Genomic DNA, 144179 nt, shown 5'->3' with positions numbered 1-144179 from the left:
GTTAATGAAATTAGGCAATATCATGATTCAACGGAATACCATTGAGTCGTATTGCCCAATTTTTAGAAACATACTCTGCCAGAAGTTGGCATTGCCGACCTGCTAAGAGAAAGAATTGGAAAGCCCCAAAACATCCGCATACATTGTTATAAAATATTTGTATCTAGAATGTGTATTGATGTTAAAGTGATCCGTCATATTTTGTCAGCGGTTTAAAACTGCAATCGTTACTTATTAGTACAATATACGAATTGATCTTACAAGAAACTATCATGCCAAAGAAGAAGAAAAAAGGTAATTCCAATCATGCCCATTACTTCAAAGAGCTTGTCGGAACCCAAGAAACTGGTGTGGTGAAGAAATACTGTGGAGGAGACTCGACTCATGGATTCATAACCATGATAACGGAACATCATTCTTCAAGAAATGTGTTTTTCCACATCTCCGCTATTTCTAAGGATGGTCGTCGACCAGTTAGGATTGGAGATGAGGTCATGTTTGACTTATATCTGGTTCCGAATGGATATATAGCAGAATCTGTCCGTGTTTTGACTTTAGATCATGAGGAGTCTTACGATAATGAATTTCATCGAAAGAAAGACTCAGGGAAGAGGTCCGCCAGGCATAGAGAAGGAAACGATGTAGAAGCGGGTAATCGAAGGCGACGATGCAGACGTGAAAGACGAGGTGAAACTCACCGAGATGTGGGTGAACATCGATGGGATGAAGACAGAGATGTTGATGACGGCTGGAGATATATTTGAGCATGTTGCTGACATGGCCTGATGGCTTTTCAAAGCACCAAACACAACTAGGTCCAGTCCTTGGACGTCAAATGCCATTCTTAAACTTCTTAATTCTTTGATGGGGCACGATGTTATATTATATTACACAGTGTTACATGTGATTATTTTGACCATAGCGTATCTTATCATTTTTTAAAGAATAGCTCTACATTAATCTTGACATTTTTATGGGCTTTGATTCTTGCCGTCTATTAGGCCTACAATTCGCCATGCATGTTGCTGCAGAAGCACCCAAAGAAAGTTTATGGATCTCGATGAAGAAGACCCCGACCAAATGATTTGAAATCATCATCATTTTAAATGGGTTGTCCTCCTCAGCAGTACTTTGGATGAAATAAGAACAAAATCAAACAGATTAAACGCTGAAAATCTAATCAATAGGCCCTATCGGGATGTAAAAGAAAGGCGTTGAAAATTGTGATTGATTTCACAAAACAGTTATAGGCCTCTGCATATCCCGGTCGGTATGCAAAATGAGGGGATCATTGATGTCACCAATTATTTCCTTTGTAATCTATTATACGAAATACAATATCATTACCCATCATTATAAATTCAAACAAATTTTGATTCCTCTCTGAACATGTGGAATTGACAAATTGTTATTTGAAGGAGAGTCTTCTTATTATCAAATCTGCAAAATATGAAATATTGCATAATTCATAGAATAAAATACAAATGAAATAGTGATTATTATACCCTTCTCCGAGTGGTTAGCTAAAGAAGGCAAAGGGCCAGTCTTCGGTATGACTGGACGCGGTCGGGGATTGAACATCGTCTGACCTCATGTTCATGAGGCGGTCGATTTTTCCAACTGAGCCAGCTTGCCCAATTCACAGAGTACAGAACATTTAAAGTATGGTGTAAAAAACAACAACAAAGCTTGAAATATATGAATTTGCATAAAATAAGAAGGAAAACGATGATCATGAGGATAAGAGTAATAATGAGTTTCAATGGTTTTGGTGTAAATAAGTTTTGTGATAACATTGAACGAGGAAGAAGAAAAATCTTAATATGCTATATTGGATCTTATTGTATAACAGTTCTGAACTATATACTGAAAGTATCATCCGCTCATTTATAAGAAAAGGGAAAATAAATGAATATTATTGTTCAATCTATTATACATGTATATCGTTCATATATTTTGTCTTGCGATTGTAAATACAAATGAATTATGGGAGGGTAACGATTGCAGTTATGCTTATCACTTTGTTTCTGAAAACAATGATTGATTGTATGTGCCTATATCATGTGCTATAAATTTATTTATCTTTATCTGAAAGTTGGGGATCTCCAATCAATAAACTTCGTGATTATGGGAATATAATGAACAAGAGAAACAATAACTCTTATCAGATATGAAAGAAAACATATAATATTGAGACTATATAGTATTAAATATACACAATTAGTCTAATATCATGTTGTATATTATCATGCTTATCAAAATGTTAGAAAATTAATGTAGGGCTTATTAGGTATCGAGTAAATTTTGTCGATTCGTCTTACATGTTATTGTACATATATTATTAAATATCAGAAATTAATTAATTTGAGTGGTAGACATTATTTTTCCACTGTGCGTTTCCCCTTTCAGATTAATCACTGATTTTTTTTAATCAGGGGAGAATGATGCGTAACTGATTATATTGGTTAATATTATGCAGAGACAACACAAACAAACAATACACACAAAAAACCAGAAAAGCATTACACAGAAAATTCACTCGAAATTGGATGTAAGATAAGAAATTTGTGGATTTTACTCACCAAATGCGCAACAAGATATGACAGCGGCGGGTCCAGGTAGGGGCACATTCGGCCTATGCCCCCCCTTAGAGCAATAACAAATTTGTTAGGGGAATATGTCGTGCATACGCATCCGACCTCTTTTGCTTGTCAAATATTTTCGGACATATATCACCATTGATTGGGAGTGAAGACCTTTTTTTTTGGGGGGGGGAGCTTGTTATTTTTTTTGTACGAAAATGCCCACCCTTTTGGGGGAAAGTCCTGGATCCGTCCCTTATTAAATATGCTGTATAAAAAAATTTAGGGGCCAATGCGATGTTTCACAGTCTCTTTTCCCTTATTTCAAATCCTTTTCATCATCTTAGTAATAAATAGTTCAATTCCTCATGGTAGAGGGGAAAAATTATTATTCAAAACGTATTTATTTTATCCAATGAGAACTTTTTTACTTTCAAGTCTAAATTAAAACAAAATACAACAGGAATAGGACATGTTTAACAACATCGGCAACCTCATTTTATGCACGCACCTATCCTTGTTTTGAAGGACTTGGTAAAAATTCAATGTGCCACTTTTTGCCTGACTTTCTTAATAATAATAATAATAATAATAATAATTGGATTTATATAGCGCTTTTTCCAGAGGATACAAAGCGCTGTTAATTGCATAATACAAGTTAAGGTTTACGGTTATATAAGTGTGTTTTGAGAAGTTTTTTGAAGAGGTTAAGAGAAGAGAGGTTTCGAAGAGATGGAGGGAGTTTGTTCCAAAGACGGGGGGCAAGAGATTGAAAGGAGTTGAAACCGGCCTGTTTTCTGGACTTTGGAATTACATAGGAAGGAGCAGCAGTAGAACGAAGTGAGTAAGTAGATCTTTGTTGATGAAATAATGAAGAAATGTAGGAAGGTAGTTTGGTTGACAGAGACTTATAGGTTTGAACAAGTATTCGATAATGTATTCTATCAGAAACAGGTAGCCAATGAAGTTCATTTAGAAGAGGGGTAGCATGACACCATTTTGGTTTTTGACAGATTAATCGTGCACATTTGTTCTGAAGGCGTTGAAGTCTTCCAAGATCCTGTTTACTAATACCCCCCAGCAAGCAACCACCATAGTCCAGCCTGGAGAGCACAAGAGCCCTAACAACATTATGACACGTATCTTTATCAAGGAAACTTCTAATGCGATTGAGATTATATATTTGCCAGTTGAGAGTGCGACACAAGTATGTTACATGTTCGGTCATTTTCATTTCACTATCAAAAACACAGATCCAATTAAGGCGTACGCAGGGGGGGGGGTGGGTAGTCGGGTTACAGGTGTTTAAACCCGCTTATATTTTCAATACTCAACCCCCTAAGAAATTAACCCCCTAAAAAATGTTGAAAAACTTTGTGTTTTGGGGAAATGACTTTTTTGAGGTTTGCAACATTTCTTTCAGCTTGACACCCCCTTTAAAAAATCCTGCGTATACGCCACAGAGATGCAATATCGGTGTTGTTATGGTTTACTTATCTCTGTAGACCGATTGTTAACGGTAATTTCTAACTTACAGGATGGGGGCGGGTTGAGTTAGAATGTGGTTAATAATACAACAAAACCATTGTAACTGTTTTTATTGGAATCATACAATGGGCCTATATGCCGCTTACGGGATGGATGTAGCATGATCATTCATATTTTCCATTTCCCTGCCGTATATTTCACCTCGACTAAAAGACCTGTTCGGAGTTAGCCCATGCATTATGCATCAGGATCAGACACTCACAAAGTGACATCATGAATCGCTTTTAATTCCCCTTTAAAAGGTGAATATCTCGAATGAACCTCATGGAATGGGGTCATAGCACCCGGCCCTCCCCCACACAAATATATATTTGGCTCATTACGCCACTGCAATTCGGAATCAAACAAACAACCTACGAAAATTGTCAGATGTGATTATTGTCAGACGAAAAATGTTGAAAAAACGTCCCAAAATATAATGTCCAGAATATGACTTGGAGTAAACTTCATACCAAGATACATTTTCACGTACATGTATAACAAGAGCATTGATACTAATACTTGAAGACTATAATGTCCTTTACCAGTTATATTCCTACCAGTAAGTTTACAGAATGTTAATTTGAAGGCTACACTAGCTGTATTTCAAATTTAAAAAGCTGTACCTGAGGTTTCTGCATGCATAATGCTTCATTGGGGGAAAAACCACTTGGAGGGAACCCATTATCTGAACATCTCGGTGTAGCGGGGAAAACCCAACAGCCCTTATCACAGACACAATTATTCACAGAGCATTGTGGGTAACATTGTGCAATACAGGGCAGGAATGATGTTTGTTATCGGGATTTGTAATTGACTTTCTGAATGTATAGTGTGGTCTTATTCAGCTTCAGTAAATACTTAACGGTATCATAATCTTATAAAACCGAACATCGGTACAAACGTTGAGAAAAGCGTTCATCAATATTATAGATAGAGGCCTTATTATATAGCCATGCCGAGCAGAAAAGGAGGCGGTCGTGATGCTAAAAAGTTTGTTACTTCAGGTGTAACTGGAGTAGTAAAGCGGTATATTAGCACGGGTGGTTATGGGTTTATTACCGAGGATGGTACATATCGGGATGTATTTTTTCATATCTCAGCCGTTTCAAAAGAAAGTCGACGACGAGGAGATGAAATACGAATTGGAGATGAGGTGTTATATGATTTGTATTTAGGTCCGAAAGGATACAGAGCAGAGTCGGTTCGGATTCTTAACCAAGAAGGCTTTGAGTCGGACTCGGATGATACTTTCAACCTTGATGGAAGAGATTCTGAAAATGATTTTGGAGACAGTGAAGGATGGGCATGGAGACGACGGCGTGACACTAAAGAAGGAAGCAGCAGGCATGAGAGTTCGAGGCAACGAAAATGGGGAGACTTCGATTGTGAAAGTAGCGATGACGACTTCAGTGTACCGAACAGAGGTCGCCCTTCGGCATCACCTACTAGGTGGCCGAGAGATCCACCCCCTCCACCCAGAAGAAAGGCGGACAGCAGCCCAGGAATGAAACATCAGGAAAGGAAAACAAATGTCAAAGATAATACACACAAGTCTGGGTACTTTTGCGAGGACTGCAATGATCATCATCCCAATACCAATCATGCTAATAGTGATGGTTTCAAGCGGGAGGAGACCGGTAAGCCGTCAGTGTATACAAAAGCGAAAACCGACAGTAAACCTTTTAAAAATTCTGGAACCTTCAATGATGGGACTCAATTCGCCAGTCAGCATTTCTCCCAACCGAGCAAAAAGTCAGATCCACAACCAACAAAACCTACATACAAACCCTTTCAATTTGGATTTGGGATTGATCCTCTTAATACAGGAATTGGTGTCGGCAAGAATCCGTTTGGTACTGGAGTTCCTTTCCCGCGAAAAAGCGAGCCATCTGAGGGGGCAAACAGGACAACTCAAACTTCTACTAACACCAAAAAGTCGGATACTGAGAAAAAAGTTCCAAATCCACAACCATCTACATATCTTCCTAAGAAAGGTATTCTGAAGAATCCCTCAAACAGAGGCTCCTTCATTTACATGGGTATCCCGCCGCGATCCCCGCGATTGAGCAGCCAGAAGCCTCAGGAACAGAACGCCGACAGAAAATCTGACATCAATGCAAACAAATCAGATCTTGATAGACGATCAACCCTGTATAGTTTTTCGTACGTTGGCAAAACCAAAAGCTTCGATATTCCTATGAAACACGCAGATCCATTCAGCGCTGGGACCAGAGGGCCAAATCATCAGAAGCCTAACAGAAGTACTCCTGAGAATGCCAAACCTGCCAGGAATTCAGAACAAAATATGAAAGGAAGTGGAACCAATGCAGATGACGCAAAGACAACGGGTAGATCTGCAACAGAAGAGCAACCCACCCAGACCAAGCCCCAAATGAAAGGAACCACTGCGTCCAAGGAAAACCTAACAGGTATTTATGGCCATGAACAAAATATAGATTTTAGAAAATGGTTTCGAGAACTGAACTTTTGTTGAAAAAAACAACAACAAACGTATTGATATAATTCGTTCGATATCCAGTTTTGTGACTTGTCACAATTTTTTTTTGTTTTAGAGAAAAGAGCATTTTACTGCCATATCTCAGTTTAGTTTAAATACTGGTATGTCAGCTTGAATAATATGATTAACTGTGATTTGATTTGGATAACAACGTCAGATAATTATATTTTTTGCACTGGCGTAGATGGGGATAGGGGGCTTGCATGCATGGGGTCGTGGTTTCTGGGGCCTGTTTCTCAACACCTGGACAAGTTATATCTTTATCCACCAACCACGGAGTTAGTTCCAATCTTACTTAACCTGTTTCATGAAAGGCTTCCTTAACTAGAATACCTTGATATCGATACTATCGGTTAAAAGAGCAGATGAGATGTAGCCTTAGTTACAAAATAGCATAATTCTAAAAAAGAAAAATTACGACAAAATTGCAAATATTGTGATGAATTGAAAAATACATCTTTTCAAAATAATAGCACAGGTAAATTATGCATCATACATACTTGGATCATGAAGATTGGAGCATTCAATTGCTGAGAAAATAGAATTATGAATAATTTACTTCATGACTAAAAATCACATGTTGACGTTGAGATGGGTATATATCCCCGGGATATCCAATTTTAATAGTTTATGAAAGTAAACCATAATTTTCTTTGTAATGATGATAATTTTACGGTCTTTTACGATTCCAAACATCACCGAAGTATAGTTTAACAATTTTTTAAAAATCTTTGATACCGAAACTTACGATTTGACAAATTCTATGCATAAACTATATAGAGATAGAATAAATGTTAAAAAGGTGTCTGAAAACGACGAGTCATTATGGATGGCATGACGTGGTAGAATCTTTATCGATTATTTTACTATTTCAAAACAAATGGTTTTGTGGCGTTTTACCAACAGTTTTTATAGTTTATTTGTATTACAATGATAATTAAATGCATTATCCTACTTGTTTTGTGATGTAATTTCAACCTCTATGATTGATTACGTAAGATTATAATTTTCAAATTTCTAGGCACTTTTGCACGTTATATAGTATATGTCACTACGTCATTAAGAAAAAAGTTTTGACAGGTTCGGGTGTGTCATAAATATTTAGTGAGGTTATTGTACCCGATCTTGGTAAATTAGGGCTTCGTAAAACGGTTAGCGGACAAGAAGCTCATTGTCTCCGATTTAGTCAAGAGTTAGACTTACGACGGTGTTGAGAAACGGGCATTGGCGGCGGAAGCCAAAAATTTTAGGAGGGGACAACCCAAGAAAAAAAATATGACAAGCAAAAAAAAAAAAAAGGTTCTCAACCTAAAAATTTTAGGGGGATGCGTAGGAAAATAAATTGACAAGCAAAAAAAAAAAAGGTCATCAACTACAAATTTAGGGGGGGACCGTCCCCCCTCCTCAAATTTAGGGGGGGGGACACGTCCCCCCGTCCCCCCCCCCCGCTTCCACCGCCTATGGAAACGGGCCCTTATAGGATACTATATTAAGAATCTATCACAAAATAAGATTTTAGTATTAAAGAAGTCAAAGATTTTGCTCGCTTGCAGCTTTTGAAAATGTTTGCTCTTTACGCTATATGCCTTACCCTTAATTTTTTTTTCTTGCTCATAACGCCACTGCCTTCTTGTTCAAGTTCATTTTATTTCATTCACCATAAAAACATGAATACATACAAAGGAGAAATATTATAAACAATTAAAGGTAATAAGAACAAAAGAAAATACAATTACATAACAAAAGGTTTTATGGGAATTGAGGACGACAAAAAGAGCTAAAAGCCTTATAAACGCCGACCTCTTATACAAAGTTAAAGTAATGCGTTGTATATATACAGAGTATAGAACAGCAAGAAATAAACAAACAGATGGATAAGGGGGGGAACAAGAATTGTATCTATTAAAAAAAGGAATTACTCAATCAAAGTCATGCAAACTCAAAAGATGGGATTTGAAATGTTTTTTAAAACTCTTTGAAGAAGGGATATTTCTTATATGCATTGGGATATTATTCCAAACTATTGGACCTTTAAAATAAATTGAATTTTTTGCAACATTTGTTCTTATCTTGGGTAAATGAAAATTTGTGGCAATGCGAGTGTTATATTCATGAAAAGTATTATTGAGAGAAAATTTAGAAAGTATATATTGTGGTAATAATCCTTTGGAACACATAAACATAAATGAGGCAATATTGAAAACCTTTGTGTCATATACGTTCAACATGTTCAACTGAATAAAAAGAGGGATGAGTGGGCATTTTAAGGGGCATTACAAATTATACGAATGGCCTTTTTTTGAAGTATAAATAATCTAGAAATAAAATAATCATTCCCACTAGCCCATGCAATATTACAGTAATTCATATGTGATAGAATCAGTGAATAATACAACATAATTAAAATATATCGAGGAAAGTGTTTAAGTCTGTAGAGAACACCCACACATTTTGCAATGCGATTGCACACGACACCAATGTGCTCATGCCAAGTCAGTTTATCGTCAATATACACACCAAGAAATTTAACCACAGAAACACGGGATATGTTTTGACCATTGAATCGTAAAATTGGATTATTAAGGTTAATTTTTCTTTTTGTGAATATAATAAATTGTGTTTTTTTTTACATTAACGACTAGTTTATTGTACCCGATCTTGGTAAATCAGGGCTTCTTGTAAAATGGCTAAAACGGTCATTGAGGGAAAATGGACTATGGATTGTTTTAGATTTATTTTTTATTTTTAGATTTTTAATAAGACAGTAAACATTGTAGTCGATGTTACTTTACTTCTTTGCTTTAAGTACACAAAATACAAATCAATATCAAATTATTTCTCTTTAGAGGCCCATCATTAATTTCGGTATTCCTCTATTTTTATCATTTTGTTAAAAGACTCTAATAAGACACCTGAAAAGGAAACCAAGAAGCAAGCATCAACCACCGTTTCAAGTTTAAGCAGAGAAGCAGGAAACTTTTTCTTCAGGTCAGCTCGAGATCAAAGGAGTGACTTGGTCAAATCTATAAGTTTAAAGGTCTTGGCATTTATTCATTTTCCGTATATACTATAATTCGATAAATGTCGTTATCCATTATGATAATCTATGATCATTCTGTGCACTTTGCTAGGATTTCATGAAAGACGTTGCTTTCACCTTTGTTGCATGTCGTCTTGATCTCGGCTAGGTGTATAAAAAGGAATTCCAACATCAATATCTCTATTCCTAAAAAAATATAAAATTAGTAAAAATTGATATCTCATTAATATACATCTAGCATCGGAATAATGCGTTGTTCAAGTTTCTAAGACCATTGTTTTGACAATGCTGTGCAAAAGTGTACTTTATGCAATGCACTTTTATGTCTCTTTGCTCAGCACAGGGAACACAGTGAAAAATTAAAGGTATAAGGCATTACAAATCTTAGCAGTAATTCGTGTTTCATAATCTGTTTTTGTTTTGGAGAACAATCTGCTTCAAACATATTGGGTAAATTCTGGAAGTGATATTTCATTTTATTTTATTTCAACACGGTAAACGAACTTCAGCCAATGGCTGTTCTTCTGAACGTCCGTGCATACATATTAAAATCACATTACATGTATATACAATTAAGATACATAATACGAAATAAATATACAATTAAATATCATCAATATTACAAAGAAAAACAAACAAACAGAACAAACATGTTTACATCACTCTGGCGTCCAATCTAAATATGTTGAAACTAGTTACTTTTAACTGTTTAAGTCATTAGGTAGTGCGTTCCAGCTTCTGGCCCCCCTGTACTGTAAACTTCTTTTTTTATAATTGTTTTTAACTAAGGGTAATTCTATTTTTAGAGACGATGATCTTAGCATGTAGTTACAATCACTTAAAGTAAATTGCTTACGAATACTGTCTGGCAGTAAAATAGGAAATTCATAATTCCCTTCTGGTCTATATGTGGAAGTGAGCCACCAGTTCATTATTTGCAATACTTCTTCCAGAACAATGGTGTTCACTGGAACTTGGTCATAGATCATATTTCGGAATTCAGCCTATAACCGAAGCTATTTTGACAGCATTAACTAATGAAAAAAACATGATATAAACTAATGTATTTGTAAGGCAGATAATGTATCGATTTTTCAATAAAAAAAATCTTTAATGATCTCTTCAGAGTGCGCTTGGTTGTTACAAGAAAGCCTGCAACTGGTCGTATCAAGACGAGGACTTTGTGTCAGCGGCGAAAAACGCGGCAACCACTTGTTGGAGGTTGGCTAAGCTCCACATGGCGTCAAAAAGTGCTTCTGATCAAAAGGTAGGCTATATGGTATAACGGTTGTCTGTTGCATGCAAAAACTTACATTGTGCCATCACACCAGAATGCATACACAATAGACTTCTGCATTGTTTTCATTAAAAAAAAAGTTGCAGTGACTTTCAATGAATTGTTGGAGAAATATTTATCACTTGGGGATATTGTAATTTAAACTTTCTTTTATTTCGTTTACTCTTCTTCTTGGTGTTTGTTTTTATTATCTTTAAGAGAGTTATATTGGCAGTTCATGCCAGTTAAACTAACTAATCGATAACTAGTTATAATCTTAATTTATTTGTTTTGTAGCGTATGCCTATTTCTTGTCATTTTTTGGGGTGAAATTTAAGCAATACATCCATTAACTCCCGAACATTATAAGCGGGTCCAAGGTTGTGTTTCATTATGTCACAGCAACGAAGTTGACTCCAGACTATACCCAAATGCTATTTATAATGGCATATCACCCGTTTATTGGAGTATTGTATTGATATGATTGTAAATCTTATGTTTTAAAGTTGATTATAGGTTTATAGCAAATGTACTCCCATTTTTGTTCAAGCTTGGAAAATCTGGGTAATCCAACTCAAGGGTACTACTTATTTGTGATTTATTTTATAGCCCATTAACAGGGTCAATGGGGATGGGACAGTAAGAAATTAATTCGAAATTTATCCCCGAAAAGCACTATTTCCACGCCAAGTTCTTTTAATCTTCTTTGAATGTTTGAAATAGGAAACTGGCAAATACTTCAAAGATGCTCTACAGTACTTCAGCAAAGCTTATCACAAAAGAATCTGCAGAGGACAGGATTGGGCCAAGCATTTGGAGAAGTCCATTCAGAGCTGTCTCGATGACATAAAAACTTGGATTGCACCTAAAGATGACGATGGTATTGAAAACATTTTTTAGTTTATTAAGGGCCATTTTGTTGTTATTCGGGCTTTTGATCGCAATTATAGGCTGTTGAAACACATCTCTGAACATTAGGTAAAAAAGTGTCACAAAATTTGATTTTTTTGTAATATGTTGAAAATTATTCCTCACTTGCTTCGCTAGTAACTATACAAATTCTGCCCGATACGCCATATAATATCCCCTCCAATATGGCTCATTACGCCACTGCAGATGGGAATTATACGCCGCTGAATACTTTGCGAGTGTCTGATCTAATGAAACGGAAAGGTATTCTGTTGATTGGTATATAACAATGAATATAACCATAGAGATATCTCTATGGAATATACGCACCATGTACGTAGTATATGTATTATCAACTCTTCTTAAAAATCCAAAGTAAAGTTGTGAATCCTGAATGTATATCTTGATAGTCCATGTACTGGAATAAAAAGATAATGGAAGTCGATTGAGCCAATCCATTTTTGCAAACGATAATTTACCAAATTTTCTGGTGTTTCCCCTTTATCAGTCTGACGATCTGGGAATCCAATACCCCCTCAAACAAAAAAAAATAACCCATGCACTTATCGACCACTTATATTCTCTGCGTGGTTTCTTTCTTTCTCAGATCAGATAGCAACTTTGAAGGAATATCTGGGATACCTACCTACATGTGGCGCCAAAATCAACGGGTATCTCCACATTGCATATATCCATATGAAAAGGGGCAAGGAAGCTTTGCAGTTCGACGAGTATGAAAACTGCCAAGGGTAAAATGAAATTCTGTTCAAGGCTTACAATTTCATAAAAATGTATATGTCTACTATGTTTATTCCAGGGATCGTATACATGTATACGAAAGCTACCTGTGCTATCCAGGACGTTTCCTTTCCATTAATATTCCGCTTTTCTTGCTTTCCTTTATTCAAAACTTATTGTAGAATAAAGATTATTAAAACCGTTAATTTATAGACCTATGTTCTGTGCCACTGCAAAAGACATGTAGACAAAAGCAAGCATTTTAGATATAAGTGTATACGATTATTGCAAGCACCGAGCATGCTGCTCCCAGGAAAACAATTTCAAATATTTATTGAAATAAAATTCCCCTAAAATCATTGTGCAAAGCAGATTGAAATTTGTAGATGTGACAAACGAATTCACTTTAATCTTCAATTGAATTGTAGATGTAGACAAAATTTGTTTACAAAGGCAGTAATCATGCATAATCGTAATATCATTTTAATCATGGTTAAAAAATATTAATAGAATAATTATTGAATATTAATCACCATTCATTTCTGTATCGATTCAATCAAGAATGCAGTGATTTCAATAAACAGTGAATTAGTTAAAGGGGAAGTTCACCCTGAAGAAAACTTTGTTGTAAAAATAGCAGAAAAAATAGTAAAAAATATTGGTGAAGGTTTGAGGAAAATCCGTTAAAGAGTAAGAAAGTTATTAGGGTTCAAAATTTTGGATTTGTGACGTCATAAACGAGCAGCTGCCCCATGTGTTATTTTATATAAAATGTATGAATTTCCAATTTTGTATGGTTCCTGATGACTTAATTTTGTTTTCTTGTCATGATCGGGTATGAAACGATTTGCCTATTGATATACAAAAGTTACAGTGAAGACCATTTTCAATTTTCTGAGAAAATGACATTTCATTGATTTTTTACCATTCGCTATGTAGGAATGCTGCTCGCATATGACGTCACAAATCAAATAATTGAAATTCTAATAACTTTTTAATTATTTGATGAATTTCTCTCAAACCTTCGGCAATATTTTTCATTATTTTTTCTGCTATTTTTACAATAAACTTTTTGTCAGGGTGAACTTCCCCTTTAATGAAAGTCAAAACGACAAAAAAAATAGATTGTCGCGTCACGCTCACATGTCTACAAAGAATCACATTTTATTTTGTCGACGATTATTTTGTTCAGTAAAATTCAGCAAGTTCAGTAATTCAATATGTGATATAACAACAAAGGCTCTGTATAATGTAACGGTGACTGTAAGCTATCTTTGACGGAGTTAAATGTCGCTATAGATGCAAAGTATTCTACTGTGATACATCTCCTGGTTGCTCTCCTCTGCATGAAGAGATTGTTCATGTAAGTATCGTGTGAGGGGAGTGGATTTCCATGGCCTCAACACCGTCTCCATACCGTTATGCTATAAAACGAGAATTGAGAAAAGGAAGAAAATAATTATCTTATTTGTATTCAATCCAGGTATCTGAAAGACTGTTGTGTTCCTCTTGGAGAAGCAGAGAATATGTTATATGATGATGTAGAACCAACCATTCGTCTGAGTGTCAATGCGTTGAAGAAGAACGTTGACTACCACGAGAGCCTTGTCAGAAAGGCTTTAGCAAGAGTAAAAGGTGACGATCATGATGATAATGATGAGAAAGCTAAAAATAGTAATAATAATTAAACCATGGAAGTGCTGTGGCCGAGTACATGGTCACTTACATGACAGTCAGGGGTTCAAAACTTGGCCAAGGCACATCATGCCCCGAGCAAGGCATTTTTGTTTTAATTTTTACCTTCCTTTGGTTGTAGTGTCAGAGGTTGGTCCTTGACGTTAAATATATCTTATTGATACGTCATTCTGAAAAAAAAACCGAAAAACACAAATGACGAGATGCAAAAGAATGATGATGCTATGATGACTGACAATATGAAGGCACACAATATACTGCTAAACACTACTGTGCAATTAGGATAATAATGGCCAAATTCATTACCTATTTGTTGAAAATTAGATAGCATGAATCTCTGTCAAAATTAAATTTTCTGAATGACAATGAGATAATAACAACGTTCCTTTTGAAAAGACAATACAAAAATGTAAAATAATTAGAAAATCGTCATAGATTAATTGATTTCAATAATGTGTTCCTCATGTATTTTGTTTGTGTTTAAAGAAGCACAAGTGCGTCAGCAACGGGAAAAGGCGGATGAAGAGGCGAAGAAGATGGCAATGGGCCAACTGAAGTCTGACATACGAATGCTGGATCTTTTCTCAAAGCTCTCCATTGAAGAATTTGTTAAGCAGGTTTATCGCATGTGGCCGCCAAAGGGTACCAAATCTCCTGACGTATCTTCGACATCGTCGTCGTCATCATCATCAAAGAAGAAGTTATTGATTCGAGCAATCAGTCAGTACCACCCAGACAAGGTGGATAAGGAGATACATGGTATCAAGTGGCAGTTACTATCGTGTGAAATCACTAAATGCCTCAGCATGAAACTAGCCATTATCAAATAATAGAACACTTTTTTCATGAAATCATTTAGGGAATTACCTCAGTATATATGCCTATATACTTGATTTCATTGTTCCCCCCCCCACAACTCACATTAATTTCTTATACCATTGTTCTTTTATATCTTTTAAATAATATTTCAACCGTTTTATGTTGATTAGTACACATTATGGAACAGAATTTGATATGATTTTGCATTTAAAAATTCAGTTCGAAAATGTCAAAAATTTGAATTGAAACTCAAAACGACTATCATTGAATTTTTCTGTATGGATTATATACAATGGATGTTGAATAATTCGTATGCAAAAAAATTCAAAACTGTAAAGCTTTATGATGTTAAGTTCCAATGTTGGGTCAATTTCATAAAATTTGTTAAAATTTACAAATTTGCAAAAACAGTTTAAAGCTACTGAAATCATTCAATTTGATTGGCAGATCTGGTAAACTTGCCTTATAGAAATGGTGCATTTTGAAATTATAAAAAAGTCTCTGTAAAACGGGACTTAGATGTTTCAGACATAAAATGTCATTAATGAGCAAGTATAATTAACCCCTTTTTAAAATCCAGGTGACGAGACAAACTCACTTTCTTGGCAAGCTGATCACGCGAAAGATGATACTGTCTAAAGAATCGTATATTTCAATTTCCACAGATAAACGATCGTAATTTACTCTAACATTTTGTTGTGTTTACTCATGGATAAAAGGATTATGTGCATATCTCGATCTATATATGATTATGATATGCGGTGTTATTGCAATATTTTTTTCTTGTTGGAATCGAAAGAAACACGAATTGAAATATGAATTTTGAAACGTGCAATATTATCGACAACGATTACAAAGCACGTTAAAATCATAAGCATTTTGCTTAGATAAGTTTTTTTTCTCCATTTATGCAAGCATTAAAGAATGTTAAAAATCATTCAGGAATATATTGACACTTAATTTTCCCTTTTAATGGAAATTACAAGCGTTGTGGGGATATTTCGCTCTTAGTTCTACAACATGTATTCATTGCTTATTTATGAGAATTTTCCAGATTTGTACAAAATGTAAACAAATTACCACGGTGCACTTACAGAGTTAATAATTTTGTTTAAAATGATACCTAGTTCGCGCCACGATTCGAACATCGTACTCAATCGTGAAGTGATCGTAGTGATCTTATCAGATTGTATCAGATCATATCAAATCAGTTGTGGCAATCGTATTGATCGTAGAAAATGTTTGAATGGTTCAAAATTTCGCGATCAGTTACGAAGGGCCAATCGTGGCTTTCGTAATAACGGGATTAAGATTTTTTCATAGGCGGATCCAGGGGGCCGAGGGGCCCGGGTCCCCTGTTGGCGAAGCAAAAAAAGGAAAGAAAAAAAAGGAAAAGAGAGGAGGAAGACGACTGAATAAATAGGATCAATGTGAGGGGAAGACTTAGAAAATAAAGAGACTCTTTCACTAGGCCTGTATAAAATTTTCGCTCGCGCTTCGCGCTCGCATTGCCTGTTAGGTAATTTACATAACTTGCTTAGTATAGAGCTTAAATATCAAGTTTGGAAGTCAATATACAAAACATATTTCACCTCGGAAATCGAACTTTCATTATTTTGTGTGATTTACAAATTGATTCTTATAAGTGCTCTGTAAAAAAATGTCAGTTCTGTGGTCAGAATCAAAGACCTTATAATATGGTCAGATATTAACATTTTTTGCTCGCTCGCAAATTTTGATTTATCAGGTACTTCTTATTTTCTTGTATTTCATACAGTTTCAAAATATCCCTTTTCATGCCTGATAGTCAAAACGTATCAGCTGACACTGCACGCTTGCATTTTGATTGGCGAGTTACTGTGTGTACGTATGTGTCAATATCGATTACACAACAAACTACTTAAAATCCCCTTTTCATGACAGTTCATCAAAAATTTCGATTTGCACTTGCATTCATTCGGTGCCTTCATTATGCACTGAGATATCAATTTGATAATTAAATTGTGCCTTTGTTTCATCTCGCGCTTAATTAGCAAGAGGAATAGAAAGATAGTCATCATTTTCATATGATGACATATGTCAAAGTAATAATAATGAAAAATATCAGCTCTCTATTAAGTTCGAAATATTATCCACTTTACAATTTTTCTACGAAGTGCTTGAAATATAGCGCTGAAATTGACCCTTTTAGATCGAAGTATCAAATATTTTATTAGCTCGTGCTTCGCGCTAGCTTTAATTTTCATGATAAAAGATGTGTTTAGAATGCCTAGATTCTAGGATTAAATCTGAAGCACGCGGGTGCATCTGCTCACGCTATGTGCTCGCATTATTAATGTAGGAAGATAGCTATTACTCTTCTTTTTCATGATTTACAAAACATGAATAGTGTCCCGTTTAAAGGTCTCGATCTCGATTTTTTCTGCTCGCGCTTCGCGGTCGCATCAATAAATTGTTTACTTATATAGCTATCCTGATCATGATTACAAATATTGATTAAAATTTTCAATTCTTTATGTAAAAATGTAAAAAAATCAAATATTGAAATATGTGACGTCCTCATGGCTAATTGCAAGCAGTAGGCAGGCCTATACCTTTTCGATCAGTTAAAAGCGTGTATAAACAATTTCTGCTCGCGTTTTGCGTTCGGAGTAATTATTTAGTTGCATAAACATTGCCTAGAATATCTAAATTGTAGGAAAAAATCCATAAAATTTCAAAAAAAAATTACTCGCGTTTCGCGCTCGCATTATATCATAATAAGGATTATGATATTATGTATCAAAGTTTATAGGAATTAAAGCTAAGAAGTAACTATTAGGACTACCCCTTAAAAGAAACAAGCAAAAATCACGTTCGAGCGGCCGATCGGGGAAAATATGGCTGAAAAATTCCGCCCCCACTATTGGCAAAGGCTGGATCCGCCCCTGCCTTTGAAGCCGGCATGTTCAAGCATCATCATCCATATCTTTGCTGTTATGATGTAGATGATCATGTGTTTGATCCGAACTACCCCGTTGGAGCATAATAAGTGAAACAAATTTTAAGGGGGCTTAAGTTTCAGATACTCTCTTTACTACGAACGATTCGCAAGCCATCATTTTTTCTTGATGTTCACTATACATTTGGCATGTAATAAGGTCAATCGATAAGATTTTCTAAGAAATTACATGCATGTTTTGTTAAAACTGGCATGCCAGTATTCGTCAAAACACACATTTTTTGGGCATGCCGGTGGGCGTCTTCACGCCATTCACCCCACACACATAATAAGCCAGAATCAATGTTTCTTAATTATTACTTGAAACACGTATTTACATGATTATCATTTGCAATCAAGACTATAGTGTAAAAGCTGAAACTTTTGTATAATATTGTGATGATATATCGTGTTTATTTACAATATATTTAAACGTATGACTTTAATGGGAGGTGATATTCAAACAAAGAAATTATAGTGTTTCAGAATAGAGACTTTACATCAGTTCCTGTGGTTTGGAGCAACGAAAGTCTTAAAGATCTTACTGAATAAAAATGATGGTAAAAATACTATTCTTAATTGCGTCGTATTCAGATTTCCCTTTCGTCAAAATCACAGACTCAAGAAGAGGGAGGGGGGCGTTTGGTTTGGTTTTATTTACCGTATAAAAATTACAAAAAAATACATTGCATGCAAAAGATATATGATTGAATATAAAGATAGGCGGATGGACCGCTCTATTCAGAGCCATTACAGGTGCGGATTGGCCAGGATTTTCGAAAGGGGGAGGGGGCACATTTTCCCGTGAAAAATTTGACAAGAAAAGAAAAAAGAAAGGTCTTCATTATTAAAGGGGGGCACACTACTGTTTTAACGGCATTTTATATTAAAAAAATCAATTGTGCCTCTTAAAGTGCATAATGGCTCTGTTCTTAGTCCTAGAGGTCCAGTGATGACGCCCGTGCAAGTGCTTGTATATTTTGTGTGCATTTAAATTCCATTTTCATAATATGAATTATTTATATCCACCAAGAAAGTTTTGTATTTTATCCTTATACAATAACAAATTAGGGATAAAACATTATAACAAAATTAGTATTAATAATGTTTTTTCGGGGAGGAGGCGAAATGGGGCGTAAAGTCCAGGAAAGAAAAAAAATAGAAAGAAACAATAATTTGTTTGGGCTTTTAATTAATAATAAAAGACACTTTTTATGTCTAAGCGAAATACATAGGCCTTTATTACACGGTACCTCGTTTGCGAAAACGTGCAGTGGTTTTGAAAGTGTGTGTGTGAGGGGGGGGGGGGCTGACCATGCAAATATCCATACACTTTCATTAAAAAAGAAGAGTCGGGGTGGGGTTGAAGCCTCGCTGCTACTCCCGGTTCCGCATTCCATGTTTAAATGCCTGGACCTCCTTTGTCAAAATGATATCCACTATTCACAATACAAAGTAAGAAAAAAAATATCCCGGTATATGGCCTAAGCAATATTGCAACACTAAGAGAATTTCGCAGTGAAAATCAGTTTCTCAAAAAGTTTTGTCGTTATGCCACTGGCGTACATTGAGAGCTTCATGCCCCCCCCCCCCAAAAAAAAAAATAAATAAATTACGACCCTTGAAGAAAGGAGGGAAAAGAAAATCAGTAAAATATTACACATTTTCTGAATCTAAACTTTTTTAGATTTAAGTAACCTGCAAGCTGGGACCGACAAATCCGAGGCTATTGCATTTCAATTTTATTAATTGTCAAGCTGCCTCAAGTTACTAACCGGGGGGGGGGGGGGCACTTCCATTGACAGGTGGATACCTTACGCGACCAATGATGGGGTCTCGAAAAGCACGTATTTTCCATATATTGAAAATGTACCCCTTACCAAGTATTGCCGTGTGAAAACCTACCCTTAACAAGTATTGGAAGCAAAACGATACTCTTGACAAGTATTCCCTGAAATGAACCCCTTAACAAGTACAGCGATATGTCACAGGTCCGTCGGTCGTCGTTTTTGTCTCACCTGCGAAGCAAAGTGAGACTATAGGCGCCGCTTTTCCGACGGCGGCGGCGGCGTCAACATCAAATCTTAACCTGAGGTTAAGTTTTTGAAATGACATCATAACTTAGAAAGTATATGGACCTAGTTAATAAAACTTGGCCATAAGGTTAATCAAGTATTACTGAACATCCTATTAGAGTTTCATGTCACATGACCAAGGTCAAAGGTCATTTAGGGTCAATGAACTTAGACCATGTTGGAGGAATCAACATCGAAATCTTAACCTGAGGTTAAGTTTTTGAAATGTCATCATAACTTAGAAAAGATATGGACCTAGTTCATGAAACTTGGACATTAGGTTAATCAAGTATCACTGAACATCCTACATGAGTTTCACGTCACATGACCAAGGTCAAAGGTCATTTAGGGTCAATGAACTTTGGCCGAATTGGGGATATCTGTTGAATTCCCATCATAACTTTGAAAGTTTATGGATCTGATTCATGAAACTTGGACACAATAGTAATCAAGCATCACTGAAAATTTTGTGCAAGTTTCAGGTCTCATGATTAAGGTCAAAGGTCATTTAGGGTCAATGAACTTTTGCCGAATCGGGGGTATCTGTTGAATTACCATCATAACTTTGAAAGTTTATTGGTCTAGTTCATTAAACTTGGACATTAGAGTAATCAAGTATCACTGAACATCCTGTGCGCGTTTCAGGTCACATGACCAAGGTCAAAGGTCAATGAACTTTGGCCGAATTGGGTGTATCTGTTGAATTACCATCATAACTTTGAAAGTTTATGGATCTGATTCATGAAACTTGTACATAAGAGTAATCAAGTATCACTGAACATCCTGTGCCAGTTTCAGGTCACATGATCAAGGTCAAAGGTCATGTAAGGTCAATGAACTTTGGCCATGTTGGGGTTTTTTGTTGAATAACCATCATATCTCTGTAAGTTTATTGGTCTAGTTCATAAAAAGTGGACATAAGAGTAACCATGTATCACTGAACATCTTGTGCGAGTTAGAGTAGTATTCAAAGTCAGCACTGCTGCTATATTGAAACGCGTGATGCAGGTGAGACGGCCAGAGGCATTCCACTTGTTACTTTTACACATCATTTGGTTAGTAAGGCCCCACTTCCACACGTCGCGCAAATCGGACTTTTAACACGTAGTGTTGTGGAAGAAAGGACATCCTTTAGAAAACATTTTAATTTTGTTTTATCATACCCGGTATTCCCACAAATTTGACCCTAAATACGTAGCTTTCCTAACAAAATAGATACTTTTTTTTCATTATTTTGTGTTTTTGACACCCTTATCACGTTACGTACGTAACGTGCCCTATCTTGAAAAAGACATTCTTTTTACTGTTTTTTGGTCGTGCATGGTATCCACTCAAAAGTTTTGATCTTTTATGATAATGTGGATAATTTAAGTCCCTTCCCTACGAATATTCATTTAATTCAATAATTTTATTCAAGTCCATAGAGGAATTTCGTTCTAAAAATGCATGAGTGAAAGACGTGCAAAAGTACAAAAGGCAATTATACAGAAATGGTGCATTACAAAAAAATACAACATGACAGGCACCATCTCCTTCCCGCGCTTACCTAACAAGAAGGTGAAACATTGTCAGTGAAAGAAAGAGAGGCAAGAAGAGCAAGGAGATAATAGAGAATAGAGAGGGGAAATTACCCCCGGCAGGGGCGGATCCAGCCTTCGCCAAAAGGGGGGGTGGCGCGGATTTTTTTTTTCAGCCATATTTTCACCGATCGGCCGCTCGAATATGATTTTTGCCGGGATTTTTGGTTTCTTTGAAGGGGTAGTCCTAATAGTCACTTCGTATAGCTTTGTTCTTATGAATAAACATCAATACATAATAACATAATCCTTATTATATAATACGAGCGCGATTTCGGAAATCTTATGTACTTTTTCCTAAAATTTTGAACATTCTGGGCAATGTTTGTTATCCTGAAAAAAGATAATAATAATAATAGGCATTTATATAGCGCCATCTATCTAGAAATATTCTATTCCGAGGCGCACAAGAAAAGAAAGATTGAGAAAGTTTGGATGAGTGTCAAAGTGCCAATAACTAATATTGTTAGAAAAGATAAGATTTCAGTTTGGATTTGAAGGTCTCCAGTGATTTTATAATTCTTAAATGTCAAGTCCACCCCAGTAAAATATTGATTTGAATAAATAGAAAATAAATAGAAAAAAATCAAACTAGCATAACATTGAAAATTTCATCAAAATCGGATGTAAAATAAGAAAGTTTAATTATGGCATTTTAGAATTTCGCTTATTTTTCACAAAACAGTGATATGCACAACTCTGTGACATGCAAATGAGTCAGTCGATGATGTCCATCACTCACTATTTCTTTTGTTTTTTATTGTTTGAATTATACAATATTTTATTTTTTAGAGATTTGACCATAGGGACCGACATGAATGAATCATATAGTATCAAAAAATGCTAATTCCATATGTTAAGGGAGGAATTGATTACCGTTTCACTTGACAATGAGGAGAAAATGAGAATATTTCATATTTTATATAATAAAATACAAAAGAATTAGTGAGTGGGTGACGTCATCAGTCTCCTCATACCAAACAGGATGTGCATAACTGTTTTGTGAAATTAAGCGAAACTTTAAAATGTCATAACTTTCTTATTTTATATCCGATTTTGATGAAATTTTCAGTGTTATGGTTGTTGGATTTTTCTTTTTTATTCAAATCATTTATTTTGTTGGGGTGGCCTTGTCCTTTATATTTGACGGCAAATTATTCCAGAGAGATGGTGCTGAGGCAGAGAAAGCTCGTGCAGCATATGTGTATGAAAGTGAATAATTACTACGAACGTGAAGCGTGAGCCAGAAATGAAGTGATGGAAAAGGTACTGTTAAAGACTTGCTTGCAGTTAGCCAGGAAGACGTTACATATTTTCTTTTTAATCAAATAATGCGAGCGCGAAGCGCGAGCTGAAATTTTTGGACATTTTTACCTAAGGAATGGAAATTCTAAGCACCTATTGTAATGTAACGGAATAGGTATATAACTAAACAATTGATGCGAGCGCAAAGCGTAAGCAAAAAATTTAGATATTTAGACCTACTGAACGTGACACTCTTTTCAAGTTCTGTAAATCATGAAAAGATTGAATAAGTGGGGATCTTCCTTACATTATTAATAATGCAAGCGTAGAGCGCGAGCAGAAAAATTTTATATACGTTTTGAATTGATCGAAAAGTACCTGTTATGGACATGAAGACGTTACATATTTCAACAATCAAATATTGCGAGCGCGAAGCGCGAGCTGAATATTTTTGACATTTCTACCGTCCTGAATAATGGAAATTTTAAGAACTTTTTGTAATCGTCGAAAGGATAAGTACATGAAGTAAACATTATTGATGCGAGCGCGAAGCGCGCGAGCAGAAATTCTGGACACTCTATTCATATTTTGTAAATCATGAAAAGGATAAGTTATTGGAAATTTTCATACATTAATAATGCGTGCGCAAAGCGCGAGTAGACATTTTTTTTGATATTGTGATCTGAAACTGGATAATGATTTGAATAGAGAACAAGCTGCGTATCTGACTAAACGTGTGTTTGAGATTTATACCTAGAATTGGGGTATTCTAAATACCTTTCTTATCATGAAAATCGAGTGCAAAGCGCGAGCTAAAAATATATAATATTCCGATCTGAAAAGGGGTCAATTTAAGCTTTGTATTGCAAGCACCTTGTGGGAAAATTGAGAGGTGGATATGGATCACAGTTACACAAAGAGCTGATATTTTTCATTATTATTACTTTGAGTTTTGACATAGGACCGGGACATGGGCATTCTATAAGGTCATTATGTCATCATATGAAAATGATGACTATCTGATAGTTCTCTTCCTAAGCATGAGAGCGCGAAATCTGTTAATATTATGGCCTGAAAACTGGACATTTAAAGCACTTTTGTAATTATGCATAAGATACATGAGTTAATATCTATCAAAGCGAGCGGAAATCGCGAGCAGAAATTTTTGATAAACTGTCATCAAATCGCGATTTTAAGTAGTTTGTTTTAGAATTGATATTGTGATATACATAAGTGACTATCGTAATCAAAATGCGAGCGTCAGCAGCGCTAGCTAATACGTTTTGACATTCTGACCTAAATGGGGATATTTTGAGAACTTTATGGAATACAGGAAAATAATGGGTACCTGACAAATCAAATTTTACGAGCGCGCAGCGCAAGCAGAAAATGTTAATATTCAGAACCTAAAACAGAAATTTTAATTTTGCACTTTTTAAAAATCCATTTGTAAACCAAACAAAATAATGAAAGTTTAAATTCCCAGCTGAACTAAGTTTTGTATATTGACTTCAAAAATTGATATTTTAAGCTCCATATGGAGCAAGATATGTAAATCACCTAAAATGCAATGCGAGCGCGAAGCGCGAGCGAAAATTTGATGTCCCGACATGAAAGATTAAAAAAAATTATTTTCCAAGTCTTCCCCTCACCTTATTTTATTCACTCATCTTCCTCCTCTTATGTTTGTCTTCTTCTTTTCTCCTCTCTTTTCCCTTCTTTTTCTCTTTTCCTTTCTTTTATGTAGAGGTGGATATATTTACTCCGCTGATCAATATGATGCGCTGCAGTGGTGCGGCTTGGCCCTGTTGCCTGGCTTGGGATGGGACGGACGCGGCCAACAGCAGGCCCGCTAGCGCTAGGCTGAGCGAGTTGCGGCAGAACCGAGTAGTACCGTATGGCAGTGTATCCTATTGCCGGACACTTTCATTTCAGTGCTTTAAAAAAGACAACTAGAGGAAATACAATCAAGAAAAATTATCACTTGCTATTCCAAATATTCTGAAAATCATGAATATGATGAAATTATTTTATATTTTCCAACCATTTTCTTTGCACCGCACTTGCCGCATACCCCTCCGCGAAAAACAATTATTTTCGTGCGTGACAAATTATATTGTAATTCCGGACGGGTAAAAATATTCTTGATTATAATGATGTAAGAAAGAATTGGTGTGATTTTTTTCGAGATTAATCATCTCATGAGTAAATTCTAAGTTTTTGTTTGCTTTCTTATAACGATTCTGATCAGATCTTTGTTATAAATTTGCGTTTGCTAACTAATTTCCTTTTTTTTAATTGCGCGTTCGATATTGCACTTCCAAGTGTTAATGATGCTCGTTCATATCGTAAGACTCAGTCATCAAGTTAAGTTCTATCGATGCGCTGTCGATCATTGATGGCCTGGCTCTCCAACACGGTAAACCTCGCGCACGACCGGGGTACCGGGAACATTGAGAACTAGCTAGCCGTCGACGATTTAATCGATGGAGCGTACGAGATTGAAATTCGGCAAATCAGGTCCGTATTTCAATCAGAAAATAGATCAATTGGGATCAATTGTTAATGCCAAAACTGTGTTATATGTTATTTCAAGCATTTTCTGTCATTTTTAGAGAAAAATAAGGTAAAAGTTATATTTTCGCCTTGTTTTTGCAATCTCGTTCTTTGAATTGATCTGTGATATTGAACTGCGGAAGTCTTACGGTACGAAATTGATTTCCTACGCAGTTATATGCGCGTCCGGAAATATGATAGTGTCCGGTAATACAATATATCGACCACGCGGGAAAGCCAAACCCACAAGCAGTCGAGCAAGTATTTAAGATTAATACTATTTTCTGTAATTTATTTAATAACTTTTATTGACCGGAGAAGGGAGAGAGAGATAGCGAGAGAGCTGTTTTTTTTAAATATTTATTTGTGGCATGCACGAATATTTTGCGCAGATTGCAATTCCTCCGGCAATTTGTGTACCGGACTTTTTGGGCTATCGGTTGCCCCGAGGTCCTCGACTCGTCTTTAGACAGTGCCAGTAAACTGTGTTCGGGCTGTCGCAGTAAGGCCACCGGTATTACCACATCCAGGGTGACCAGATTTCACAAAATGAAATACGGGACAATCGACAAAGATCAACGAAGAATCCCACGCACAGTGTTAGACTTGTGAAAAAATATAATGGAGGGTGAACCATTGAACGAAAGAATGAAGGAGAGAAAGAAAAGAGATGAAATGAGAAGGAAAGAAAATGAAGGAAAAAAGAAAAAACAGAAAGTTAGAATAAATGAAGGATGAAAGAAAAAATAAAAGAGATAAAAGAAGGTTTCCGCCATTCTTTGAAGTGATATAGAAAGAAAGAAAGAAGAGAGAAAGAAAGAAAAAAGAAGGGAAGATGAATAAATGTGTGAAAGACAAAATAAAGGAGAGAATTAAAGGGGAAAAGGTAAGAAAAAGGAGGAGGAATAAAAGAATGAAGTAAAGAAATATGTTTCCTTCATTCTTTGATAGAAGGAATGGAAGGAAGGGAGGGAAAGAAAGAATAAGGGAAAAGAATTAGAAGGAAAAAACTAGATTTTAATTCGTCATGAGGACGAATTAGGTGGTCTGTCATGATTTTTCATTCAGTGTCGGCTAATGTTTGAAATGAATCATTTAGATACGATTGATTATCTTGATCGTAGACATCATAAGAATAAATTTTGACCATTGCTAAATGTGATTATTAATGTGGTGATGACAATTGTCAGACATATTCAAACAGAGACATACATGATAGATGATTATATATATAGATGGATTAGATGGATTGAGAGATAAATGATAGGTGGTTTTATTAATAAAACATAGATAGACAGACATAGATAGATAGCCAGACAGACATACATATAGAAAGATAGATAGAGACAGGCAGATAGATAGATGGATGGATAGATAGAAAGATAGATGTACACAGATAGATATATTATATTAGACAAAGAGAGAGATAGACAGATACATATACAATGTAGGTAGATAGACAGATAGACATACATATGGATAGATAGAGAGAGAGACATATTCAAACAGATAGATGACAGAGAGATAGATATGTCATGTAGTTAGATAGACAGACAGAAAGATAGATAGAAAGAAATATAGATAGATTTATAACATAGATAGTGGATGGACGGATATGATTAGATAGATATAATATAAAAAAAACTAATTATAATCTTTTTTTTTTGCAATATTTTAGCTATTTATTAGAATTTTTATAATTGATCAGGCGCAAGATAGTAAAAAAAAAAAATCATGTTCACCCGCGGACTCGAACCCCTGCCCGCATGGTTGAATGAGATGCAAGTCTGACGCCTAACCGATTGAGCTAGAATATTTCCCATAGACTTTACACGTATGCAAAATACGAGAATCTCAAATCCAATTTTGCAAGTGAAAAACGGGCATGATCCCGGCATCTGATCAAAAAATGAAGGAGACATGTACGATAGTCCAGAATCTCAGCTACCTCATACTCAAAGCCCAGCGAAAACCGACAATAAATTGTGGAGATATTGCTTAGGAAATGGAGGAATGCAGAATTCAGTTTTGACAAAAAGTCATTTCCCATAGACATTACACACAAAATAAGGAAAAATGACATGCCTCTTTTCATCGCTGTTTTACGCAATGATGCGTTCTCAAAGCAAAAATTCATGTCAACTGAGGAGAAAGTACATTCTAAACTACAAGATATCAAAATCTGGGCGAAAAACAATCTATATTCGAGAAGTTACAACCAAATTTGCATAAATATGATGACGTCATTTTTGAAAAAATGAAATTTTTAGTTTAGGCGCCATTTTGATGACGTTATGATATATTTTAGGGACAATGGTGACATGAAATCATATCTACAACTCATATTCTATCGATACATGAAAAAAAAATTGGGGGTCAATGGACTATTTAAAGAGCTACAGTGAATTTTCAATAGGCATGTTTTTGCCGATATATGGCCTACAGCGTACGCGCACGTCATGACCTTTGATGACATCGACAGTTGACCCTTGACCTGAAGTTAATGTGATGTAAATATTGTTAATTTTTGATAATTGATAATGAAGATATGATCAAATTAAGAGTTTTACAAAATGGCGCGTAGATGACGTCATCATGACCATATGACCTTGAAAAGCTTAGTATGCCGTCTCTATGATAGTTTCTATATATGATGAAAAAATCAGCAAAATTGATTCAGCCAATTCCGAGAAAAGTTGGTGACAAACATAGGTTCGAAAAATAAATAATAAAGAAAATTCTGACGAAATTAAGAGGTGATCAGTCATAGACAGATCACCTAATAAAGAAAGGAAAAAAAGAGGGGGAGGGAAGAATGAAGGGAGGAGAGAACGAAAAAGAGAAAATAGTGGTAGGAGAGAAAGAACAAAAAGAAACAGAGGAAGAGAGGAGGAAGCCAAGGACATTTTAAGGAAAGAAAGAATGAAGGAAATAAAAAAGGAAATTTAATAAAGAAGGAAAGTCAGATAAAGAAGGAAGGAAAGAAAAATGAACAGAGAGAGAGAGAAAAAAAATGTTCAGGAAAGAAAGATAGGAAATAAAGATAGATGGAACAAAAAAGGGCAAGCAGGAAGGATAGGGTAGAAAAGAAACAAAGAGGAAAAAAGTTCAAACTTCAAGCAAACAAAAAAATCCAATCATTTAACAAAAATCATAATGTTATTTGGTGTTTTTGTAGATGTATTTAAAAAAAAATTAAAAGTAAGATGTTTTAGAAATGAATAAAATTTCAAAGTGAAACATATTGTCAAATAAAAAAAAAATAGATGAAACATTGCGGCATCGTACACACCAAAGCTCAAAAAGAAAGCTGAAACAATAACTTGTTCCTCCGATTACATCTCCAAATCATTAATTTGAGAATCCATAATATAATTATAAGAATTTCCCGCAAATTTTGTGATTATTTTGGTAGAAAAACTGTTTATCATGTGAGATTGTTTGCACCATTGAGAATATGCTCCGATCCTACATGCCTATAGCTAGTCTAGTAGCCTGCCACACACGGGCAGGAGGCCAGTTCGTTTGCAATGTACTGTATTGGGTTAGCAAGAAAATCACCGCAGAACTTGCAAAAGTTTACAGTTATCAATTTAATTGTTGTCTCTGCTTCGTCATCTGTTATTTCATGAAAATTCGTCACTTTTAAATGTATTCACTACATTTTGTTCAATATTCTGAAATACGGGACAAATAGGCATCCCGGGAAGGGTTTGTCGGGACGTCAGGACAAAGGAGCAAAATACGGGACAATCCCGGGAAATACAAGACGTCTGGTCACCCTGACCACATCTCATTTAAGGCCAGTTAGTGAGTTAACCAAGCCCAGTGAAATGGAAGCTTAAAAGTGCCACCCAGATGTTGAGATAAATATCTTGGGAAGTCAACATCTTGCATTGCAAGCGATAAGACCAGATGACGAAATCCGGCCAGATCGCATCATGTCCACATCTTTCACAAGAGATGATCAGATGACAAGATCCCAGATCTCATCATGTCAACATCTTTTAGAAGAGATGATCAGATGATAAGATCCCGGATCTCATCATGTCGACATCTTGTAGATTAGATGATCAGATGACAAGATCCTGGGGCGGTATTCTGAACATTGTCTTTTCTCCATATTTTATCTTATCTCAGAGATATGACAAAATCGGTATTCTGGTGGATGTCATAACTTTTGTCACAAAAATTGTCATAAATTTTGTCTCTTTTCTTTAGCGCGCAGCAAAAATAAATATGCGGCTATAAATGCGCGTAATCCTTTTATACAAGCAAAAGATATGACAAAAGTTATGACAGGGGGTAGCAGTCATAAATTTTGTCATATCTTTTAGTACCAAATATCCCGATACCCTGCTGACTGAATGTCAAGCAAATAATTATATTATTTAGATTAGATTTTGGTGTAAGTTTCACTCATCTTCCATGACAATTTTCAAAATTATTTTTTCATTCTACAATTAGTTAGGCCCTACATATTTATTCCTCCTTTTTTTCTCTGTTTTCCTTACTTTTCTGCTTCTCCTCTAAAATTCTTCACAGCTCCCTGTCTCTCTTTGTAATTGAGTGCATTAATATACGCGTAGTTGCGCGATGCCAGCAACTGTTTTGGGGATACGCCCTACATGCCACGGGGCTTTCCTATTTGCTAGAAGGGCTCCAACTGGGAACTAACAATGATTTTGATTGGTTTGCTTCCGAAAAGATGGGTGGGAACTTTGAGAGATATGACAGGGAAAAGACAATGTTCAGAATACCGATTTGTGACAATCATAGCGGTGTCACATCTCGGAGAGAAATGACAAAATTAATGACAAAAGTTATGACAGAGTTCCAGAATACCACCCCTGGATCTCATCATGTCGAAATATTTTAGAAGAGATGATCAGATGACATGATCATGGATCAAAGATCTTGTCATCTGATCATTTCTTCTAAAAGATGTTGACATGATGAGATCCAGGATCTTGTCGTCTGATCATCTCTTCAAAAGGATGTAGACATGATGAGATTCGGAATCTTGTCATCTGATCATCTCTTCTAAAAGATGTTGACATTATGAGATCCAAGATCTTGTCATCTGATCATCTCTTCTAAAAGATGTCGACATGAGATCTGGGATCTTGTCATCTGATCATCTATTCTACAAGATGTCGACATGATGAGATCCGGGATCTTGTCATCTGATCATCTCTTCTAAAAGATGTAGACATGACGAGATCCAGGATCTTGTCATGTGATCATCTCTTCTAAAAGATGTAGACATGACGAGATACAGGATCTTGTCATGTGATCATCTCTTCTAAAAGTTGTTGACATGATGAGATCTGGGATCTTGTCATCTGATCATTTCTTCTTAAAGATGTGGACATGATGAGATCCGGGACCTCGTCATCTGATCTTTTGCTATCAAGATGTCGACTTCCCAAGATAATTATCTCAACATCTCGGTGGCACTTTTAAGTTTCCATACAGTGAATACAGCTTGTACTTTTGTATATTTCGGAGATCGGCGGCAAGCCGCAGAAATCAGGTCCTTTCTTGATGGTGCTTGTCGACATGGATTTTTAAGATGTATCTTAGGCAGTGACATGTCAGAGAGGAAGCAGAGGTGGAGGGTAGGGAGTGAGAGGGAAAGAGGATGCAAGGATCAGGGGGTCATTGATCATTTCTAGTGAAGTCATTTAGGATGCATGTGTGCAGGCAAGTCCCAGGGGGGGGAGGGGCACTCTGTATATAATGCATAGTGGGTGTGTGCCGCGGAGGGGACCCCCATTTTTACACTCAAATTTCTGTTCCAACGCATAGCATTTTTGTCTTATTGAGAAAAAGAACAAAGAAAGCCACTCAAAAGCATAGCATTTTCTTTTTATCGAGGAAAAAGAAAAAGAAATCCGCTCCAAAGCTTCGCATATTTCCCGTTACGCCGTTCCGGCTGTATTGATCTGCTACTATGAGCCGCAATTTTGGTGAAAAGCGACCACAATGCGCTGTCCGACCATCGCCTCTGCGCTAGCGCACCTGGCGCCGCTGCCGCCGGGCTAGGCTGCATGCATGTATGCCCGTTCCATAGGGATGAATACGCTCTCACATACAGGCGACCCGTTCCAAGGACCCCCGTTTTCACAAACATTTCTAGTTTCGAAGCCCGTTCCAAGGACCCTCCTTTTTGTCTCACCTGTGAAGCAGAGTGAGACTATAGGCGCCGCTTTTCCGACGGCGGCGGCGTCAACATCAAATCTTAACCTGAGGTTAAGTTTTGAAATGACGTCATAACTTAGAAAGTATATGGACCTAGTTAATAAAACTTGGCCATAAGGTTAATCAAGTATTACTGAACATCCTATGAGAGTTTCATGTCACATGACCAAGGTCAAAGGTCATTTAGGGTCAATGAACTTAGACCATGTTGGAGGAATCAACATCGAAATCTTAACCTGAGGTTAAGTTTTTGAAATGTCATCATAACTTAGAAAATTCAATTTTCAATTTATTATTTTTCATTTTCAACAGAAGAACAAATTAATGTGATCAAAATAGTTACAATGAACTTATACAGATAAAATAAATTCAGGCATGTACAGTATTTGATATTTATCTATAAAACCAAGTAAAGCAAAACAGAATATATACATGTATAAGCAAATATCATAACCATTTTAACATAAAAATTCTGTGAAAATGGAGGGATCCACTAAATATATGGACCTAGTTCATGAAACTTTGACATAAGGTTAATCAAGTATCACTGAACATTCTGCATGAGTTTCAGGTCTCATGATTAAGGTCAAAGGTCATTTAGGGTCAATGAACTTTGGCCGAATCGGGGGTATCTGTTGAATTACCATCATAACTTTGAAAGTTTATTGGTCTAGTTCATTAAACTTGGACATTAGAGTAATCAAGTATCACTGAACATCCTGTGCGCGTTTCAGGTCACATGACCAAAGTCAAAGGTCAATGAACTATGGCCGAATTGGGTGTATCTGTTGAATTACCATCACAACTTTGAAAGTTTATGGATCTGATTCATGAAACTTGTACATAAGAGTAATCAAGTATCACTGAACATCCTGTGCCAGTTTCAGGTCACATGATCAAGGTCAAAGGTCATGTAAGGTCAATGAACTTTGGCCATGTTGGGGTTTTTTGTTGAATAACCATCATATCTCTGTAAGTTTATTGGTCTAGTTCATAAAAAGTGGACATAAGAGTAACCATGTATCACTGAACATCTTGTGCGAGTTAGAGTAGTATTCAAAGTCAGCAATGCTGCTATATTGAACTGCGTGATGCAGGTGAGATGGCTAGAGGCATTCCACTTGTTACCATAAACCTGCTCCAAGGCCCCCGTTTTTTGTCTCGCCTGTGGCACAGACCTACTTTTTTGGTCGTGTGCCCCCCTCCCCCGGGAGGCAAGTCAAGGTTCTCAACATGCTGTAGTAGGTGCAGACGCTGCATCAAGAGGACTAGACATGAGGCAAGAAAGTGGGTAGTGGTTTCTTCCTCTAGAAAGCAGAGCTTGCAGGTTGGGTCAGTGCTCTTCCTGATGGTGACTAGGCATCGTTGTGTGGGATAAGTGGACGTAAGCAGCTGGGCGCGTAAAATCACAGCTGATCGGAGATGGGTTGGTAGTGAAGAAGGGTAAAGTGACGATATCTTGGGAAGCATGAGCAGCAGAGCGGGGGGGGGGGGGTTCGTGGCAGAGCCCCCTGGCCTGGCAGCCTGGCCTTAGTTACGAAGACAGCACTAGCCTTCTGTTTGGAGGAGTTTTTATCTCACCTGCGTAGCAGAGTGAGACTATAGGCGCCGCTTTTCCGACGGCGGCATCAAAGTTAAATCTTAACCTGATGTTAAGTTTTTGAAATGACATCATAACTTAGAAAGTATATGGACCAAGTTGAAACTTGGCCATAAGGTTAATCAAGTATTACTGAACATCCTATTAGAGTTTCATGTCACATGACCAAGGTCAAAGGTCAATGAACTTTGGCGATAATGGGGGTATCTGTTGAATTACCATCATAACTTTGCAAGTTTATTGATCTGACTTTTGAAACTTGGACATAAGAGTAATCAAGTATAACTGAATATCCTGTGCAAGTTTCAGGTCACATGATCAAGGTCAAAGGTCATGTGAGGTCAATGAATTTTGGCCACATTGGGGGTATTTGTTGAATTACCAGCCTATCTCTGTAAGTGTATTGGTCTAGTTCATAAAAGGTGGAAATAAGAGTAACCAAGTATCACTGAACATCTTGTGCGAGTTATAGTAGTTTTCAAAGTCAGCACTGTTGCTATGTTGAATCGCGTTATGCAGGTAAGAGGGCCAGAGGCATTCCAATTGTTAAACATTTTAAAAACTTTTTTTCTTCCTTGTTCACAGACAACTTTCGGAGTAACTTTAGCTCGGAGTAACTTTAGCTCGGCTATCTTAAACATGCACGCACCATTTAGACTAGGGGGCCTAGCCTAGGGACCTTTTTTAGTTTAAAAAGCCTCGATCTAATTCAATAATTTGCAAAACCTCCTGCCCACTCTAGGCAACATGCCCATCCTTTTTAGTGTTGAAAAAGGCACACCGAATAAAAGTTGGACATAAATTTCTAGATCTAGATCTCACAATCAATGAAAATTCATGTCTACATTTATAGGCCCTAGATACTACTTTTGGAGTATATTAATGTATGACTAGTAATTACTTGTTCTTTTCTGGGGGTATTGAAGTCTTTTTGTCCAGAACTTGCTACACTTTTGCGACAAGCCTAGTCGCCATAGGGTTGTACACATCCTCGTTTAATACTGGTTGTCAAGACACACGGCAATGTTGTTATCTTGGGTTTTAAGGTGCGTACCATTCAGATATGAATATTTACATTTAATGGCAATGTCGTTAGGCTGGTTGGCCTGTAATCAAGGTGTTCTTTCCATTTTACTGGTTGGCAAGTGACACGGCAATGTTGTTGTTATCTTGGTTTTAAGGCGCGCGCCATTCAGATATGAATATTTACACCTAATGTAATGTCGTTAGGCTGGTTGGCCTGTATTGAAGGCCTTCTTTCCGTTATGATTTTACATTGAAGCTTACATCAGGAATAGGCCCCTATCAATTCAAAATCGATACAGGGGTCGGGTGGAACCAAAAATTTCGGTCACATGGTATGAAAATGCTATTTTTTATGATATCTACGATCATTAGGGTAAACCTCTGTGTGGCAGTAGCATGATGAGCAAAAAAATAAAAAATAAAAGAGGGGGCACAATGTACAGCATATTGCTTTATATGTTCCAAGCAAGTGAAGCAAGTGAGAAAAAACCTTTTTGTGCGAATCTTGCTTTGAGATAGATATCTTACCTTAAACTTTTCCTTTTCTTTTCTTTTCTTTAATTCTCTTTTCTTTTTAATCTTGGTTGTAGAGCATCCGGGGGCCACTGGGCCTAACCCTTCCATCCTGTACCCCAGTGCTATATCAGCAGGTGGGTCTTGATACCTCTGGATATTTAGCAATTTTAAACCTTATAGATGGCTGCTATTATTCATTAAATCACAAGTGTAGACCTAATTATAGAACGTTTCGTTAAGTGAAATTTGACAAGTAAAAAAAGATGGTCACTAAAAATGAAGCTCATTTTGTCCGTGTAATATTTGGCAAGTCCCCCCCAAACGGTTTTAACTAAAAATGATCGAAGGCCATTTTGTTTCTTGTAAAATTCGTCAAGTAAAAAAAACAATTTCACTAAAAAATGGAGGTCATTTTGTCCCTCGTAAATTTGGCAAGCCCCCCCCCCAAAAAAAAATAATACTGATCATAGGTCATTTTGTCTTACATAAAATTTGACAAATTAAAAAAAAGGTTGTCATTAAAAAAGTCCAGCGTTATATTTGGCAAGCCCCCAACCCCCCATAAAATGTTTGCCACTAAAAGTGATGTATAGAAAGTCATATTGTTCCCCGTAAAATTTGACAAGCAAAAAAAAGGCCTAAGGAAAGAAAGGAATATGAACAAAGTATCCCCACTACAAATATTGCTGTGATTCTCATAAGGGAGGGGGGGGGGCACATAACTTTGTATGAACAACATATTTACATCCAAAATATTGACTATGAATCTTGAAAGGGGGAACGGGCCAGAAATGCTCAATTCAGAAAAAACCACGGCATTGCAGGGTGGCCATTGGTCTCTGTAATTGGTGAGTGGAGCCAACAGAGTTTAACAGAACAACCAATCTAACAGAGGGACTGAAGCTATAAATGCTCTATACAGAAATGATAACATAAGAATTGCATGCGCCAATGATTAATGGAAATGACCTCTTGTGGTGACTTCATGACAGAACTTAGTAGAGGGTGTATTATGAGTAATAGTAAGCCTTTGTCATGGGCTGCATAACTAAGCCTTTTGTTCAAGGCCAGGAGGTTTAGGGTTGTCTTCATGAACAAAATAATAGGTCACAGATTTTGAAAAGGGAAGATATTTATCTGATGACTGATACTTCCCCTATACAGTGATGAAAATAAATAATCATTATGAAATACATTTGAATCTTCCTGGTGCAGGGTGACCATACACCCCGCGTATTTCAAGGGATAGTCCTGTACAAGCCTGGTCCTGTAATTCAGCAGTTTTTCCCTGCCGGGGTACTGTTTTGTCAGTTACCATTTTAAACACAATTATTTGAATTTTGATAATATTCAAAAATTGCATTTTTCCTCATACTAGTAGGGAAAAAGGATGAAATATATGGTATTCTAATATTCTATCACAAAGTTCGATTCAGAAAAAGGTCACAATTCTTGCTTCCTTGTAAGCTTTTTAGAATTTTTGCCTGTACACCATGTTTATCTAGATCTGGGAGCGTCGGGATGTAGCGGTTCTGGCTCTCGCCTTGTAATCAGAGGGTCGTGTGTTCGAATCCCACCATGGCCTAATGTCCTTTGGCAAGGCGTTTATCCACACTTTGCCACTCTCCACCCAGGTGTTAAATGGGTACCTGGTAGGATGTGAAAGCCTATATGTAGTATGCCTAGCAATCGAGTCTTGGAACTCTTGTTGGAATGCTCCCCAGGGAGTGGAGAAGGTGCATACATTGTATGCGAGCATGCAAGGATCCGATGACCGGGGTAATAATATGTCTGTAAAGCGCTTAGAGACGTTGTTCCGGTGTATTAAGTGCTATATAAATGCGTAATATTATTATTATTATTATAGATCTGAAAATATTAGGTTCATTACGCCTCTGATCTGACCTTGAAGTGCCATTCATTTTGACTGCCCAAATCTGGTCACCCTGACTGAAAGGGCCTATGAACAATAGGCCTACATTTTTAAGCCATGGGATACAGCCCATGAGATAGACACTCGCAGTCAAGTAGCCTATTAGCCATACAGCCCACAAGGAACCTTAGTGATGATTAGATTAAAGGACAAGTCCACCCCAACAAAAACTTGATTTGAATAAAAAGAGAAAAATTCAACGACATAACACTGAAAATTTCATCAAAATCGGATGTAAAATAAGAAAGTTATGGCATTTGAAAGTTTTGCTTATTTCCAACAAAATAGTTACATGAACAAGCCAGTTACATCCAAATGAGAGAGTTGATGACATCACTCACTCACTATTTCTTTTGTATTTTATTATATGAAATGTGAAATATTTTGATTTTCTCATCATTGTCAATGTGAAATGAAGTTTCATTCCTCCCTGAACATGTGGAATTCCATTATTTTAACATTTGTGCTTCAGGCAAAGAGGTCCTAATCATCAAATTCGTAAAAATTGAAATATTGTATAATTCAAACAATAAAAAACAAAAGAAATAGTGGGTGAGTGACATCATTGACTTTCTCATTTGGATGTAACTGGCTCGTTCATGTAACTATTTTGTTGAAAAATAAGCGAAGCTTTGAAATGTCATAACTTTCTTATTTTACATCCGATTTTGATGAAATTTTCAGCATTGTGCTTGTCTGATATTTCTCTATTGATTCAAATCAACATTTTTCTGAGGTGGACTTGACCTTTAACTATCATTTTTATTTTGACCACAAACAATAAAGCGCATGATGTTATAATTTTATTTAATGCTAGCTTGGTCCTTTACTGCATTATGGCTACCACTACTGTGAACAAGAGTTATTCAGAACAGCAGAGGGAGCGAGGGAATACCTTCTACAAGTCAGCTACCGATAACTATGGTCCCACAATCCGCCTGTTGAGGCTTGATAACGCCCTCATGTGTTACAGGAATGCTCTTGATTGGAAGACCAATGACGATGAGGAGGTTTCCGCGATGAAGAACATTGGTTTGGCATCCTGGAAGTTGGCTACCACTTACCTGGAGAGTTCTCCAATTAGAGAAGTAACGGTCAGTTCTGGAAGTGATATTTTACTAAAATTGATCTGATTACTCTAACTTGGAAGGGTTGATGTTTATTATCTGCAAACTCTTAAAGAGAATATAAGAGGAAGAAAACTGACCTAGCACAGGAAATGTTTCATGAATTAAGCCTATTTGTGAATTATATTGAAAAGTTTGCTTTCGATCAATTAGGAGTCCATTTCATAATAACTTTATGACTATGGTAGGCTAATGTTGCCATTATAGTAACTTTCTTGATGTCAGGGTTCAGTAGCCAGTCAAAGTAAATTTCATGATGTGAGTTGTAAATCTTGTAAAAAAGGTTTTTCATTGGGCCTTAAAAATCAAGATTGACATGGCTTTATTATTGGTAGTCATAATTGGAGGTATTCTAAGAATGACTCCATGATGAAGATATTTACAAAACATATGTTTATTTTTGTATATAGATGTATCTGATGTGCCTTCGGTCATTTCAAAATGAATGTGATGTTATGATTTATTCTCAAGAATATGTCAATAACATATTTATTTTGTTTTGTTTTGGGGGAAATACATATAGAATATTCGGAAGAATTACAAAGAAGCCTTGAAATATTTGGGCATGTCACATGTGAACAGGTTCTGCAAGAGCTTATCATGGGGCCTCAAATTGGAAGAATCTTGGGAGAACTGTCTGAAAGAAACCACTGACTGGTTAGCTACGTTGGAAACCAAGGGTATGTGTCAAAACCTCAATGCTCAATCTGTTTGTGGAAAATTTAGAGAAAGGACTGAGACCATCATTAGTTGGATCAGAAGGCAATCAATGAGAAAAAAGAAATAAACCAACCCATTGCATAAATTGGTCTTTGCATGTTAATTTTTGTAAACTTCTCACATGAAGGTTGTCTAGGGCCTAAATGTCAGTTTGGTACAGAATTCATAACACAACTGTAGATGGATTTTATGAAACTTGATAGCTACAGTGTAGATCCAATGAGGGTTATCTGTATGTTAATGAGATATAAGATCAAATGTAAAACAAAGTCGTATCAAAAGGTCTCATGTTTGCCCCTGGACTCTACGTTGTGACACTTTGCTTGCTTTGCTTGACACACAGGATATCCCCTGCTCTATAAATTACCTTTTTATGAGGCCCGATATATATCAAAGACTTGTCAGAGGTCCGATAGATACAATGGAAGTCCAAAAATACCCTCGACAATATTTGTATTATGTTATCATTCTCATAATATTTTCACTTTATAATTGTTTTTATTTTTCTTCATTGTAGATAAATATTTGAAATACTGGTCAATTGGAAATTGCTTTACGCACCATACCAATTATGTAAATAATATATTTCTGACTGGTTACTTTCAGACAGAATAGCTGGATTTAGTGAGCTTCTAAGCTTTGTTCCAGACTGTAGACTGAAGGCTAATGGATACGTTCAGTATGCAACTCTTCTCTTTCATGAAGGTGTTACTGCCTGGCAAGATGGAGAATACAAGGACTGTTACAGGTCAGTATCCCTTCTAAGATGAAATAATCAAATCTACAAACTCTGTTAGATCCCTCAAGACATCTGGGATTAAAATCTAATACGCACGATTTCAGAAAGTCTGTTAATATTGCATAGCCTTAATTGTATTGTAAAATGTAGCAAAACAGGACCCAATGTTACAATATACTTCAGTAAAATGAACAGAGTGTTTCTTTCTTGTTGTCTGAATGGTGTTGAACAAAAACAATCTGAAAAGCTTTTCTTAACATCCTAGTGGCGTTTTTCACTCATGCACTATTTTAAGCAATGGAATGCTCTTGCAATCATACATTATAATGTTTCATTCACACTTTCTTTAACCCCCAACCATAAAAGTAGAATAATATTCACACCATCTTCTTTCTCACTTTCCCAATCATACATTACAATGGTTCATTCACACCATTTTTTTCACACTTCCCAATCATGCATTATCATAATGATTCATTCACACAATGTTCTTTCTCACCTTTCCCTATCATACATTATAATGGTACTTCACACCATTCTTTTTCTCACCAAATTATACATTGCAACATTTGGTTCGTTCACACCATCATCTTTCTCCCTTTTCCAAATTATCTATTACAATGGTTTATTCACACTATCTTTGTCTTTTTTCCCAATCATGCATTCTAATTGTACATTCACACTATCTTCTTTTTTACTTTTTCCAATCATGCATTGTAATGGTTCATTCACACTATCTTCTTTCTCACCTTCCTGTTCTAGATACATGAAGGAATGCTATTTTCCTATCCAAGAAGCAGAGAGACTGAGCTGCCAGGACCTGTTCATCAAGACCGAAGTCGCTATCTTAAGAGAAGATGTTTACCTTCATACGTGTATTGCTGAATCTGTCATTGCTCGAGTCTCTGGTAAGATTCCTCCCTGATATAGTTTAATAATGTCATTTGCCCCTATGTGTTGAACATTGCTTGTTTCTGTCAATGCCTGAATAAAGAGATAGAGATTTACTTTGAAGCAGTAGCCAACTGCCAACCTGTAATTTATGTAATTATTTATTTAAACAATATTTCAATAGGGTGCCCTTTCAGCAAAAGCTGGTATGAAAATGGGCTCTTAAAGCATTAAAACAAAACAAGTTTATAAAAAATGATAAAACTACAAAATGAATACAATAGTAGTAGACATAAAATGGAGATATTGGTGCAAGATGTAGCTTTCAGATCAGATCTTATTCGGCAAGCTTTTGGCCGTTCTTTGGGCCTTCATCAGGCCTGTATTCTTAGAAACAAACAGAAAAAACACACATACGAATAAGGTCATGATAGTAAAAAGTTATAGAAAGGTAACAGAAAAGTACTGACGAGAATGGTAACAAAAAAGTAACAAAAGAAGGGGTAGTGAACAGAACGGAATCATTGTGTATGATGGGAAACATATATTTGGTAACTTACATTTGAAGAAACAGAGAAAGGGAGACTATATATTTACCAGTGAGGTGGTTAGATGGTGGTTCTGGTCATTCGGGTCGTCTTTGGGGTAGGCTCTGTAATTAAAATCAAAGATTATAATTCATTGTTAGTTACTCCTGATATTCTTCATATAAATTGAGCAGAGGTTGGAAAGATAGTATTCTCAGTTCTAGTATTTGACTTTTGATTAAATACATTTTGTCAATAAATTTGGCTATGGTTATATCAATGAATGGTTTAGCTCTTTTCAGTATGGCAAGAGCAGCTTATAATTACAAACATTCACCATGGTCTTGCCAAAGTAGTTGATTATCATCAATTATAACACCTTGGTATAGTTAACCTTGTTAATTTCTTTACCATCAAACTTAAAAGAAATATGTGAATCATATTTATCATATTTGTTCATTCTTTGTCTTATACCCAGTATCATAATATTTGTTTTTTCAACATAGAGTATTAATATATTAACTTTAACCACTGGTTTACAGCAATTACATCTTCTTGTTAAGTCCATTTCATATGATCTTTATCGGATCCTGTTTAAAATAATGTGTCGACGGCATACAAAACTTGACTGTTCTTTATTACATTAGGCAAGTTGCTAATTAGAACCAGAAAGAGTAGCATATACATAATATGGATCCTTGTGGTACTCCATTAGACACACTCTCTTTCCCAGAAATAGATTTATTGTATTGGGCACATTGTTACCTCATATTCAGATACAAATTAATTTGTGAAATTTAGGCTGAGAACTGTGACTCAACATGATATTGCCATGCTTTGTTTATAATGCACTTCAGGATAGGCCTTGATGTGAGCATTGGAAACAGATTTTAGGAACTAGTCTAATGCATTGATGACACTTGACATTATGTCTTTACTTCTTGCATTTTCTACTCTGCTACTTTGATTTACTAAGGTGATGAACTTTTACATGAGGACTTGAATGAGCAAGAAACAATCAATACAGATGCAATCTGGACAGTGATAGACTTCTACAAACAAGCTGCTATGTTGTGCAGGGACAAGGACCTTGAACAGGAGGCTATAGCTTACAGTCGACTTGGACGTGTATATGGGAAAGTAAGTCCTCTTTTACAAAACAATGCAAATAGGTCTTTGGGACCATCAAGGTAGCCAGTCTAGCATACCAGGAGAAATCCCATTGAAGTTTATATAAGAATTCTATCTAATTTAGAACTTAGATGGAAGAGGGAGGTGGTATCAAGCTTGGGACCAATACACATGTTTTCAGTAACTGCACAGAAGTGTGTATTTCATTGCTGTTTTATACTTTATCATTATATTCTCAAAATAAATGGCTAACATTATCTTTCAGGGTTGGCCATTCCATTTGGGCTTCATAATACATACATCAGAACATTAATGAGAAATCTTTATAAGATGGGGAGTTGGGAATAGAGGACTTCATGTTAAGTTTCTTCCGTAAATCACCCTGAAGATTAGACGGGCCAAACAGTATAACCTAGCCATAGGCATAGCCATCCCTTTAATCATTTATGTGTTTATTGCTTTGATTAAAGTATGTTTGATGATTTTTTTTTATTGTTATAAACTCATGTTCTATTTATTTCTAATAGATATTTCCAATCCTATATGTTTAGGCTGGTGGCAATTGTTTGTATTTCATAACAATTGGTCATGGGTTTCCATTGGATCGCAATTCCATATATTTCAGGATTATGGTTTAAAGGGAGAGTTTAGATCAGGTTTAGAGCTAGTAAGGATTTGAAGATTAACTAGAATTGTTATGGGTAAGTCCTCAAGATGGATAACCAAGAGGTGTCAAATCCCAGCATTTTGGGATAAGATGTGATGTTATTTTGGCAGAATATGATGACCAGCATACTTTGACTGACGACTTATATGACTGATCATCATGTTGATCTTTTGTTGCTAGGTCCTTAAAGCATCATCTCGAGGGAAGGATTACTACAAGAAAGCAATTCAGTTGGCTTTAAGCATGACTCCAAGGACATTTCATGATGTTGGTGAGTAATTTAATGAAAATAAAGAGAAGATTGTCTTTCATTAATCTTTTTTCTTCAAAGTTGATACAGTCTCTCTTTGAAAATCAGGTTGATCACAGAACAACAACTGTTTTACAAGAAGGTTAGGGATGTAGTGCATAATCTAATGACTTTGCTTTGGTGGGCCACAAAAATGCAATCCTATCTAACAGAGGTAATATTCTGTAATAATTCTAAAAAAATAGGCTTGCACTTTTCAAAGACCCCCCTCTTACAAATAGTTGCAATAGATTAAAGTGAGAGCGGAGTTGGCTCAGTCGGTAACGCGTCTGCCCATCGAACCAACGATCGTGGGTTTGAGTCCACCCCGGGCGGATGACTGAAGCCAGTGCGTTGTGTGTAAACGTCTCTCCCATGTTTAATAGATGCAGGCTATGTTACAATGGAAAACACTCAGTCCCTCGGATAGGACGATAAATGGAGGCCCCGTGTAGAGGAGAGTCACCACCTTTGCATGTTAAGAACCCACTGCACTATTCGTATAAGAGTAGGGGGAAACCCAGGTGTAGTGGTCCACCTGCATTCCCCCAATCAGTTATATTGGGAGGAGAGACCTGCGGGTCATAGTCATTCAGTTCGCTTTTTGCCTCCCGAGCACAGGTGACGCCAAACAAATAATAATAAGTCAACTGAACTTGACATTGATCTAAATTCATATTAATTACACAATTTAAGATTAATCTTAGTATGATTTGAGTCAATTGCACTCTTTGCAAATGGACCGCTGGTTGGTTAAACCATTCATCTCTGCTGGTGTTTTTTTAGATTGGTTCAAGGAATCTACAGAGTTTGTCAATGAGTTCCAGAGACGTCTAAACAAGGATGAAGAAGAAGACAAGGACAAGGAAGCCGCCCTGAAGGAGATGAAGGAAGACGTTGACAAACTCTCCAAGATGGCTTCTGAAATGTGTAATGTAGATTTCATCAAGGAAATCTACAAGACATGGCCACCCAGAGCTCCAGGGGCAAAGTTAGATGAGAATCTTGCTACCAAGAAGCTACTCTTGAAGGCCATCAGTCACTATCATCCAGACAAGGTGGACAAAGAGGTTCATGGCAATAAATGGTTCTATTTCAGTGAAGAGATCACCAAGCACCTTAATATCAAGTATGGTAATCATAAATTTACTCCTGCTGATGAGTTACCCAAATCCAAGCCTGAGTCTGAGACAGAGTCTGAGTCCGAAGCAGAATCTGAGTCAGAGTCCCTGGGTTCTGAGTCCGAGTGTGAGTCTTGGGAATTTGAGTCTGATTCTGAGTCTGAAATGTTCATGTGAATTAGGCCATACAGGGATAGAAGATAAACCTGTAGCATTTAAATAGGAGGACATTTAGGTGAAGTAAGTGTTTGTAATAAGTTGCAAACTAACTACATTTAGTCACTTGATGGTGATTACTAAACTTATCAAGGTCTTATGAATATGGACCTAGGTGGGTAAATTAATAGAGGTATTAAGACATTATTGACAACGTCTTAATTAAGAGAGAAAAATTCTTCATTAGTTCTCATTGTCATGGTAGTATTCATTTTAAGGAATTTTTATGGTTGTAAACATATTGTGTAATGCATATGTGTGTGACTTTCAATGCAAGCATTATAGCAAAATTTGGGAAAAGTAGGAAAAAATAATAGTAATCATCAGAATGATTGTCCAAGCAGTATTCTTCATTGCCAAATTGATATTCTCCTAAAATATGTATGTGCTATTCACTATATTTGTGACACTTTTATACTTTTCAGTTTATGCAAAGTAGAGTAAATGATTAAATTATTATTGTACTAGAAATTCTTGAAAAATGACAGAGTATTTTTGAAACAGATGATGTGTTTTTAACAGAAGTGCCATTTTCATGATTGAATCTGATTGAATCATGCAATGGTTAGGGTTAACTTTCTTGTAATAAGCCAAAATCCTTCGTTTTAATAGTAATAGGATCTCATTCAAGTACAACTCTTTTTAAATTCAGCTTCTTAAAAAATGTGTGTGAGACATGATTTTATAAAAATATTTTTCATAATGTCTAAAAGCTGAGGTACTGATACTATTTTTATTGTAAATTGATTATAGTTTGTAGGATGTACTATAAAATGATCTCAAGTTGCTTTTAACATTGCCACATTTAGACATTTATTCTTGTCATTTTCAAAAGCTTTAACCATGTAAATAAACTTCATAGTACTCTATCATTATACATGTAGTATATGTTTGAATATAGAATAATTGACTGATCTCATGCATTCTAGATCTCTGCAGTTTCTGTCTCGATTAATGGAAGTGAAGGTAAATTTCAATATTTTGCTATTACACAACAATGGGGAAATGTAGCTGAAATTGTGGGAATGGTCTTTGCATTTCATTTATGTATTGCAATTAAAATAAATTATTATTACATCAGAAGTCCAGTGGAAGGCATGTGACATAGTTTGTAAAGCTGAAATCTCCATACCCATTCTCTTCATTTTCTAAGGTTATTCTGGAAGAAACTGTACCCAGAGATTTTTATGCAAAAACTGAATATGTTATATATACATGCAATAATGCAGATTACCAAATATCATTTCCATCTCTTTCATTAATCCCACAAGCATCTTTTTGTCTCTAATGCTCTTATTCATCATAGCCAAAACAATAGGGAATGCAAGAAAGCCGTCATGAAATGTGCATAGTGCTCTTATAGCAAGATTCAAATACTTTTGATGTGTTTTTCAATGTTCCACATTGCTCTGTATACATGTATGATGATAGGATTAGAAAAGAAAAGACCTTTGCAGAGTTTGAAAGAGGTGTCTTTGAATTTTAAAATGAGGTGTCTTAATCAGTATTTTGCTTAATATCAAAAACTTTTTGTTACTGTATTAATGATCTTGTACATTCCATTCATAATAACTGTTTGTTCTCTTTCAGGACACGGTAAAAATACATGCACTTGTAATTTTATGTAAATAAATGTAGGAAAAATGAATATTTGAAATCATTGGTTCCCAAATTTTTTATATGTACTCTAAAGTAAATATATTGCAATATTTGTTTGTTAAAATGCTCTATAATAATAACTTCAATCAAATTGCCATAAAGATGAACCTGGTTACTCAAATGTTAAAGGAATTTCAATATACTACTGAGATTAGAATTTCAAGAACAGTAAGATTTAAGATTTGATGGGTTTTTTTTAATCAACTTAAGTTATTATTTTGCAAATTATTGGTGTATTTCACCTTCCAGTAAATTTTGCAGAAAGTTTCAGTTTTAAGTTGAGAAGCCTCAATACAGTCTCTATGATGATGTTGATTTGTTGATATTGTTTCAGAATGAAATAAATATATATATATATATATATTCTTGTATTGGCATCTGTAAGGTAACAAAATAATGCTGAAGATAATGCTTTGATAGTCAATAAAGTTTTAATTGTTCACTCGAATTTTTGAGTTTACAATAACTCCTGAAGAAGACGGAGGACCGTCGAAAATTCGAGTGAACAATAAAAACTTTATTTGCAATCAAAGCATTATCTTCAGCATTATTTTGTGTGTATATCAATATATATATATTTATGGCTGATTTTGTGGACAACTCTCCATTTGTTTTGTACACAAATTTTCAGATTTTCCCCTTTCTTTTACATATTTCACATTATCTCCTCCTGACCTTTTCATATGTGGTGTGAACTGTATTTTCCCATGATATATGTTGTGCTCAGAAGGAGGCAAGATGAAATTTGAAAGATCATGAGGAAAATCTGTCTACAAAACAAATGGAGAGTTGTTCACAAGATAAGCAATTTTTAAGCACGTTTGCCAAATTGTGCAAGTAAAACAAGTTTTCAAACTGCCATAACTTGTTTATTTTATAATCGTTTTGATGAAACCTTTTTTAGAATTGTTCCTCTCATTTTACTCTTTCCAGTAAGATTGCTTCTTTTCTTGGGTTTTGGTGTCCTTAAGTGATTTTTCTAAACTCACAAATATCAAAATCTAACAGATAATGATTTTAAGTTTAAGATGGTTTCCTTCTTGTCAAATGTATTTGCTACAAGTATTTTTGGTTTCTGTAATTGTACCCTTTTCTTTATGTTGTATGCATGAAATATTATTTTTCACCTCATTTTGTTTGTCATCTTCATCCTATTTTATTCTTAGTTTGTTCATAGTTTCCTGAGATACACATTTGTCAGGTAACACTTATTATATTGCATGTAACTAGCACATTTGTTAATGTAGTTTTAGGCATTTTAGCATTGTAGATTTTTTTAGTTTATCATTATCTTGCCTTTAGATACCATTGTAACATATGTGAATTGTTCTGCCATATTGCTGCAAAGTCTAGCAAGTCATTGTATCGGTATTAGTATATATAGTATCCATATATGTATCATATCTATTTTTTTGCAAATTGTTTTGAATAAATGTAATAATGATGGAGGATATGAAATTGTGGGCCTTGTAATTGTAGTCAACAACAATTCTCATTGCCAATACTTGAATGGTCGACAGTTGAAAATTTTTGATACTGCACTATGCCTTTCCGAGATGATTCTATATCTCACACATAGTGCAATTAGTAGCAAAAACCGAATGACGAGAGCTGTACAGAGGAGGGTGAAATCCCTCTCGCTTAGCCTGGCGTGAATTATCAGATATCAGGGGGATAGTGCCATGACCACTAAACCCAACCAACCATCAATGTGCATGCAACATGTGTCTTGATTGGCCATTCATATTCTGTAATGATTACAAATATTTATGTAAGAGGGCCTGGCAGTGTACTGTTACAAGTTGGTGCTATCTTTGAATGTGTATTCAGCACACTGTTACCCTTGGGCTGTTTTACAAAGAGTTAAATATTTGCCAATGCATGTATATTTCAAGGTGTAATCCTGTTGGTGATGACAAGCAAGTATGTTACTAGCTTATTTTAACAACTAGGAATATGAAGGTGAATCTAACTCACACTTCATTCTTTGCGGAATACCCTTACCAAGGTTGGGCAATTAAAGGACAAGTCCACCCCAAGAGAGAGTTGATTTGAAAAAAAAGAGAAAAATCTAACTAGCATAGCACTGAAAATTCCCTCAAAATCGGATGTAAAATAGGAAAGTTATGACATATTTAGTAAAGTTTTGCTTAATTTTTACATAACAATTATATGCACATCCTGGTTGGTATGCAAATGCTGGGATTGATGATGTCACTCACTCAGTATTTCTTAAATTGTATTTTATTATATGAAATATTGGAAGGTGAAACAAGATTTTTCCTCCTTGAACATGGGGAAATACAGTTATTTTGATATTTTATGGTTCAGTCAAGCTGGTCCCTATTGTCAAATCTGTAGAAATTGAAATATTGTTTAATTCAAACAAAAAACAAAAGAAATAGTGATTGGGGGACATCAACTCTCATTTGCATGTTACTGAGTTGTGCATAGAACTGTTTTTTTTTTGAAAAATAAGCGAAACTTAAAAATGTCATAACTTCTTATTTTACATCCGATTTTGATGAAATTTTCAGCGTTTTTCTTGTTTGATTTTTCTCTATTGATTCAAATCAACATTTTTCTGGGATGGACTTGACCTTTAAGTAAACTATAGCTTTGAAAATGTCAGTTTTCAATATAAATGCATGAGTGGACTATTACTGTGGTAATAATAAGCTGTATTGCTTTAAAAATGAGCATTCAGATTATAAGAGTCTACATAAGGGGCCTTTCTCTGTTAGTGGATTCATTACAAAGGGCCCCAGATATGCAAAGTACATACAGTGTACTGTAGTATTATTTGTAGGACCTTTGCATCTACAAAGTTGAATTTTGCCTGAATCAAAAGTTTTGATTTGGCAGATTCACCTGTATTTACAAGTTTATCTAATAATGTTTGAAGTAACAATGTTTACATGATTATTATGAAAATATAAATGTAAAGTAGAAAAAAATAAAAGAAACAAAATGTATTGTCTCTAAGTGATTTTGTTTTGCTGCTCTTATGATTAAACCATCATCCAGAATTAATAATTATATTTTAAGAATGGTTTCTTCAGTTTGTCTTTTGATTGGCTTTGATACTCTTGATCTTCCTCTCCCTTATCCCCTGTTGAAACCACACATATACACCCAAACACCCACACAACTCATGAAACCCCCTTAGTAAATCAATATTTATCATGTTTATACAAATGTGTATACTTTCAATCTTCTCCATAATGCACATTATGCAAATTCAAGTTAAATAGCAGTCACATACATATCAACCTTCATAATTTGTCCTTTCATGGTGTTAAGGTCTCTTAGAATATATTTTGTAAATTGCTTATCAGTAAAAAAAAAAAAAAAACAGGTGCCATCATGGATCTACCACTTAAAAAATGAGATTAAAGTGTGTCTTATCACTATGTATCTATACTAAAAATCTTTCTTCAGCAGACACCAAAATTGTTTCCTATTTTAAAGGACAAGTCCACCCCAAGAAAAAGTTGATTTGAATAAAAAGAGACAAATCCAACAAGCATAACACTGAAAATTTCATCAAAATCGAATGTAAAATAAGAAAGTTATGATATTGTAAAGTTTTGATATTGTAAAGTTTTGCTTAATTTCACAAAACAATTATATGCACATCCTGGTGGGTATGCAAATGAGGAGACTGATGACGTCGTCCACTCAGTAATTCTTTTGTATTTTATTATATGAAATATGGAATACCGGTATTCTTTTTTCTCATCATTGTCAAGTGAATCAACGATTAATTCCTCCCTGAACATATGGAATGGGCATTGTTTTATACTATATGATTCAGTCAAGTTGGTTTTTATTGTCAAATCTATAAAAATGAAATATTGTGTAATTCAAACAATAAAAAGCAAAAGAAAAAGTGAGTGAGGGACATCATCGACTTTCTCATTTGAGTTGTGCATATCACTGTTTTGTGAAAAATAAGCAAAACTTTTAAGTGTCATAACTTTCTTATTTTACATCCGATTTCGATGAAATTTTCAGCGTTTTGCTAATTTGATTATTCTCTTTTTATTCAAGATAGCATTTTTCTGGGGTGGACTTGACTGGAATACAGTATGTCTTATAGAACCTGTATTGAAAGGCCACCAATCTCCAGTGGTCACTTTTTCTGTTACCTTTGAGTGGTCTTCACTTGATTTTGTATATATTGGGGTGGGGATGAGTCTGCTATTCAAGCCCTGGGTGTTTAATGGTAATTTATGTGTTTCTTTGTGGGGGGGGGGGGCAATTGCATACAAAAATTTAGAATAGGGCCTATATTAGCAAGGGAGTGAAGTGTCAGTTACTTGTAGTGTCAGTAAATATAATTGGGTGTGTGCAGTAACATACTGAGCTAAATGTTTTGAGAGGTGCAGATTAAGGGGCAACACATTTTCTTTAAATTTGTGAGCGAAAATGTTGACTTTTCCAAATGAAAATCTCTGTCATGATTTATTTTGACATGATATTCAGAAAGAGATGTTGATAACTGATATAACATTTATCCATCTGATTCTGAATTCCTTTTCCAGGGATGCTGGGTATAACTTGTAATGGATAATTAGACCAAAAGCAGCCTGTATTTTGGAATGAAAACATTTTTTTTGCCCGACACTTTTTTCAATCCAAAATCTCCTTGATTTGGGGTTGAAAACTTTTCATTCTTAATTTTTTCCTTGTCAAATGTTTTTTTTCAAAGCCAGCACCCCTTCTTCCAAAATCGTGCAGGCCTCTGGTGTGTATTGGAGTAACGGTATTTTCGCACATTGATTTGCAATAAAAGAATATTGAGAGTGAATAAGAAAGAAAAATTCCTTTCTTTAAAGGGGAAGTTCACCCTGACAAAAAGTTTATTGTAAAAATAGCAGAAAAAATAATAAAAAATATTGCCGAAGGTTTGAGAAAAAATCATCAAATAATTAAAAAGTTATTAGAATTTCAATTATTTGATTTCATATGCGAGCAGCAATCCTACATAGCGAATGGTAAAAAATCAATGAAATTTCATTTTCTCAGAAAATTGAAAATGGTTTTCACTGTACCTTTTGTATATCAATAGACAAATCATTTCACACCCGATCATGAAAAGAAAACAAAATTAAGACATCAGGAACCATACAAAATTTGAAATTCATGCATTTTATATTACGTAACACATGGGGCAGCTGCTCGTTTATGACGTCACAAATCCAAAACTTTGAACTCTAATAACTTTCTTACTCTTTAACGGATTTTCCTCAAACCTTCACCGATATTTTTTACTATTTTTTCTGCTATTTTTACAACAAAGTTTTCTTCAGGGTGAACTTCCCCTTTAATTTATTCATTCCATATGACCGGCTGTAATGACAATAACTAAAATTTATAATATAAGAAATGTCATTATTTTTTCCACCTTGAAAACTGGGGGCGGGGGGTGAATATTATAATCATTTGCCAGCTGGAAAGCCGGGCTGGAAAGTTGAAGTTACCTTGATGGCCACATCTGACTCTTCACAAGGGTGAACAGATGAGTGTGGCATGGATCTTAGAGACCATTTAAAAACCCAATTTTGATAATTGTATCTTTGTCGGTGCCTCAACTGAGAGCTGGGGCTCTGCATCCCCTGACACCCCCCCCCCTTCAGCCAGGATCAGGATCGCGCGGCCGGCTCCGGCGGGCTGGCCGGCCGCGCCGGGTCTTGCCATGCTGTGTCACTCATTAATTCTCTCTACTGTTGCGGAAGGTCGACCGGTCGCGGCGCAGAATTGGAACTAACTTTCTACCGTATAACTTAGGCTCTTTTATTATCAATGATTTTAAACATCCGAAAATCATTATGCCACTCAGCAGGAGCCCCGAATCTATGCAACACATCTCTTCTGGAGTCGAAGGAGTGGTAAAAAATTTCCAACTTGAGTTGAAATTCGGATTCATCAGCGAGAAAGACGCGAATGGGAGGGATGCCCAGAGGGATGCTTTCTTCCACATCTCCGCCGTCCTCGATCAATACCGGACCCGCCGGATTAGGGTTGGGGATCGGGTGGTCTATGACTTGTATCTAGCACCGAAAGGCTACAGGGCAGAATCTGTTCATATCCTTGATCAGGAATCCGTAACAGAGCCTTTAGAAACTGAAGTTTATGACGATTTGTTGTGTGAAAATGACTGGTTTCGAGGAAGTGCACTGCCCATCAACCAACCTTCAGCAAGTGGAGATAACAAAGCGAAAGGTCACAAACAATATAATGAAGGTAAAAATAAGATTTGCCTTTTGCCAATCCCCACTTCCCAAATTATCCATGAAAAGGAATTAGGGCTTACCTTTTTTAGAATCCAGTGGCATGAACAGAGTGTGATGCCTCGTTCTAACAGTACACTACAGACAGTGTGTATCCAAGCTCTCACAAGCGATTATGAGTAATATGACATCATTGGATTGTAAAGTTACCCCGACTTCAGAATTAAATTGAGATATGCCTACATAAGTATAACCTAACCTTCTGCATGAAACTTTTTTTTGTTTTCATTCATTTTGTTCTCTCTTAGTCTAAATTGAACAATAAAAAGAATTTTCAGAAAACACTAGATCTAACATTACATTTAATAGACCATGGCATGGAGGTTGCTTGTCATTGCCTAAAATAAAATGCATTGACTCTACAATACTTGTGATTTATTTTCATTGTTGTAATTTGCTGTAGGATTACCAGATAGTCTACAGTGATAACTTACAGGGCAGTAAATCAGAATTTAGATTGTGTTGTAACTTGTAAACAGTTTTACAGATCACACTGTATACTAACCCAGGGAACTCCCGCCCGCTACGTGTAATTCCATACTCAACTGACTAGCATGAAGTACATGTATGGTCAAAATAATTCTCCGAATAAATAGTTAAAACAGAAATCAAGCACTTACCACGATTATATGGATGAAGGTCTAACGAGTGGCAGTTTCCTGACATCTGGGCACAAACTGGAACCTCAAAAAAACGAAAAGTTCTCTCCTACCCCAGTCTCGATCAGCCATTTTGTTACGATTCATAACAAAAATGGTCGATCGAGATGGGGGTAGAAGGAGAGAACTTTTCGTTTTTTTGAGGTTCCAGTGTGTGCCCAGATGTCAGGAAACTGCCACTTGTTAGACCTTCATCCATATAATCGTGGTAAGTGCTTGATTTCTGTTTTAACTATTTATTCGGAGAATTTTAATATTTTGACTGTACTTCACGCTAGTCAGGTGAGTATGGTCAATTACACGTAAGGTCCTGGGCTCCCGCCCGCATAGCGGTCGGGAGTTCCCTGGGTTAACTGTATACTTAAGATGTTTCGGACAACAATCTCTAAATATGCTGGTTCATTGTAGGTTCAACAGGAAAACAGAGGAAGAAAGGACGACGAGGAAGAGGAGGGCGTCGGGGACATGGACGAAACAATGAATCCATAGAACCTCAATTAAACCACTCTGCTTCATCTCCATGTAGTGGACGAAAAGAAAATGGTATGATTTTTAACTGTTTGTGATAAACAAGTAAATGAGAGTGTTCACTGTCAAGTATATTTAGCACAAACAAGTAAGCCTACAGTCAGTATTTATATACATGTCATTATATTTTGAATAGCTTATTTTTGAAATAATTCATGCAACTGGTAGAAAAAAAAGAAGAACTATAATGCATGATTTGTAAGTTATTTCTGAAAAGTTCCAAGTAAGAAGCTTCATCACTAATTACATACTTTCATCAGGAAAAAAACACATAACATCCAAGTATCTGAAATTTGGACGAGTACATGTATGCATGAGTATGACTTGGCAGCCAATTAGAATTGAGGTTTCCATATTAACTACCATGATTGTACCTCTGTGAAATGGCCCCCAGACTAACTCACTTGTAGTTGCATGTGGTAAGGTCCCTCAAGTCTGCGCAGTCCCTCTTGTCTGCGCACATGCTTATCTGTGTGATTCTAGTGAAAGAAGATACGCAATGACCACCACTTAACAGATGCAATACATAGAAAGGTATTCATTCAAAATCCAACTCAAAATGGTGGAAAAATATGAATTTAAGCATTTCATGTGTCCCGCTCAAAATGCAGTCTTTCTCATCAAAATCACTGAATCTTGTGTAAAGTGAATGGGTGCACAGATTCTCTAAATCTTAGATATTAATTTCAATTCAATTCAATTCAATTCAATGTTTTATTCAATTCCAATAAAAATCAATACAGAGTATAGAATACAGTAATAACAAATACAATGTGCAATTTGTGACAGATGCTAGGGTAGCTCTAGAAAGAATGGTTGCCCCAAAGCATGCATTTTAGTGGAATTTTAGGGGTACCGTTGTTTGAGCTGTAACGAGGGCAAAATTGCCTGTAGCCCTCATGTATTTCTACACTGGTCATACATAAATGATCAATTTTTTCTGAAAGGTGGCTTGCTTTTGGACATCTGTTGTTTGTTGCTTTGACCTTTGCTTACTGTCATGTTCTGTATAAAAGTAATTAATGTGTATTAGTTCTGAAAGCTCAATCATTGGGCAAAGAGTAAGTGACAAGAAACTTCATGAAATGAATTGCAAATTTGCCAATGATTTATAAATTTAACATACACATATTGATAAATGGCAATAAATCAATACTGAGCAAAAGGTACACCAGCTATTTATTACAAACTTGCATAACTATAAGGTATGACTAAAATGAATTTTAGGACCAAAATTTGACTTGCAAGGTTTTTGCAGTGCCTTGTACATGTATGCTATCTGTATGCACCTAATACTAGTATTGTTCCCTTCCCTCATGCTTAATCCCTTCAAACAAAAGCTTTGCTCTTCACAGGCCAAGGTGTTTGTCATAATCCTTGCTGTATGCACATTTTATTGTTCCTTCATCAAAGAATGGCCTTAATCCTTAATTAGCAAACAAAAGGCATTATAGTGTCAAGGTCTATAATACCCAACTTATTAGCCTTAATCAGTGGAGACTAGAGGGGGAAGTGTGTGGGATGGTGGTTGTAGTGAGGGGGGGGGGGGGGTCATGAATATTGAATGGTCAAGTTATAATGAATATGTAAAGCAAATAGCTGTGTCTTTTGTTGCTCTTGATCATTTATGAATTGATAATTATTCAATATTATGATTACCGGTATGTTGGTTGATAGCCTAAATTGTTTTTGGTGCAAGGGGGGGGGGGGGGTGGGTTATGGTTTAGAGATGATGATAATCATGATAACATGTATGTCACATGATGTTAAAATAAAATTTGTATTCAATAAGATTAACAAGGTTGAATTCTTATTTATGATCTTTTCATGGTGCTCGATTCTTTGTGATACTGTAATTCTGATAGTTTCATATCTACTGCAGATTGCTTTGCCTGTGTATTAAAATGCAATGATATTTTACTGAATTCAACTTTTAATTTAGAATTCAATGAAAAATATTGGATGTATTAAAAAGTATTTTTGTGTATCATTTGATTTTACTTTTTTTTAACAATTTTTGACAGAGGGTAAAGATTAATTAAGATTTAATACATGTACTGTAGCAAGATTGCAGGGTTGATAATTTTTTTTTTTTTAAAGGGAAAACGTGAGATAAGTTTCTTTTAAATCAGATTTTTAAACATTGTTTAAATCATTTTGTCACAAATTGTCAAACAATGGCATGAAAAATAACTGTCAATTAGTCTTACCCTGGGGGTTACCAGCTAAATTAAACATGAAATTTACTCGAAATATCATTCATTTGGGTATGTCAGTATTTAGTGAAAAAAACAATTTTTTTGTGAAAAACTAAAAAAATGTGAAGCAGGAACTTAAAACTAAAAGCAATGTTAAGTATTGATAACTGTATAGTATTGGAGTTTTATAAAATGATTTACATGTATGTGTGTATATGTAGGTATTGTTGAGGCTTTGTGGTTTTCTTCAAAAGTTTTGAACCTTAATTTGATTTGATGGAAAACAGCCTAAAACATATCAGGATTGACAAAGTACATAATGTATAGTTGGTTGTTATCATTGATTTCTTTTTGAGTTTAGAATACATTTTTGACAACACAGTTTTCAGGATCAATTTTTAAAAATATTACAACTCATCTGTTGCTTGGGGTACATTTTTTGGGGTTAAAGAACTGATTCTAAAATGAACTCGGTAATAGTAATGGAGAAGATGGAGAGGATTATAGTTTGTAACAGTCAAACTAAGGGCAGTTCCACGGTTACGGAGTGACATTCAGAAACAACTTTTTTGCATTCAAACAAAGATATCACCCATGTTTGAATAGTTATTTGCAAAGAAAAGGTACCCAACAGCAGTTGCTGAAACTCACTTTTCAAAATAATAAAATTCATTATTTTGATCCACTGAATTAATGAGATATGAATATTCATAATCATGGTTACGGAGTGATGCAAAATGGACATGCAAATTTGAGGAGAAAACATATTGCTCAAACTCTGTGAAGTTTTAATTGCTGTCATAATTTTGATTTATCGATTGGATTCTATGTTCTAGCTTAAATATGCTGCATTACATTAAAAAATTGGTGTATTATTACATTAACAATTACAACTTAAAACGTAAACCCATACCCGGTTACGGAGTGACATGAGAAATATTCACTCACCGGCAACATAAAATGAACTGGAATTTTAAAATTTTTGTTTGATATGATGTAAAATGTCCTTCAGATTATCCAAAAAAAAAATTCACAAAACAAGCAATAGTTTTCTGTTAAATTTAAATTAAGTAAATAACAATATATGTAGTCCCATGTATAGAATTTCTTGTATGGTCGTGTAAAGAGATGCGTAAGAAAAAAATTGTGGCTAATTATGCTCCCCTTTCGTATTTATGAAATTCCATGAATTTTGATAGAAAATTTTGAACCAGATTTGAAATAGAGCCCATATAAATTTTTGGAAAATGTCCACTTTTGCTTGGAATTGCCCCTAAGGCTTTGTTCATTGTGAGATTCTTTTTTTATCAATTTTTCTGTGAAGAAGTTTGATACATGTACATCATGTGATAAGTTAAAAAAAAGACAAAAACATTTCACCATTAAAATCTAACAAAGAAACTTCAAATATCAGGAAAAAAGCGATACTCAAATCTAAGTACAAAGCAGTTAATTTCATTGGCTTGATTAGAATCTTTTAATACTTTTTTTAAATGTATTTGAAGGATGAAAACTGGCTTGAAAATAAATACTTTATCCCCCCTAAATATGTTTTTGTTTTGTTTACATACACTGTATGCTATTTTCAGGGTTGGCATCACTACTTATGTTTTTCAGAAGGCTTGTACATGTAAGGTACTAATATTTATATTTTATAAATTTTAATTAACAGGAAGTACTTGTCCAAATGCAACTCCAACAACCCAAACACAGCTTTCATGGTCTGAGAAGCAAAGAGAGCGTGGAAACATCTTCTACAAATCTGCTACTGAGGATTTTGGTTGCACAGTCCGTATCAGCAGACTTGAAAATGCCATCACTTGTTACAAGAGTGCGTTTTCATGCAGCAACAACAAAGAAGATGAAGCATCAGCATTGAAGAATATTGGAATGGCATCATGGAAGCTAGCAACAATTGCTCTTGAGAAGGAGACAGAGGAAACTGGGAAGGTAAGCCCACCATGTACACTGATTAATTAGACCTTTGATTCAGTCAATGTTCATTGTTTCAAGTTAAGACTTGTAGACAAATTCAGTCAGCTATACTGTAGTTTTCATGGTAATATCTTACTTGGGGCTTCAAGTATGCCTAAAAAGATGACTTGTGCACATGTACTATTAACAAAGCAATGCACCTGACTCATTTATGATGCCTGTCTACAGCTTTGGTGAATTTACATGAGTGTCATCTAACATTCTACTATTAGTCGAGTGAAGATACTATCAAATCGTTTCTTAGCTGTGGATTCTTTGTGAATTGAATTAATTATTTTTAAATTTATGTAATCTTGTTTCTCTCTTTAATTTGAACTTTGAGAGTGGCCCTTTTAGCATTTATCATACAAATTTATTGATTAGATAAAAAAAAACTACAGACAAATATATTATTAAAATTCTATGCCAATTCTGTGTTGTTTTTTTATCAAAGAGATATTTTACATTGATTGGGCACACAATCAATTCAAAATTACATGCAAAATTGCAAAATTTATCCAGTGAATAATTTTATTGTGTATATTCACCGTATCATAACTGTTATAGGACATACACATTGATTGGGATTGTGACATTATGCACTTTTTTGTCTCACCTGAAGGAAGTGTGGGCTGTGTGGCAGAGACCTAATGATCACTTTTCCTTTTAATAGTCTGTTGGTCTGTTACAAAAATGTTAAAGTTAATTTCTGCATCAATTAAGTTAATACTTGGTATATAATCCTTGGGAAATACCACATAGGTCCTCTAAGAATGATGAGGTCAGATGTTATCTAGGGGTCAAAAGGTCAAATGACAAGAGGTCATGTTCATCTTTCTTCAAGTTCATGCTCACCTTGCTCTCATTTCTTTATTTCTGCATGAATTACTTTCAAACTTTAATACATTATATGATCCTAGGGTAATACCACTTGTGTGTCCATGAGGTTGATGGGGTCAAAGGATATGTATGAGCCAAAAGGTCAAATGATACAAGGTCATGCCCATCCTTTTTGACATTTTTGTTCACCTTGGTCTCATATCGCTCTTTCTCCATCAATTTTGATCACACTTGGTTCAAATGATCCTTGGGTAATACCACATGTACAGTGTATGTTGATAGTGACGTTTCAAATGTCATCTAGGTGCCAAAAGGTCGTGTTTTCTTCAAATTGCTCTAATTTCTTCATTTCTGCATCAGTTGTGCTTACACTTGGTAAAAATGATCCTTTGGTATTAATACCACAAGTGTGTTGAAGATGACAGGGTCAAAGGTCAAGGGTCAAAAAGATCATATTGCATATTTTATCAATCAGGCGAGACTCTTGGTTTGTTAACCACCTTTTTTTTGGGGGGGGGGTTAAAGGTCAGGGGTGGTATTCTGAGATCCATTTTATCTCAGATAAAATAAAATATTTTATCTCCGTTAAAATCAGTGAGATAAAATACCCTTAGAATTGGTATTCTGAGAACATTTTTATCTCTGTAAGACACACCTACTTTTTAATCAATTTTAATCAATATCCAATTAGAAACGCACTTTTATAGCTCTCTCGTGTCACTCAACCAATTGAAATCCATTCCGCCAGGTGTGGCAAAGGGGTGAGATTGCGTCAATTTATTGACTTCAAATACGCTTGCAGTATACGCTTGCGCGTCTTTACAGGGATTTCTTTTTAACAAAAAGGACAATACTCTAATTTTTTTTCGAAGTCTATATCGCATCTTTCCAAGCATCATTTCAAAGACAATATTAGTCAAGAAAAGTCGTATGAAATACTCTCTGATTGTACAGGAATAACGTTATGGTGTTATTCTCAATAAGTATATAATTTTTCTTCATTTTCACGTCAACATTTGGGGTTAATTCACCTAGAAATATTGGTGAAATCAACGTCGAAGAGATAAAATAGCCCCTACCCTCTTTTAAGTTTATTTTATTTTTTTCTTCAAAGTAACTTGGGCGCAAGTACATAATCCGCGTTGCAATACCCAGATACGCGATGGGTATGTCTACGCAGGCACTGTTCTGTTGCGTATCATCTATATTTACGCAAGAGAAAATATATACGCAAGATAAAATTGTAAATTCTATCTGAGAGATAAAATGTCATCTCAGAATACCAGTTTCATTTTAAGAGATAAAATAAAATATTTTAAAGATAAAATGACCTCAGAATACCGCCCCTGAATTTCAAAGCCCCCTCTCCCTGTTTTTGTTACTTAATCACTTGGTTTTGAAGTCTGATGCACTAGATTCGGTTTGATTATTCTGATGCTGCAGTCTGACATAGTAATCATTTGGATGCAGATATACACAGATCATTAATTTGATAAAAGTTATTAATTCACGAACATTTCCTGATGTTGAATTACATTCAACCTTGGTCTATTTGGATTGGCTGGGCTGATGAAAAAGCTTCAACCAAATATTTGACAAAGTTTTAAACTTTTAATATACATGTATAATCAAAAATAGAATTCTAAGAACAATAACATTTTAAAATGTAATGTTTTGATGAGAAATTCATGCATTTTAGTTAATTATCTGTTTAACCTGGTTATTACGGACCTTGAATTTTATCAAAATTAAAGGTCAAGTCCACCCCAGAAAAATGTTGATTTGAATCAATAGAGAAAAATCAGACTAGCACAATGCTGAAAATTTCATCAAAATCGGATGTAAAATAAGAAAGTTATGACATTTCAAAGTTTCGCTTATTTTCAACAAAAAAGTTACATGAACGAGCCAGTTACATCCAAATGAGAGAGTTGATGATGTCACTCACTCACTATTTCTTTTGTTTTTTATTGTTTGAATTATACAATATTTCAATTTTTACGAATTTGACGATTAGGACCTCCTTGCCTGAAGCACAAAATGTTAAAATGATGGAATTCCATGTGTACAGGGAGGAATGAAACTTCATTTCACATGACAATGACGAGAAAATAAAAATATTTCATATTTCATATAATAAATTACAAAAGAAATAGTGAGTGAGTGATGTCATCAACTCTCTCATTTGGTTGTAACTGGCTCGTTCATAACTATTTTGTTGAAAATAAGCGAAACTTTAAAATGCCATAACTTTCTTATTTTACATCCGATTTTGATGAAATTTTCAGTGTTATGCTTGTTGAATTTTTATCTTTTTATTCAAATCAAGTTTTTGTTGGGGTGGACTTGTCCTTTAAGTGTATACAATATGTATGGTTAAGCAGCCACACATTGTCATTAATTTACACACCAGGCTGTACAAAATATATGTTCTATCAAGATTTCATTAAAATTACATGACAGAGTAACTGCAAAGCACGGGGGGGGGGGGGCACTTCCATTGACGAGTGGATACCAGGTGCGACCAAAGAAACACATAAAAAGGATCTCTTTTTAAAGATAGGGCATGTTACGCACGTATAAGGGTATATATTTCACTAAGAAAACTACACGAGGGTATAAAGACGAAAATACCTTTTAAAGGATGTACTTTTTGCCCAACACTATAGGTATTTAGGGTCAGATTTCAGTGAGGGGGAGTGGGTGGTACTAAACCCAATGAAAGCAATTTTCATTTGCAATGTTTTTGTCTCACCTGCATAGCAGAGTTAGACCATAGGCACCGCTTTACGGAAGGCAGCGGCGTCAACATCAAATCTTATAAGTTTTTCAAATGAAAGCATAACTTCAAAAGTATATAGACCTAGTTCAAGAAACTTTGACATGAGGTTAATCAAGTATTACTGAACACCCTGCCTGAGTTTTAGGTCACATGACTAAGGTCAAAAGTCATTTAGGGTCAATGAACGTAGTCCATGTTGGGGAATCAACATCAAAATCTTTACTAAGGTTTAATTTTTGTCTCACCTGCATAGCAATAGTGAGACTATAGGCGCCGCTTTTCCGATGGCGGCAGCGTCTATGCCAAATCTTAACCGAAGGTTAAGTTTTTTAAATGACAGCATAACTTAGAATGTTTATGGACCTAGTTCATGAAACTTGGCCATAAGATTAATCAAGTATTACTGAACATCCTGCCGGAGTTTCAAGTAACATGACCAAGGTCAAAGGTCACTAAAGGTCAATGAACTTTGGCCATGTTGGGGGTATTTGTTGAATTACCATCATAACTCTGAAAGTGTATTTGGTCTAGTTCATAAAACTTGGACACAAGAGTAATCAAGTATCACTGAACATCCTGTGCAAGTTTCAGGTCACATGACCAAGGTCAAAGGTCAATGGACTTTGGCCATGTTGGGGGTATTTGTTGAATTTAACCATCATAACTCTGAAAGTGTATGGATCTAGTTCATAAAACTTGGACATACGAGTAATCAAGTATCTCTGACAAGTGTTAGGTCACATGATCAAATTCAAATGTCATTTAGAGTCAATGAAAATACTATTGTATCATTATATGAATTATGTTCTTTGTGATTGATTATTTGATAGCAGTTTTCAAAGTCAGCACTGCTGCTACATCGAATCGCGTAATGCAGGTGAGACTGCCAGAGGCGCTCCACTTGTTCTAATGTTTACTGGGCTCTATGGTCATACACATTGATGGTGAGGAAAAATATTTTTTAAAATCATCCTCTTCATCATTTGTGTGCCAAATGTGATGATGAATTAAACAGTTTAAACCTCAACTGTTCATTGAGATCTGTATCACATTTGGCTGTCTTTACCACAACTTTCAAACAAAGATTATTAAATGAGTCCAGACTATGGGATCTATGGGACTGAAAAGCATGAAATAACACCATATTATTTGTAATTGCTGGGAACACACACTATCAATAGTTTGGGGAGACTATTTGTTTCAATATGAAATGTGTCATTTAAGTGTTAAGTGTTATCTTTATTTTTTTTATAGAATATATTGAAGTCTTTCAAAGAAGCTTTGAAGTTCTTCTGCATGGCATATGTACTGAGGTCTTACAAGAATGCATCATGGGGAGAGAAGCTGGAAGAGTCATGGGAAAATTGTTTTGATGAGATCTATGATTGGCTGGGAATGCTCAACACAAGTGGTATGTATAATGGAAGGAGTGGTGGGGTTGGTTGAAACAAATTTCCACCCCCATTGTATTAAACTTGTTTTAGAATTTTAACCAGGTTTAACAAACGTACAAAACTTAACCTTTTTGCAAACAAATGATACCCTCAGTTTTTATTATCAAGGGGATGAAAATGAATGTTAAATGAGCCCCTAAACATATATACCTAATTATTTTGGAGGAAATGGGTACCCCTGCCTGCTAAGGTATATACATGTACACATATATACTAGGTGTTTATAACTTACAAAAAGTGTAGCGCTAACTTTATTACAGTAATGGAGAGACTGATGAATGTGCCACTGAATAGACTACCAAACCCCAACATGATTATATTCATTTGAGTTGTAATGGGTACCCGTTAGGATCTTAAAATAACCAAAAAGGGGGATAAATAATGTGATCTCTCTTTTCAACTAAATAGTTTTTAGCAGATGACTTGTTAGAAGTGTCAATTTATTGGCTAACTTTTTGTAAAAATGATATCCAAACATATGTGGATTTATAGGATACATTTTTAAAATCCAATATTGAGAGTGAATTTTAGTGTATCTTGTTTTTTTTATGTGTGCTCATTTAACCATTTCTCGTATTCTCACAACAGTTGAGAAATAAGTTTTTAACATATACATGTATATTGTTTTGATAATCTGGATAGATATAGCAATTCCAAAATCACAATGAATTGTGATCATGACCAGTGCAATGAAACACCAAAGTATCAGGTGTGATCCTTTCTTAATGAATGATAAGTGACCACATCACTGAAACATGATTGGAAAGAGAATTCATTGAAATGAACTCTGAAAATGGCTTGTGACTTTCAGAAAGTGACAATTTTTCATTAAATGTATGCTCACCCAGGTATGACTAAATGCATTGATATCATTGATTCCATTTTCAAATGGAAACTATCCAAAACATAAAGGTGCTGTTCTAACAAGTTATTCTCTTCAACATAATTTCTTTGACAAGTTACACCATTTTGATTTAGGACAAATACTGTTTTAAAGATATTTTTGCTCAGCAATTAAAGGGGGACATACACACAAATAATGATGTTACAATAAAAGTGTTATATTTGATGAGCAAGAAAATATAATGCTTGATATTTGACATTTCAAGAGGCAGAAAAACTGATGACTTGAGAGTGATCTACATGTATTAGATTTGAAAACGGCCCGTTTCAGGAACAGATTTCATTTTTTAATTGAATGTTTTTCCTGATGTCTTAATTTTCAGAGAGAATAGCTGGTTTCAGTGAGCTCATAGGTTATCTGCCTGACTGTAGACTGAAGGCTAATGGATACATTCAGTATGCAACACTTCTCTTTCATGAGGGTCTTACTTCCTTGCAAGATGGAGAATACAAGGAATGTTACAGGTCAGTATTTGGATCATGATATGCAATAAGTTCACTCGTGTCTGATTCTCTCTGATTCAATATGAAATATAGGAAAAACGAACACCTACTGCAACACTTAGGGGTGTTGCAAGTAACTTGTTTTCGATCAATTGCAATTATATAGTTTGATTTTGAGTAAAGCATATCATACTTTTCTGTTGCAAGAAGTAAACCAGTATTCAAATTTGCAATTATTTTTAAGACGTCTAATTGATCTGGCGATGTAAGATTACCTTGCCATTGATCTCAAGTTTCTAACAATTACTTCACTTCTTAAAGCTATTTGCTACAGTTGCTGCTACTATGGCTACATTTATTCTGCTATGACTCCTTCTGTTTCTTCTGCTCCTTCTTATTGTCCTACTCGTTCTCTTTTCTCTTCCTCTTCTTCCCCCCTCCTGTCTTTTTGTTCTCTTCCCCTCCCCATATTTTTTAGCTTATATTTCTTAAATTCGAAAGAAGATTTTAAAAAAAGAAATCATGATATATTAATTTCAGGAAGCAGAAGCAATCTAATATTATTGAATATGGCAATTTTTTAAAATCCCAACTCATGATAATTGAAGAGGAGATTATGCTTTTCCTTGATGAATGTGTATTCTGTATATTAGGTACATGAAGGAATGCTACTTTCCTATCCAAGAAGCAGAGAGGCTGAGTGAAGGAGATAGCTATATCAAGGGTGAAGTGGAAGTCTTACTGGAAGATGTCTACCTCCACACATGTGTTGCTGAGTCTAGCATGGCACGAGCAACAGGTTTGCACCTAAGAAAGTTTTTTTAGTGACAACCCTCCCCCTTCAGTCCCTGGAGGAAAAATGATAGTACAAAAGAGTGATCAAATTTGATGGGAGAATTTTTCTTTAGTGGAGTATTGTATCTTCTGCCCACGTAATTCTTGAAAGAAAACTCAAAGAGTTTTTCTTTACATTTTGTAGTCTAGAGAATATGTCACAGGAATGCAATTATTTCAGCACAGGTAAAACTTACATTTATGGTAAAACATTAATATCAGGGGCAGATCCAGGATTTAAAACAAGGGGTCCTGCTTAAGACAGGAGAATGATATATTAGAAAAAGAAATTGGGTCTGGGTGGAGGAAGTCCCACTCAACACCATCCCAAACATTCCTGTTATACTTTCATGCAAAATTCACTGTTAATATTTTGTATAAATTTTTCTGTCTCCCAGCTGATAACTTGCTTAAAGAACATTTCAAGAATGATGAAATGGTGAACACTGATACAATTTGGACAGTGATAGACTTCTACAAACAAGCGGCTGTGTTGTGCAGGGACAAGGACCTTGAACAGGAGGCTATAGCTTACAGTCGACTTGGACGTGTCTATGGCAAGGTGAGTTTTTAACAGCTCTTTTTAATGTTCAGGACTTGATTTAGATATTTTTGTACTTTTGTGCTTTCTGTCTATGTATAATTAGTTCAAATATGATAGGGTTTTACCCAAGAAAGGTGAAGCATATTTGCCATCAATATTCTTAAGTTGTATGTATTTTTTAGTGATCACCATATTTCAATGGATATTTGTAAACCTCCATTTACAAATTGAATGCTGTAATATAGTTTATAAAGCAACATAAGAATACATTAAAAAAAATCTGTTTTCAGTTATGTAATTGTGTAATAACTTTGTATATTATCTATTGGAAATGAATGAAGATGTATTTAAGAATTCCATGGGGTTATTTTATGTGAGTGAAAAATATTTAGCTTTCTCATTTTGTTAATGTATTCTGATATGTATGATCATTAAGGCACCCTCACAAAATCAAGTCAAATTATAGTAGCCTCTTAGCTGATCATGGACAACTCTGTAATTGTGAGCATTTGAAGTTAGTACAAATATTCTTTACTCTTGGGTGATTAAGATATACAAAAATAATACAAACATAATGCTGCTGATACTTCATTAAAGGTACCTTAATTGCAATAAATTGTTTTCCTTTAGGTGCTCAATTTGTCTTCCAAAGGGAAGGATTACTACAAGAAAGCTATTCAGCTGGCTCTAAGTATGACTCCAAGGACATTCCATGGTGTTGGTGAGTGTACTCTTATAACTTCACTAATAAAACATGTTGTTACAAACAGTCATGTTTAAGTCACATCACTTGATGCAAATGCTACCATTTATTTCTATTCTTTATTTATTTTTTTTTTTTGGGGGGGGGGCAAGATGGAAAATATTGTTAAAATCAAGCTATCTTTATGTTATTTAAGTTGAATCACATCTAGCTCCAAAATATGATATGTCCTTGAACTTTTAATAGATTGGTATTGTATTGTATTGTTGATTCTTGTAGATTGGTTTAAGGAGTCCACTGCCTTTGTCGAGAATTTCCAGAAGCAGTTGAACAAGGAAGAAGAAGAAGACAAGGAAAAGGAAGCCGCCCTGAAGGAGATGATGGAAGACGTTGACAAACTCTCCAAGATGGCTTCTGAAATGTGTAATGTAGATTTCATCAAGGAAATCTACAAGACATGGCCACCCAGAGCTCCAGGGGCAAAGTTAGATGAGAAACTTGCTATCAAGAAGCTACTCCTGAAGGCCATCAGTCACTATCACCCAGACAAGGTGGACAAAGAGGTTCATGGCAATAAATGGTTCTATTTCAGTGAAGAGATCACCAAGCACCTTAATATCAAGTATGCCAACCACAAGGGTGTGGAATGAATGGCATACTCATATTACCTCCTCTTTCTAAATGATCATGACTAGAATATTGAGAAATACATTCTCAGGTAGACATTCCATGCCACACAATATCTATGCAATATTACAACTTCTGTACCTTGTCTACACACTTAAATGTGGCCTTTAATATTGTCATGTGAACTGGAGTGATTTTCAAAACTCTGCATATGAACTTCATTAGAAACCTTTCATACATGTAGTATATATAAGCAGTATTTGTTCATCACTAGTTGATATTCCTGTCCGTCCAAAATTGTATTTCAGACAGGTATCAAAACCTGCGTAGAGAAGATATATAAGGTATTATGAGGTACTTGTGATTCTTCTTCACTGACAAAAGATCGTATGGTTTATTTTTTTCATTAACAGATGTACTTTGTATATTAATGTGTTTCATGGGGGTTTATAGTTTGTACTGTATGATTATTTATTTGATTTAAGTCCTAGTTACAGAACAGTAGTTATAATGCTATAAAAATATATTCAGAAGTGCCAAACTTGTTTTTTTCTATTGTTAGGATGCTGGTGGTGTTAGTTGTTGTGTTGTGAAAAACAATATTTGTTGAGGGGTCATTAAAAAGATTTGGTAAAAGAATGGGGGGGGGGTGAATGTTTGGTATTTCTTGTTTGTCAAAAAGAGGACAGACATGCCCCCCTCCCTCTATGGATCCACCCCTGGGGAGCTTTTCATCAACATTTTTGTCTGACAAGTCGTCGCATCTGACAATTTTCCTTGATTTTGATTGGCTGAGAGTAACTGTTACTATGGTAACTGTAGGATATAACAAGACATGTTGGATAAAACATCTGACAAGTTCTTTCATGAAATCCTCCCCTGGATATTTACCATTTTGGATCTTTGCATTTTTTCTTCTGAATTTTCATCTTCACTACCATGGTCATTATTGGCAACACTGCTTCACTGTTTACATCCTCAATATTAGTTAGTATCCTGACTGTCTTCACCATATTATCACCATCAAAGTCTTCTTATGATAAGCATTGTTCATGTCAACACTTGTACAAATATGTCTACCACCCTCTTCATCACTGCCATCGTCACAATTACTACCAACAATTACCACCAAATTGTGTTGGAGGTATAGCTTAGTTCTGATCATGTGATTCTTGTGTCAGAAAAATATCTTTTAAAAGCAGTCAGAATTTTTTTTATTACTTCAATGTAATCATTTGATTTCTAGCATGAGCATTTGCGATTATGGAACTCAATTTCCGCAAGATAGTTAGTTGCTTTACATGTTAACATAGAAATACTTTATAGAAAACTATGCAAATTTGGAAAAAGGTATTAAGATTTTTTCTTTAATATTTACTATATGAGGCTGAATGAAAAGAGCAATCTTTTTCTGTTTATTTATTATTTTAGTATATTCTTTGTAAAATGAAAAGAACATGTGGTCAGAAGTAACTTGTCATCTTTCCCAGAACCGAGCTTTCCCTTTTGAGTGAGAATTTAAAGGTGAAGTCCACCCTGAAAATTCATCAAAGAATAACAAATTCGTCAAAGTTTTTGATGTCTTATGCGAGCAGCTCTCCAATTTATGTAATAACATTGTTTGTGAATCTTGATGAAGGAATATTTCTAGTTTGATAGAAATCTGCTTTCTATTTTCTGACTGTATAGTGAAGGCACAAGTAAAATCATTTTCAGGGGTTCTGAGAATATGGCATTTTATAGAATTCAGTGTGCATAATATGAGACGCTGCTTACATGTATATATGTACTGCAACAAAATAAAAACTTTGGAAATCTGTAAATGCATTGTTCTTAGACGTTTTGACAAAACCATCATGTTTCTCTTATTCTACTTTTATCTAATCCAACTTGATGTGAACATTGACTTATTCTATAATGCCATTTCATCAAGTATTTGTTCCATTTGGAAGTAGTAGTATTTGGTATCGGTGAATTACCTGCCAATATGTAATGTTTTCAGGATTATTCTTTCTAGTGTAATGTTATTTCTAGCCTGGTTTTGTTCATTCAAAGAAACATCTTCAAAATCATTCAACACGTATGTTTCCCTTTTTTCAGTATGCTAATCTTGTCGCTTGATTTTGCAATAAAACCTGAGTTTTGCAAGAAATGCAACAAGTTTTGTTTCTTTTATTTTTAGTTTTCTCTTAAAATTCATTTGTCAAATACCTAATAGCAGCATGTCAAAGCTGGTCATTAAAATCAAATTCAGGGCATGTAATTGTGTCACCATCGCCAACACTTTGACCTGGGCTCACTACGTCACATGCAGTTGCCCAACCCTACAGAGTCACTGTCCCAAAATCAAACACTTCATATATACCAAGGACGGCCTGGCTGTGGAATTCACTTCCCGCCAACACATTCCCTTTAGCTCCCAACATGGACAGATCAAAAAATAGTGTTAATACATATTTGATTAGCTTGATGTAAAACCTTGTACTTTTAATATGTGGCAGTTATGGGCCACTTTTCATCATTTTATGATGGCAATATCAGGCCCAAAGAACAATCTAAAAACAAAAAAGTCCATCTAAAGCTTTGGTAAAGGGTCAATAATATGATTGCACTTATCTTGAAAAAGTGCAGTGACATCTTTTTTTTCAGAGTGTCGATTCTTTGTGCAAATGTGAACTTTGGTTTGTACCCTCTCAGTATTGTTTGTATTTTTTTTTACCTTTGAGCACTTACCTTATTAGGCAGCTTCATACAAAGATCATACCGTTAAATTCTTTAGTCCTTTCCATCATTATTATAAAATGCTTTGATATTGTTATTAAAACTGGGCTCATGATTTCACCTGATCAAAATAAAGCCAATAAAAGTGCTTTTATTTCATATAATCACGAGAAGTTTTGTAATGTAAAATGGGCTTTAAACCGTATCATTTCACCTATAAGGGGGGGGGGTTGCCTTGAAAGAGGCTTGCCTGGTATTCATCGTATATGTGCCTCATTATCATAATTGCTGTACTGTGGAAGAGCAAATTATACATACATGTAGCTCATTCAATTAAAATGTGAAATTTGTTGTGTGTTTATCTCTGTCCTGCCTCTATATTTTTATGTCTAGCTGATATCTTGAGACAATGCTTTTCCGTGAATCTTTTTCAGAGATTTTTCTCTTCATTTAATGTTAATATTGTCAATAACCATATTGGCAGAGCAATTTACTTACCACATGCACAAAATGCAAATATTTACAAAGACAGAAGTACATTCACAAAACACATTAGCAAAATCAGTCAAATGAATTATATCTGTTTATTAAACAATGGATAGAAATATGTCTATTGCCTTTCAATTTTTTCTCACAGATGATTTTATAAAATTGTAATAAAAATAACTGACATTTCTTTCAGTTAATCTTAACTTATTTTCACTACAAACGGGAACAGCATGTATTTGAAAGTACTGAATAACTTTTACTAGGCAGATTTATGTTTTACAAAGATCAATATATCACAATTATCAAAATATTTTATTTTAAATTTTGCACTGATAACAGTGAAATTTCTATTCAATTTACAGATATCTTAACCAACTTTTCTGCACAACTTAATTTTGACATTAAATTTCAATTCTCTTCCTGTTCATCTATGGGACCCTTTTATTACATTAGGTATTAACCCTAATTCTCCAGGGGGGGGGGCATAATGGCCCCCTCAACAATTTTCATGATATATCTGCTGCGCAATTTTTTTTGACCTCGCTGCTCGCTGACATTTTACTTTCAAGTCTTGCACAAATTTTGAGACCAAATTTGTGACGCCCGGGTACACGGTTACGACACTACGCAACATTATGTAAGTGCATGTCAGACCCAAAATTGCTCATAAACGTGATTTCATGTATAAATCCAATGCAAATTGTGTATTTAGACAAAATTCATAAATGTATCATTTCTACTTTACTGAATAAACTTAATTAATTTTGCCTTGTTTATGATCAGAATTAAGTCTGGAATGATTTCCATCGAAAAAAAAAAAGTAAAAAAACAAACAAATACATAAGAAATTAAAAAAATACATAAGAAATCTGTCTTTTTTTTTCTTCTTTCTATTAAAGAAATCGGTCTTGGTGCCAGAAGTTTTTTCATTCACAATTGTTAGGAATGCTATAAAGAACATTTTCACAAAAAATAGCATTCTAGGAGCTTTATTTAGTGAATCAGAGCAAAAATATGATTTCATGAATATATTAGCATAATTAATTCATATAAAATAAAAAATTGAATTCAGTGAAATTTACCAATGCAACTGCGTAGATTACGTCATTCTCTACCATCATGCAAATTTTCATTGTGATCGCGCTATCCGCGGCTGAGATCTGAAGGGGGGGCCATTATAGCCCCCCTGGGAATGACAAGACTTAAAATACCCCGGGAGATTTAGGGTTAAAATAGAAAAGAAAAATTTCATAATGGTGAAAATTAATTGTCTTGAATTTTTGTCCTATGCAGGAATGAAATGACTACAAATCCCGTTCTTAGACAAACTGTGCAAGGGTCACATGTTATATGTATTATACAGTCAACCTTGTCTTCAGTTGATTTTGCCTATTAAAGCAGTACAACTGTCATAGTAAATGATCTACTTTAAATATACTTATTTCCCATATGTTTATTATAAAGTTTGTTCCAGAATCTATGTCATACTATTTTCAAAATTGTCATCTTCAATTACCCGTTAGATAAATGATGCTTATTCTTTCATGGACTTAAATGGATTATGTGTTCACACAAATACTAGACTGTTTCGTTCTGATGCCAAAAGCTGAGGTAAAATAGACTAGCATTCGATATTACAGGTCTCATGGACGAAGTAATACATTTGTACATAACTCATCAATGTAAGGGCTTGCATACAAGATTGGCTCTGTACTTTGATATTTTCTCCAGTTCTGTTCTTAAGCTACTGACCTGACCTAACCTATAGAATATCAGATGAAATTCTTTTGACGTCAATTTTATTCCTCACATGTACTTCATACTTCATCGCAGGATACACATTACAATTTGAGGTAGTTATGTTAACTTTTAAGATAATCTTTGAATTTCTAGCATTACACTTGATTCAAAGTTGACATACATGTAGAAATGGTATTGCAAGTTTAGGTACAACAAAATTTAATCCTTTAAAGGACAAGTCCACCCCAACAAAAAATTGATTTGAAAAAGGGAGAAAAATCCAACAAGCAAAACACTGAAAATTTCATCAAAATCAGATGTAAAATAAGAAAGTTATGACATTTTAAAGTTTCTCTTAATTTCACAAAACAGTTATAAGCACATCTTGGTCGGTATGCAAATTGGCAGACTGATGACGTCACACACATTTCTTTTGTATTTTATCATATGAAAAATGAAATATTCTATTTTTCTTTTCCTTGTCAAGTGAAACAAAGTTTTACTTCTCCCTGAACATGTGGAATTACCATTATTTTAACAATTTATGGTTAAGTTGGTCCTTATTGTCAAATTTGTAAAAATTGAAATATTTTATTATTCAAACAATAAAAAACAGTGAGTGATGTACATCATCGACTCTCTCATTTGCATATCGCTGAGTTGTGCATTTGACTATTTTGTGAAAAATAAGCGAAAACTAAAAATTTCATAACTTTCTTATTTTACATCCGTTTTCGATGAAATTTGCAGTGTTATGTATGTTTGATTTTTCTCTATTGATTCAAATCAACAATTTTCTGGGGTGGACTTGACCTTTAAATAGTATGATTAAAATTATTATAAATCTGAAATAAGAACTTTGCAAAAACTCATTGCTGTGATATACCGACAACATAACATATTAATAAAGTAGGCAAACATTTTTAAACTTGAAGAAAAAATATAGGTGGAATTTTCATCATAGAAAAAAAAAAAACTACTTACACTTCTGCCAACACCACAGCAACCTTTACATTTACAAGATAAATGCCTGGAAGAAAAAAAATGAAGGCACTTTCACCAAACTAAATTGAGGAACAATAACCCACACCGGGTAAAGGAAGTAATTAAGATCAATTACAATTGCTCATGGAGCAAGTCTGTTTCTTTTCTAGCAGTGACTAATATTGTAATAAATATTCAGAATTTTGTATTATCTGGCATGTGTATTCATGCAATAAAGTCATGTTCAAAGCAAGCAATTTTGAGTAAAATTTGCCCTGAAAAATGCTCTACAAATGCACAAGGACAGACAAAATTAGAAGCTGTGGTGTGCTTGATGCCCTACTAGATATGACTTCATTTGAAGCAATGTATATTGCAGATTTTATGCAGTCTACAGTCCTAGCTTTCGTGGAGAATACAATACAAGGAAACACAAACTGGTCTAGAGAACCATGTACAGAGTGAAAAGTACCAGTAAAACTATTTCAATTTACACAAAGTTCAATATTTACTAATCAAAATAGGTGATTGCCAATGACTTGGGCTATACTGTACTTTCTCAACTGAGCTGATTCATGAGAGGAATGAAGTCAAATCTTGCTCAGTACAAGTGTGTTTTAATAGGTTTATTTTCATATAGTCCATTGCAAATTCATGCAATTACTGCCAACGCATCTACTATCAGTTCGTCCAATATCCACATGTTCTAATTGCCATTTCATCCACTCACCATTTCTTCTAATAACAAGTTGGTCTAATACATTCTAGCCATTCAGTCCATATACCATTTGGTCTAATTAAGACAGGTGTTAATTGGGCAAAATGAATGAACAACTGGTTATGAGACGAAATGTCAAGATGAACTGGTGATTAGAAGAAATGATGATTGGACCACATGGTTGTTAGACAAAATGTTGATGGAATGGCATAAGACTAAATGAAGGTAGACCATCTGGTGAGTGGGCGAGTTGGCAGTGGACGAATTGGCAATTTACCGTTTTAATACTGTTGGGAAATTGAAATATTAACTGTAAGAAAAAATGTTATAATACTTGACTAGGTTTTATTGTTCAATCATAAACAATCAAATTTTTTTGGTTTAGATATAAAGATTAAATTATACAAGACATGGTTAACCACCTCTTGTATTTGATCTTTCTGAATATGAATAATTGCCTGTATGTCAAACTCTGGTTTATAATCTTGCAATATGTCTCAACATATCTATGGCTAGGCAAATGTGTCAAAACCATTGATTTATTCCACTCAAATAATTTCAACTTTGGCAATATTGAAATATACAATTTTGTGTTCTCCTTGAACATACAGGAGGCCTAGGTCCTATTTCATATACACTTACAATTATGATATCTTGAGCCCTGTTACTATGGTCCATAATCATAAGTCCATTATGAAATTGGAGACAAGAGAAGCAATTCATGGACATCAACATATCAATACAAAGTATTCAAAATCGTAAAGAAACATTGCTTTCGGAACCAATTCACAAAAGCCGATTCACTGAAGGGCTGCTCCATTATCATGATCTAAAACTCATTAGATCAGTGGAGAGCAGGACAGTGATCAGTTGAATTCAGGAACATTGCACCAACAAGGTTTTGAGGATGGAATAAAAAGGGAGCATATATTTAGATCAGAAACATTCTTATTGAACCCTCCCAATCACAACACACCCATTTGAATCATGCAGAAAACTTAAATGCACATACTACACTGTGTGCAGTCAAGGGATGAGCATAATTGATTGATTTTTTTTTTACTTCTACTTGTCCTCTTCTCATGGTAAAAAAAGTTTATTTTCTATGTTGCTGCCTGCTCATCAAGACTATGATAGATCTAAATCACTTTCAACTAGTTACAATGAGCCACAGCAACATTCTGTCTGGCCTACCCAAGTTGAGCAGCTGTATACATATCTCTGGCCAGCCATGAATGAGCACTGAAAGTAAAGCTCAAACACAGGATGAAAATATAAGAATTGATTTTACCTCATTTAGGGTCAACTGATACCAACAGAAGTAATCCCATCAGTGCTCTGCTCAGTACTCGTCACACAAAAGTTGCTATTATTATGGTAACTTTGCCATGCAATAGTGACTAGCATGGAATCCTTGATTTTGATTGGCTGTTGGACCATGTTACCACGGTAGTTACCATTGGATTACAAAGTTACTATCATAGTAACCTTTACACAATGGGGCCTTCATATTGCTTTTTGGAAGGATATCCCTCCCTGTTTGCCATAAAGTAATGTGTACCCTTTTCATGTTACAGGGCTCTGGGTTGTGCAACATAGAAAGAGAAAATGTCTACCAGTACTATCATTTTTTTTAGTTCATGTTTTTTTAACATATAATAATCACAGATACAATTGATTGGATATTTCGTGTTTACAGTGGTTTCAAATTACATAAATGTCAAAAATTGCATAACAGTTCAGAAATTTTTTACTACCCATAGTAAAACCAGCTTTAATACTATCTGATAATTGATTAAATGGAAAACCTACCCCATTATGGAAAACATCCAATCTTCTTTTTAAAATGTTGGGTCTACCATTATGAGAACGTACTCTGTAAATATATCATGGAATTACTTTCATGGATTTTGAAAGTGGTAGATCCAACCTTTTGAAAACAAGGTGAGATATTTTTATGAAAGGTAGGGTTTATGTGATCACAGGGCCTGATGGAAACACCCAATTATTCAAACAAACCAAAATTGATATCCATGATTTAAACGACACCAGATTTCAAAATACAGGCTAGTCAGTCTCATGCTGACATCAAGTATTAGGGATTTTTTTCATATTTTCAATAGCATCGTCTGTGATGCGTGCTCTCATCATATTCTCAACAAACCGAGGAATTAGATCCCGAACCATAGTGATTGGCTGCACCCATCTAGGAAAGAAAACCATTCTCTCTCTCATAGCTGTGCCTTCTATGATCCGGTATGCTGTATCCACTGAAGTAGTGCTGAACATAGAAGGCTCGTAAACACCCTTGGAAAACTTCACTGCATTGGTTGTATTGATTGGACCTGTAAAGCGTTAAAAGAAATGAAATTGTGCAGCATTTGATTAATAACACTTTTAAACAAGTGGAATGCCCCACGTGATTCAATATAGCAGCAGTGCTGACTTTGAAAACTACTATAAAATAATTATTCACAAAAAACACCATTCATATGATACAATACTACATTCATTGACATTTGACCTTGATCAAGTGACCTAAATCTTGTCAGTGATACTTGATTACCCCTATATCCACATTTTATACACTATATCTATAAACTTTGAAAGTTATGACAGCAATCTAATAATTACCTGTAAAATGGCCAAAGTTCAATGACCTTTGACACTGGTCATGTGACCTGAAACTTGCATGAGATGTTCAGTGATACTTGGTTAATCTTATGTCCACGTTTTATGAACTAGACCAATACACTTACAGAGATATGATGGTAATTCAACAAATACCCTTTCCTTGAAATTGCAGTGGCGACTAGCATTTTTGTTCTGGCACTGGTATACCGGCCGCCTAAACAGGGGTCTACATTTTACTTACCAATGATGTGTTCTGTAATAGAAATATCCATGTGTTGGAAGTAATAGTCATGACGTAAGGATCCAAAAAATCCATGGAGGGCAAATTTACTGGCACTATATGATGGGTATAAAGGCACTGATATTAACCCTGCAAAGAGAGAGAGAGAGAGAAAGAAAACAAATGCAAACATGGAGCATAAAAACATGGGTCAAGATAATGCATTTTACAATATGCAGAGGCAATCACAATGAGGTATAAGGTCCTCAAAATTATGGACAAAATGATCTCTTTTCACATTTTCAAATGTGATCAATATGAATTTCATGAACTATCAAATTGATTTTCATGACAGATACAAGCTTCCAGGGCCCAAAATGCGGGTCCTGGACCCCAGCCAATAGGGTCAAGAGCTTCATCATGCTTGTGATATGCTCCCCACACATACTAGTAATTCAATATGTAGAAATCTTCCCTGATTCTTAATTCAAAATGTTAGCATATCTGATCCTGCACTTAATTGTGTGCAATTTTTCACCAAGATTGAACTCACTCTTTATGAATTTGATAATTACACTCTGTTTGACCAGTCTCCCAAGATTAATACGTGAGTGACAGCACAAAAAGGGCACAACTTGCGTAAATGTATTATGAAACGACACAAATTGAATAAATTAAACAAATTAAACAAGTGAAATATAAAATATTTCATTATATTAAAGGATAAAAAAAGTTTCAGCATTATTTTAGTGAAACAGCGTGTATGCCATCACCATCCTGGCAACTACATGAAAATGCTTTGTTTAAAGGAATACGTATATGCATATGAACATCTATTTTCAGCAACTTTTAGGAAAGTTTTTTACACAGCAGAAAATGGCAATGTGGTTATGCTTTTAGCCACTTGCTTGAATTGTAGATGTCTAACTCGGCTCTATTTGTAAACATTCTAACCTGCCACTGAAGACACAACCCCTATGCTTCCCTTGCTCTCTGCTAGCATTGGGGTGGAATAAGTTGCTAGGCTCACATACGCACGGAAATTGACATCCATAATCTTCTGCAGACGGTCAATCTCATCAATGCCCCATAGGTGGAGGTAGTTAGAATAGATGTGATTCAGAATTAAGAAATCCAGTCCACCAAATCGCTTCTCTGCTTCTTTGACGAGTGCCTCTGTGTCATTCAGGCGGCCCATGTCCAGAGGCATGTAGAAGGCTTCTTCTGCTCCAAGATCTTTGCATTTTTCCACAACCTGTGCAAAATCATAAAAAATGCAATATTCTACCTAACTGCTCATAAAGCAAACCATATAAGTGCATTGGACTTCTATAATGGATGATCTGTTTGCATTACAGATGCTTCTGAACAATTAATATGGAAAATAACATACTCCTACCATCATACCTCTAGTATTTATACAATAATGTATTGTTTAACCCTAAATAGACTGGCCTATTTCGACATCTAAGAAGACAGGGATGGGGGTGGCTGATCTTGGCCGTCCATTGCGTGATTTCGACGGAAATTGGCAAGAGCATTACCGAAGGCATAATCTAAAAGACTGTAAAGGCGCTGTCACACCTTGGCGTTTTAGACAGCGTATGCCCGACGTATGAGGAATTTGGCGAATACGCTGGCGTACGTCGAATACGTTACGGGTAAGTTTTGCATACGTTAAGAGTACGCTAAAACACGCTGGTATACGTCGTCATACGGCGAGGTCGTCGAAAATTTTTGTGCAAGCACAAAATTTTTCGACGTATACCAGCGTATGGCTCATACGTCCCGCATACGCGGGCCATAAGTTGGAGGCAAGTTACGCGATCGTTGATACACGTTGACACACGTTACTCGTAAGTTACTCATAAGTCGATGTACGTCGAGATAATGTCCAGCGTACCCTAAAACTTACTTCTAACCTATGAGTAACGTGCTTTGAATGTATGTGTAACTTAACTCTAACGTATATTGACGTATGAAGACGTGCTCCGGACGACCACAAAACTTACTGAACGTGTTTATAACTTACAGCTACCGTATAATGACGCATTGACAACGTTTATAGGAATTGGTATATAAAGGTGGGGTTCACAGGAGTTTTCTTCGGCATGGCGGTGGTGTTGATACGGTGATGTATCGTGCGGTTATGATTTGAATAGTCAAGCGGCAGCCTTTTTATATGCTACGACACGTGTTCGTCAGCGATACGCTGCCGCGCGCTATGCGTAAGTTAGGCTATCGTAGGGCATAAGTTGTGTACGCCATCAAAACACTAAGCATTTGTTGGAATACGTTACTTATAAGTTAACGAAGCGTTCAATATAAGTTACTAATACGTTATGTATACGTCCAACTCGTTATGAATACGCTAAGTATACGCCCAGAGTTGAAAAAAAATATCAAAGTTCAGCGTATGCCGACGTTTTAGAGAAATTTTGATACGTCGGGCATACGCTGTCTAAAACGCCAAGGTGTGACACCACCTTCAGATCAAATTCCGCGAAAAAATCTCAAAGCTAACTGATTATGCTAGTTTATGCGTAAAATAAAAAGATTGCTCTAATTAACTAAATAATGCCCCTCAAATGCTAATTTTGGGTTCACAGACTCTTTATAGGAATCTGATCAAATGTACTTCTAAAAAAAATCAACATCACATTTATTTTCTAATTGTATTTTTCATTTGTTTCCTAAATTTCTTATTTATTTCTTTATTGTTCAAGTTATTGGGTTTTTTTCAGTGGAAATTGTCTGGGACTTTATTTTGACTATAAGAACGATGAAATTAGTTGATTTTAATTAGTAAAAGGAAAAAAATTATACATTTATGAATTTCTGCTAAAAACACTATTTGCATTGGATTTGCACGCAAATTCACATTTTTGAGCAATTTTGGTCTGTACATGTATGCACTTACAAAATATTGCATAATTTCAGAGCCGCATACCATGGGTTCTCAATTTTTTTCTCAAAAGTTGCATGTGATTTATAAAGTAAAAAGTCAGTGGAATTGCATTATTTAAAACATTTTGGGATTCACTCAAGAGGGTCTTTATCGTAATATCTGAAAAACAAAATGAATAGTGAATGAATGACATTACCAACTCTTATTTACATCACTCAATTGTTTTTTATAACTGTTTTGTGAAAAATAAACAAAACTTCAAAATTTTAGGATTTTACTTCTAAATCTTATGCAATTTTCAGAATTGTGTTTGCTTGATTTTTCTTTATTGATTCAATCAACCTTTTATGGGGTGTACCTGACCTTAAGAATTTTAATTCAGATTTCAATTAAACTTTTAGCATTTTGTGAGTATATTACTCAAATTTATTTAATTATTATTTACAACAAGCAGTAAAATGAATGACTGACTGCCTTCATATTCAGATAAAGAAATACCTTTTGTAGTACAGCTTCTCTACGAGCAGTGACCAAGACTCTAGCTCCCAGCTTACAGTACCAGTAGGCTATCTGTTCCCCTATACCTGTACTTGCTCCCGTCACTATTGCACGTTTTCCTTTAATGCTTGCTGTATTAAAAATAAACAGTCTGACAGAATTAAAAACATAACTTTATTTGGTTACAATCCAGCAAAAGGGCTGTTGACAATACAAATCTCTTTGTTACGGTACATGAAGTGTAAGACAGCATTGGCGATGGTACAGTATGAGAAAAAAATTTGCTCTGTACAAAAACATAACTACTATACATTTTCTTGATGGGGGCACTTATACATGTACTTTGAATTTGAAAATGCTTTCTAAAGGCCTGGTCACACTGCCCGAGCGTTGTTGGAGCGGAGAGAAAAAAATATCATAACCACTCGCTACCGTTCATCATTTTTGATTTCTATTCTCATTTTTTTGTTTGTGATTTTTCCCCAATTTTGTGAACGAAATTCGACCCTCTCTCCCTACCGCTCCAGGAACGCTCCAACGACGCTCGGGCGGTGTGACCAGGCCTTAAACAAGAAATCATCCTTTAATCACAGGGCAGAATCAGAGCACCCAAATTTCAATAAAGAGTATGTAACGTTTGTGTGTGGCAAACAGATCATAAATGAATGTGATTTTTGTTACAATAAAACCTTTTTTGGAGTGCATGTATCGACTCACCAAAAACAAGTTGGGTGTGTTGCTAACTGTAACAGTGTATGCAAACCACTTGCAGTCTGCAACTTCTCTGTCTGTATTAAGTCTATACACTCCAAAATAAAGTAACATTGATCATTGTAACAAATATACTTAATCATATTTATTCATGATTTGTCTTTTTATTAAAACATTAGTAAAGGTTATATAATCTTGAATGACTGATCACATTACCGACCAGGGGCCCTATTTCAAAAAGATTGTTAATAACAAATTTGCAATTTCAGTTCTAAGCTACTGTAATCACTTGATCTTTATATAACAGGACCCAGGCTAGTTTAAACAGACCTGCACAATCATAAATTAGAAATTAACTTCATAGTTAGATCATGTTCATTCACTTAGAAATTGGCAACATTCCTCCCGAGGGTCATTATAAAAGACAAATTTTTAATGTGTTTTATTTTTTTTCAGAAAGAAAAATTTAATAAAAGATGGTCAAAATACTTATAGTAGGTTATTTGAATTGTAAAATTTCCAACTTTTCCCACAGAAACAAATATTCAATATCAAAGCAATAATCTACATCAATATAATATAGGCTACTTTCAATTCACTATTTGTTCTTTTAATTAACAAATTTCTAATAGTTTTTTGCAATGAAAACCCTGAAATCCTGATCGATAAAAAGATAAATTGTAAGGAAAAATGGCCAAATGGACCCCCCGGGGGCTCAACCAAAATAGTGGTAGGGGAGTGTGGCGAGTGAGACAAAAAACGGGGGCCTTGGAGCAGGCTAATTGTGAAAACAGGGGTCTTAAGTTGGCGTTGTGGCGTGCGCCTGTAATCCAAGCTGTGGGGAAGTTACAAATTATTATTTGCTTTGTTGAAAAAGGGATCTACACGAGATCGGTCTGGTAAGAAACCTTCAATTTTCAACATTTATATTAACCAATATTTCAAACCTTCATACGCATTAGGCGTATGTAGGAAGGTGTAAATATGAATAAAATCACAATCAATCATGATTTACTAAGACTGATTTTTATCTCAAAAGATGGATTTCCTAGTGAAATCCATCTTTGTTCTGGTCAGTCTCTAACTAAGCGTCTATGGGAAGAGTGTCAAGACTCTATGATGAAGAAGTGTAGAGTCTATGACCCTTCTTCTTCTGGAAACAGTACAGTCCACTGTCTGGCGTATTGTCGTACTGGTGAAGTGCAGCGTGCAAGTGTATGTACATTATCCAATAAAAAATTGCTTACAGCGTGCAAGTAAAAACAACCACCGTTATTAACGGAGCTGGGTCTTTTGTACCTCTTGTTTAAAGATGTGTAGAGAGGTACAATTAACTGTGGTTTGGGGGAGGGAGTTCCAAAGTCTTATCGAATCTGGGAGGAAGCTCCTCTGGTAGACAAGTGTTCTGGCAAAGGGAACAAGGATCTTCTGAGAATGACCTCTATGCATAGATGTGAATGGAGTGAGGAAAGTAGGTGGGATATCAATGAGTGAGTTGGTAATACAGTAGATCATCACCACCTTGGCCTGTGCCCTACGCTTTTGTAAAGTTGGCCATTTGAGCTGGTTCAACATGGCTGCCACACTGCTTGTCCTACGGTGATCATTACAGTATGTACGTCTCTGTAGCGTCTCTGCACCATTTCAAGCTTTTTTATATCTGCTTGCGTGTGAGGGTCCCATATTATGCTGGCATACTCCATGATTGGTTGCAGGAGAGCTCTGTAGCACAGTTCCTTGACCTTTCTTGGACATGGTCGGATATTTCTCTGGAGGAAGGCACGCGTGGAGTTGGCCTTTTTGGTTACGGCATTTATATGTTGATTCCAGCTGAGGTTTCTCTGCAGCTCAACTCCAAGATACTTTGCTGTATTTTTATCAGACATAGTCTGTCCATGGATGAAGTAAGGCTTGATGATAGGTTTGCGCTTATTTGTGACATGAAGTACTTGACACTTCTGTGGATTGAATTCCATCAGCCAATCTTGCTTCCATCATTGCAAGGAGTCAAGGTCCTCTTGGAGACAAATGACATCTTCTTCTGTCTTGATGTTGGCATAAACCATGCAATCATCAGCAAAGAGCCTTACTGTTGAGTTGTTGGAGAGATACTCTTGCAGGTCATTGATGAAGATGAGAAAGAGCATTGGCTCGAGGACACTGCCTTGCGGAACGCCTGATGTTACTTGGCTGGTATTGGAGATGGATCCGTCCAGTACAACATGTTGGGTCCTATAAACTCAGAAAGTCAGCTATCCAATGGTGAGTGTGATCTCGGATTCCATAAAATTGAAGCTTGTGTAACAGGCGTCCATGCGGTACTTTGTCAAATGCTTTAGAGAAGTCAAGGAGTATCATGTGATATCCAGTTGACCCTTGTCATCAATGGTTCTAGCAAGATCTTGGACGGCAGTAATCAGCTGAGAAACACAAGATCGTTTCTTGCGAAAACCGTGTTGAGCATTGGACAATACATTGTGGTCTTCAAGGTGGGTCATGACATCACTAAGAACGATGTGCTCTAGAATCTTACAGGTCACAGATGTCAGAGAGATAGGCCTGTAGTTCTCTGGTTTACTACGGTCGCCTTTCTTGAAGATGGGGACAATGTTTGCCGTCTTCCATGCAGCAGGGATAATGCCTTGATCTAGGGAGGCTTGAAAGAATATGGAGAATATTGGTGTCAATTCGGTGGCAAGTCCCCTCAAAAGTCTGGCATGAATTTCATCAGGACCAGATGCCTTATGGATATCAAGCTCAGACAGAATCTTATGGACCCCTGGGGGAGAGATGATTATATGATTAATGGATGGGTAAGGACTAGGCCCTTTGTCTCTCAGGTTGGTCATATCTTCATCATGGTTGAAGACCGATGAGTATTGTTGGCTTAAGATGTTGGCCTTAAATCATTTATCATGGAGTCCTCAGGACATAGCCACCTGAAAATGACTGCCCAAGGTTTTTTCATGAAAATCCTATATTTTCTTTCATTTTTTAATGAGAAATTCGGTACACTTACTCTTAATATAAGGAACATTATTAACTAAAAGATTTTGTGAAATAAGACGAAATTCATGTTAAATCTTAACTCAAATTAGGTGCGCAGACTTGGTCTTGACTTGGGCCGTTGGGGCCCACCATCATACACCCATGGTTTCAAATCATCTCGCATGCGAAAGATTCATATGCACCTGGTGCACACGAATCTTTCACACCCTTTTTACTAAAATAACTATGACTTTCCATCATAGCTAAGAATTCTAATTGTGCTATGACACTGACCGAACCATATGGATCCTTTGTTGAATTCTCTTTGCTGTTTTTTTTAATAAAATAAGAGCATTTTTCGTGATCTTCACGTAGATACCTTCTGCTCAGCGCGGATATCAATTTTTGCCTAAAGAGGGCGCGCGTTATCATTCACAAGCCGGTAGGCACTTAAGAACCAAGTTTGAAAGGATACTCGTAAAATTACGTCACTCTCGCCGATGAATATTCATTAGATCGTGGTCGTGCGTGTTCAATACACACTGAGTGCATGCATGCAGAGAGTTTGTATTGAACATGCACGACCACGATCTAATGAATATTCATTGGCAAGAGTGACGTAATTTTACGAGTGTCCTTTCAAACTTGGTTCTCAAGTGCCTACCGTTTGTTTGCGGTATACCTTTGTTTACGGTTTTGCAAGCTACATGTAGCTGCATTCTAGGCGATCAGCATTATTTTCTTGCTCGTTCAATCCACTTTCATCATCATCTTGTCAAAGATGGCATACTTTACCATAGACAGCTGGCAACCGTCTGTTTCGAGGAGTTTTTTAACATTTTTTTTTAAATTTCTCCTCGTACACAGACGGCTCGATAGCCTGCAGCCACCATTAGGGGACTTGCAATGCAAAATCCCCCAGTCGGGGCTCTTCAATTTTTGTCTTTAATGAATAAACATTTTGAAAGTTAACTTGAACAAAATGCAAATTAATATTCCCTCTTGACATTAATTGCCAAAAAACTGTGAAAAATCAAGTTAAAAGGAACAAAAACAGTGACTTACCTCGGCTGTCGCGCAAATTCACTTCCCCGTTTTATCCGATCTTAAGTACATAAACATATGGCCATTGAGTCCCCTGTACAGATCGCGCTAAAACTTCGGTCTCTGTATTTGGTGAGTGAAGCCAACGGAGTTCAGCTGAACAACCAACATAGCAGAGACCGAAGCATTTGGTCTAACTTTACCAATAAGTATATAGCCTACATGAGATGCAACCTGTTGATTTTTGGTACAATTTCCTATTATGCACTGACGACTTGAATCGAGAATGTTCGATAGGAAAAATTGCTTTTCGATTGTTGTTTGCGTACTTTCCACCGCAGTATCAAGGATAACTAAGGACGGACTGAACGTTTGATATTTGGAGGTAAGCGATAAAAACAGTTTAATAAATAATTCCTTTTTAAAATGAAGTTAAAATACGAATGTTCAATTGCAAGAGTCATAGTGGAAAAATATTGAAAGTTTTGACGTGTTTCATTCCCTCACATTCGTGTGATGAATGAAAACGTCAAAGTCCACTATGAAATCACATGCGTTGTGCGAGGTTAGTATTACTAACCTCGCATGTTGTGTGAGTGACCATCATACGGTACCCGGCCAATTTTTATAAACCCTAAAGCACTTGTTCACTGCTACCACCCTGCCTGTGGGGAATCTACAGGTAGGACTTTGGTATCCCAATGTGGTACAGAGCACTTGTTCACTGCTACCACCCTGCCTGTGGGGAATCTAGAGGTAGGACTATGGTATGCCAATGTTGTACAGAGCACACACTTTAAAAAATCATTAAAATATCACTTTTGTGACCAAAATTACTAATTTCCATACAGTTGCAATTTATTTTTCATTAGTAACTTGGGAATAATTTTGTATTCACCAGAGCGCTCAAAAACTTGAATTTTGGGCATATTTTTGGGTACGCCCTCTATTGGTGGAAAGTAATATGGCAAGAAAATTTTCATTTTTTGATCTCTATTTTTAATGAAGAAAAAAATGATTTAAAGAATCAAATTTAAATAAGAGCCAAGTTATATGAATAATAGGTGTAATGGAAACTGTCAGTGTAAAAAAATCAAGCATTTGCCCCAAAGAAAAAGAGAAAATAAGCCAAACATTGCCACCCTTATTTTGCCACACATGGAGATATAACTGAGAACAAGGTTATATTATAACCTTGTTCATTGAATGAGTGGTACAGAGCACACACATTAAAAAATCATTAAAATATCACTATTGTGACCAAAATTACTTATTTCCATACAGTTGCAATTTATTTTTCATTAGTAACTTGGGAATAATTTTTATATTCACCAGATTGCTCAAAAACTTGAATTTTGGGCATATTTTTTATACGCCCTCTATTGGTGGAAAGTAATATGGCAAAAAAAATTCATTTTTTGATCTCTATTTTTAATTAAGAAAAAAATAATTTAAAGAATCAAATTTAAATAAGAGTCAAGTTGTATGAATAATAGGTGTAATGGATACTTTCAGTGTAAAAAATTCAATCATTTGCCCCAAAGAAAAAGATAGAATAAGCCAAACATTGCCACCCTCATTTTGCCACACATGGACATACGGTACCGTAAAGTCCGTATATAAGTGAGAACAAGGTTATATCATAACCTTGTTCATTGAATGAGTGCCCTAAACTACCGGCGCCGTACTACCGGTACCGTACCTGCCTAGGCTAAGGCCCGGGCTAAGCCTAAGGCTAAACAAAGTACCGTAGTCTAGAATTAATTTTACCTGGATCGAAGTTGTCTCTAATGATAAGGGCAACCAAGACAGCTCCAACAGTAGCTATCATTAAAATCTTTGAGAACGACATTGCACAAAATCACACTCCTCTCTGACTCTGCCTGACTCCAACTCTGAAATCGACTACTGGCGCTGGCCTGGTTATTTTGCTCTCTGGTTGGTACCGTTGATGTCGCTATGTACCGCTGCCGCTGCCCAATTCTCGCCCAGTTTACCTACTTTCATTTGTAATAATGTTTCATTCAATTAGCTACGATATCCTTACTTCCAGATGTCATCTGAACGAGAAAATACTGGAAAATCGTCTCATAGGATAATAAAATTATCTGTATTTTAAGCACCGCTGAGTAATTCGACGTTTTCGCCCCCAACTTTTTGTCACTGATCTACGCCTATATAAATTATCATCCTCAAAAACATAATCATGCATTCCATATTTTTATATTTGTTTCTATTTGTTTATTTAAATTCTTTTATTTCATTTAAATTAGGACCTATAGATTAAAAAAAAAGAAAAATGAACCAGAGACAGATATGGGCCTAAAGTCATATACAGTTATGTATCATTAGGCTCAGTATCACATAATCATGACGATCATCCACATCTATTTGTGGTATATTAAGTCATTATTATTCCCAAATTATTCCTAAAATTCTTATAGTAAATGATGGGTAATCTTCAAAATACAAATAGGCCACATAAAGATGCATTTAGATCAATGATAGACTTGAAGACACGCAGAGGCAGCGGAACATATGGAGGGGCTTCATCATCACTTAAAGGTCAAGTCCACCTCAGAAAAATGTTGATTTGAATCGATAGAGGAAAATCAGACAAGCACAATGCTGAAAATTTCATCAAAATCGGATGTAAAATACGAAAGTTATGACATTTTAAAGTTTCGCTTATTTTTGATTAAATAGTTATATGAACGAGCCAGTTACATCCAAATGAGAGAGTCGATGATGCCACTCACTCACTATTTCTTTTGCTTTTTATTGTTTGAATTATACAATATTTCAATTTTTACGAATTTGATGATTAGGACCTCCTTGCCTGAAGCACAAAATGTTAAAATAATGGAATTCCACGTGTTCAGGGAGGAATGAAACTTCATTTCACATGACAATGACGAGAAAATCAAAATATTTCATATAAATAAAATACAAAAGAAATTGTGAGTGAGTGCATGATGTCATCAGTTCCCTCATAATACCGACCGAGATGTGCACTGTTTTGTGAAATAAAGCGAAAATTTAAAATGTCATAACTTTCTTATTTTACATCCGATTTTGATGAATTTTTTTTGGATGGACTTGTCCTTTAAAAAACACACTCACAAAAAAAAACGCTGTTACTTTGCGTGGTCAGCCTCAAACTTTCAAAACCGTTAATTCCGCAACCCCTGGAAGAGAAAAAAAATATTGGAATAATATATCGTCTAAGTTTTTACTTGCCCAAAACTGCATGTATTACGTACATTGTATTGCTCTTTAATCCTGCCATATTTTTTTTTATTACTGTAGTTTAGTCTGGGCTAACACATATCAAACCCATCTTAAAAAATTATGTTCCCTTCAAAATAAAATTTACGTATTATTTCTCCAGACGTCAATATACCACCAGCAAATACCACGAATTTGTTTCATTCCCTAAAATTGTTGAAACTTGAAGACATCAACAAAATTCAACAGTGTCATTTTCTCTACAGATGTTTAAATTCTCAAATTCCACAAAAATTTCGTGAATCATTTACACATGTTTCAAACATACATCATTTTGATACCCGTTCAAATAATCAAATGTTCATTCCCAAACAGAAAAATAATCTTTCAACACAACATTCGTTATACTGGCCCCAAAATATGGAATGAAATTCCGGATTACATAAAAAAAATATTTGTCGACAATCAGCTTTAAGTATAAAATGAAAAAAATGCTTCTGTCGTTATATATATATTAATATTTCCCATCTTTCCTTTGACTTCAAACATGATAACATGAACCATGGACAAATTGTTGTTGCGGCATTTATATTCCCCCACTGATATTTTGTTGTTGAGCATTCTATTTTATTTCGTAATTCATGCCCGCCTCCTCGCTCACGTCTCCCTCTCTTGTTCCCTTTCCTTTTCTTTTCTCTGCCCTTTTTCTTTGTATTGTGTATTGTATTGTATTTTTGTCTACAGGCGTATCCCGCCACAAGCCTAGGCTTTTAGGGTATACGCCTTCTTCCTTAAACCTAATATGTACATATTTATATATATATATATTTTTATAACAAATTGATTTATGTATGAATTTATGTTATGAAAAATGTACTGAAATGGAAGAAAATAAATGTTTTATTTGAATTTGAATTGAAAAAAACCCTATACTATTGCCATATTTGAAACAAATAGGAAACCAAATTATCCAGATTGTGTGTGTCAGTATAAAGTAATTAATTCTAATACATGTAGTTGAAATTGATATACAACGAAGTAACATTTTTGTTAATATTGTTAACACTACGATTCATTATAGAAGAGAAAGATCATATTTTTAAAACCTTTTCCCCCAAATAATGATTATAAATTGAACCTCGAAATACCTCTAGCTATATAAGTGTCAAAATCATTGCCGAACTATTTTCACTATCTTTCAACATGACTGTAAACGTCAGCTTATCTGCCTGCTTCATGACCAACCCACGGCCCATGGGGGCTTTGCCGTCACCCTTGGCAAAAGGGAAAGTCAATGAACGAGGAGTGAGAGAGGGGGAAATGAAAAGAGTATAAAGAAAATAAAATGGCCTTGTTGCAAAAAAAGACAGCTGAGGGGGTATCAGACGAGGCGGAATAGAAAGATAATAGAATGGAAAAAAGGATAAAGAGGAATGAAAATAAAAGGAAGAAGACAAGTGAAAATATTCCAGCAAAAGTGAAAGGAGGGACCGAAAAATACCAATGCCATTCATATTCAGAACAAAATAACAATTCAACTCGCGCTTCGCACCCAGATTGCACGTTTAATTAAATACTCTCCTTTATTCAAGTCATTCCCGGTTTGTAAGATAAAACATGATTATAAAAGTGCTTATGTCACGTTTTCTCTCTGAATGATAAGATACTTTGTTCGTATCACACTCGATCTCTTCTTACGGCTTACTTATTATTTATGTTAAATGCATTTTTATAATCTGTCCTAGCTCATCATAGGCCGATGGAGAGCTGATTTCTCTTTGAAAGTTGTATAAGTAATGAATATTATCACTATTATTCTTTCGCACTTTGTACACGTATCAGTAATAATCACAGTCATATATTCTGTTCGTGGTTTAAAAAAGTGCTTAAAGTCAAGTTTTCAGGTCAGAATATCACAAATTTTATAAGATCGCGCGTCGCACTCGCATTAGTTTGAAATGCTTACTCGAAAGACCAAATTTTTGGTCAGAATAATTCTGACCTAAAATTTTGACATTCGAGTAAGCATATTTTTTAGGTAATCGCCAAAAAAGGATGTGCATCTAACTACGCATCTGATGCAAGGAAACATGAGTTTGGCACCCCCATGTGAAAAATGAATTTGGCACCCCCGGTCAAACACAATTATTGTCGCCCCAAAGGTCAAAAATCAATTCAGCGACCCCCCCCCAATGTGAAACATCAATTCGGCATCCCTGTGTCGAAGATTAATTCGGCGCCCCTAAGTAAAGGTCGGACATCAAGTCGGCGCCCCCTATATGTCGTTTATATACACATGAACTTTAGGCGAGTCTGACTCGGCTTGCGTGTCGAACCCCCGAGTCACATTTAAACACGGTATCAGAGTTATGCAACTTATTACAGTGACTGATTCGACTTTGCCATCAAGAGTTCGTAAGAGATTCCAAATTTCTGAAGGTTTACTTTTATTTTTCAATATAGTTTCAGTGACAGATTAAGGGGCGTAGCTACGGGGGGGGGGGGCTGGGGGCACGTGCCTCCCCCATCGGCTGGCAAAAAAAAAACAGGGGAGAGGTAGAAAAAGAGGGAGGAAGAATGAGAAACGTAGTGGAGGAAGAAGAAATCACTGTAATAACTATTTACATGAAACATAAATTACAATAATTATTGATGATAATGAAATACAAATGGCAGAATCTGTAAAATTTCTTGGTGTGAAATTGGACAATAAGTTAACTTGGAAAGATCATGTAGATGAAATTTCTCGTAAGATATCCTGTGTCATAGGAATATTAAATATAATTTAATATAATCCAATGTCAGTTCTTAAAGCCTGTGTATAGCTTTGGTAAAGGGTCAATAATGTGATTGATAATCGAATATCATCTATTATCACCCGTATCAGACATCTGAGCTGGTCATTTACAAAACCGTATTGCCCTACATTTTCTGAATATCGGGAAGGGTAGGTATATTGTTTGTATTTTCCTCGGTCTCAATGCGCGTATTTACTTTGCATGCAGAGACGATGCAAAATATACCTTTGTATTTTCCCTGGTCTCACATCCGGGCATTTTAGGATGCGTATAAAGAGATACGCTTCATAAGGATCCACGCGCCAACAATATACGTCATAATAAAGACAACGCTGGTTCCGAGCGCTTGCAAGTACGTCATAATGGTAAAGTGCAGAGCCTAGACCGACACAATAGAACTTATTTTAAAATATCACCATTATCATGATTTTTGCTCTAGATATCTGATTTGGATGATAATAAAAATATTGACTAGCTCTTCTTTCGGGGAACATCAAATATATTGCCCTTAAATGACCCATATTGCCCTCGTCTAAAGACTCGGGCCAATATGATTCATTTGCTGGCAATATATTTGATGTTCCCCTCAAGGCTAGTCAATATTATATAAATATGACAGTCTTACTGAAGCGTAGAGACCGTTAGATATTTTTCCATCTGCACTTCTCTGAGAAAATTTCAAATATTCAAATCTTGGATATATAGCGCCCTCTCTCGGCGATGCTTGTTTTAAATTAAAAAAGTGGGCATTCAAGCACTTATCTTATAAATTTAGTGATTAGATATCCAAAAGTTACAGACAAAGAACATATCTTGAAAGTTTCAGCCCATTCCATGATTTGGAATAGGATTTAATTGAAAGACAAACACACACGAGTGATAGGTGCATTTTGGTGGATTTACCAAAACTATACACAAGCTTTAAATTATATAATGCTATGATCTTGCCACGGTTGAGTTATTTCAACATCATATGTGGATACTGTCCAAACTAGTTATTACAGAGGTCATACTTGTTGCAGAAACGTGCTATTATAGAATAATAACCTTGTCACTATTCCTTGCCCATACTAATACAATTTAAAAAAATAAATTGACATTATAAATTTTTTATTGAATATTGACAGTATTCTGACTGTTTTAATGATTCATTTACTTTTTCAAAGTACTGTCAATAGATATGCAACAAGACATTATAATAATCTATACTTGCCAAAGTACCGATATGATTTTTCTCGTTCTATTTTTAATTAGTTTACAGAGGACGTAATGATTTTTAATAATTTGAAATTAGAACAGAAATCTTGTCAGTCAATGGCTATTTTTAAAATACAATACAAATCATCTCTTATTAATCAATTTCATTCAATAGACATTTAGTTGCCTGTTTTTCCTATTTTTATATTGGTGTATACTTATTTATTTGTATGTCATTTTAATGGGAGCCTTGACAGGTCTTCGGCCTTTGCTGGTCTCCTGCATCCGGTACATGTATATGTTGTGCTTTTCATTTATTGTAATTGTTATCTCTAAAATTGTATTTTGCTTTTTATCCCTTACCTCTTCATAATATTTTAAATATTGTACTATCATGTTAAATGTATGATTCTATTTTGGATGCAAATAAAAGTCCATATCAATCACTGAGTACATACCGGTAAATGACAATGTGGACCACTGTACCAATATGTGTTCATGGTGTTAAGGATATAATATTTTACTTTCAAATTCTTCCATTTTTGTTTATTCTAGCGTGAAATTTTGCAGCCTTAATATATAACTTAATGATTTTACCTCTTTCATAATGTTTGTACCTTTTTTCTCCCGACTTTCTGCTCCACTCATTCCCTTCACTCCCACTCTCTCCCCCTTTCCATCCCCCTCTGCCTCTCCTCCCCTCTTTCCTTTCTCGCATTTCTGTTCTATCTCTGCTCTCCTCCCCCTTTCACTTCTGCCAAGCGTACTCTTATACGATTCTTAGTTTTGCTTCATAAATATTGACGTGTGTTGAATATTCTCATTTTATATATGATAATATCAACTGTTTTTATTAATCTCACGTGGCTCGCAATCATCCAACATTGTTATTTTAGCATTATTTTACTTTATTTGAACCTGAAATAGAAAGATACTATTCATTCACCATTTTTTCAGCAAACAAGCAAAATGTGATTTTGTTCCCAAATCGGATCGTGGACCAGTGCATCCACATACAATGTTATTACGATTAGTCTGCGACCCGAGTTTGGAATAAATCGTATCGTATAGGACCGTGGTGTAGGCTAGATTTTGATGTTAATCTTGAGCATGGGTGTCGATCACGGGGGGGGGATGGGGGGATATATCCCCCCAATATTTCAAGTGGGGGGATGGCCTGTATTATCATCCCCCCCAATAATTTAGGGTAAAAAATTAAAATGATGATGAAAAAAATGAAAAGTTTGATCATGATGATTATAGTATGCCATCAATCAGTTTGTTTCTCTCGCAATTTGTGTATACTGTTATCAAATAAAAACATTCCTTTTCAGGACTATTAAACAGATGGGTGGAGATTCAAGATGAAAAAGAATGAAATGTTTATGTATATGATATTTTTAACACATGACATAATAGGACCCCAACGAAAAACAACGTTTGTTGATAGGGTGTTCCATCCTACCAGTGGTGAATAAATTAATTAATTCAAAAGGGTGGAAAAATAAACGGGAGTAAAATGATGGCAAGATAAATCGTCTAAGGAATGACGGTAAACCCGATGGCGCATCACAAGAAGCCATACAGTTTGTAATTTGTGCTAGTCTTAATTGGTCCGAATCTGCATTTTATCATCAAGCATTAAGAAGAAAAAAAATATTGCCAGTCGGGTTAGATTTAAGAGAAGTTGTATACACAGAGGCGTCGATCCTGGGGGGCAGCAGGGCGATCGCCCCACCAATGAAAATATTGGGGGGCAAACATATCGTTTTGCCCCCTCCCAATAATTATGCATGTGCAACTAAAAACTAAAATAAGATTGTAATGCTACACTAAAATCAGCAAGCGAGATTGGGATATCAACTCGATTTTGATTTAAAATCGTGCTCAAAATGTCTGCTTTTCAGATTGGAATATACAAATTTTCAGCTCGCGCTTCGCGCTCGCATCATTTCTTTACCAAAACCCCATACATTTCATGATTAAATCGGTGTATAGAATGTCCCGTTTTCAGTTCTAAACCTCAAAAGAACTCCCGCTTCGAATTGCAATAATCTTTTGTTGGATATATATCTTTTTCTTTATTAAAAGCGTCCATTAAACTGTCTTTTTTCCAGATCGAAATATCAAAATGCTCGCGCTTTGCGCTCGCATATTGTTCTTCTAGATACCCATCTTAATCATTGGTACCAAAAATGCTTAGAATATCAAGCTTTCAGGTCAGAATATAAAGACATTTCAGCTCGCTCTCTAGTGAGATACATGTATCCAGTGGCGGACCGTGACCTGGAGGAGACAAAGCATTGGGGGGCACAGCATTGTTCACAGACAATGCAGTGCCCCCCCAATGCTTTGTCTCGTCCGGGTCACGGTCCGCTACTGCATGTATCTATCCTCCTCATGAGTTACTACAAACAAACCTAAACAGGTACATTTTTCCTGTTTTCATGTCATACAAAAAATTTCAGCTCGCGCTTCGCGCTGGCATTGTTGGTGAGGGTGAGATATTAGTCTATTTCTCATGGTCGAGTAATATATATGTATATATATAAATAAAGGTCTATGTGTGTGGGGGTGGGTGAGTTTGTTTGTTTTGTGTGATCGAGCGCCTTTGGAACGTTGATTCATGATTTTGCCCCCCCCCCATCTGAAAAATAGATCGACGCCCCTGTGTATACATCATGTTCAATAAACAGATCAATATGTATAAACTGTATGAATGTATAATGTATAAATAGTAAAATGTATAAATACCGTACGAATACCTACGCTCATATCTTGGACTATGCTATTATCTTATTAGAATAAAAGCGAATTTGATATCAAGTTGAAATGACGTAAATATACCATTGGCTACGATTTAGACCATGATGTTTAAGCCAAGGTTTAGACCTCAATACCCGTCCCGATATTTTAAATAGTAATGTAATATTGATTGCACACATCTAATTTAAACCTTTGTGGGGCAATGCATTCACTTATAGGGATTAATACGTTAATACTTCATGCATTTAATATTGGAATGAAAATTAATATTTGTTTAGTTTTCATATTTAAAATTTGATTACTAGTTATTTCTATACAGTAACTGAACTTTTTGAATTATTATGTTAATACTTCATGTACTTATCATTGGAATGAAACTTTCATTTTATTTTTTTATGAACTTTTTTATTACACACATATATTTTTTTGGGGGGGTGACTTTTTGAATTATGTTTTTATTATAACAAGTAAATTACAAAATTTGCAAATAATTAAGTGATTGCAAATCACATGAACACCAGTTGGTTACACAAAAAAGACAAAATAAGGACAATAATAAAAGACTAACCCCTACCCACTTCCTCCCCCATTAAATTTTAAATAGTAACGAATTATTGAGTAGTTATTTCTACACTAGAAATCTTTTTTTTTCAAGTAAAAGAGCACTGGTATAGAAATTGTCATCTTTTGTCAAATGGAGGCTTTATACATTATTTGTTTGTAGCCTTTATGTAAACGTGTATTCACTTTCACTGTACATAATGTTATAAATGTAATACTGGCTTTATAATATGCTTAATGTGGTATTTTGATGTTTATTGACTTGAAGTTGTGAACAAAACAAATTTCCAATGTGGATGAATAAAGACGAACTTGTACTTGAACTTAAACTTGTCAGCTTGCTCCTCGGTGACTTGGGCGGACCTAGATTCCCAGGGATCGAAACAAGCTCGCGCTCGAGTGCGTCATACACTGGGCATGCGTAGTAGAGCAAATATCCCATTCAGGATGTAAACAATCCCTCGTGTGATCTTTGTTTATCGGGGAACCGTGCATGCTGTGCACGTACAATATAATAGTGGAAGGACCATACCTGATCCAGAACGAGATGAAATAAATGAGGGAAGAGGCCATAGCCGTTTTGCCCAAGGCAAAACGGCACTACCACATACATGACTGAGCAAAAGCATCATACTTAACCTGATTATACTGTGATCGTCAGCGACGAGCAGATGGGACGAGTGATTGACCAAAATATCTGAATTTGATCAAGCTTTTCGAGATCGAGCTGCCCTGAGCTGGAGGAGAGGTCTTACGCGATTTATAGGCCTAACGTTACAGAGTAGACGACTTTAAATTTTCAACCAGCCAGCAATTGCAATGGGTTTAAATGAAGACAATCCTGTGAAGTTGTTAACACTTAATTCCATGAGCATGGTCGTTGATGTATCTTCGACTAGACTGGACTGCACATGATTTTGAAAATTTTTGGTGTCCGTCCTGTTACTGTTGTTACTTAGTACGGAGGACAAGTCTCCTTGACTTCACTTGAGCTGAGAAAGAGAGGTATTTAAATCATGGACATAACAAGTTCATCACGCTTGGCGACTTCGTCTTCGAGGAGCTTTGCAGCTGCCAGCGTGCCCCACTTACACTGGCATCCCTTGCCTTCGTCAGCCCGACCGCGATCGAGGAATGAGACAGACAGAGGTGTTCCAAGTGGTCACAAAGGCAAAGCATCCCATCGTCGTCATCATCATCCACCACATCTTGGTCACCTGCATGGCAGTGGCAAAGAGACAATTACAGAGCCGCAAAATGTGAGAAGGAAATCTGACATCAAACATGGCGGGGAAATAGGAAAGATCAGTGATACTGACAAGAGTCTCCATCACAGATACGAGCATCATCACCCTTTTCATCATGGTGATGTCACACCATTGCAAAGATCAATTGCATCAGGAGTTGGGACAGTCTTCATGTCTGTCACAAGTGAGTATTCAAATTCTGCTCGATCATTACAAAGAACAAGGTCTAAAAGATGTAGCTGCCAACATTTGTATAGACCCTAATTCAAACTTTGCAGACAAATTGCAACTTGCAGATTTCATATAATAAAAAGTTGTATTCCACGCTGAATGATCAATCCCACCATCTACTATAGTTCATTTCAGAATAAACTTTACCTCAATACTAAATGATAAATGCATGACAATTTATGTTTTTGTCTCGCCTGCATAGCAGAGTAAAACTATGGGCGGCGGCGTCAAAAATTGAAATCTTAACCAAGGTTAAGTTTGTGAAATGTCATAACTTAAAATAGAAAGCATATGGACCTGGTGGGTGTTTCATAAAGCTGTTTGTAAGTTAAGAGCGACTTAAGAACGACTGATGATCCTTTTTTTTGTGGTAAATGGTATATTGAATTGGCGATGGTTTAGCGCATAAGAAAGGTTCACCATTCGTTCTTAAAGTCGCTCTTAACTTACGAACAGCTTTATGAAACGGTCCCCGGGTTCATGAAACTGGGACATAAGGGTAATCAAGTATTACTCAACATCTTGCATGAGTTTCAGGTCACATGATCAAGGTCAAAGGTCATTTAAGGTCAGTGAACTTACACTATGTGGGGGGGGGAGGGGGGAATCATTACCGGTATCGAAATGTTAGCCAAAATTAAGTTTTTGAAAGGTTGTCATAACTTAGTTAGAAGGTACATGTATATGGACCTAGTTCATGAAACTTAGACTGATAGTGTATCACTCCCCTTTAAGATCCTGCCTGAGTTTCAGGTCACATGACCAGTGACTCAGTTTTAAGGGGAGTGAGTGATCACTCCCTACCACTCTCCTTAATCCAGTTTTGGTAGAGCGATTTATCACTTGCCTCAACAATTGATTAATAAGAGTGTCAGTCAATGATCAAACTGTTAGAGTCAACCTTGAAAACCTCATTCTCTTTCAGGGTTTTTATATAAACAACATACAAATATATTGTAAGCAATAGCACACAGTTGCGAGAATGACATCAAAAAGTTCAATTAGATAAATATTGCTTTGGTTGTGGGCTGTAAATAATACCATGGTCACATTTGCTCTATGGCGGCCGTACGGCGAGTCGAAAACAGCCGTTTTATTCATTTTGACTCAAACCACCTATATGTAGTTGGATAAAAAATGTTAAAACGGCTGTTTTCGACTCGCCGTACGGCCGCCGTAGAGCAAATGTGACCATGGTATTAGTGTTCCTTCATCCATGGACAATAGAGCTCCCCTTGTTTGTCAAAGAACTTTGTAGTGCTCCCCTTCTGCTCCCTTTAAAAGTTTTAGAAGTGCTTTGTATCACTTTCCTCATAATTATAAAAGTGAGTCCCTGAATGACCAAGGTCATACATGTATGTCACTGAGGGTCAACAAACTGACCATGTTAGGGTCAGTTTGTTCATCATAACTGAAATTTTATGGATCAAGTTCATGAAACTTAGACAAAGGAGCAATTAAGTTTCCCTGAACTGAACTTCCTTTATAAGTTTCAGGTCACATGACCAAGGTCAAAATTTATTTATCAAAAAATCTTTATACAGGTTGAACATGTTCAGATAATGCACACAACATAGAGAAAAAATGGATAAAACAATTTAAATTAAGATATAGTACATGTAGATAGAAAAAAAGAATGAGTGACATAAGTATGAACAAATATAGATGTTAAATAAAAAAAATACATGCACGCTTGGTGATAAATACCAAATTCAAAATACAAACTTGCATAGAAATGTATAAAATGGAGAGCAGAGAAAAAGTGAAGAGGGGTGAGTTTTTTGTATTTCCATTTAAAACTGTCAATTGAGTTTGCATTTTGGAGTTCTGAATCTGAACTATTCCATACGTTTCCTCCTGCATACCTTTAACTATTCTTTAAAAATTTAATGTTCGGTTTGGGTATAACAACATTATAAAGTGAACTGATAAATCTTGTAAAAAACATATCAATTGAATTAAGGTACATAAATGTACCAGAGCATAACCATGGATAGGCCCCTACAGGTATACATAATACATGCAAGGAAATACTTTTTTTTCTAAGACCTGCTATTTCAATAGCTGAATAATGTCAGTAAGTACTCAATACCATTGTGAGTATATATTATGTAATCAAAATTATTTTCTACTACTCTTGCTGCTCTCTTTTGTAATCTGTACAAAATATTGATATTACTGACAAAATTCTGAACAAAAGTAATCCAGTATGGGTTGAATTGTAAAATTATTGAGAATATTTGTAAATTAGTGAAGTTACTGACCTTTTTTAAGAAAACATATTAAAAGCTAAAGATCTACTTAGGTCCTTCACATGCAAATTCCACATAAGATTTTCATCAATTTTGATTCCAAGATACCGAATATGTTTTACTTGTTTTAAAATGTTATTATCCAGATGTACATTCTTAATTCCTTGAAGTATGTGGGTTTTGTTTTAATAGCATAGTATATGTTTTGTCAGTATTGACTTTTCATTATTTCTCTTGTACCATTTACTAATGTTTTCATGATCCATCTGTAAGTTAGATGTACTGACTTCATTACTTTTATCAGAAATATAAATAATTGCATCATCTGCATATATCGTCACCGAATCCACGAAGTGGCACACGCGACCGTTGATGCGCGAAATCACTTTTTGAGATAAATGCGATTAAAGATTTTTTTATTTTCAATTGCCAGTTGCTATAGGATTGTGAAGTTTAACAGAATAAAGATTGCACATACCACTAGCCAGGTATTTACTCCTGCTTCCCATGTAAAAATTTTATCAAATGAACATCAAATCTTGACAAAGCAGTAATTCAAACACAAGCATGACAAGTGTCGTTTTGTGGAAAATGTTACTTCAGCGTGCTTAGAAACGGCACACACGTGCGTGCCATTTCATGGATTATTTTACAACTAATTTTGAGGCTAGTGTGGATTTTTTTCACATTAATTATCTCATTAATTACAGAGAATTTGGTTCCAAAATTTTGGTGAAATGACAGACCATAGCCAAGGCATACTAAAGCTGAAAGATACTTGAAATTGTACTAAAACAGAAAGATACTCAAAATTTACTTTTCACCCGATTTTGGGCCACTTCGTGGATTCAGCGACGTCACAGAATCCATGAAGTGGCACACGCGATAGTTGATGTGCGTAATCACTATTCAAAATAAACGGGAATAAAGATTTTCACATTTTCAACTGCCCATTGCTATATGATTGTGAAGTAAAACAGAATGACGAATGCACATACCATGAGCCAGGTTTCTACTGACTGCATTCCATGTTAAAAATGTATCAAATGAACATCAAATCTTGACGTGGCAGTGATTCAAACACAAGTGTGGTTTTGTGCGTAGAAACGATGTGCACCTGTGTGCCACTTCGTGGATTTTTTGAAAAAAGGATTTTAAGGCTTGTGTCGCTTTTTCACTTTAATCATCTCATTAATTAGAGAGAATTGGGTTCTAAAATTTGGTGAAATAATAGACCATGACTGGAGAATACTAAAACTGAAAGAAACTAAAAATGGATTTTTCATGTGATTTTGGGACGTTGTGCCACTTTGTGGATTCAGCAACGATATATTGCATGAACAAGATACTAAACTTTCACTTAAGTGAGTCATTAATAAAAACAAGAAAAAGTAGGGGACCCAGGACACTACCCTGGGGAATTCCTACAGAAAGATTATCAAATTTAGACAGTTTTTCATGACAATAGACATTTTGTTTTCTACATGATAAGTAATTAGTACACCATTATCCATATCAACTCATTTTTGACACCACATCTTTATTATAAATACAGTAAAACATTTAGATATATGTCCATAAAACAAGCACCAACCATCTGACTTCATTAAAAAATCATACCAGTCATCTATTGATGTATGTAGGCTTTAACGTAGTTGCCATTTGATTTGGTAAGAATGCGTAATTATTTTTGGAAGAAAGCCCTGCAAAGAAACTGCTATTCCCGGGCCCGTAGTTACAAGTATTTCAGTGGTGAATGGAGGCTCCCACCATTTTTTTATTGCCTTTACCGACAAATATTACCAGGGTCCCTTTTTCTACCCCGTCTTCATCCCCTTTTTGTCAGGACAGGGTCTGTATAGATGGAGCATTATTGTCCACTGTGCAGTCAACACTTCCAGTCTGGCCAATTATTGGTCAAGTGACCTTGTACAATATGAATGCACTTTCGTAGGATGGCCCAAACAATGGACTGACCATTGATTTGATTCTCTGTCTGGAACTCTGGATCCAATCATATTATTTGCATGCTCATATCCACGTGATTTGTGATGTGCATCCTTGGGGAGTTGCATAACTAGGTTGTAGAGATATCCCTCTTTCGATATTTAACTTACTCAGCTTCGGCTGTATAGAGCTTTGCTTTATAGTTACAGACCCCGAGGGGGCCACTTACATTGACGAGTGGATACCATGCGCGACCAAAAAAACATGTAAAAAGGATGTCCTTTTCTCGATAGGGCACGTTACGTACAACGTGATAAGGGTGTCAAAAACACAAAAATAATGAAAAAAGGGTATCTATTTCGCTAGGAAAATTATGTGTTTAGGGTCGAATTTGCGGGGATGATAAAACAAAATTAAAATGTTTTATAAAGGATGTCCTTTTTGCCCCACCACTTCGTGTTTAGAGTACGATTTGCGCGAGGTGTAGAAGGTGGGGTCGTACTAAACCAAATAAGGTTAAGCCGACGACCGAAGGACCCGTAACAATAAAACATTCCTGTACTTGTTTAGGGTTTTTATTACAGGGAATATTTGCCAAGAGTATCGTTTTGTTTCCAATACTTGTTAAGGGTAGGGTTTCACATGCCAATACTTGTTAAGGGGTGCAATTTCAGAATATGGAAATTACGTGTTTAGGGTGCTTTTCGAGACCCCATGGTCGCGCATGGTATCCACTTGTGAATGGAAGTGGCCCCCCGGGTTACAGATGTCCAGACTTTTGTATGTTTAATTTTGTGTATAATGGTTTTGATATTATTGTTATTCATGCTGGTTACAAATACATGTAGAGCAATTCTTTATTTTCCACAAAAAAGTGTTCCTCCATTGCAGTTTTGTATACTAAACATATCGTGATTGTGAATTTGCATTCTGATTTCAGAACTCAGAAGTGATATTTTGGCTTATGACATTTTACAGAATTAGGAATTAGGAATTCAGATCAGCCTTCATTACATGTCACATGTCATATGTCTCTTGAAGTACCGCACGGTTGCTTTATATCTCTAAAATGATCGCAATACAGGCATTGTATCCTGATCGATATTTAAATGTCATGTTTACTGAGCAAGTTGGCTCTCAATGTGCTGCAGTAACTCCTGTTGTATTTGTTTTGAAATTTAAGTGCACATTTAGTTTCAGTGTGGAGTAAAATGTGCCTAGATTATATGCACTGGCGTGTGAGCTTTAAAATTCCTGATTATGCAACAAGCTTTGAAATTATATCTCCATGAGAATTGGATAAATACTCTTATTAAAATACAGTATACTCAAATCATGCAGAGGGGCACAGGGATACAACTGCCCTATTGGTTTTTTCAAGTAGTGAAAAAAAGGGAGTGAAGGGAAGAAAAGATGAAGAAGAGAATAAAAAGAACTAGAACTGCAATCGTTTCAGAACGATGTGCATGCATTGACGCCTCTGATTTAATAGAGGGCAAGAAACAGAAAGAGATAGAAAGAAAACTGTAGATGATATACATTCTCAAAATATTAGAGGGCGCTATTTCTTAAAGGAATGGTCACTGATGCGTAAAACACAGTTAGATTATGTGAAATGATACAATTGGCAAACCCTGAAAATATGAGACAAAAATAAATTCAAAGGAAGTTATGGCAATTCAACTATTTTAAGACTTTGCAATAGAGGGCGCTATTTCTAAAGTTATGGTCACTAATTATGGATAACATGTCTACCAAATTAGAATGAATTTTGATGAGGAACGGTGGCAGGGGAGGACTAACAAATATTACATGTTAATCAAATTGGATATTAGCACATTTTGCTGTCCATAGGAAGTTACATTCTCGAGTAAAATTTTTTAGACCATATTGGCGGCCCATACGTGGTTGTTGAAAATGTGTGCATTGTGAGCAGTATACCATGTGTTCAGATTGACTTATCTTGAAATTTTCTGTTGTAACCTATGTCGTATTTGGTATCAATGGAAAGAGTATTTCAATGCGGTGACATTGATACCACTTTTATTTGTGCGCAGGCAATAGACCGGAAGTAAATGCCATATAAAGAAAGACATTAAAAATGAAGGTTTTGCACAATAATTTGAAGCTGACGTCAGATTTTTGTCAGTTTCTGTTACAAAAGGTTGACGAACGGTTGAAGTATATATCAATACTCATATCAGCCAAGTTAGAAAGAATAAGCTTCAATAATAAGGAAATAAGAGCAAGTTGAAGTTGTGCTGGCAGTAAAGTGCATTTTTGGGTATTTTGCTGATTTTCGGGAGCATTTTTGAGATATTTCGTCAGTTGTAAGGTATATATTTTTTTAAATGGCATGAAAGATCATATCTTGAAGACCCTAAATTCAAAAAAGGGTACGGGTTTGGCCACGCATGACGCAATGAGGAGCATTCAAAGGTAAGCGTTTTTGAAACTTTAGAGGGCGCTATTTCGATGACGGAAGGTCAATGATGCGTGAAAACTCAGTAACTTGTATTTTATCATACGGTTATCAATTCCTGAAAGAATGAGCTCAAAATGAATCAAAACAAGAAAGTTATGGCCATTTTACGATTTTTTTACTTTACATTTCAATAAATATGACGTTTTTGAAGGAAGGCTATTTCGGATTGGAATTTAGGACATAAAGATGGCATTTTGAAGGTCAGGTTATACGTCGCAGATGATGGAGCAACTCTTTGACTATCTATAGCAATTTGTTAGAAGTCTGTAGCATGCAGGATAATTGAGATATGAAAGAATGAAGAATGGTATGCAAATGGACTTGAAATGGACAAAATGGCGCCTGGATGGTCATGCATGAGTGATTTTGGAAAATGGAAGACGAGAGGCACAACTAGGGATGCTGGACAACATGTCTACCAAATTTGGATGAATTTGGATGAGGGACGGAGTCAGGGTAGAGCTAACAAAACCATGTGTTAAACAAATGGGATTTTGGTGGAAGAAGAAGAAGAAGAAGAAGAAGAAGATTACGGAATAGGAATATGGAACAAGAACAATGCATTGTCGCCATTGGGCGTCAATGCAAAAAGTCTGGGATATGTACTTCTATGATACCCCTGTGATGTCACCTTTGTCTTAGAACCTCCCCCTCTCCGCCCCCTTCAAAATATTTTTCCGCTGCCCATGGCTGCTTTAATCTTTAATGTTCCAATTTTCTAAATGTTTTCCTGTGATTGAAAGATCATCACAGACATTTTTATTTGCCTGTATTGTATTATATTAGTAAAGGAGCTTGTTATTGATTCTGGCTTACTCTGTTTGAACTAATAGGCCTACTACATGTACTTCTATTTCCCCGATGGTCATCATCCAGTTCCAGATACATTAAATTAAGCTCTGCAATTATGTAGCATTTCCTACAGGCCAAAGTATATTTATCTCAATTGATTATTATGATATTTTTCTATGTATTTTTTTTTTGGGGGGGGGTGGGGTGGTTGTTCTTTGTTTCATGACTGCCTGGACTTGTTGCTCTTCTATGTATTTCAGTGAATGAAATATTGGCACTAAAACTAATACATCTCTAATGATCAGTGACCTTATTCAAAGATAATCATCTTTATGTTAACAAAACCAAATGTTTAGGATCTCATAATCAAAGCGTGTACTCAAAGTTCAGTTCACCTGGAAGGTGTATTATTCTTATTGAGTTGAATGATACAAAATGAATGCATCATCAAGTCCTTGCAGTCTTTAAAAACAAATTTTATAATCCTGTATGAAGCATGTCTTTTACAATGTTCAGTAAACAGTAAACATGTATGGCCATATATGATAAAACAGGTACACTGATGCAAATTACAGTATATGGATACAGAGCTCATATTAACAATTACCTATCCAGATGGGCCTAAAATAAATAATCATTGAATGTAAACACATCATACAGTGTATCCCTTCCCCCTATCTCTTATACCATGGTCACATTTGCTCTACGGCGGCCGTACGGCGAGTCGGAAACAGTCGTTTTTTCCATTTTTATTATAAACACCGACATGTAGCTGGTACAAAAAAATGTTAAAACGGCTGGTTTCGACTCGCCGTACGGCCGCCGTAGAACAAATGTGACCAAGGTATTACTCTTTAGAATTGTGCATCTCTAGCTGTATGTATTTTTAAGAATATCTTCTTTGTATTTTTTACATGATGCAAGTTACATTATACATTTATTTTATTCTCATTTGTCTTGACAATGTTTTCAATCTAACCACACTCCTCTCCCAGGATCTCTTTTTGTTCTATTCCCTTTTATTTTCATTTTTTCCTTTCTGTTTATCTCTCCAGTGAACCCTCTTGATGTTGTTAAAGTTAGACTTCAAGCTCAGCACAAATTACCAACTAAAAGTGAGTATCCTATCTCCTTTTGTATGTTGACTTCAAAATGGACTGGATTTATTTTGATGTCATTTTGTAACCATAACCAGAATGGGTGTACTCACATTTGATTAATATCCCTGCAGGATCCCTGTAGCTCAATTTCTGCAGGTTAATATTCAAATGTATTCTGAATGAAACCATCTATCATAAAGGGTGATTAAAACATTTCCTTGTCAGAAATTTGTATAGAACATTTCTAATATTGATATACGATCAAACGTTGCTTGAAATGATTATGTCTCTTGAAACTTAAAAAAAAACATTTACGTATTTACTGCGACTTAAAAAAAATAGTTGCACATGCCAGACCTACGACTGAATTGGGTATGATTAAATCAAATCAATGATACACTTAGAGACCACTGCACAGAATATTTAAAATCATTGAAATAACAATTCATATAGTGAAGACTGAAGATAGAGTAGTAGGCCTTCTACTCAAGGTAGTAGTAATGTACATGTATTCACAGATGCATTTCACAGTCTTGTTTTGGTTGTGAGCAGACCTTTTGTTGTACATACCTTTAGTAAGTGTAGTAGGCTTACCTCATAACCATACTGCTGAAATTCCATAAGGGCCGTCTGCACCATCCCAAGTTTTCAAATTAGCGCGCTATTTCTGATCCGGCAAATTATCCCGATCTGAAAAATCTCGAGATTGTTTGTAATGCAGACGCAATTATCGCGCTAGTTCGTAGGATTAATCTCGAGATTGCAATCCCAAGTCAACTCGGGTTTATTTGCAAAATAGCGCGCTATTTACGAATTATCGCGCTAATTCGTAGGTGCAGACGGACTCGGGTTAATTTATTCATGACCTTCAGTCCATAATGCAATTCGCATTCCATTTCCGCCTTGGTCAAAACATTAACACATCGCGATTGTACCGAACGCATGCGAAAGTCAACTTTATCGCGAATAGCGTTCATCAATTCCCCAATCAGCAACGATGGTGTCCAGCCCCCTCCCCCCCCAGTGAATGGATTTTGGGAGAGACCAGGCGCTCATTATCGACGATGGTCATAGTCAATAACAATACTGACAGCAGTGTCGTCTTATCCCTTCGCAAAATGTGAGCAAATAGCATTTCTTTCCTCCTCTCTCCCTCTCCCCCCTCATGCCTCCTCCGCCATCATATTAAACGAAGAATACTTCACTCGCTTATAATTATAGCGCGGCTGAGCTGAGAGGATTGTTGCATAACAACGGTCGAATTCGGCGAAAGAGTACATGTACTTGATTGCATATCGCGGGAAGTTATTCAAAAGCGCGGGCCGTTGAAACTCCAAGATCGAAAGTGCGCATGCTCGGAATATCGGGCTTGTTGCCTCGCTCGAGCACGAATCGCTCTTCTTGCGATGGTGGAGACGGGGTTTCTTGAATCTCGAGATTAATCGCGAAAAGGGCTGATCGGGCTAAAATCTCGAGATTGAGCAAACTCGGGATGGTGCAGCACCGCCTATAGAGGGTTTGAAACCTGGTAGGATGAACCAGGGTCAATTGAAGGTCAAGTGAAAGCCAAGGAATGAAAAAGTATGAGAAATCCATGCTGCTTGCCACCATCCAAAGATATCTGCAATCCATTGCAGCTATATAGACTGTATATGTATAGAATTTCTGTGCATCACCTTTTTGGGGGAGGGTGGAGGCAGGAAGGTTAGTTTTAAAAAATTAAATTTGTCTTTGTGTCAGATTAAGCCAAGCATGCTGTAACCCTATGCATTATTGTTGGTGTATATGATATGAACAAAACAACAATAACAACAACAATACTACTACTAATAATACAGTTATGAAATTAGAAGCTCAACAAGAAAAGAAAATGAGGAAAAGAACTAAGAAATATATTGAATAATCTCTTTCCAGATTCAAATTCCAATTCAACCGGAAACCATTCAAACCAGGTAGGGAGAATGTCCCCCAAACCCATCTCAGGAATCTATAGAGACCTTGCCACATCATCTTCATTAGGGGAGAAAGGATATCAGCCAAAGCCTGCCAGACTCACTGGAACTTTTGTAAGTTGCACTCAAGTTAGTCATTATACAGCGGGTATAAAAAAAAAGTTTACACTTTGAAAAAGCCCTGGGAATTAAAAATATGCAACATGTAGGTAATTTTTTCACATAGAATATTGGGTTTGGGTCTCATCTATCCAATGAAAGTAACAATTTTGCCACCCAAACTGAAATTTCAACACTTAGTAAGCACAACATTTACCCTTTTTGTGCCAGCTGGACCTGAGGACATAACTGAATCTGAACAAAAGTTTAAATCAGACATCTCCGACATTTTTTCTCTAAGTTTTCATCATTTAGAGTGGGTTTACATTTCATTTTTCATTTAATACTTGTTTCTCCACACTTTTTCCAAGCTTGACAATGATTAACAAAATAAAAATGAAGCCTAAGAATTTCATGTAAATCACAGTTCAGTGTAAAGCAAATACCGTCACGATGGCATCAGTTTGTGGGGGAGTGGGGTGGGGCGCAATGCACCCTTCGAAGTGTTTTGGGCAAGGAAACAAGTTTAAAAAATATAAAAGATATCTTCAAATCAATTTTACTAGCCAAATTCCATGTGTTCTTTGTGATTAAGGTCCACTTTTATTCGCATAACTAGTTCAAAGTTCTGCGCAAATCATTTTTCACTAACTTTTCAAAAGCAAGTGGTGCTCACTCAAGCGGAAATATTTTTCGACAGCTATATCGTCATTCGCATAATGGATCTGTACCAATGATAAAATGTGGAAAAATCTTCAGGATATTACAAAAGTTTCAGTTTACAGGATTTTCTAAGTGTAAACTTTTTTTTGATACACACTCTATTAAAAAGCCTCATCGCCATCAGCCCAAATTATCCCACTTATTTCTGATCTGGCCAAATATAGTGATGAGACCAATTTCAAGATTATTTGTAATTGTAATAGTGGGCTATTGCTTAGGCTTTTCTCCATCTTTGATAATGATCTTGAGTTCATTTACTCCTAATTCAATGAAGATTCACTTATTTACAAAGGTGGTTTTTAAAACCATCGGCTGAACCCATGGTTGATACAGATTTTCTGAATAAATTACGCTTTTTTACTGTGTATATTAAAAATGTTCAATGCTGATGTCTGCCTTTGTCACAGTGTGCCAATTTGATGCCTGTTGCCATGGTTATCTATGTGTATTTCATTCATGAGTCCACTGTTTGAAGAATGGACTCATTAATTCAAATTGTTTCCTTTTCTCATCTCTTAATCTCAGGATGGATTCAGATCGATCATAAGGAATGAAGGTTTCACAAGACTATGGAGCGGTCTTGTTCCAACTCTGTAAGTACCTGCTCTATAAGTGTTATTTTGCATTTCCGACTTCCCCACTATGTTGTGACTAGTATATTTTCATGTAAGATTTAGACATACACTTGTATAGGGGGGGGGGGGTGTTGAATTCAGTTTGTCATTTTGAAATAAGTTAAAGGCCACAGCTATGTCACAAAGTAATTTTCTGCTGTATGTCATTGTTCTTCCAAGCTTTAGTGTGAATGAAAAATCTGAACAACTGAGCAAAAATTAGATACCTAAAAATGAACACTTGTCTGGAGTACAAGAATCCCAATGTGCTGTACTATAGCAGCCATTATAAATCTTTTGAAGCACTATGACTCATGGTGGCAGATGTAATAATGAGAATTTCCGCCCACATCTTGTAGCATGGATTTAAGGAGCGAGTGAACCTGAGGCATGACCTTGTCTTGTCCTTACATGTTCTCATGAGAATAAACCCTAGATATATACATGTATAGAACCAAATAGGAGATGCATCCGCACCTTTCTAAAATCAGGAAATATGTTAAAGCTTGAAAATACAATGTGTTCACACTTGCTTGTAATGGACAAGGTTCCTGTATAGAATGTGTAACAAGATTGTCTGTATCCCTATCATGCCCATAGTGGAGACTGTTCATTCATTTTTTTTAAGCATTTATAAGTTCTCATAATTTGCATTCACTCAGCAAATATCTCCGTTAACTTAATTCCCTTCAATTTTTTTGTAATTTTGAAGAATACATGCTTATTATCCGGGTATTTTCTTTCATGGATATCATAAGTCCTTTGATATCACACTGGCTGATCAGTCTACAATTCCTAAACATAAAATGCCAGGTATTTTTTCATAAAAGCACTATTATCTAAGAAGGATTACTAGCAAATTTCAGTTTTTGAGAAATTCATAAATGGAGAAACATGCTACCAAGAAGTGACTTTCATTTTTGTTTGTGATTGATAATGTTCATGTATTTATATCGTATTAATTTGTAGAAAGTTATGATTAGAGGGAATTAATTTCATGAAACATTGATAAAGGCTGGCTTTTTTTAAATAAACATTTTCTGTTTCTCTGTCTATTTTTAGCCAATCATGATTTGAATTACTTACTCCTCAAAGTTTCCCCAGATGAATATTACTGTGATGCATAGTTATACTCTCTATCACATATTACTTTTTTTCACGATAAAAACATACAAGTTGAATAAAGAATTATTTATTTTGTGCCTCTTTATCTTAGCTTGATGCGGATACCAGCCAACGTGGTATATTTCTCAGTTTATGATGGTCTCAAGAGTCAGTTAGGATTTGAATCTAGTCACTCCAGTGATCTTAAAAGCATCCTCATCACTATCTTTGCTAGCGGCACTGGAAGAAGTAAGTAGAATAGATTTTACAAGTGTGATGTCACAGCCAATCAGCCCTTTGACAGCTAAATAGTTCAATAAGTCCCTAGTGTCTACAGTGCTTTACAAAGTGAAATGAAGAAAATAAACAAGACCCAGGCTTTAACCAACTGATTGATGCCTGGTGCAAGGATTCCTTGCTTGGAACCAACACTGGGCTGTAATACAAGACAGTGACATCATCACTTTGGTTCTCGGTGCTAATTTTTTGCTTGACTATCTACATTCCTACACAAGTAAAAATCATAGAGGGAATGATATAAAGTGATTTGCTAGTGGTTGTCAGTGACAAGCTTTGCAAGCTCTTGAAACCAGGACATCCAATTGGTGAAGAGCATATCCACCAATTAAAATCATAGCAATCATGGCATCTTCTTCACATTTGCATTTACATTGACCCAGATTGTAAAACTAGTTCTGTAACACTTGATTATAATTGTTTTGTGGGTAAAGTTGACAATTCCTTTTCTCAACTGAAACTATGTATATTTTGAGGAACAAATAAAGTCTTGGGAACATTTCCTGGAGATCTTTTGGGCATTCACTGCCTAGTATGCATTTTGTAGAGCACTGTGACATTAGCTACTACCTTCCTACAAACTGTTGCAGGCTCTCAATTCCCAGATTTTCACCGCAATTGATTTTACTTCTCCATTGATTTGGAGGCTTTCTGCATGACAGAATCAAGATATTTGATGCATTTGAGCATTGTAGACAGTTTTACTTCCTGTGGTATGTAGTGTGTTGGCAACTTTCATAGTGTGCCAATTCTCAGACCAGTTTTCTGTCAAATGACTTAAAGTGGTGCCTAGACCACTGAAAGAAGCTTGCTGTCTAATTAACACCCACAATACAGAGTTACATGGTCTTTTTAGTACTGCTAGTTATGTTGTTTCAAAGTGCAGATAAGCAGGCTCTGGCCTAGTACCCTTTATTCTGTTAGTTCAAGGCTAATATTGAGGGCATTGGTTGCTGGCCGTGTACTAAGGCACACTTGTGCAATGTGGTAGAAATGTATTTAGAGCACCAGAAGACTTCTAATAGACCATGTTTCCTAAAACAAACCCATTTGGCAAAGGATGGGGTAATAAAAAATGTGGAAATACCTCTGCCACCCTTTGCTAATGTCATGCCCCCCCCACCCAAAATAGATATATATTTAAATTTCAACTTGGATTTTCAGTTCCTGTCAAATTGGTTATTCCATGCTAAATCTTTTTTTGCCCAATAAAAACTTCTATATCTTCTGAAATATTTAGTCTCTCATACCAAATTTAGCACCCTTACAAAAAAAAAGAAAAAGAAAATGCTTGACCAATGTACACCTTTTCAGCTTGCTCAAGCAGCAGGGGCTTGAAATTACAATGTAATAAACTTCCTTTCTGAAGTTTGGCCAAGAGCATATTTTGGAAGCCTATTTTGCACTGCTAGTGGTATTAACAAGAAACTAACAACTGTGTTGAGACCCAGATAACATTAGTTCTTTTCTACAGAGTTAACCTTCTAAACATCATGATGCTTATATATCCCAAGGTTGATCAAAGCAGGTCTGATAGCAAACTATGACTCCTTTCAGCCATAGTTTTCCTTCTTCCTTTCCTTCCTGTATCCTGATATATACAGTGCGTATCAAAAAAAAGTTTACACTTTGAAAAAGCTCTGGGAATTAAAAAATATACAACTTATGGGTATTTTTTTCGCAAATAATCTTAGGTTTGGTTCTCATCTATCCAATGAAAGTAAAAGTTTTGACTGAATGTTACACTTAAGTGAGCACTGTCCATTTTTGTAAAGCTCGCAGAAATCTGTTTGCGCAGAAATGCATGTTTTCATGCAGTGTCAAGGGGAAAGGGCGAAATCAAACTTACCCTGCGATACATTTTTCCTACATTTCCCTTGCACTTTTAGTCAATTAAGATAAAACAGATATATTCAAGCATTTTAAAACAAAGTTGCCGCCCAAATTGAAATTTCAACACTTAGTAAGCACAACTTTTACCCTTTTTGTGCCAGCTGGATCTGAGGATATAACTGAATCTGAACAATACTTTACATCAGACATCTCCAGCACTTTTTCACTAAGTTTTTATTATTCAAAGTGGGTTGACATTTAATTTTTCATGTAATGCTTGTTTCTCCACACTATTCCCAAGCTTGACAATGATTAACAAAATGAAAATCAGGCCTAATTCATTTTATGTAAATCACAGCTCAGTGTTAATCAAATATCGTCTTGATGGCCTTGGTGTGTGGGGGAGTGGGGCGGGGCGCAATGCACTCTTCGAAGTGTATTGGGCAAGGAAACAAGTTAAAACAGGTCAAAGATATCTTCAAATCATCTTTACTAGCTAAATTCTACGTGTTCTTCATGATAAAGGTTTACTTTTATTCGCATAGCTATTTCAAAGTTCTGCGCAAATCATTTTTCACTAACTTTACAAAAGTAATTGGTGCTCACTCAAGCGGAAATATTTTTTGATAGTAATATCGTCATTTGCTTAAATGGATCTGTACCAATGTTAAAATGTGGAAAAATCTTCAGGATATTACAAATGTATAATTTTACAGGATTTTTTCAAAGTGTAAACTTTTTTTTGATACACACAGTATACAGTGTATCTGATGTATTGTTGATTGACCGCATTAGGTTTAGGTCATGCACAACGGACCTAGATGGGCCTCGTTGTTTTGATGCAGTTTTTTTCAGTACAGAGGGATATCAAATTTGCTTTAATACTTCCCCCTAAACAATATTCTGAAAGCTTGCAGTGGTAATAAGTTTGTTGGGCTGTGCGTTTTATTGTCTTCTATTTTAACAAAATTATTTCAAGTAATTTATATCTGTTGAAAGTATGAAGTAAGAAGTCATAAAATTCAAAATATCTTTTGAAAATTTTGTAAACAATATACCTATTACATATTGTTGCATGTACAAAAGACTAAGTTTGTGACTGAATTATGACAAGCCTAATGTTTACATATTTTATGACCTTAGGGTTGAAGAAAATATGACTACATGTATTTGGACCTTGCATTTGAACCATGATCTATCTTTACTACTAATACTCAGTGCATTGTCGTCTATTTCAAAGTTCTTAGTATAAACATATAGAAACAATTTTAAAACATGATTTAGATAATAATTTAAGTATTGTATAAAGAATATAGATTTGATTACTGGCTGTCCATTTCTTAAATTGATCATTTTGTCCACAGCCATGTCGATTGTGTTGACAAGCCCTCTAGACCTGATCAGGACCAAGTTATATTCTCAGTATCTGACATACCCTGAGCTAGTTGGTTGTCTTAGGTCTGGATTCCAAGCAGAAGGTATCTTCTCTCTCTGGAGGGGTGTTGGATCAACTATCCTCAGAGATGCCCCTTATGCAAGTGAGTAATTGCAGTTGAAAATCTACAGCAATATTAATCTTACATCCAATGTCACACATCACTGAACAAGTGAGAAAGAATTATGTATGGGCGGTTTATTAGCTCTTAAAAGTGATCAAAAAATAGATGAGTTCTCTTTTTAGATCCATTAAAAGATATCAATTTTATAAAGGTTGATCCGACAAACTTTTGAATCAGTTTGAAGCTGAAAATTGATTTGTTTTGCTATGATCCAGATCAGATTTTAGGTAAACAAGATTTGGCTAAAACACAATAGGCTTAAGATCAATTTTGAATCATTAAACACCCCTAGTGGGTGTTTCATAAAGCTGTTTGTAAGTTAAGAGCGACTTTAAGAACGACTGGTGATCCTTTCTTGTGGTAAATGGTATATTCATTGGCGATTTGGTTAAGCATGTAAGAAAGGTTCACCAGTCATTCTTAAAGTCGCTCCTAACTTACGAACAGCTTTATGAAATGGCCCCCAGGTCAGTGTTTGTTGTATTTCAGAGGGTATTGTCAGTTTTACATGTTTTAATAGAAAAAAACTGTTTGACTTTTATTTAAACATAAAACCTTTATGCACAGTCTTTGGTGTTTTATCAAGGCCTACTCTTGGTAACATCACATTTTGATATCTAAGTCTGATTTAAGGTTTATTTAGGCGGATATGGAATTCTGGATGAACTGATATGATCTAATTGTTACCACTGTACATTTGCAATGCAGGATGGAACATGGGTGAATTTTGCTCTCATTTATAGTACAATCTTTGTTTTGGGGAAAATTCCTGGCACTGTTAGCTACTTTTAATTCAGATTAAGGGTATTGCACAAAATTAAACTTTTTTCTGTGCAGTTTTTTAATTAGTCATCAGGCCTCGAAATAGGATTTCTTTGGGGGGCAAGGCCACTTTTTTGAGGGGCACTTTTTCACAGAGGCCAGGCAGCAGAGGGTACCAAGGCCATACAGAGGGGCACCAAGGCCACTTTTTAAGGGGCATGTAATAAATTATTTGTAGGTGTTACAGTTTCGCGGCGTGGGGGGGGGGGCTTTCCATAGTCGATGTTATACATCAGATTCATTACCAAACCACATTATTTACTTAAGAAAAAATGAACTTTAATAGTCTGACAACACTCACTGTATAAGGTTTTAAAAGAAAGTCGTTCGTAAGTTGTTCGTAACTGACGAACAAGCTTTATGAAACACTCCCATTCAAAGTACTGTACTTATGCATCGCGCGCGCTCGCCAGGACAGTACAGCGCGCGCGACATTTGTGTAGTACACATACGGAGCTCGCGCTCGTCCATTCTTATGCTGCAGCTTACATAGCATATGTAAAGCGCGCTAGCGGCCGGCTGGCCGGCCAGCCAGCTGTGTATAGCTAGCTCATCGTTCGGCGCGGCTTCGGACTAGACTGCATACATGCACTGGACGTCGCTGGTAAAGCTAAGGTATTGAATACTTTTTGAGATCGGAGAAAAGTATTCCTCGCTCAGAAAAAAAGGTGCAGACTTTCAAAAGGGGCTCATTATATATCAGAAAAAGGGCACATTTATGAGAAAAAGGGCACCACGGCCATATAAAAAAGGCACATTTTTAGTGGCCGTAACTTTTAGCAAAAAGAAGAAGGGCATGACGGCCATGGCCGTCGATTATTTCGAGGCCTGAGTCATGTGCTATTTATAAAGTGTATTTCTCATTTGATGAGACATTACAAATAATACATTTTGTTTTCATTTAGTTCTCTATTGGACCAACTACGAACTGCTCAAAACCCAGGTCATGAGAGTGTACAATGTGACAGAGCCAACAGTTGGAATGACATTTTGGGCTGGAACAGCATCAGGGGTGGTAAGTCATTAAAAAATGTGTTGTAATATTTGTACCAAGTTATTGTGCAATTTAACCAAAATAAAGGAACGAGACCAAGAGGGAGAGACTCTTGGATTGAGTATAGAAGGAGTTGGATAGAATGATAGTGTGAACCATAATGGTGGAAATGGAAGAATTGGATTCCAGAATTGATTCAACCTTTCTCTCCCTTAAATAATCAAGGGCTATAACTTAAATATGAGGAATTTATCAGCCTCATATAAATGCACATTTTGTCCTTACATAGAGCATTGCGTTCAATTAATTGCTCTTTTTCTTGCACATTTTTTATTTTCTTCATAAGATTTTCAGAGTAGAGTTTGATATGGATCCCAAATTGTGAATTATTATTGTAATGTATTTTCTTTTTATATTTGTTAGTTTGCATCTATAGTCACAACACCATTTGATGTGGTGAAGACCAACAAGCAGGTAGCGATTGGAGACGTCACAAGTGGTAAGTTCAAATACACTTATGATACAGTGTAAAATATTGTTTACGCAGTGTCTGCTTGGCAGAAGGGCAAGGGTAGACTATATACTCTTGCCTTACTGTTGGTCATACACTCTGGGATAGGATTGAAATCCAAGAGCATATCACTTGAGCTTGATTATTAAATATCATGGGATGGCTTTCCTAATCAGTAGTCATGATGATATCTGAGTGAGGCTTGCTCATTAGAAGGTATTTGATGTAAGGGCACTTTGCGTATTGATCATTCCTCCCCTTGGAGCAATGTTGATTTAAATTGTACTAGAATTGTGAAACTACAAAAGTTATTAATAGTGATTGAATTTATTATATAAAAACCAATTGAAGTTGATATGGAAACTGTATAAAATGCCTCAATTGACAGATTATTATGATGATAAAAGATTATTGCAGGTCAAAGTTGCCCTGTAATCTTCATTAGCTCATTGTCTCTCAGAGATATATAAATATACTCATATACTCTCAGAGATCAAATTCTCTGAGAGTATATTTGTTCTGCCATCATAAATCAGTATGACCTTTATTTTAGTTCCTGTAAAAAAATATTGATAATTCATAATAATAATACATGGATTTATATAACGTTTTTTTTTCCTGAGGTTACAAAGCACTGCTATTGTTACGGTTACCTCAGCTTTAGCTCAAGCTATAATCACTGGCAATCAGTGCATTCAAGGAATTAATCCTGCCGGCATAAAGTAAAGAGTACCACTATTACCCCCCGAAAAAAAAAATATGAGCAGAATTTACTTTCTAAAGACAATTCAATTGGTGCCACAATAGAGGATATCAAATTACCTTTATATTAAGATGCATGTTCATATTTTCATACATATTCATCATAGTTTAAAATAAACATTTTTTATTGTTCAGGTGCAATGAGTACAACCAGACAGAATACATTGCGAATGATGCAGCAAATACGAGCTCAGTCTGGTATCAGAGGATTATTTGCTGGTAAGAAAACAAGAACCAAATTTTTTGTCTTATCTAATTCCCTTATTTGGCAACATTCAAGGATCACATTGTCAAGTTTCATTTGATATTTACTGATCTTATTGTATTCAATCATACAATATATAAATGAAATCATTCTGCTGACAAAATCTAGGGGAAGTGATGTATTGACTAAAGTGAGTAACAGCTAAGACAAAACTTGCTCTGAGGCTAAATATCAATCCTAAAAGTGATACTAGGAAATGATTCACTAAGGTTGGAGGTTAATACAATCCTTGGAAATGGCCAATATTCCACGTTCCATCTGCCCGTCCTGTCTGCTATTGTAGAATGCCTGAATAGACACAGGATGAAAGCTTGATTTTTACTACAGGCAGGGTCGTTATACAGTCACCTGCTAGAACCTACTAAATTGGGTGCTTTATCTGCTCTTTCCCAAAACAAGAATCTGAAAATTTATGTCTTTGTTGCAAAATTGCAAATCATTTTCTTTTATTTCTGTGAAAGTTTTATGATGATATGAATGAGCTGAAATAACTGAATGATGCAACCAAAATTTGTGTCAGATGTATGAAATTTGAGTACAATGATTGATGGGGGTGGGTTATCCAATAATTCTAGTCTAAAAGCAGTTAAGTGAGTTTATATTTGGCTGGGATGGATATTAAGCTCAGATATTGCCTAAAGCATTGTATTGCTCCCACTTTGAATCACTCCCTATTCATTCAAAGAATGAAATATTATTATTATTCAGGAGAGTAAAGAAACCATTACAACTAAAATGCTCTATTCAATGGGATGATAATTTTTGATAAGTTATCACTTTTTGGGTTGATATTCTTGTCATTAAAATTAAACAGTTTTTCCAAAGTTGTGATACAAGGCCTTATAAACACAGCAAGGAATGTACTTATATGTATACAAACATACATTGTCATACAGTTCAAAGAAGTTAAAACATGCCAAAGTACTCTATACTTTTTTACTGCATAATTGATCTTTAATTCTTCCATTTTTTTTATTTCGGTTTATAGAATATTTATTGTCTTTTAAATCTATATAATGAAAAGTTCTACTGTTTGCAAACTGAATACAAAATAGACACATTCAGCTCTTTCAAAAATATGCCCTTATACTCTATGTTTCCTCTGACCTTGACCGATTGATTATTCTCATCACAGGTGTGGGACCTCGTGTTGCAATGTCGGCACCAGCTAGTGCAATACTGATCACATGCTATGAATTCACCCTGCACATGTTCCGAGACTATAATGAAAGACAATGTGGTGGCCTCACGTGAGATGACCTTCCCCTCAGGATCTATTCATCAAAGAAATATTACACAAATTATACTCACTTGGCAGTACCCAGCGTATATTATTTTTTAATTCACAAAATTCAGGTAATAAATTGAACAGCTTTTCCCAAAGATTCATTTCATCATTTCCCCATTGGATATGTATGTATAAAGACACTTGTGCATATTTTTTCCTTTTTTTTCAGGTACGATATTTATTTGAGAGTATCATTCCTGAAGAAAGAAGAAATTTCTTTTACGATGAAATAAACAAAGCAATGCTTACTTAATACCTTTTGTGTGATTTGATAGTTAGTTAGGATTGCATCTATATCTTTGTATGGTTGAGCCAACAAGATGTTGTGATGTTTTTGAGATTGATTCCCACCATTCGTTTCAATCCATGTGTATTCTGATATTGTCCTATCTGCTGTCTTCCAGTGAAGTTAAAGTACCTTTTTTGTCTTCAATTTTTTCATTGCCTAAAATTCTGTAGGCCTTACGAATACCCTTTCCGTGAACATTTGTAAATAATTTATGAAGAGAGATATGATGAAATATGATTGCTTATCATCCTTCTATCACCATATTGATGGGTAATGATGGAATTTGCTTTAATGGGTGATATTATAGGAATTTTTTGTTGAGGTATTTTATTAAGCACAGGATAAAACGGTCTAGGATGGTTTATCTCATTGAGAATGGTGGGTGTTTCATAGCTGCTCGTAAGATATATATAACTATACACATGTCTGGTGACCCTTTGCTTGTGCTTCAGTATCTGACTGAGCATCTGAGTATGTTCCATTCATGATGAAAGTCATGTGTAATTTTACAAGCTGGTTTATGAAACATCCAACTGGACATCCATGCACATGCATCTTCATCAAAGATGCCTTTGGATTGCTGGGACATTGTAATGAATTGTCCTATACAACAAGAATTACTTTCTGATAATCACCATAAACAGGGATTATGCAGTCACTATTGACTCAACAGTAGAAACAGGGAACCCATTCAACATCCCTGCTTTAGATATCCTCAATAGTGAGGATCTCATTCGATTTAGGGGTCATGAGTTCAAAGGTCAAGTTCCCCCAAAATAATTTTCTACATGATTATGGCCTGTCCCCACTAAAGAATCTTGATGGATCAAATTCAAACTTGTTTCCTATGTGCACATGTGTATTGGAGTGACTGATCTTAATTGAATGAATGAAATATGACCCTTGACCACATAAAATAATGAATAGACTGACTTTTTGGTGGGAAATATTAATTTTTGATCTTAATATAGTTTGGATGTCTACCATCAACCCTTCTTTGGTCAGTGACTCTAAGTCATTTTTGACGAATAAGACTTTGAGTGTACGAGTTATTGCTACTTGATGGGATTGGATTTATCATCTGGAATCAAATAAAACAAAATATTATGAATACCTAACCTTGAGATATTGAATTAAAATAGGTTGAGTTATTGCCTTTCAGAAAGTGCAACATTAAGTTCTGTTTTTTCCTGTTTTATTCTTAGTTATGTATAAAAAAAAATTATATTCCTTTTGTGGTCATTTTATGGTGGAAGGTGATTTAATAATGATGTAGAAATGGGTACAATATTCAAAGTTTATGATCATCTTAATACTGCCTGCGCACATCATCATTGTGAGAATAAGAAGATCAATAATTGATGCAGCAGCACTAAAAATGATAGATTATTAATTAACAATAAACTATATTTCATATCATTTTCAGCAGCAAGCATGTGAGGTTTTAATTAGTTGCTGCAAGTCATATATTTCTGATGTTAGTTAGCATTAGTTCTTACTGTACAAAATATGTATTTGAATGCGACAAGTGCATCTATAGAAATTTGAGAGAAATCCTAAAGGAGACTCTATTTATGTATAAGAAGGCACATTATTTTGTTTGTATCCCACCGCCATTAAGTATTTTTTTCTTTACATGTCGAGGTATCATGTGGATATTTTATGAGTATTGGGTTAAGTAAAATTCCTAGTTTTCTGGTGTTAATTACAAGGGTATTGTTTATATCAGGCTGTGTTTTAAACTATGTTTTTGTGCTTTTTAAATGTTCTTTTACAAGAATGGATCTGCAATACAGTGTTTCAACTCTTGACTGAATTCACAAAGGTGGTTTTTGAATCCATGGTTTGAAATGATAGTTTATGCCGACTTCTTGTTTTGATTTTGCTCAATTCAGCACATGTATTGAGAAAGCATCTGATAATGAATGTGCATTTTTATTTCTTTGCCTTAAATTAAATTGATGCTTATACTAAGATAACAGCAATAATGTGTCCACTGTTTATGTTGATTAATTTACATAAATAGTGGGCTCATTTACACAGTAACCTTAGTGATCAATGTTGTGCACTGTGATAAAACATCAAATTTTGAACATTTTCTAATTATTCACACTAAATGAATCAAATTAAGGATGAATTCTCCATATAACATGGTTTGAAATAATGGATTCAATATCACCTTTGTGCATTCAGACTTTTATATTTAGTAAGTTTTAATTATTTTCCGTTAGATTTTGGTTTTACAAGCTGTTTGGAATGGCAATATGACAAGTTCACACTGCTGGCAGTATGAACTACAAAGGGAATTCTCATATTTTATTCTTGATTTTTGGTTGCAATGAGATTGATTTTCATTAGAATGCACTAAGGAATTCTCATATTCAATGATGTTGAATTTTAGGGAAGCCACCCCCCCCCCCCCATCAAACAAATCCAGCTTTTATGTCAAACATCAACTCCTCCAGCACATCTCCAACATTCTACAGGCCCTTTATTGATGGCTCTTAAAAATTGCAATTTTTGCATTCTAACATGTAGAAAAATCTCCCACCCCCTTGACAATAATGAAAGACCAATGAATAGATTGATTTGTGAATTCTCTAAAGAAGTGATCAGTGGGATATTTGTAAAACAAATATTTGGCTCACAGAATTCACTGATTGCAACAAATTAGACTCTTTTACAAACACGCTTCCCCCCATATTAGCTCGCATATTGTGTGTAGCTTTTGTTGTTTTGCTTGGTACTTTTAGGCAATAACATTTCATTGTTACCAAAGTAAATTACAAGATTAAGTTTTGATACACCAGCTCATATTGAATATTACCATAAGAATTGTGTTTAAGAATTATCCTGAAAAAAAGTAATCATTGGAATCATCATAGTTATTTGTTAACAAGAAGAATCAATAACATCCTTAATCAGGTTAGATTCTATAAAAGAAAAGTGGGCATTTTATTAGCATGTATATCAGTTTTCACATATTTACTAATTTAAGAGAATCATTGAATATTGGGGGTATTTTATAATTAACTCGCAATAATTAATATTTGGTGTCAATTTGGGTAGTGATTTGTGTGTATAATTTTCCCCTAAGATGTGTTCTATTAGTTTAAAGTTAGATTGTGGACAGGTAAATGTCCTATTTTATCTTATAATGTATCACTTTACCTCTTCATTTTGAGATATTTTAGTGTATCTTTTAAGATCATTCAATTTTATTTATCGAGTCTTATGAGACTAAGTTACAAACATATGTATACTTTGATATTAATAAATGCATTGTATTTATACAGTGCTTAATACATGATGTTTCTAAGTGCTTTACAAAAAGGATTAGTTAACATTTAATTCTTATTAATCATAGTTTCTTCCTATTTAGAGATTATTTTACATTATCAGACTAAAAATTGATATTGTGCCATTCATCGGATGATTCACTTTTCAAACACCTGTTTGAGGTCTTATTAAAATGAAATATGACTATTTGGCTTCAGTTTATGAGAGGGGGATATTTTTATACAAATGTAATCATTATTTTGAAGAAAAAGAAAGAATTGTATTATCCAACTCTACTGGCTGATTTTTTGTCTTAAAAATTCTCTCATGTGGACAGCTAATAGATAGTACCTGTGTTAATTCTATCCGTGTCCGTTTACATTACATGTGGTTGAAATTTCCGACATTGGGTTAAAGCTTTATAATAAATTATGGAAACATTTGTCAAACCATAGGGTATGTGTTTTATGCATGTCGGGGATTTACCTTTTGTGTGCATTTTGTATAGATTAACCTGAAATAATGTTCTTAATCTTGAATTGATAGATGGCCTACCTGTAAAATGTTTCTTTTCGCCATTGGCTTGACGAGTATTAAAAAACCCTGTGTAAATATTTATATCAGCCTTGTTTTAGCCTTTTTAATTAGTTTGGAGTAAACCATAACTCGGGATCAGTGTGGGTGGGAAAATGGCACGTTTATGCAATGACTGGTTATGATGTGATGATTTCATGCCCAACTCTTCGCTTTGGTTGTTTAGCGGTTGTACCGGAATTTTTATTTTAAGTTTAATCAAAGAAAAATAAGAGTGGGCTTTAATTTTTAGGACATAGACCTAAAGACGAAAAGGCGAGAATGAAACTTAGAACAGAGAAATAGTAGTTTGGTAATGTTTGTAACTGTTATAAGGATGATGAAAGCTAAATAACTTGCATTTAGATTCCCTGTTTGTTTGTGAATGCCATTGATTGTTATTTCAGTGTAGGTGAAACTTGAGTTATTTTTTTTCTTATTCAAATATCAAATCTATCAACGGAATCTATTCCCTTCATTCAGTTTCATTTCCAAATTTGAACAAGTAGATGTGAGGCTTGCTATGATTTTAGCCTGAAGGTGAACATCTTTACTACGGGAATGTGGGAGGGGCGAAATTAACCTAGTTACGTGGTTTGATGCACACGGACTAAGGAATGGACTTTATATGTGGTAATGAATGTTATCAATATTGTTGAGTGATGCTATACAATATGTGAAATCAACTTTTGTTAATTACTGACTTTACTCAATAAGTAAAATGAAATATTTGAATGATGGTGATCAATGAGAGAATTAGGTAGTGAAAGTAGGAAGGCAGATTCGGTGACTAACTTTGCACGAAAGAACAACTTTAATAGTTATTGCATTTCAAAACATTTTCCAAGTCAACACCCAGCCATCCTCCCGGATATAACACTCAATCTAAAGATGATGTAGAACTGATGATGTGGAACTGATAAAGGTAATACCCAAAGTTGAAATTATTGATAACCATTGTCTAAATTTTGTAAGTTCCCCGTGCTTGAATGATACCGTAGTAGTAAAACACCTCAATAAAGTTCAAGATTTAAAAACACTCAACATGAGTGATTTATTCAGCTTCACATCAATTTCACAGACGCATACATAATTCTGATAAATCTTAATGATATCTCGATATTTACGACGGATGCAATTAACTTGACCTGAAAAAGGCAAGTTATATAATTCTATATATATATGATGACCATGAAGAAATTTTTTTCGAGACATGATTATGACCGTTGAAGCATTCAAAGCCATCTACAGAATATATTATCCGGTACCATGATATCTTGTTTCTGCTATTATCCCGGGGGGGGGGGCACTTCCATTCACGAGTGGATACCATGCGCGACCATGGGGTCTCGAAAAACACCCTAAACACGTAATTTCTATATTCTTGAAATGCACCCCTTAACAAGTATTGGCGTGTGAAACCCTACCCTTAACAAGTATTGGAAACAAATCGATACTCTTGGCAAATATTCCCTGAAATGAACCCCTAAACAAGTACAGGAATGTTTTATTGTTACGGGTCCTTTGGTTGTCGACTTTACCTTATTTGGTTTACACCGCGGCGCAAATCGGACTCTAAACACGTAGTGTTGGGGCAAAAAGGACATCCTTTATAAAACATTTTAATTTTGTTTTATCATCCACGCAAATTCGACCCTAAACACGTAATTTTACGAGCGAAATAGATACCCTTTTTTCATTATTTGTGTTTTTGACACCCTTTTCAACCCTAACGTAACGTGCCCTATCGTGAAAAGGACATCCTTTTTACGTGTTTTTTTGGTCGCGCATGGTATCCACTCGTCAATGTAAGTGGCCCACCGGGGCTATTATACATCACACCGTGGCTAGGAGAACTCCCTCGTATATTACACTGTTAAAATGCTGTTTAAAATTTTACGCAGGTTGTTTAAGCCTGTCACTCTAACGACGACTGTTTAAACTTTTCAAACAGCCGTTTAAACTTTTTGAACAGCTGCTTAAACTTTTTAAACAAGTTGTTTAAAAAGTTTAAACAATTACAAAAAATAAACACGTTGTTAAAGTGACAGGCTTAAACAACGTGCTAATTTTTTTTACTGTGTAATAGACATTTGGTCTACACCCATTTCGTCTACTTTCCGTTTGGTATTATGCACTCACCTACTAACCATTTGGTCTAATTGTCATTTAGCCCATTTACAATTGTGTCTAATTTCCATTTCTTTGAATATCCACTTGGAATAACATCACAATGCATATAAGACCAATTAAACTGTTTATTAATTAAATGTTAATCTGACAAAGAGCAAAGTAATTAGAAGACGGGGTGATGATTGGACCATCAATATAAAAGTCTGAATTCGTGATGTTAAATTCATGACTGGACCATCAATAGGCTAGATGAGAATTAGACTAGATTGTAAATGTTATGTACACCAATAGAAATTCAACTAAATTGGTAGTATGTCCCCTATAGATTTGGGTGTTTAGCCCATGTAATATCAGACCGCAAGGTATAGACCATAAACCGGACCCGTTGCAGAAAACATCATTTTCTGTTCATGCAGGGAGTTGTCACAACTCCCTGGTTCATGGGTGCATTTCGTGAAACTTGTCATAAGCAATCGAAAACCTTGCATCTGATTGGCTCGGAGCAGATTAGTCAGTGGGAACCACTACTTGTTTTATGAAATGCTCCCTTATTAACATGTCTATATATTACGGCAATAATTATCGATACTCACGGTGAGATCGCATACATAATAAAGAAAGCACGTCTATGGGCAAAAAAAAAAATGCATTTGCCACATGGCGTATTTATAGAACATGGCATGGCTTTGCTTATTGCAATATTATGGTAATATTGCGCTTATTTTTCTAGTGTCGAGAAAGAAGCAAAATACTAGTACATTTACGGACCCCCGTCCCCCCCGTTCATCTGTTCATACGCCACGAATTGAATACACCCATTAAAATGAACGCAAAATTTGTAGAGGATTTTTTGCGGATTTGTTTTAAAGTGGGTAAACGGGAAGTCTGCCAGCATGAAATAGAGATTTACATGCTAGTAGTTAGATAATAAAGTAACAATCAATTTCAACAAATAATTGATTTACTAGTATTTGATGGGCCTTAAAGATAGAAGAGAAAAGAAGTAATGGTGAACGAATAAGGTCATCAATGAATAGACTCTTTGGACATATTACACTCTTTTCTTCTCTTTCTATTTGAGAATTAAAGAAATAAGTCTGTCGTAGGTCTCTATGCTTCCTGTCTTGCCCCGGCTTGTTCCCTTCCCTCAACAAAATACCCAGGTAGTGTCTCATGAAGTGATTGGTCGGATCGACGTTTTACCCTATACAAGTCCACTCTTATAGGACTGAACTTGTCAGTTAATCAAAATCACGGAGTTGTCAGATCAAACAACTTGTCGGACGACCAATTTTCATAAAAAAATCCCGCATTTACACCATTATGAAAAAAGGCAATGGAACAAAACGGAATAAAAATGTTCGCAATTTTATCAGTATTACTCAAAACTTTTTCTTTGGTAGCAAGTTTGTTCCAACGTGTCCAACGAGAAAGCCAGTGTAGTTCATTGATACTCATTGACAAGATGGTATATGCTCCTCGAGATTCTATTCAGTCAGCTTCTACTTTCTTAAAATGTTTTTTTTTTATCTTATACATATTTCTACATGCATAATATAGAAATTGTTTTTGTTTTACTTCAAGCACGTTTAATCAATTTCAGCGATATCATTATCAATAAATTCATTTCACTCGAATGAAATTAGCAAGTATCTGTATATTGCACTGTAGGCGGCAAAGGCACTGTTATTTCATCAGCAAAAAGTTATGATAGTCTCTTAATTTTCACGACTTCAGTTCTTTCCAACTTCTGCTACTGGTAAATGTTGGTTTCGTGAAACTTGCGAGATCGGGAATGTTTAGATGAGGCATTGATGCCTGAGAATGGAATTTTTTCTCCCCGCCCACACTCATTGCTCCACCCACAGCACTGTGCGTACGAGTCATCGGTTGGTTGTTCATGGATTGGGAGGCGGAGACAAAACGCGACGCGGGCAAGCTCAATCTTCGGTTTTCGAGAATCCTCAAGTCGTGATTGGACATTGAATGTCGAGTGGGTGGCCTCGAGTCAGAAATTCGCGTGCTTGGCGGTCTACTACAGGTGAGAGCACGACTTCCTGGTCTTGACCAACTCGCGTTGGACACATCACTTTTACCTAGAAGGAAAGAAAAATATAAAATAGGAAGGGGAGTATCAGAATGTTGTATCTCATTAACCATGGAGCACAAATCTTCTCAAATTTGTGTAAAATGAAGTAACCAATCGCCTACATGAAAAAGGAATTTCCGAAACGAAATGTGAAATAAATGAAACGAAATGTGAAATAAATGAAGCTTTTGTTTTCTTCCATCGCTACTATTATTTAAATCGGATTTGATTCTACACCACAGAAAATAAATGAATATGTTATGTGCATCAAGAACATCAATGTGTGGACTAGTTTTTTGAAAAAAATATATATAAAAAAAACATTAAAAAATAAATAAATATAGTGCTTACCTCTTCGTCGTATGCGTGGACTTCGGGCGCTATTCCCCCTTTCTACTGCACTTGTAATGATTTTGGGGAGAGGTGTGTTTCTCGCTCCAGTTGATTCTCCTCCCATCGAACTCCGCCTACTCCATGTATTCGTCACCCAATCACTGGTCACCGATCTCCGCGATTTAGGCCTCGCCCTACTATCTATAATCGTTGCTGGACCCGACTGGTGCGCATGCCTCATGACATCAGTGATCACGCCATTCTTGAAGTTTCTCCACTTGTTCTGTTTCTGGAAACTTCGCCACAATTCAAGGTCGCTTGCGTAGGTCGGAAGAAGTTTGGTTACTTTGGCTAAGGTTTCGTCATCGGCGAACTCGCGAAATTTCGACATTGATATTCGGATAAGTTCGCAGCCGTGACTGACCAGGGAAAGGTGAGGCATTTCGCTCCTAATGCCCTGAATACCCTAAAAAAAGGGGGGAAAAAGACTTAAGACTATCTAAAGCTATTTCACACAGACGAGACATAATTTCAAATTTCTTGTTTTAAGCTCTTGATAAGACGAAACAAAACAGTAGCCTAAACGTGAGTCAGGACCACTCTGCCAAGAGTGAGACAAGGTTTGATATATCAAACTCTCCCAGAGCATGTCAACCAATAAGTGAGTGAAGATTTGCATTAAGTTCCAGTATGAATTATACAGAATTTGTCCCTATGTTTTAACAACGCCCTGGGTCCATGGCCTTGGGAAGCGGGGGTGCTGAAACACCCCCAACATTTTCCTTGGGGGCGCTGCGTGTATTACTTTCCATATAGGCAGCAGCCCCAGGTATTCTGGAAGATTATGTAAAAATGTAATCAAAATATACCTTCATTTTTTTTCAAATTTCTCGTGACCAATTTGACCTAAATTTTTATTGAAATTTTTTTTTCTGCTTTTCAAATTTACATCAGCACCCCCAGTAAAAAAAACTCGTTCCAGGGGCCCTGCCGTAAAAATCAAAAGAATTATTCAAGAAGTACATGTGATGCAATGAAGGTAGTCTTCGACTTTGGTGTAATATACACTGCACACAGAGACATTTGCCGACACGAAATATCGCAAAATAATCCATGCATCTCGATACTTACGAAGAAGTCCCCTGGTCTGAGGGCGTCGACTTGGATGTACACTCCTGCGTCAACGCCAGGAGCTTTGATCGTTTCTAATCCTAGTGTAATATGGCCCGGCAGGGTAGACATATCCTCAACAGGTTCTGAAAGCCTGTTATAAAGAAACAGTTAAATAAGGAGTTTTTGATGTGCAATTAAAATATGGGAGATATCTGAACTAATATTATATCCTTCATAAGCTATCTTTCATTGACATGATTGACATAAACATCGTTAGATTCCAGACATCCAAAGATTACCTTTACATTTCACATTTCACACTCAAATGTAGATCTCTCGACTGCCTATAAGTTATAGCACAGCGGAGCTAGGAGCTAGAGTGTTTAGCGCCAGTTATCTCATTCTTTCCCCGAACTTTTTCTATTCATATCCAAGAATGCTGAAATCCGCCAGTGCAATAATTCCATTTCTGAATAGTTTCTAGTCATCTCAACTTACGTTCGCCTGTGATTTGCTGAACTAACTCTTGAGTTCGACTTATGTATGTCATGAGGTTGTTCTTCATCAGCGGCTTCATCACCGTTGCCACCAAGCTTGTCCGAGGGAATTTTTAGTCTGACTGTGGCACTTTTGCTTCTCCTATTCCCTTGCATGTCGTCCTGGACATCACTAGGTACGGGATTGCGAGTACGTGATGCGATCTGACCTATTTTATGAATATGAGAATAACAAAGAAGTCACGAAAACTGAAAAAAGCCTTGATTGAAAGACCGACTGGCAATTTATGGAAACTCTGATCGAAGGGCATATTGGAAAACTTTCTTAAGTAAATAAAATTTGTGGCACTGCATTTTCAAAATGCTTGATTCCTTCTTAGCTGCACCTTCTACCCCCGTCGATGAAATAAATTGTTCTTCATCCGCGAATGATTGTAAAATCCTACTTAATGAATCAAATCAAAGGGCAAATTGGCGAACTTCGATCGGCAACTCACCGGTTGTCTTTGGCCTTGATGGGACATCTGATTTCTTGCTATTCTTCTGGGGTTGCCGTTGCCCATCGTCCCCGGTCATCCAAGGAAACCTCGGATCTGAATTGGGTTGTTGATTTTGATGATGATACTGCTGGTGCTGTGGAATTTTGGAGAGCTTTGACGAGAAGTCTTCGTTCCATCCGACCGCTGACCTGCCGCTGAGTACTCTAGCTTTCCGGGACACCTCCATTACTTCTTCTTCCTCGGCCTGTTTGGACAGGTATAACTGAGCAAGGTCGACTAGCTTCAAGACATCCGCTCGGCCCTGTAGGATTATTTTTTTATCGTTTTCATATGTTACAATTTCCCAAAACATATAGAATAGCAGCAACCGAAAGTATGACACTCTCTCATGACAAATGAGCTCGATATTGACTGACATACGCAACTTCGGTACCTTGTAAAATCTTAGAAATACAAGAATTATATGCACAAAAAAGAAAGAAAATATCCACTAGAAATGCCATGTACAGTTACATAGCTATATCAAATGGTGTAGGTTTAATGTAAAAAATATCTCACCTTAGTGATTATGAACAACCAATCAGTATCTCTAGCGTCCTTGACAATCAGTGATTCGTTACAGTACTCCTCAATACGACCCATGTCAGAAATTTCTTCTATCGTCTCCGAGGACCAGGTTGAAAATAAATCTAGGCGACTGTAAAAAAGGAATTAGATTACAGTACATAGTGTAATCACTATTTTCACATTTTTTCCGCAGAAGTAGTTAATGAAATGTGCATCATACTGTTAAACTTAATCTTATTTCATTCCAACCCTTTTTATGGTCTGAAAAGGAAATATTTCGTGTACCTGATTGATTAAAGAAGTTGAAGAAATACATAATGGAATTAGTCAAACAAATATCTATGTGTTCGACTTAGGCCCTACATACAGTAATTCAGTATGGGTAAGAACTCACTATAACAAAAAATAAATAAAAACAAATGAAAGCAAACTTGACAACATTTGAAGCAGATTAAAGCATTGTTTCTTGAATCCTGTCCATTTTGAAGGGTCCTAGCCTGGTGAAGCTCAAATCAGTCACATGATCAATAACTAGGAGCTTAGACCCATCCTCGTTTCCCATCCACGTCTAAATTCGCCTGATCTTTTCACTCACCTGATAAAATTTAGTCGATATTCAAAGTCTTGTTGGATGTGGAGGTGGAGGTTGTTATCAAAGAAGTCATCAGAATCAACGACTAGGAACTCAGTGTCTTCTAGACAGACTACCGTTGCCTTTCGTCGAGAATCCTTTAGTAAAGCGATCTCCTACTCAATTTCAAGACAGAAACATGAAACATTTAAGAGTTAGTGAAAGTACTGGGTTATAGTTACCAATTATATGACTCCTCGGGAACTGGAGAGCATGACACTCACAGGAATATCAATCCCAGCAAATTAATGGTGTGGCCATATTTACACATAGGATTTTGTGCATTTTATGCATGACTGTTCAATATCTACCAGAATGATGCGCCTACGTTGAATATCTAGCCAGTTACACCGATTGCATTGGAAAAATTATGAAGAGCTAATATAGAATTCGGAAATAAATATATTATTTTGGGGATGGCGCTTATACTGTTCAGGTGACGAGTAGGCCGATATACTCGGCATTATTGTATGTTTATCAGTTTTATTCATATTCACTATCATTTTATGCTCTATACCGGGCATGTAATGAACTTACACCAAAGCTAGCTCCTTTTTTGAGAATGTTGACTTCTTTCTTGACAAACGCATTCACCTCGTCCTCTTCCAGTGTCACACCAGCCACACCAGAGAAGATGAAGTAAAAGGAGAACCCGGGATGGCCCTTACGTATAACCACCCGCCGTCGACCGTACCTGCCGATTTTGAAAACATAAACGCCAGTGTACTTTTGTTTACAAAGATGAAATCCTAAATGAACATGGTGAACTCGCAAATTTCAAGTATGGAGTACTGATGATGTGATCCAGAGTGATTTCGAAGGAACATGTAGCATCACGTGATTTCTTAAGACTATCAAATGATTTTTTTTTAAAGTTTGCGCTATCTAATCATCACCTATTTTAACCAGTTTGATTTCTTAGCTTGGATGAGCAAATATAACACAGGGGCTAAGATGATAGTTTATCTTATAAGAAGACAACGGCAGCTTGACGAAGTTCTATCGATATGACATCAAAGGAAGAAATATTAGGCCTCTTTTTATGAGTCCTGCATTAAGAGTGAGCGCACTGCCTGATTCTTCAACGGATGATGATTCTGTTATCATGGTAACCTGTATTCTGATGTCTCCCTTTTCTCAGATTTATAAAACCCATGTTTAAGCAGACAAGGAACTTCGTTAGGCCAACATAACTATTGTCGACGTTGAGAAGCAAATCTAAACATGTATACATTCTTGCTACATTGACGAGTACTCTCCATAGAGGGGTACTTACTTTGCGTATCGTATCACTTTGCAGATGAGATCCTGAAGGTTTGTGGAATACTTTCTGAAGCTGTAGAGTCCTCTCATCAAACTTCGGACTAGTCTGATGTCGTCGGGTGTTCGATCTGAAGGAGCTTTCAATAGTATTCCTTTCGCTTTCTCCGGCCACGTAAACTACATGAGAAATGAGATCTTGCAATCAAAGTATAAAAGTTTTTCTTTACATTACAACTATACGACCATCGCTAGTTATTATTCACTTAACAAGTGGAACGCCCCTGGCAGTCTCGCCTGCATTAAGCGATTCAATATAGCAGCAGTGCTAATTTTGAAAACGGCTATTGAATACTTATTCACAAAAGAAAACACTCATGATGAAAAAATACTACCGTACCGTATGTCCACTGACCGGGACATTTGACCATAATCATATGACCTAAGACGAGTGAAAAACATGTTTGATAACTCTTGTGTCTATGTTTGATGAACTACACGTGTATAGATCCATAAACTTTCTAAGTAATGATGCCAATTTAACAAATACCCCAACACGGCCAAAGTTCACTGACCTTAAATGATCTTTGATCTTGGTCATGTGACCTGAAACGCACACTTGACATTCAGGGATACATGATTACTCTTGCATCCAAGTCTCATGAAATAGATCCATAAACTTTTATTAAAGTTATGACAATACATCCAACATGGTCAGAGTTAAGGGTTCGAGTTTCGTCTTTCTGATGGTGAGGTTAATGGTCGGTCCAGACGTAAATAATCATATCTGATTGATACACGCCGTCTGACAAAACTAAAAAACACATACACATTAAATGACCGAAAGTTACCTTTGACCTTAGTCATGCAATCTGAAACTCAGGCAGGATCTTCAGTGATACACTATACCCCTTATGTCTAAAGTGTCATGAACTAGGTCTATATACTTTCTAAGTTATGACGACATTTCAAAAACTTAATCTTGGTTAAGATTTCAATGTTGACGACGCCACCGCCGCCGTCGAAAGTGGCTCTGATATGTAAGTGGGTGTTCGCTCTGAAAAAACTGTAGGGAAAAACACAAGTTGATCTTCTTTAATGATGTCGTCTCTTACCATGATTTCGATTAAAATTTAGAAATTTTTTTGGGGGGCATGATGATGCCCCCCCCCCCTCTCATCAGTAGAAATAGAAAACCAACCTCACCTCGTATTTGGAACAGTAGTCTGTTGCGTTGAAGCTGAGTTTCTCTTTGCTATTCTCAGGGATGTAAACAACACTTGGTGTACGGGACATCTTCTCCAACAGATCGGCGATCTGGATGGAGAATGTCCCCTTGCCAGCCTCTTCGGCACATTTATTCAGACTTAACTGGACACCACACATGAATTTCACCTGGCGACCTGCCTTCTGAAACCGCTGCAAGGGCTAATTCATGAAATGAAAATAGCATTGAATATTAATGAAGGTTGAAGTTCAGATTAGGGATTAATAGCAGTTAAGAAATCTATAACACAAGCTAGGACTTATCATACATCTATAATTATTTTCGGTGTGTTATTTATGTAAGCCAATATTTCTAAACGCGGTTGTCAATTAAGTTTTTCTTGTCGAATCATTGGTTTATAATTACATAAATATGTTTCTGAAACTGTATCTTGTTTGCATTATTCCATCTGGTTCGAAGTACGAAACTTATTTCATTCATTGCTATAATGAAATATTAATGGGATGCTGGCCTAGATTGACATCCTAATCACAATATTTGATTCGGGTTACCAAATAATATATGAATGTAAAAATTGCTAATAAATATAAATGACAGAGATTTTTTGTGATATAATTCAGGTACACTCCAGCTACCATAGATTCCAATAATGGATTGTATAATAAGAAATGATCAGGATATTGCATGAATTTAAACATAGTATTTTTTATACATGGTCAAGTAAGTATTTCCATTTAGAGTTCCAATCTGATTTTCGATTTGTTTCTATGAATAAAAGAAGTTTAATATATACACTCTAAAAAATGAAGTGCTAATTCAGCTCTTAAAGAGCGTGTATAGTGACTGCACTTTGGAGTGCTGATTTTTCTCGTTCAAATTTGAACTAGACAAATCAGCACTCCGAAGTGCAGTCACTATATACACGCTCTTTAAGAGCTGAATTAGCACTTCATTTTTTTAGAGTGTATAAATGCATCTTGGACCTATTTGTTGCTGAGAGAAATAAATAAAAAATAATAGTTCGAATTTCAAAATACAAAATCGCAAATAAAGCATGATTTATAGATTGCTCTGTTTGTTTTACAACTTGAACTTACCGTTAATGAAGAAATTGTGTAGCCATCGTTAGATCGTAACTGTATTTAGTGCAAAGAAAATTAATGTAAATCATCGTTATTTAATTAATCTTTCTTTCATGATATAACTGGGGTATTTCTTAGTAACTTAATTAAAGCAAACCATTAGACCAAATCCATTGCCCTGTATACAGAGTTGCTCCTTCGAATATAAACTAAAACAATAACAGCAATTAATAGATTACTAATCACATGATAAATGTAATTCCTGAACTGGGGCACGTTGCAGAAAGAGTTGCGTTTAAACGCAACCAAGAAAAATCAATCGCAAGTCCCAAATGCGCGCTTTTGATTGGTTGAAAATCAAGTTACGCCTGATTTTTAGAGTTGCGATTGATTGCAACTCTTTCTGCAACGGGCCCCTGAACGGATAACGTGATTGTAAATTACTCATAAAATGTAAAGATAATGATTAAAAGATGATTTATGAATTCTTATCAGGACACCCCATCCCCATTATCGAGGGATTAGATTTGGTCAATGCTCCTCTGAATGTGTTCATCTTTATTTATCGTATGGGAGGATTCTTTTTTTATTGAAAGTAACAAGAGTATGATGATAAGCCGATTGGCAACTGATTATTAGATATTGCTCTCTGGGTCGATAAAGAATGTCGTACATAGAAAAAAATGAACGGGTGCATGGGGGGGGGGCAACAAACATTTTTTGACACCTAACAAAAAAAAGAGGACAAAGGTCACCGTCATTTCCAGTATCACTTTCACATTTTTTTTAATGAAACTTTTCTAACAACTGGAAAAAGAAATCATCAAAATTCTATCAGCGAGGGGCACCCCTTGTGTTCGCTAGCTTGTTGGAGTAGTATTATGATGGGGGGGGGGGGGGACTTCCATTGAAGAGGTGATACCATGTGTGACCCCCCCCCCCCCAGATATGGCACGTTGCGTACGTTTTAACGTAATAAGGGTGTCAAAACACTGAAATATTGAAAAAAGGTATATATTTCGCTAGGAAAACTACATGTTTACGGTCCAATTTGCGAGGGTATAAAAATACTTTATAAAAAGATGTGCTTATGCCCCCCAAACTACGTGTTAGGGTCCATTTTGTGTGAGGTTTGTGGGGTGGTAAACCCAATGGAAGTAAAGGTAAAGCCGACGTCCGTGACCTAACAATTAAAATATCGTTGTACTTTTTTCGGGGATCAATTCAGGGAATACTTGTATAAGGTACCGTTTTTTTCCAATCACCATGATTACGTTAAGTTTTGGGTTTCACACGCCAATACTAATTGTTAAGGGGTGCATTTTCAGAACATGGAAAATACTTATTTAGGGTGCTTTTCGAAACCCCATGGTTACGCATGGTATATATTTGTCAATGGAAGTGGTCCCCTGGGATTTGATAATTCATTTATATTATTCCGTCTATTCTGGGTTTTCCATATTGTCTTCATAGTACGTATATCGGCGATATTATGATGGTAACGTTGCAACCACTAAGTTCTGAGAAAAATAAAAGCGCATTTGACGGTATCGATTTTTGTATTCCTCTTCCGCCATTCTCAACACTCGATCCAATTAGTACGATGACTTTTAATAGGCTATTCTCCCATTCGTGACGTATTCGAGAACTGAAGATTGATTTTCATTATGCAATCTACTGGCACCTACTATAGAGTACCAGTTATACAAAGAAAATGTTAAGAAAATTGATACTCAAAAGCGACGAGAGAGTGATAGAGAGACCAAATAATGGATTAACATCGTGCATATGTTCACCTGTCTCACGAGAAAAGACGCCATTACCGGACCAATATGAAATACAATACTAGTAATATTATTTGTGATATATCGAGTGTACAGACAGTTTGCAAGTGTCATTTCAGAAGAATGAATTTAATAATCTTAAGTGACTATAATGACCTCTTTATCGATACCATTTTGCCTGCATACAGACGATATTTCTAAATGATTTGACGTCATAGGAGATAATGGACAAAGGACAAACCACATTAAACGAATTGAGACCTCCATTTAAGACAGAATGATTCTAATAGAAGCAGATTCTTTTTATTGAAAACTTAAAGGACAAGTCCACCCCACCAAAAAGTTGATTTGAATAAAATCCTAGTAGCGTCACACTGAAAACTTCATCAAAATCGGATTAAAATAAGAAAGTTATGACGTTTTCAAAGCTTCGCTTGATTTCACAATACAGTTATATGCACATCCCGGGGCCCGTCTTACAAAGAGCTGCGATTGGTCCGATCAATCGCAACTATGGAAATCCAGAAAAGTCAACGTATAAAATGCATACATTTGTTCCAAAAATTGTCTAGAGATGATGTATATTCATGAATTATCGATTTCTTGACAATTTGATGTGTTTTTCTTTGTTTACAAAGATATTTTGCAAATTTCCTGTAAAAAAAATTATGACACTGATGGACGTCTATATATAGAGTAACGATTGATTTGATCAATCGTTACTCTTTGTAACGGGGCCCAGGTCGGTATGCGAATGAGAAGACTGATGACATCACCCACTTACTTTTTCTTTTGTATTTTATTATATGAAATCTATAAAATTCTATTTTGTCCTCATTGTCATGTGAAACAAAATTTTATTCCTCCATGAACATGTGGAATTACCATTATTTCAACAGTTTAGGGTTAAAAAATCTGTAAAAATTGAAATATGTCAAACAATAAAAAAAATAAAAGAAATAGTGAGTGAGGGACTTCACCGAATCTCTCATTTGCATATCACTGAGTTGTGCATTCAACTGTTGAAAAATAAGCGAAACTTGAAAATATCATAACTTTCTTATTTTACACCCAATCTTGATGAAATTTTCAGCGTTATGCTTGTTTGTTTTTTCTCTATCGATTCAAATCAACAATTTTCTGGGGTGGGCTTGACCTTTAACGAATTATACTTTCGATAAGTAAATCATGATCTTCTCCACCATACACTATAAATTCCAATAGCTACCGATATTACACAGGCCCCAAGGAATAAATCACACACATGATTATTTACACGCTTCTATGAAGAAGCAAAAAAAAAATATATAAATAAAAAAAAGAAAGAAAGAAAGGAATTACTGCGAAGTTTGAAACGCCACAAAAAAGTACCATTGACATTAAAGTGCTATTCAGTTAGTCTTTTGTGGATTTTCGCCGAAATATCATATCGCGATCTCAAATATAATTACCCCCAACGGTGTATATTAACGCCGGTATGAAAGTCATTTACATAACAAAAAATGAGTTATGGTCCCTGGCACCTCCCATTCCACTGTCATACTGTTGGATATCGTGTTTCAAGCATGAAAAGGGTTAACGTCACCCCTCAGCAGTTCATTTGAATGATGATACAACGTAATGTATCGATACGCCTGATGATCCTTTTGCAAGCTTTTAGCAAGGAGTTCTAGGTTTAGGATGAAAACAATTGCCCATGTCACCCATGGATAAGAGGGGAAATAAACACAATCTGTAATCAATTTGAACATTATTTTGAAGGCAATATAATTACAGGGCCTTCGTGGCCTTACACCCCATCCTCGATCTTCCCTCCTTTAAGTCCTGTATCTTCCATTTGAATGTAGCCCTATAAGATAGAGGAGGCCATGCACTTGTTGAATACTGCGTCTTTCTTTTAATTCATCATGACCATGCAAGCTGGTCAAATACAAAGTGACAAGCAATATTTTTGGATGATATCTTCACTTACATATTTCACGGCTGACATGCTGTCGCGTAGCAACTGTCGTTCTATCATAATAATCTATGCCATGGTCTGATATAGTTGCAGTTCAGACACAGTGGTTATGATGAAGGTAATCAAAAAGTACATGTCCCTGTCAACTCCAAGTTGTGGGATCTTGATGGCAAGATGTACATGGATCCATCCTTAAAACAGGGTTGATGTCAAAGTCCTCTGTTATCTTGAACATGCTTTAAAAGTGGTGCACATTATCGCTATAACATTTTTTTTTTCGTTTAATAAGTTCCATCAAGATCTTTGTAATTTTTCGTCAATATTCTTGCAAATTTGGTATGTTTTTACTTGAACAACGTACCCCTAAATGCATTGTTTCTGCTGCGCATCCGAACAAGCCAAAGAATTAAAATTCCGATATATCCAAAAGGTTGTTTAAGACATTCAACCACAACTAGTTAAATTTCTTCTAGATGAGTATTCATATATACCGCGTATACTGTATAGTCACTGCATGTACTCCTTTATTGCAGTGTTTTGCGATTGTTTTGTAGCTCTTGTAGGTTTCCACCATCTTGACCATGGTGAGCAAAGTTTTGAGATGCTGTTCGATCTAATCCAATGGAAAACATAATCTGAATATAATTCAGTCAAGTCATCTTCGAACACTTTAGGGAAATATGATAAAAAGCACTCGTGGACTCATCCACTTCATTGGTATTTCATAAGAGGTTGTTATCGCTAATGACTTTTCTTCTATATACTGCATTTCAAAATGCTAGCTATCGTTTTTTAATCTTCGTATCTGTCATCAAGATTGTTTCTAATTGGTTTGTTCTGACAAAGAAAACAGTAAACATACTTTAATCACTGTCCATACCATCAGTTTAATTGACACATTTTTTTTTTAGAGCGTACTAAAATTCCTCTTACGTTATACTTTCTAAAATTAATAGCTTTTAAATTATATTGAATAAGGTGCTAAATCCTGCACATACATGTATCAAATTTCGAGAAATCATAAAATCATATACGAGTTTGTTTCGTGTCTTTGCTTTTCTGTATAGCAACGGAATCTATGAATGTATATGATGTTGACACAAGGCACTCTACGGTTGATATGTAGATTTGATGCAGTGGAATTCTGGATTTTGACAAATTGAATTGACCCACTTGATCAGAGACCAAATAAATCGATGTTTATTCTTCGTCAATAGAATCCTCGTTATCATGAAAATACATGCCATACCTAGCAATTTCAAAATAAGAATCAAGTCGACGGGATTGGCAATTGTGTCATGAAGCAGCACTTTAGTTCAGGCATTAAATGCTATCTCTTCATTCTTTTGTTTTAAAAATGTTAAATATATATGTTTCATAAGTCACAATACATGTTTCAAAGCATTTTCAAATATTGCAGCAATAGTCATTAGTGGAAGTAAATCATGTCAATCATGAGGCATGTAAACTTTGGAATAAGGGTACTTATCCCATGTGTACATGCTTAGAGAAGTAATGATTTGATGACTATGATAGCAAATTTATCAAACAGAACAATTGTGTCACGCTGTTTCTTTTGATTTTATGCAGCCGAATACATTCATAGGAAAGGGCTAGCCCACCCGTCCGCCAATTAATTTTTTTACTAAATGAATCACCTAAATCTGACAATCATAACTTCTGCTCATGCAGAGGGAAATTATATTTTTTATGTAAAAGAAGTTATAAAGTGTGTAAAAACGATATATGAGCGTGAAAGAACAAAAGGAATGCATTGCACAAAGGAAACTAAATATTAAGAGAGAGATTGAAAGAAGTAGTATTCTTACTTCATCGTCGAATTCATACTCGTCGCGATCATCGATGTTGAGTTCTCCACCAACCACATACGATCTCGACGAACTCGGTCTCGTAGAATTTTTTAGCAAATCGTCATAAACGCTTCCTACAGAAGACATTCGTTCTCGAAGATCGTCTTCCAGATCGAAGTCGAAGTGGTTGCCCGTTGTCGAGTCCATGTCTTGGTCGAGATGATCGATTGAATTATGATTGACATCACCGTGCTTCATCGATGATGTCGAATCACATAATCTACTATCTCTATCACACCCTACACTTTCTCCTTCTCCCAACTGGTCCAGAGCGTATGAGTTGCCGCTGCTTCCAATCTCCATAGAAATGATGCCATCCTCATCGGTGGGATCGTTTTGCTCGAGTGATATGATTTCAATATCCACGCCCTCCTCAACCTCCGTTGGATACCTATCGACATCCCTAACAGAACCATCTTGTTTTGATTGGTTGACATCCATTGTCTTCAAGTTTCGATCATTAAGATCATCAAGGTGTAAAGAAGGTCGATACCTCTAGGGCATCATCATCTCCACCATCATTACCAACACCGAATGCCGCTAACCCGTAAAACACTATTCTTTGCAAGAGAGTATATTGATCGCTCTTGGAATGCACTCATTTGTGGCGCTTGGCTCTCAACTTTGTGAATAACTTATTGGTATATGGGTCTCTTGTGTGGATGAACACACAAAAGACGTGATTATATCTACTTCCAATCCCACGGCTAAACAGTCAATGATTATAAGTCTCTAAAAAGATTCATTGTTTTAAATCAATCTTACGCAAATAACAATGTCAGACATGGCAATTTGTCGTCTTTAAGTTGATAGCCCTCCTATCATTTTTACCAATGTTGTTTTACAGGCGCCAGCCTTATCACGCCAATCACTATCGGGTAGTGTCATCACCATCAGCAAGATTAGTCCTGCACCTAAAATGGGAAAGGCAAAAGAAGTTCTATAAATCACAAATTCATTAAAAATTATGGTAAAAGATTCATTCATTCTCAAATACACAATGACACAGCTAAATAGAGGTACATGTAGGTTAGTTTTTATGCAATGAGCAGTATCATATACATATCTCTCACTATCGGTCAATGCATAAACAATAAAACGGAAGTGTGTCATCAAAATTTTAATTTTGAAGTAAACTTATCACTTGCAATTTGTCTCTCATTTTCAATTCAGAAGGTGATGCCCGGAGGTGATGCTTGTGTCAAGTGCCAAATTGGTGAATGCAATAACGTGACTGAGATCAAAGGAATCAAAGCTCATCTTTGAATCGAAAGTATAACGTTTTCAAGTTCGTGAACCTATTTTGAAAATATATATGTTTTGTGGCAAACCTTGCGCTGTTAATATAATGTGCTTTCAGAAAAAAAATAATGATCATAAACTGCTCTGGTAATTTGTACTTGTATCGAAAAGTGTAAAAAGGTCAATATTTTTGTATTATTTTGTAACGGGTTCCAAAAAAAAAGAGTATAAGATACCGGGGCGGATCCAGGATTTTCCAAAGGGGAGGGGGGCAAATTTTCAAAGGAAAATGACAAGCCCCCCCCAAAAAAAAAAAAAAGTTTTCAACCACAAATTAAGAATATTTCGTACGCGAAATAATTTGACAAGCAAAAAAAAAAAGGTCTTCAATTTCAAAAGAGGGGGCACACCTTTGTTTTAATGGTATTTTTACATTACAATTTTAATTTTTCTTCTCAAGGGGGGGGGGCACGGGCCGGCTGTGCCCCCCTGGATCAGCCAGTGTAAGATATGACAGATATTCAAAACCAAGTACAAAGATTATACATGTATCTGTAAAGACGTCAGTGGTTTGGGAAGTTTTGACTAATGAGTTATGTATGAAATATGAAAAATTATGATAGTAATGGTCTGTGTAGGTTGGAAGTAAATGTTCGTTTAAAAAGTTTTTGGCACTGATTTTGAATGATTGTGTGATCATGGCATTTTCGAATGATGCACATTTGAAACTTTCTGGGACCCGAAATATTTACAACGATGGTAACTTTGACATTATGATAAGTACCATGAAAACTGTGATTGCGATTGGCTGATGAACCCTGTTACTATGGTAGTATACCGTTTTGACAAAGTTACCCAAGTTACCAATAGTAATAATGTAACTCTTTATGAAACGGGCTCCTGCAGATGCATGATTGAATCTAGAATAATTACTTTGTACGCCTGAAAACTATAGAAAAATATTTATCGTCGCATCATTGCATGATCAATTATTTCACAATATTCTTTAAACTATCGATGGTCATGACCTATAGTATGCGTTAATAATATAATCATAATTAATAAAACCTACATTTTGTTCATGCTATTCGAATCAAGTCGGTGAAATCGTAAAAAAAATGGGATAAGGAAAAATGATTCTTAAAATTGCAAAAAGCACGCTGCAGATTAAAGATTTTAAGACCTCACTACCACAAAACAGCTTTACCGTTGCCTTACACCGTTACATACCTTTTCACTGAAATCATCGGCACATCTGCATCTTCAAAGCTGCTGCTGAGAAACTATGGAAATGTAATACAGCTCAAATGCTCACAATCGTAATCATACTTCAATAGTCACGTGTGCGTCATCTGTAGAAATGCCAATCTTCGTTGTCAATATTTTGACATGATCCATAAGATCCACCGTGCGCACGTTATACCTATAAAGCATTTTTATTTCATCAAAACGATTCGACGACAACTGTCGAAACAGAAACCCCTCACTGTATATGATGCATGGGCGGGTATATTGATGAAATGTATTCGGGGGCAATACGATGAGGGGTTCTTTCTTCTTCTGGAATCAACAAAAACATTCCTAACAATGGGGATTAAGGGATAAAAAGGAGAAGGTACGACAATAGAGAAAAGGGGATGGACCGATAATTAGGGGATGTCAAGATCGTTACCTCCTAGAGCTGTTCTTTGGCAAATAACACATTATCAGGTTTCTAAAAATCGAATCTATCCCAAATGTCCTACTCCTTGTTCTAAACTTGCCATTGAAAACCAACTACATCTGTGGGGTAATTAACCAAAATATTGAAAGGGCAAAGTTTAAGATAAGGAGCACTATCTCACAAAACAAGTTGCGTGCGACGGAAGCGAGCGAGCTCTCCAAAGTGAAATATTTCAATGTTCTGTCATTAATAATTTGCCATGTAAATATCAGACTTTAAGGAGACATTGGTGACAAACACGATACAAAAAAAAAATGATGGGTCTCAGCTACACCCAAACCCAAACTAGTACACCATTGCCCATTTCACATTGCGGCACAGTCTCTTGTTTGTTCGTTAAATTATATTTTTCTGTAAATAAATCTCACCATAAACATGATAAACAGAGCGATCACTGACTTATCAAAGTGAAGGAGTATAATCGACCAATCCGATTAATCTTTCATCGGCAAACTGTTACAATGACACTGTAAACTGTACAATGAAAACGATAGAATAGGCCTACATGTACATATATTTATCTTAACAATAAGTTCACTTCTGCATTTTTGTATATTTTCTTATTGATTAGATAATACAGTATATTCATTCAGGTATGAACGATCAACGAAAGCTGATCTTTCATCAATGCCCTGTAATTATGTTCCAGTTGGCTCATAAATATAATCAATATGAATATATGTTGGAGCATTTCGAATGATATCAAAATATTTCCTGTCTTCACTTCATACACTACTCCTTCCCCTTCCCACTACCCCACCAATTCCCCCTGCCCCATTTAAAAGTATCTTTTTTATATCAAGATCGATATAATCTGTTTACACCCCACTGGTTGTTACCATGCATCTATATTTCTTCCCTCGAATCCCGATCAATACAGAACACTTCAATGAAATTTCTTCACTCATGCTTAAACCACAACCACAGCATGTTTTTTCTTCATTTTTGTGTAATTCATATCATATTTGTATGAACACCTGAAGAGTCAAGACCCCTAATAAATGGTAGACAAATTTACCTGTCCACATTTTTTTTCCGAATAGGAGCCTTGGATGGGTGGGACATTGGCGGCGGAAGCCAAAAAATTGTCCACCTGAAATTTTGGGATGGACACAGGTAAAAAATTGGACGAGCAAAAATAAAAAAAAAGGTCATCAAACAAAATTTGAGAGGGGGACCACAAAAGTTTTAGGGACAAGCAAAAAAAAGAAGTTATCAACAGAAATTTTAGGGGGGAGGGGGTCGTCCCTCACCTGAAATTTATGGGGGGGGGGGAGGGACAAGACCCCGGTCCCCCCCCCACTTCTTCCTCCGCATATGAGTGTTCCAACCCCTGTGCCCTTTGATGGAGCTTTTAAGCATGTTAAGTGCGTGTATATAGGGGGAATGTTATTTATTCTGATTGTGTTACTGATTTCACGCCTGTTTGGTAAAATCTTTTTTTTTTAAATGACTCTAGCAGTGAGGAGCATAGGCTCCGCATATAATTAAGGCGTAGTCTAATGTGTCGGTGTGTAGGGGTGTGTGTGTGTGGGGGGGGGGGCTTTCTTGAACCCATTTTTTTTTCATTTTATTTCTATTTATAGCCAGATAATTTTTTGTGGTAGCAAGTAGCAATAGAAGTGTTTCCTCTACTGTTTTTTATGTGAAAAATATGTAAAATCGTGTAATTTCAGTCACATTTGTAGAAGTCAGAAGTATCAAATTTCTATTCACTAACATGGCTGATTTACTTGGGTTAAATACTTCAAGCTCCCCCCCCCAAAAAAAAGATGATCAGATCGACTTTTCCCTTTCATTGATGCTGGAGAGCACGAAGAGTCAGTTTGAAGATGGCGAATTATCAACAGTCCATATTTGCACATTTTTCGATTATGTGTGATATCAACATGATCAAAGGGACTTTGCGTACCATTTGAATACTAGCAAAATGAAAGATAATCAGTCAACGAGCAACTGGAACAACAGAAAAGGCTAGTAGAGTATTATGTATCTCGTATCGATTCTTCGATTCTCCCATAAAAGGAGGCCAAAGAAATGGGAGACAAGTAGTCTTACAGTTTGTGAGTGTACATCATTGCTATCAAAACTAATAGGCATACTGTGTATAATTGAAGGAAGAACTTTGAACCATGAGTGACTTCAGACTGAGATTTTTAAAAATATTTCATTCGATGTTATGTGTAAATCTTTTCACCCTTGTTTAACTTGATAATCCCTTTGTCCTTTCTCCGTGCGGGCCCGTGCTTGT

At 35.7% G+C, this 144179-nt stretch overlaps 6 protein-coding genes across 10 annotated transcripts; 4 read left to right on the top strand and 2 right to left on the bottom strand.

Moving 5' to 3' along the window:
- Window positions 1–4869: 4869 nt before the first annotated feature.
- LOC121410749 lies at window positions 4870–15501 on the top strand. Its single transcript, XM_041603028.1, has 7 exons — window positions 4870–6541; window positions 9528–9667; window positions 10797–10937; window positions 11670–11826; window positions 12463–12604; window positions 14077–14228; window positions 14775–15501. Exons 1-7 carry the CDS (start codon window positions 5065–5067, stop codon window positions 15116–15118), a joined length of 2553 nt encoding a protein of 850 aa, XP_041458962.1. The 5' UTR covers window positions 4870–5064; the 3' UTR covers window positions 15119–15501.
- A 9252-nt stretch (window positions 15502–24753) lies between these two features.
- Window positions 24754–45950, top strand: LOC121410748. 5 transcript variants are annotated; one of them, XM_041603023.1, is made up of 9 exons: window positions 24754–24880; window positions 25757–25797; window positions 37637–37913; window positions 38470–38626; window positions 39273–39414; window positions 40168–40313; window positions 41800–41963; window positions 42802–42892; window positions 43697–45950. In XM_041603023.1, the coding sequence occupies exons 1-9, from the start codon at window positions 24761–24763 to the stop codon at window positions 44206–44208; spliced, it is 1650 nt and encodes a 549-aa protein (XP_041458957.1). In that variant the 5' UTR covers window positions 24754–24760; the 3' UTR covers window positions 44209–45950. The 5 variants fall into 5 exon arrangements, with proteins under 5 accessions (XP_041458957.1, XP_041458959.1, XP_041458961.1 ...); XM_041603025.1 differs by having other exon boundaries at window positions 24853–24872; XM_041603026.1 differs by lacking the exon at window positions 24754–24880 and adding an exon at window positions 34961–35020 and having other exon boundaries at window positions 25759–25801.
- A 5666-nt stretch (window positions 45951–51616) lies between these two features.
- On the top strand, window positions 51617–70065 carry LOC121410747. Its single transcript, XM_041603022.1, has 9 exons — window positions 51617–52155; window positions 53270–53404; window positions 57260–57537; window positions 62438–62594; window positions 63864–64005; window positions 64638–64783; window positions 65217–65380; window positions 65993–66083; window positions 66345–70065. The coding sequence occupies exons 1-9, from the start codon at window positions 51741–51743 to the stop codon at window positions 66713–66715; spliced, it is 1899 nt and encodes a 632-aa protein (XP_041458956.1). The 5' UTR covers window positions 51617–51740; the 3' UTR covers window positions 66716–70065.
- A 3534-nt stretch (window positions 70066–73599) lies between these two features.
- LOC121410746 (hydroxysteroid 11-beta-dehydrogenase 1-like protein) lies at window positions 73600–86278 on the bottom strand. The gene is made up of 5 exons (XM_041603020.1): window positions 86118–86278; window positions 79605–79735; window positions 77153–77453; window positions 76220–76348; window positions 73600–75689 (listed from the first exon to the last, which is right to left on the bottom strand). The coding sequence occupies exons 1-5, from the start codon at window positions 86197–86199 to the stop codon at window positions 75433–75435; spliced, it is 900 nt and encodes a 299-aa protein (XP_041458954.1). The 5' UTR covers window positions 86200–86278; the 3' UTR covers window positions 73600–75432.
- Window positions 86279–95376: 9098 nt separating this feature from the next.
- Window positions 95377–121960, top strand: LOC121410745 (solute carrier family 25 member 40-like). Its single transcript, XM_041603019.1, has 10 exons — window positions 95377–96328; window positions 104907–104966; window positions 106866–107017; window positions 108251–108318; window positions 109556–109692; window positions 112938–113111; window positions 114860–114969; window positions 115372–115447; window positions 116357–116440; window positions 117622–121960. The coding sequence occupies exons 1-10, from the start codon at window positions 95914–95916 to the stop codon at window positions 117738–117740; spliced, it is 1395 nt and encodes a 464-aa protein (XP_041458953.1). The 5' UTR covers window positions 95377–95913; the 3' UTR covers window positions 117741–121960.
- Window positions 121961–124450: 2490 nt separating this feature from the next.
- Window positions 124451–141730, bottom strand: LOC121410744. The gene is made up of 13 exons (XM_041603018.1): window positions 141436–141730; window positions 138922–139877; window positions 133364–133402; window positions 132245–132466; window positions 131055–131218; window positions 130316–130472; window positions 129743–129894; window positions 129139–129277; window positions 128578–128881; window positions 128082–128289; window positions 127602–127734; window positions 126489–126936; window positions 124451–126144 (listed from the first exon to the last, which is right to left on the bottom strand). Exons 2-13 carry the CDS (start codon window positions 139402–139404, stop codon window positions 125774–125776), a joined length of 2820 nt encoding a protein of 939 aa, XP_041458952.1. The 5' UTR covers window positions 139405–139877; window positions 141436–141730; the 3' UTR covers window positions 124451–125773.
- Between the last annotated feature and the right edge of the window lie 2449 nt (window positions 141731–144179).

The sequence above is a fragment of the Lytechinus variegatus genome, chromosome 3, assembly GCF_018143015.1.
Source record: "Lytechinus variegatus isolate NC3 chromosome 3, Lvar_3.0, whole genome shotgun sequence".
Classification (NCBI taxonomy): Eukaryota; Metazoa; Echinodermata; class Echinoidea; order Temnopleuroida; family Toxopneustidae; genus Lytechinus; species Lytechinus variegatus.
The sequence above is the reverse complement of the archived record's forward strand: the minus strand, read 5'-3'. Positions and strand labels throughout refer to the sequence as shown.

Excerpts from the sequence above, each read along its gene's own strand:
- LOC121410749 (XM_041603028.1), top strand. The coding sequence starts at position 5,065 with ATGCCGAGCAGAAAAGGAGGCGGTCGTGATGCTAAAAAGTTTGTTACT. Across the intron at positions 6,542-9,527 it reads GTCCAAGGAAAACCTAACAG|ACTCTAATAAGACACCTGAA; the intron begins GTATTTATGGCC and ends TTTTGTTAAAAG. Across the intron at positions 14,229-14,774 it reads GGCTTTAGCAAGAGTAAAAG|AAGCACAAGTGCGTCAGCAA; the intron begins GTGACGATCATG and ends TTGTGTTTAAAG.
- LOC121410748 (XM_041603023.1), top strand. The coding sequence starts at position 24,761 with ATGATGCGCTGCAGTGGTGCGGCTTGGCCCTGTTGCCTGGCTTGGGAT. Across the intron at positions 41,964-42,801 it reads TTGGACGTGTATATGGGAAA|GTCCTTAAAGCATCATCTCG; the intron begins GTAAGTCCTCTT and ends TTTTGTTGCTAG. Across the intron at positions 42,893-43,696 it reads AAGGACATTTCATGATGTTG|ATTGGTTCAAGGAATCTACA; the intron begins GTGAGTAATTTA and ends GTGTTTTTTTAG.
- LOC121410747 (XM_041603022.1), top strand. The coding sequence starts at position 51,741 with ATGCCACTCAGCAGGAGCCCCGAATCTATGCAACACATCTCTTCTGGA. Across the intron at positions 62,595-63,863 it reads GGGAATGCTCAACACAAGTG|AGAGAATAGCTGGTTTCAGT; the intron begins GTATGTATAATG and ends CTTAATTTTCAG. Across the intron at positions 66,084-66,344 it reads AAGGACATTCCATGGTGTTG|ATTGGTTTAAGGAGTCCACT; the intron begins GTGAGTGTACTC and ends TGATTCTTGTAG.
- LOC121410745 (XM_041603019.1), top strand. The coding sequence starts at position 95,914 with ATGGACATAACAAGTTCATCACGCTTGGCGACTTCGTCTTCGAGGAGC. Across the intron at positions 108,319-109,555 it reads AGCGGTCTTGTTCCAACTCT|CTTGATGCGGATACCAGCCA; the intron begins GTAAGTACCTGC and ends TCTTTATCTTAG. Across the intron at positions 113,112-114,859 it reads CAGAGATGCCCCTTATGCAA|TTCTCTATTGGACCAACTAC; the intron begins GTGAGTAATTGC and ends GTTTTCATTTAG.
- LOC121410744 (XM_041603018.1), bottom strand. The coding sequence starts at position 139,404 with ATGGATGTCAACCAATCAAAACAAGATGGTTCTGTTAGGGATGTCGAT. Across the intron at positions 127,735-128,081 it reads TCAGCAAATCACAGGCGAAC|GCTTTCAGAACCTGTTGAGG; the intron begins GTAAGTTGAGAT and ends TCTTTATAACAG. Across the intron at positions 126,937-127,601 it reads TCAGACCAGGGGACTTCTTC|GGTATTCAGGGCATTAGGAG; the intron begins GTAAGTATCGAG and ends CCCTTTTTTTAG.
- LOC121410746 (XM_041603020.1), bottom strand. The coding sequence starts at position 86,199 with ATGTCGTTCTCAAAGATTTTAATGATAGCTACTGTTGGAGCTGTCTTG. Across the intron at positions 79,736-86,117 it reads TAGAGACAACTTCGATCCAG|CAAGCATTAAAGGAAAACGT; the intron begins GTAAAATTAATT and ends TTTTTAATACAG. Across the intron at positions 75,690-76,219 it reads TATTACAGAACACATCATTG|GTCCAATCAATACAACCAAT; the intron begins GTAAGTAAAATG and ends AACGCTTTACAG.